General features: G+C 47.0%; 2 protein-coding genes and 1 pseudogene across 2 annotated transcripts; 1 reads left to right on the top strand and 2 right to left on the bottom strand.

The window, feature by feature from the left end:
- Window positions 1-10370: 10370 nt before the first annotated feature.
- LOC144120136 (uncharacterized) lies at window positions 10371-15337 on the top strand (annotated as a pseudogene).
- Window positions 14194-17979, bottom strand: LOC144121880 (uncharacterized). The gene is made up of 4 exons (XM_077655304.1): window positions 17883-17979; window positions 17087-17263; window positions 16716-16905; window positions 14194-16474 (listed from the first exon to the last, which is right to left on the bottom strand). Exons 3-4 carry the CDS (start codon window positions 16860-16862, stop codon window positions 16049-16051), a joined length of 573 nt encoding a protein of 190 aa, XP_077511430.1. The 5' UTR covers window positions 16863-16905; window positions 17087-17263; window positions 17883-17979; the 3' UTR covers window positions 14194-16048.
- Window positions 17980-18374: 395 nt separating this feature from the next.
- LOC144120135 (uncharacterized) lies at window positions 18375-107789 on the bottom strand. The gene is made up of 8 exons (XM_077652575.1): window positions 107629-107789; window positions 67050-67117; window positions 63079-63156; window positions 59333-59417; window positions 43113-43183; window positions 31250-31327; window positions 20063-20150; window positions 18375-18391 (listed from the first exon to the last, which is right to left on the bottom strand). The coding sequence occupies exons 1-8, from the start codon at window positions 107690-107692 to the stop codon at window positions 18375-18377; spliced, it is 549 nt and encodes a 182-aa protein (XP_077508701.1). The 5' UTR covers window positions 107693-107789.
- Window positions 107790-119117: the final 11328 nt, after the last annotated feature.

The following is a 119117-nucleotide window of genomic DNA, read 5'->3' as shown; positions in this document are numbered from 1 at the left end:
CTTCCCGTACCACATCCATCAGAGTCGCTGCTTGTGGCTGTGAGGGGGATGGCAGTAATCGGCGTAGCTCCTCTCGGATGATTTCGCGTATAACTTTCCGCAAGCTGTCGCTGCTGGTGGCCGGCGTGTCCGAACGGATTGCACAGGCAGAGGAAGGGCGATTGTACTGCCGAGCTCGGACGTCGAGGGTCTTCTCAATCGTGCGCTGCAGGCTTCTTGCATGAATTCCTCGACTGTTTTTGGCGGCTGGCGGACGAGGCTTGCAAAGAGTTGTTCTTTTACGCCGCGCATTAAAAACTGAACTTTCTTTTCCTCAGTCATCTCGGGATCGGCGCGGCGAAATAGGCGCTTCATCTCCTCGACGTAACCGCGGACCGGCTCATTCGTAAGCTGGATCCTGGACTCAAGGAGTCGTCCGGCTCTTTCTTTCCTCACGACACTGGTGAATACCTTCAATAGTTCTCTCTTGAATAGCCCCATGTCGTAAGGAACGACTCGTAGTTTTCGTACCACGTGCGTGCGGAGCCATCCAATGAGAAAAACACGTGTCCAATCTTTGCCGCATCATCCCATTTGTTGAATGACGCCACGCGCTCAAATTGGACCAACCATTCTTCAGGGTCTTCGTCCAGGGATCCATTGAAAGTTGGCGGCACCCGTGGCTGCTGCAGTATGATCGGTGTCGACAACTTCGGCGAGGTTGCGGTGCTCGTAGCAGCCTCTTTTCGCTGTCTGGTGCGGTCCGGCAGGTTCCCGAACTCAGGCTCCTCTCCCTGGAGCCGTGGTAAAAACAGCGCAGCTTAAAGATGCACCAACTAGCTCAGTTGTCGGTTCTTCTTCTCCCTGGAGACGTCGGCTGGCTCGCTGAGCTGCTGGTTCGTCCTCGGGTGCGAAGCGCTTAGGGTGGCTTCACGACTTGAAGGGGGCGTCCGGAACATGGAAGGCTACCCAGCACGTCCACCAGATGTCACGTAGTGGTGACGGCAGTCGAAGCAGCGATGAAGACGGACGAAAGGGTCTTCTAAAAGAAAACTGTTTATTGGGCTGACTTGCACCCAAAATGTACTGAATCACTCGGCGGCGGCGAAGCGACAAGCGTGCTCGGCGGTCGTCGAACAGAATGCCCGCCGCTGTCGGCCGTGCTCAATTTAAAGATGATAGCGAACTTTCGAGATAAAGCGTGCAAAGTTACTAGAACATTCCGGAACAACGTAGAATCAGCTCTGTCTTGCTGCGATCAATCGAGATAAATCTAGTCGCGTCTTGCGTCGCAAACAAAGCGATAAAGTGGTGTGGCGGCAGACTTGAAAAACGAACAAACACTGCAAATATTCGCGGCGATATCTTATGCGGTATTGAAGTGCTGCTTATCACCAATAATTGCGGTTGATGGGAATCAACAGCTGTGCGTGGAAAGAGTGACTTAAGTATGGCTTTGGTTTTGCACAATGGAATCTCGAATTTGTTACTCTGATCCCACCTTGATGAAATGTATTAGAGTGGGGAGAACGGTTTGTCGCCAGGGGAAGGATGATTAAATATCTTGTGAAAAAGTAAAAGTCTAAGGGCTTTAGGGCGATATGCTAAAGATGGTAGGCTAAGATTTAATTTCATTGCAGAAATACTGGCAGTTCGGGTACATTTAAAAAGAACAAAGAAAGCAGAAGTCTTTTGTACCATTTATAATGAGTAAATTAGGTTTTGCTTAAAGGGATTCCAAACTGCTCCAGAATACTCGATGTTTGAGCGTACCAGTGACTTATATAATAGTTGTTTTAGGGAAGAAGGCGAAATTATGGTTTATATATCCCAGCACGCGATTAGCATTATTGATTCAACAAGTGTGCATGGACGAAGTGAGGTTGCTAGCAATATGAATACCAAGATATCTGTAAGACGAAACAGGATCTATATGGACATTATTAACGTTGTAAGAAGGTAGTTGGTTAGAAGTACTTGACACACGCAGCAATTTACATTGTTTGGTGTATAATTCCACTGATCATGATTGACACCAAGTAGAGAGCGTTAAGGTCTGTTTGAAGAGAGGATATGTCAATGTCACACATTATTCCCGCGAAGATCACGCAATCATCTGCGAATAACTAAATGTTAGAGAAAACTCAACAGTGTAGATCATTATGTACATTAAGAAAAATAGAGGGCCAGGTACCGATCCATCAGGTAAGCCGGACTGCACTCTATTTGGCTGCTAATATCTGTCGTTAGCAAAAACAAATTGTGAACGGTTAAAAACAACGCACTCGAGCCAAGCAATCAATTTGGGATCAATGTTAAGTTGATGCAACAAAAACATTAAAGGATTGTAAGATACTTTATCTAACGCTTTCGAAAAATCTAAACATATGCAATCGGCAAATGAATGGTGGTCAAGGATGATATTTAGATTATGCGTAAATGATACTAGTTGTGTTTCACATGAATATGTCTTGGGGAAGCCATGTTGCGGTGGTGAGAAAATGAATTAGTTTCGAGAAAGCTAGCAATAGAGCGACCTGATTTCACCTTCCCTACCTTCCATTCAGCAGGCAGAAAACTTTTTTTCAGCGATTGCTGCAAAACCATTTTTAGAAAAATGAAAAAAATAACTGCTCATATTTTAAAAAACTCACGTTGATCAAATCGTAAGAAGGAGCCAAAAATCTGTTAGAAAAATAAATTATTGACTTGGCGCCTATTGGTTCAATGGTTATGGGAAACATTGCAAGGTAATCGTAGTGACGTGTGGATTGGAGGGTACTATCTGTGGTTGTAGAAAAGCTGCGCATGAAAACTTCGTTAAGTGCGGGCGAACATTCGTTTGTTGAAATAACATTGGAAGTGGTGTCAGTAAAGGTTATGATGTCATCCACTTTGGGATTGGTATATTGTATCGACTTCGTAACCTGTCCTCCATTTTGGATGAAGAGGCGGTGATCAGCTATTCGCTGGTGGAGACAACTTCCACAAAAACTGATATTGAAAAGTTAGCTACACTCCTCTGCCGAGCGGTATGGTTGCTGCAGCCCGTAACAGAGGAATTCAGCACTTAGCTCTTTCGGCTTAATAAAACATCGTCTCTTATGGAATCCTACCGCTTTAAGTTGAGCTCTTGTATATACAATGAAATAACACAGGATTTTGCTGAGGTTGACAATGACACCTTGTCAGAGGTTCTGAATATTTCTTGCGTCAGAGATTCCTACTTGAGGAAAAAACGCGAAAAATCTACGGAACTCAGCTAAGTGAATACCAAATCATGTTATTGTGCAATACAAATCAACCGGCACGAGCCATCGCAAGAAATTTTACAATACCATACAAGTTTAGGCGAAGGGTGCGTGGCGTGTTGCAGCATAAACAGAAAGAAGCCGGGATGAAACAAGCTGCACTGTAATTAAATTATGGCGTTATGTTTCCTGTTTCCCATTATTAGGGTGCTATATATCTTCATCCTGTGCACTACCATTCACGTTGCACACTTTCTGTGGGTGTATGAAAGTTCACATTTATGCTTTGTGGGGAACAAATGCGACAAACAATTTATGCATTTTAAGTACGTTGGGTTCTGTAGTACGCAGTGGTTTTCTCCAGCCTGAATGTTGCAAAACAAAATTTCTATAACGGCCCCGTTTCTTCTGTGGTAGCACCTCGAGACTCATGCTGTTTCTTTTCACGTATCGTTGAACAGCATGATTGCCTCCTTTGGGGGGTCAAATTTATTATGTCGAATCATTGTATGCCCGGACTTTCTGCTGTTAATGTCAACCGCTTATGCTACGACCGGCGAGGCAAATGCCCAGACCAATCGGCTCCTTTTGTCTTGCTTCTTCCTTGATTGACAGATGGTTACTGTGTTTCCAGTTCCTTCTCTCTTCCCTTTTTAATCCCCTCATTCCCTTCCCCAGTGCAGGGTAGCCAACCGGAAACCTTTCTGGTTAACATCCCGGCCTTTCCACCTCTCTGTATCCATCTCTCTCTCTCTTTCTTGCTTCTGGGCAGTACTTCTATTGACTAAAATAATTAATGAAAATGAATGAATTTGAATATTTGAATTTTTGTGTTTCATCCTTCTATTGGCCCTGAAATGCCAAACTTACCACACTGTGAAGATTTAGAGTGTAAGTCGCCAGTAGGTCTTGCTGATGTAATATTTCACAGCTATTACACTGCAACAAAGACAACTAAAAATAGAAATGCTACGTGCCCGCTGAAAGTAAAAAAAAATAAGGTTAAGCTTTGCCATAAGAGTATGACGCTATATAGTAACTGGTTAATCCCCATATATGCTGAAGGACATTCTCATCTTTACGTTCATAGATCCCTGGGAGTCATTCATACCCCTTCTGGCGCAGTGGTGCGGAGGTTAAGCGATGTGCCACTGGCCTGGAATGGCAGGTGCTCCCAGCGGTGTGTTTTTCACTGCCCAGGTTTCTCTTCCCGAGCGGCCAATCACTAATGTAGCTACCACCTGCCACGGTGGCATTTGGCCGTTATTCAGTGGGGACGTTATGATACGCCGCAAGTTCACGTCACCTAGGTGCGGCACAACTCCCCGCCAGGTTGCTCTCTGGGGACCACCTGCAGAGCCATGCTCGTGATTTTTCACTCACAACGCCGGATTTTGTGGTGTACGGGGTTTTTGACGCTATCGCGTTAATATGATACAGAAAATGATTTGTGATGACTATGCCCTTGACTGCAATATAAAAGACCGCCGCCTCGCTCAAGGGAGGGCGGTGCCATTTAGCTTTAGGTAAAGGCTATCTACATTCGAAAAATAGCGAAATTATTTGATCCTCAACGTCATTTCAGCACCCGACGCCTTCCTCCTCGCTCTCCTTCTCAGAAAGAGTGCGCAGCTGGTTTTTCTGTTTTCTCTTTTTTTTTCCGGGAGCGGCAATGCCCTTTCACGTAGCCAGTAGGTCAACAACAGGGGTGAAATAGTTTGTTGTTTTTTTTTACTTCGACGGTGCCGCCATTTGCATTTCACGAGCAGGTTGCGCATCCACGGTGCCTGCACTGTTTTCGCGCGCAGGATGTCTTGCTGCTGTCAGTTTACATCGTATTGCAGTATTACATCGTATACTTATTGCTGAACGTAATGCTAACTATCCCAAGCAATGATAATTTAGGTAACTTGGTTTTAGGCTATCTCTTATGTCGCTCTAATTTAAACTCCTACATATCGGCTGATTTAGCTGGTGTTGATGGACGTCAGCAGTGGCGCAAATCTCTGACCTTGTACTTATTTAACACACATAAACGAGTTGCCATGTAACATTTCTTCTAAGATTGGTATATAACATTTCTTCTAAGATTGGTTTTTATGCTGATTGCGGCGTTCTATAACAAGCGGTTCAATTTTCTAATGATCCTCATCGCCTTCAAGATTGAATTGCTAGTGTTTGCATTTGATACAACACATGGGAAATTAACATTAATTTTGATAAAAACGTCCTGATATTTTCTGTAACGAATCTTCCCCTTACCTCTTTGGCTACTATTTCAGTAGCTTTGCCATAGACAGCGCTCCTGAGTTCAAGCACTTATGTTCCATTTTTAGGCAGAACATGCTATAGTATAATCAAATAGTCCAATCACAAATCGCACAAAGGTACTTAAAATCCTGAGTCTATCCTGTTTTAATTTATGTGTTTTCTGTTAAGAATCCGTACAAGTAGTTACTAGTTTACGAAGTTTGAAGCAATCCAGGAAATATACCTGCGAGTAATATGGCAATGTTTTTACCACGACTTTTAACGCTCTAGCGTTTACGCTCCCGTTCTGCAGAAAATCCGGGATTGTCGTGATCCAGGTGTCCACTCGATCCTCCCAAGGTGGCCTCTCTAAGGCCAACTTGGGGAACAAGATTTTGATCGCCTTCGCGCAGCCGGGCATGGTCGAAAAATGAGCCTGTCACGTGGTCATCTCATGTAATCCTAGGTCACGTGATCTTGTGGCGCCACACAACCTGCCTCCCGGATTGTGTGCAAATTGTCCACCGTAGCAGGGGGCAGTTGAAAAAATGATCCATGCAGAGACTGCATTGGAGAAATGCGAAACCAATGTTTTTTCCAAGACGTTGGTGGCTCCTAGTCGAGTTTGGTAACTCTTGTCCATATGACGTCATACGGAATGCTCTAGAACTGTTTGAATACTTGCATATACACCTACTTCTCATACACCGACATTCAGGGCTCGCTCCGTTTTTGCTTTACTCTAATAGCTTGTAGGCGTGACATTATCGGATGTGTGGGATGACGATGTCACACCCCTATGAGGATACATGGTCTCATTAATTAGCCCACTTAATTACCCTCGTTATAGTAGTATCACTATTAGCCTCTGTTATTTGCCATCATTGATTAGCAGCATTCATGAAACCTAATCAATCACTGTTGTTAGTTTTTGTATTAATTATGCTCACTAATTAGCGTTACTAATGAATGACTAACCTTAATGACTAATGACTCCGACTCGATGTTGTTTAATCACTGACTCTATAATATATTTCACCCCACCACTCTTGCTTCCACGTTTTGCGGACACAATTTTCTGACACTCCCGGTGCCTTCATAGCCTAGTAATGCTATGCAGCCCCCGTGGTGGCTGAGTGGTTACGGCGCTGGGCTGCTGGCCCGAAATACGCGGGTTCGATCCCGGCCGCGGCGGTCGAATTTCGATGGAGGCGAAATTCTAGAGGCCCGTGTACTGTGCGATGTCAGTGCACGTTGAAGAACCCCAGGTGGTCGAAATTTCCGGAGGCCTTCACTACGGCGTCTCTCATAGCCTGAGTCGCTTTGGGACGTTAAACCACCCTAAGCCAAACCAAACCAAAAATTATTGGTCGCGAGGGGCTGCTGAGGAAGAGCACCCTGGGTCTCTCTCAGCATCGGCGCGCGCAACCTCTTCGTTCTCGTTTCGCGGGGCGAAGTAATCGGTGGAAGAGGGTGTTACGTTTGGAGACGCCAACATGCCAAGAATATTCAAGCCACTGGGAATCATCAATCGACAGAGGCTTCAAAGGGCCGTCGATGTGGTTGCAGCGCCACGAGTGCAGGTGGTGGCGTTTACAAGGGTCCTTCCACCCCCACCCCCCTGCTGTTTACAGGGTGAAACGGCCCTCCGCTGTCTGAGAACGGCTTTGGTGAACCTGTCTTTTGTTCTCAACGCCGGACCCACCCGGGACATGTTTCTCCCGGAGGGGACGACGGGGGAGCCGGCGAGCGGCGGGACTGCAAATGAGCCGTGGCAAATGCGGCCGGGTTTGACTAAGCCAACGTCGCTGGAATCCTCGTGCTTCGAAAACAACTTCGCCTTAGACTGTGGTTTCCTTATACGTGGAACCTTCTGCAAACTACAGTGCCAACCTTTCGGTCCCACGCTCCACGTGAAAGCTTCTGCAAACTGCGGTGGAAACCTTTCGCTCCCACGCTACCGCTGTGAAGTGCAGGTGACTGACCTTCGACGCTGCCATAGGACCCCCTTCGGGCTATTCATCACTGAAGCCTGGACAGCGCGGACCATAATCTGCCAGAAGTAGCAAGAGTGTGTGGCTGGGGGCGTCCTGGAAGGCGGACCCGGAAGACTGGACACGTGATCTACATCACAGTGATTCGACGCTTTTTTAATGAACTAGATTCCCCAACTAAGGACCTGGGGACAGGGGACCCTATTTAAGCAGCGATCTGGCGTGTGTTCGCCAGCTCCCGATTCACTCTTTCGAACTTTGTATAAATGTAAATAAACCCTTCAGTCTCTTCTTCACCTCGAAGACCCTCTCATCTCTTCGTCAACCCCACTACAGCAGTCTCCCGATCCGGAACCCGGGGACACCGACCTTGACGAGAGACGGCACAGGCGAGCCAGGGGCCCGCATCTAACAACTGGTGGCAGCGGTGGGATCGAAGCGCAATCCCCCAACACCAGTGGCCTGCTACGGGATAGAAGCCCCACACCTAACAACTGGTGGCAGCGGTGGGATCGAAGCGCAATCCCCCAAGACCGGTGGCCTGCTACGGAACTTGGAGCCCCGCATCTAACAACTGGTTGGCAGCGGTTGGATCGACCATGCGGCGTGGTGTTGCTTCCGTGGGTGAGTGCTTGAACTTTGCTTGAGATTCGCCAGGCTTCAAATGTTTGGGTTAATACATTGAACTGCTGGGAATCGAGGGAAGTTGTGCAGTGAGACAAGTGTGTGTAGCTCACGTCAACAATTGTTCAGCAAAGTCAAGGCTCAGAGCAGCAAACATGGACCTAATGAAGTTGCTAAGGTCAGATTTGCTGTCATTGTGCGAAGAGTTGGGTGTAGATGTAGGGGTTAAGATCAAAAAGACGGACATTTGCAAATTGCTCTTGGAAACCGCCGAGGAAGGAATAATTACCTATACGTGGGAACTCCTCAAAGCTGAGCGAAAGAAAAAGGAAGATGAGCGGAGAAACATAGAGGAACAAAGGCTAGCGGCAGAGAAAAAGAAATGGGAGCTCAGAAGGTTGCAGCTTGCGCATGAAATAAAGAAACTGGATGATGAGATCTCGAGAGGCAAGACTCCAGAGAGAGCGAGTCAGGCCGGATCGTTCCAGTTGGACAGACGTGACGACGTAAAACAGTACTGTGAAACAGCGCACAACCGTCAGGAAGACTGCGGAGCTGTAATGTTGCAACGCAGTATCGAAAGCCACGCGGAGACAGAGGACGAAAGCTCAATTGCAGACGAGCAGGGCGTTTCAGGGGTAAGCGCTCAGGCCGATAAGCGGGCGGTGGATGACTGCCTTCAGGAAAGCGAACTGCCCAACTCGGGGGCAGCGGAAGGTTCGTCTGTTAGCGGTGTGGAGCTGACACTGACCTGCGAAGGCAAAGCGGCCAGTTTGCAATTGGATGAAGGTCTCCGAGGTGCCTGTGAAAAACTAGATCAAGCTAGTTGCGATCAGGAGACACAAACGGAAGTGTGTAGGCGTAAAAACAGGAACAGGGCACGAACCAAGAAAAAACGGTTGAAATGCCAAGCCCTAAATTCAGGGGCGCAGACAGGTGCTAACGTTAAAGCCTGGACTCCATGTACGCGAAAACTCACGCGAACGCGAAGGCGACGGCGGCAAGCGACGAGCGACGCCGTCGCGCGAAGCAAAAAGCCTGGACTCCATGTATGCGAAAACTCACGCGAACGCGAAGGCGACAGCGGCGGCGACGGCTGGCGTTCGCTCTGTCGCTTGTGGGCAACCTCCATGCAAGCGAAGGCGGCAGGCGACGCGAACCCGCGACGTGCGCAGCGGATTCCGTGCTTTGCGCACTCAAGCTTAGAAACACGCCCGTAACCTGTTCTCTCTCAAGATTTTGTGAGTGTGCCTCATAGTCAGGGCCAAAGGAATATTTCCTCTACGGCAGCGGTGTAGCGGCAGTGGAGATAACCAAAGGCGTGCTTGCGGAGACGAAGTCCCATCACGGGTTCACGGGGGAGGTGTGCTTTCGTTCGGTGCCTGTGCACTCCAGCTTAGTAAAAACACTCCCATAAACTGTCACCGCAACCTGACTGTAAGTGAGCAAACTATAATATACCACTGAGAATGCGCGCCGCGAGTGTTTCTGCACAGTTGGAGCGCAGCGGCACGGTGGATCGAGCGCCGGTACCCGCGGCTCGACACGCATCTCTCCCTGCAGTACGCCCGCTCGCGTAGCCCGCTCCAAATGCTGTTAGCCCTCCGCACCCAACAAGTAGATTGTTTTAATTATTTAAATCGCGCGGGTCTGCCTCTCAGCTACAAAACCAAATATTTTCTCGACGGTGGCGATGACCAAGACGACGGGCTGGTTTCGTGAGATGTGCCCGTGAGAAACCGTGGACAAACCGGAAACGGCTTTGGGGGGCTCTGATTGGCCAGTCGCGTGGGGGACTTCCGGGCGACGAGTGAAATTTTCTGTGGGTGCAGATCCGAGCGACACGGCAAGCGACACATGCATTTTGCTTCGCGCGACGGCGTCGCTCGTCGCTTGCCGCCGTCGCCTTCGCGTTCGCGTGAGTTTTCGCGTACATGGAGTCCAGGCTTAGCACAGATAAAAGTGCGGCAGAAGGGAAAGAAAAGCCTTCCCGCATTGGGCCTTGTAATCCTGCAGCTACAGTTACTGGTCAGGCGGCACGCGCAGGTGCTTCTAAAGGTGACCGCAGTAACAGAAAGAGAAAAGCGCATCTTGCAAGCAGAACAAGAGCGAGGTTCTTGAAAGGGCATCGGCCAGCGTTAAGAAGCAGACAACCCCGACCTGACAGAAAGGTGGTAAAGAAAAAGGCAAAGCGGCAGGAAAGATCAGAAGGCGCTAGTTTGCGAGACACCCGGTGCATGCGAGCTCAGGGGTCGAGCAACAGACACCACGCATGCAGGTGTGTTCGGCGCGCACACTTTAGAAGGATGGGCCCTTCACTTTCCGCACTGTATTCGAGGAAGCGCGCAGGGCGAAAGGGTAGGCGGGCTTGCTTGGGGCGAGAACAGAGAGCAGCTTCTCGCTCCGGTCGCTGTCCGTTGCCCGGAATCAGTTATCGGCACTGCATGGGCTACCAGGGCCTTTTGAGCGCGTCGAGGGGCCATGAAGATGACAGTAGCGATCAGGAATGTCTTTTTTCAGTTGCCCTTTGTCACGAGTTGACAGTCGTACAATCAGTCAGAGCGCGACCCCGGCGGGCGCGGCTGAAGGGCTAATCCTTTCGACGCGGGGGTGGTGAGCCATGTTTCACCCCGCGTAGCAATTCGAAGTAGCTGTTTTTTTTATTCCTCTTTTTTGTGCGTGCGTGTAAAAACGAGGAAGGAAATGCTACTTTGTTTTAAGTTAAAAATTTGGATTTGATCAAGTGTTACTGCTTTCGTAAAACTTAAATAAAGGTGATTGTGCCATTGAGTCAGAAAGGACGTGTGTCAATTTGAGATGCTACCAAGTGATAAAGGCACTCACAGGAGTTAAGCGAAGACATTTTCCGAGTTGATGATGAGCTGTTTGCTTATGTAGAACCGTTCCGAGCAAACAAATTTCTTTGTGTTTGAATTTTGCGCACACGTTTCGCTTTGTATCTTTAGCAGATACCGGAAGACAAGTTTTGTTGGGGGGGGCCATAGTTAGATACCAAACGTTTGTCTCATTCGCGATAGTGTAGCTAACGCATTGCAGAGGCAATGAAAGTACGTGAATTTGTGCCCATTTGAGTACCTGTGTTTAGCGGCGCCGGGTTAGCTAGCCGATTTTGGTATTCAAAGATTAAGCGAACGAAGTGAAGCTACAGACTTCTGCGGAGAACAGCTGTAGCAGCTTTCTGTACAAGTGATGGGGACGAGGGGGCCGTCAGACCTCAAGATAGCCCCTATCGCTGAATTCCCGCAGTCCCGAACTAAGACGGATGTACGGTCATTTCTCAGTCTTGTGGGGTACTACCAAAGGTACATACCCAACTATTCACAGCTAGCAAGTCCTTTGACCGATGCGCTTCGCAAAGAAAAGCCGAATAGCGTTATCTGGGACGCAGCAAAAGAAATTTCGTTTCAGAGCTTGAAGAGCGTGCTGGTTTCGCGGCCCGTGTCACGCGCGCCGGACTACAGCAAGGAATTCGTGGTCCAGTGTGACGCCAGCGACCGGGGTATGGGGGTCGTATTAAGCCAAGTCGGAGACGACAATGAGGAGCACCCTATCCATTATGCCAGCAGGAAGTTAACTGTAAGGGAAGAAGCCTACAGCGCTTCGGAAAAGGAATGCGCTTGTCTGGTTTGGGCCGCACAGAAGCTAGCCTGTTATGTTTACGGGGCGAAATTTACTTTCGAGACAGATCATTGTCCGCTTACATGGCTGCGTCAAATGTCGCCCAAGAATGGCCGCTTGCTACGATGGAGTCTAGCCCTCCAGCAATATAACTTTTCTGTGCGATACAAAAGGGGCAAATGTCATGGAAATGCCGACGGATTGAGCAGGTTATTCCCATAATTGAGGTATCCGTTCGGTGGCAATTCGGTGCCTTTTCGTATTTTTTTAGGTACTAGTTAGCTTTGTTTTGGCGTGGTGTCCTATTATCCTTTTTCTTTTGCTTCCAAATTTTGCCACCTCTCTTCAAGCCGTGTTTGGCGAATCGGGCTTTGGCAGCGAATTTGGCAGACATGGAAGCTGGTCTTAGTAGCCAAGATTATTGCTCTCAGCTACAAAATTTTGTGCTGATGTTTATATTGACAATGTAGTAGTATTGCATAACAGCCTGGCGGCTCTCGGGTGAATTTCGTGCACTGCCTGGGGTGTGGCGCCATGTTGAGGGGCTGATTTCGACTAATGCCTCCGTTGTCCGAGAATTAGAACTCTACTCTGTGCTTGCAGACAAGATGAAGAAGGGCCTCCCACGCTACAACTCAAGTCATCTCTCCTTGACCAGTGATTGTGACCACTGGCCGATCGAGATTGTCCTGGCCGCGGAGGAGCTGTTACGTTTGGAGACGCCAGCATGCAAAGAATATTCAAGCCACTGGGAATAATCAATCGACAGAGGCTTCAAAGGGCCGTCGATGTGGTTGCAGCGCCCCGAGTGCAGGTGGTGGCGTCTACAAGGGTCCTTCCACCCCCCCCCCCCCTGCTGTTTACGGGGTGAAACGGCCCTCCGCTGTCTGAGAACGGCTTTGGTGAACCTGTCTTTTGTTCTCAACGCCGGACCCACCCGGGACATGTTTCTCCCAGAGGGGACGACGGGGGAGCCGGCGAGCGGCGGGACTGCAAATGAGCCGTGGCAAATGCGGCCGGGTTTGACTAAGCCAACGTCGCTGGAATCCTCGTGCTTCGAAAACAACTTCGTCTTAGACTGTGCTTTCCTTATAGGCTCCGTACACTGGTCAGAGGGCGCTACGGAGCAGCGCCGCGCTCAGCGCCGCCGTGGCAGATTCCGCATTACTGAGCCGGCGGGGGCGGCAGGGCGCAAGCTGCCCACTTGCTCTTTTCGCCTTCGTGTGCACGGCCAGCGTCCGCTTTCGTGTTGCATCCACGGTCGGCACGATCCTCTGCTATGTCCCAGGTGGTTTTAGCGGGGTTTAGGCCCATTAAGGGTACAGAAGAATATTTTCATCCCGCCTCTCTGACGAGCGGGAAGAAGTTGTACGACGCTGGACACGTTTCCTTTGTGACGGAAGTTGACGGCGTCAACGTGCGGGCGAAGTGCCGCTCTCAACAAGGGAAACAAGTTTACGACGTTTCTCTGCACGTGAGTAAAGTTGTGGCATTTTTAACGTGGCAACAGCCACTGCTGAATAGGGACCCCGCTGTCGGCGGTGCACGTTTTGTATCGTTCGTAGCATTTGGATTCGCGAACCGCTTTTCAAATCTCCGTGAGGCTTGTTTCAGCGACATTATCATGTGCACGAATAAGCAACATCGCTTCTCAGGAATATGATTGCCTTACATAGTGGAGTTTTTCAAGTCTCTTAGGAGGGTTTGTAAAGGTATTGCGTGGTGGGAACGTAATTAATCATAATATGCGGGCATCACGTGCGAACGTTCTCTTGTTGTTGGGTGGCTAGTTTGGCGGTCATAGTTTGTGTCAACTGTTGCATTTACATTGTGTTCACCGCAGATAAACAAGAATGACCGCGAACTGCAAGCTGGACTTTGCAGTTGCAGGTACGGCGCTGCAGGGTCTTGCAAACACTGCGCGGCTGTCGCGCTGCATGTCAACATGCACGACGACATCTCCTGCACATCTGAGAGGCAGAAGTGGGGAAGACCATCGAAAAAGGCCCGTGTGGACGATAAAGCGTCGATTGAAGAACTTTTTGGTGGTAAGCATTGCATTTCACTGCTGAAGTAATGGAAGTTAAATGTACCTATTTTTATTATGTATTGCCCGACATTTCTGCATTAGTTAAGAAACTTATTGCTTGTTACGCGGTGGTAGAATACAATAATGCTTGTGCTTTTCAGTCTGTTTCCACAAAGCATGCCCCAGCTTTATTTCAGCTAATGCACCTGCATATTTTCTTTCAGCTAACAAGCATCCACATGTTGGTGGTGGAGAGCCTCCCAAACCGTTGGACCCAAGCTTTCTGATAAAGCACTTCCCTGACATTCAATGTCCAATGTCTAGAATTTTGAAAGCACAAAATGAAAATGATGAAAGTGCATGCAAGACAGTCTTGCAAGATATCATAGATAAAGTAGTACTTGCAGAAGAAATAGAAAAACTCAAGAGTCTTTTGCAATAACCAAAAACGGCTCTGCACTCTTTAATGGTAACAGCAAAGTTTCCAAAAATATTAATTAAAAAAAAGGAGTACGAAGAAGAAATGCCAGCAGAAGTGGCAGCGTACTACGCCAAGAACATAAAATGCTTAAGTGCTCTGCACCTATGTGCACTGACAAAGGTGCAGGCTAATAATCACAGGTAGGTGCTTCACCTCCTTGTTCATATGTCACCTTGGAGAGTTGCAATGTAACGTATCTCCTAATTATCCTGTTAAAATTTATAACAGGTGGCACAGAGAAAGAAGATTAAGAATAACTTGTTCGCAAGCACACATGATACTGAGAACAAGGAAGCCTCCTCAAGACCTCTTGAAGACAATTTTGAATCGTCGAGGGTTTTGCTCTGAGGCCACATCATATGGTACGTTTTCCAATATCACAGCATCGCACGTTGGGCTGACTGAAAGTTACTTTTCAGGCATGAAAATGGAGCCAGTGGCACGCAAGAACTTTAAGGAGAAAGTTTGTGCAGATGTGTTAGAGGTAAGCTACGTGTGTACAACCTGCTTGACTTAAAAATTTGTGATTTCACATTTGGTAGCCTCATTGCTTTCATATTTGCACATGACCATTGCACTTTTATGTCTGCGTTTGCATTATTTGTATTGTGTACTTGTGGGACATACGCTTCAGAAAAGTACTTTTTCTATTTTCATTTGCTTCAGAAAAATATTATTTGTTTTTCCAGACTGGACTTGTGGTCCATACAGCCCAGCCGTGGCTTTGCGGAAGCCCTGACGGGCTCTTTGAAACGGCAAAGGGTGTTTGCCTTTTAGAGATAAAGTGCCCGTTTTCAAGACGGAACAGTGACATAATTGATGTAGAGCAGGAGGTTACATTTGTGCCGTACATTAAGTACACGAATGGCAAATTGACGCTACTTGCAAGTCACCGATACTACACACAGGTGCAACTGTTAATGTATGTGTGTAATCTCAATGAATGTTTTTTTTTGTTTATTCTGAACAACAAAACATCACCATCATTGTAGAGAAAGACGATGACTTCCTATGTTCAGCTGTGCGAGCACTGGAGGGCTTTTACTTTACGTGGCTGCTCCCCGCCCTTGTCAAGTCCACGAGAGTGTGATTAACCTTTCGTTTGAATAAAAAGATGTGTGGAAATGAGAATATAGCGTAGGTCTGCTGATTGTAGATGGCGCAGCACTTCAAACCTCACTGTTCGGAGCTTATAATAGGCGGCTGGAGATTTGCCAAGACGAAGCAGACATGAAATACGTCGCTCATCACTGCAATCAGCTCTGTGGGTATGCGTGTGTTGAGGATGTTGAACATCTTTATGCGCTGGATAATTCTTTCCACATGAATTCGCACCTGTGCAATTTGGTACGTCTCATGCACCTCACTTTCAGAAAATTGGTCCTGACCTTGCAAAAATGGGGGCATCACTAATACAGCCCGTACCTCTTCAAGGCCTGCCTTTATACCCGGAAACCCCTTATCGGCCATCACAACATCGCCTGGTTGCACTAGGTCTAGAAACCCAGAATCCACTGTAATAAAGGAATCTGAACACCTGCCTCCGTATGCCTTTGAGCAGAAGCAGACTGCACCACATGGCGTGATTCCAACAAGGAATTTCAGAGTATATCCTCCTTTGTAATGTGAATACAGCACACGCTGTTGCTGTACAGTGTACGGTTGTTCTGTACGGACTTCTGTACAATCAATTATCATCGAGCAGTCCTGGTAGTGAACTTTAAAGCAATTTGGCATTGTCTGTCTAATGACATGATCAGGAGGGCGATATATCCACTTCTGCGTGGCAATGCTAAGTGTTTTAAGAACACTTAAAATGACGAGAGACCGTGTTCCTGGACACGCAGAAAAGCACTGCAAGAGATGAGTAAGTGATCCCAAGTTTAAGCTTCATCAAAAACAGCACAAGCCTATCGGTTATTGGCACATCACAAGTTCGCTCAGCAGAACGGGGCATTATGCTAAGCAGGAGGGCATATATGTCTGGGGACACGCCGCACAGATCCTTCATGGCAGCTGCACATGCTTGGACACTGTCGTATCCTGTGAAGCAAGCTGTCCTGCTGTCTCTACCAGACTGGTGGGAAACCACTGCAGGCTTGCACTGTACTTCCGCGTCGCAAACAATTTTGTGGTTGACTTGAGTGCACGCCTCATTGCCTCGTGCCGAACACAGGAACACCGAAAATGTGCCGGAACATCTTGCAATGTCGTCGGTTTGGCAAGACTGCGTAGAAAAGAAAAAACAGGTATCAGTCATAAAACTGGACAGCTATGTCACCTGCACTGCAGTGAGATGCATATACATAAATTAGAGGTTAAACACTTTAATTCACAGTAACGAGAGCAGGCAGTAAACTGCTGAAATTTCACACTTAAACTCTGCATGTAACATGTACACAGAGACGGCTTTGCATCAAAATAAAGAATGGCAGCGTCATTGTTCCATGCCCATCCCGGTTGCTTACCTCGTCTTTTTGTGCAGCGTCAACAGCCATGCAAAGTACCTCCAGGTTGGATGGCTCTTGATTCAGGGGATCCGTTTTAGAGGTGTCTTCTTCAGTGCTTGATGCCGTGTCTTTTTCGCTAACAGTGGCAGATGCCTGCTTTGGCATTACTGAGGCAGACGATGCCCTAGCCCACCTCCTCCTATGCAACCTGAAGCATATGAAACATTCGAAAATTCATATTCTCCTTGTGGTCCTTCTTCTGAACGTTACATAATGAAAATTACCAGCTGCATTCAAATTCTGCAGATTAATTGAACTTAGAATTGCACACAGTTGTTCAAATATTGAATTCTTATAGGTGGTTCACAGTGCTAAAAGACATTTCATACCTTTCATATCGTGCAAGCTGCTTAGTCGCATCGACGTGGCTGACCCTGTATGCATCCGGAAATATGGTTGGGCAGTACCCTGGATGCGATGCGATCGTACTCTTCTCTCCGTTGACGAAATGCTTAGAGCATATTCTTGTCCTCTCATTCGGCACCCACTCGGAACCGTCGGCCAGGCTGAAAAAGACGACACAGCATTGTTTACACCACAAAATCCTCAAACCGCAGAGGGCGGGGGCAGACAATACATGCATAATGTTTCCCTAATTGGCCTGCAATTTTACAGAACACAAGTTGTTTACACTACGGAGAAGTGGTCTGCGTACACTGCATAAAAGTTCTACCGGCACGCTCTATCATGTTTGCCACACTTTTCGCCATTTGCAGGGCCCAAAATAGCTTTGACACATGAGCCAACCGCACTCCTAGCGAATGTGCATGCACGATAACTTCTTCCGTACCCAACCCGGTGCGCCGTACGAACGTTCCTAGGCAAGTGCAGTATGTACATACATGTGAGGAAGTTTGTACGCAGGCGCGACTAAAGAAGTACAATCGAAGAAATGCAGCGCGGACAAACGCCATAGAAAGTAAAGTGCGGCGATATATCCGCGATGAGAATGACACGTATGCGTAGGTACATATGCACGAGGTTCGAACAAAATTTCCGCAAACTTCACCGCCCGGCGCGCGGCGAGGCGTTCACATTTAAAATTACCACTCGCGGTATGAAACTGCGAAACGTACTATGTTGAAAAGACGCTAAGACTGGTGTTAAATGCGACAAAGAACTTACTTGATTCTCCGCACTGCCGTGATCCACTTCTTTCGTCGATCTCTTTCGTACGGCCTACCTGGAAATCTGTACAGCTTAATGCCAAACTGTCCTTCGCGGCTATGGCAATCCTTCACGCAGCAATACCGACAACTGCCTTTTCTTTTCGCATTTTTTTTGCCGAGGCCACCGCCACTACTACTGCTTGCCATCGTTGCAACGCGACTGAAAGCGCGTGCAGCCGGTGCAGCTGAGCGCGGCGGCGGTGCTTCCATTCAGCCGGCCCACAGACTCACTGGAGCGGCGCTAGGTGGCGCAAGGATCGTGACCAAACTTGACTGTACGGAGCCTATACGTGGAACCTTCTGCAAACTACAGTGCCAACCTTTCGGTCCCAGGCTCCACGTGAAAGCTTCTGCAAATGCAAACTGCGGTGGAAACCTTTCGCTCCCACGCTACCGCTGTGAAGTGCAGGTGACTGACCTTCGACGCTGCCATAGGACCCCCTTCGGCCTATTCATCACTGAAGCCTGGACAGCGCGGACCATAATCTGCCAGAAGTGGCAAGAGTGTGTGGCTGGGGGCGTCCTGGAAGGCGGACCCGGAAGACTGGACACGTGATCTACATCACAGTGATTCGACGCATTTTTAATGAACTAGATTCCCCAACTAAGGACCTGGGGACAGGGGACCCTATTTAAGCAGCGATCTGGCGTGTGTTCGCCAGCTCCCGATTCACTCTTTCGAACATTGTATAAATGTAAATAAACCCTTCAGTCTCTTCTTCACCTCGAAGACCCTCTCATCTCTTCGTCAACCCCACTACAGCAGTCTCCCGATCCGGAACCCGGGGACACCGACCTTGGCGAGAGACAGCACAGGCGAACCAGGGGCCCGCATCTAACAACTGGTGGCAGCGGTGGGATCGAAGCGCAATCCCCCAACACCAGTGGCCTGCTACGGGATAGAAGCCCCACACCTAACAAGGGGAAGGGGCGATTTGCAGTGCCGCTGTGCTTGGCTCTCCTAGCAAGGGAAAACCACCGTCGGGTGCTCAGAGGGAAGAGTGAGACATTGTAGGACTGAACCTAGCATACGCGGCATTCTCAAATGTCACGGGAAGATGGACAAAACTATAAAGCGGGCACATAAAGCTCAGCTATCGCTGAGTTGTGCACATAACACGTCAATGCGTAATGTTGCATTTTTAAAAAGTAAGTCATCCTTGAGAAACTCCGCTATAATGAATTCCTTAACCCACTACACTACCTTCATTAACTAAAACTCTCATATCAGAAGCAGCCGTTATTTAAACGTTTTGTGACAGCATCCGACTCGAAAATATCAACGCTACGCTCTTTAAATCGCATACATACGGCCATTTTTTAAATGCACCTTCTTAATTTCCGTATGCGCCATTACTGAAACTTCTAGCTTTCAAATAATTGATGGACGCACAAAGTGTGCAGTGAGGACCGGGGCACCTTGTGACTCGCGGATTCATCTAGAATCAAAAATTAAAGCTATCAGAATACCAGTGTACTCAACGCCGAGCATTGACTGATTTCATGTCGTTTGACACAGCGTAACCGCGCTAAGAGACGAGAGAGAGAGAAGAAGACAGAGACATGCACCGAGTAGCAACGAATTACTTATTTCGACAGGGAAGGTAGCAATACAAAAGAAACGAGGTGAGCAATAACATAAAGGAATTCATCAAAGCGGCTGAATCAGCTGTAGGGGAATCAACACTTGCAATTACCGTATAGCGTCACTGATGAAGGTATGCAAGTTGGAGCCTTCGCTTTCAGCACAGCGCTGTTTCTCATCTTTGTTGAGCTCGCGTTCACACTTTCGAACTGTTGATTACATTCTTGTTTATTCATTTCTATAGATGATTTTCATTATGTTCTTCCTTGCCATGCTTCCTTTATATTGCTGCCTTCCCTGTCGCAGTAAAACATTTGGTTGCTAGAGAGCGCGAGTCTCTGTTTTCTTTTCTCCCGTCAGATTCGTTTGGGTTGTTCTCTCGTATCCGTCAAAACATGCCAGACGGCTCGACTGACCCCTCTTCTTAAACACGCTTCATGAATTGGAGTGCATCATTCTTGTAAGATATATGTCCGTCTTTTCTTCGATACTTTGTAGTTCCCAAGTAGAAAATAAATGGTAATTGTGTGTGTCATTTAAAAATGACCTACCTTGAACGCACGATCCATTGTGGCATATGCCGGCCTCTGTTGGTGCCTTATAGCCCGTAAGTAAATCTGCAATCCATTTGCGCTTGAGCTACATGAAACAGTTGATAAAAATGCATGAGGACTAGAGAGCAGTAAATGCGCACCAGCGTTCGTTCGCTCAGTCTGCCCGCAGAGAGAAATATCTCATGAATCAATCAATATGGGTGTAATTGGTTAAATAGTCAAGAGGAACGCTCTCATATGAGTATCTTATGTTCAGGGAAATAAATATGCAAGTAGGAAATTCGGGGCCGTCCTTTGTCGCATGGGTCGTCACTGGTTTTCAAGAGTTTAAGGTTCCAGCTGCCCAAAGAGTAAAAACTGGTGTATATTTTTAGCGCGACATCGTGAGAGTTAACGTCCGGAGCAAAAGCAGTGCGCGTTGTCACAATAATTAAATATTTGTCGACAGTTTTGTGACGTGGCAAACCATTACACAGCTGTGGAATGAAAACGGTTAAAACTCCAGTTAAATTGCTGTGAACTCTTAACATGACTCGAATAAAGTAATTAAGCTGAAGAGAACTGTGCGGTAATTGGTTGGCAATCGATCCCATGACCCTTTGGTTGCGAATAAGGCGCGCTGCTCTTAGACCATTGAGTCACGCGCGTGAGACTTACTTGCAGGGAGGCCTTCGGAGACTTGGGGTGTTTGCATCACGTGGTGTAGTGTGCCTACTTATGTATGCTAATGAGCGACTACAGTTAAGAAAGCGTACTAATTATGAAAGAAAGTAGAAAATAACTATTAACGCAGTGGCATCCTTAAAGCGTAGCTTCAGTGTCCCCATGATTTCTTCGTGTACAGACAAGACGAGCGCTCCCGTGCTTCGTCCGTCACATTCAGTTCATAGAGCAGTACTCGACATGAACCTCTCCTCTGCCAGTGTTTGACGCTTTGGTCACCAAAGCTGCCACGGGGAACTGTGAAAGAAAGGCGTTCCCATGAACAAGGCGAAGACTTGCGTCTAGTGGCAAAACGCTCGTGAATAAATGTTCTTCAAACCTTCTGCTGTATGGTCTCTAGCGGTCGCCCGAAATGTGGTCACCTGCAGCTACATGGATAATGTATTTACGCGCACATAGAGCTGTAGGAAAGTCGGGAGACGCTTAAGCTGCGCCTCTTAAGAGTAGAGCGCGATAGCGTTTCGGGTCCAATTCGCATCGCCTACTCATCTACCTCAATCGTAATTATCATAACCATAATTACTCGCGCACGCATCAGTACATGTCTCCAGGACCCTTCATAAAGCGGAAGACCACAACGCAATCACTAGGTCTGCCTTTACTCAACTCAAACGAAATATCCTTCCTGGCTATGCTCAGACTTTTCTTCCGCACCGCCTATCAATTTTTGTGTGTTTTTTGTGTTGTGTTGTGTTGGGTTTAATGGCACATAAGCAGCTAAGGCTATCATGCGCCAGGCTCAAGGTATATGAACACTTTTCTGTAGGTGGGAGGAAACATGGTTGTGTAGAGGACTTAAATTGCTATTTCGTTCTGGTAGTAATATGAGGAAGAAGAAATTTTATAAATGGCTAAAAATAAATGCTTTCAAGAAGGTCAGATAACCTCAGTAGCCATCCTTGGCTGGGCAAGGATCCTGAGGCTCCCAACCATTTAAATAACCACCTCAGCCCTCTTCTCATGGAATGAGAAAATGGCTGAAATGCATCATATTTTAAAGCAAAGCTGTGGATCAAAGTTTACAGTCTCTGAAGAACATCTGCCTCTTTTAAAAAGCTAAAAACAGAAGATATGTTAACAATGGCATTTTCGCCTAAAAGCAGCGCTGGGTGTAAAGAAATGTATTCATTATAAAACTTAATAAAGTGCTTATTTCTTAGTTTTTCGAGTTTTGCACACGAGAATAAATTATGGTTTATTGTTAGTTCGTCTCCACATCTTTCACAACGAGGTTTATCTTGTTTCGTTAGTAAGAAGTTATGTGTAATGTGTGTATGTCCAATGCGGAGACGACATAAAATTACTTCAATAAATCGTTCCTGGTGCCTACAGGTCTTCCATTCACCCAGGACAGGTTTTACAAAGTGCAGCTTGTTGTTAACCTCGTTGTCCCAAGAGACCTGCCATTTTTCTCTCAATTTATTCTGGACTGACTTGATGCAGTCCTTATGCGGTATGTTTATTGGTTTTATTTTTGCGTTAAGGGCAAGTGCGGCGCTTGCATCAGCCCTCTCATTTCCGCGGATGCCCACGTGACTGGGAACCCAGCAAAACTTTATTGTATGTCCTTGTGAATCAGCTCGTATTACATTATGTATTAAGTTTCCTATTAAGGGTTCAGTTGCATTTCTGGGGTTTATTGCTGTAATTACGCTGAGGGAGTCACTGTAGATAACACTGTTCTGTATGTTTTTCTTCAATATTTGTTCTACAGCTAGAGCAATGGCGTAGCATTCTGCTGTAAATATTGAAGCGCACTGAGGCAGCCTGACTACATTTTCCCATTTCCCTTGCACTATCGCGCTCCCTACATAGAGTGCTGTCTTAGATCCATCTGTGTAGAAATCTGTGCAATTCTTGTATTTTTCACTTACTCCAAGAAACTCTTGCTGTATATGTTCCAGTGGGGTATGTCTTTTTTGAATGTGTGTCAGTGCGAAATCGTATACACCAGGAAACAAGTACCAAGGTGGCAACCTATCGGGTCTCTGGGCAACATCAGGAAGTGCATCTAGTATGTTTATTTCTTGGCATATTTCTTCAAAGCGGAGGAGCAATGGTTTTACAGCTTGAGGTTTGTTGGTGAACAGTGTTCTGGATGGGCATTTTGTAACTATGGTGTAACAAAGATGTTTCGGTAGCGACCTTATTTTCAGTACGTATGCACAGGTAAGCATTGTTCTCCTGTTGGTGAGGGTCGGTTCATTTGCTTCTACGTGAAGGCTATTTATGGGTGATGTTCTGTAAGCACCAGTTGAAAGGCGCAACCCGAGGTTTTGTACTGGATCTAGCTTTTTAAGGTATGATGGCCTCGCAGACCCATACACTATGGATCCATAGTCTAACGAAGAGCGTACTAGAGAGCGATAGATGTGCAATAGGCACCTCCTATCGGATCCCCAACGCTTCCGTGAGAGTACTTTAAGTATATTCAGGGATTGGGTGGCTTTCTTTTTTAGGGTGTTTATATGTGGTAGAAACGTTAGCTTTTTGTCAAAAGTTAAGCCTAAAAATTTGTGTTCTTGTTTTACTGGAAGTGTGGTGTCGTTCAAGTGGAGGGTGGGATTAATCTGCAGTCCTCTCTGCAGCGAGAAAAGAACCGCAACAGTTTTCTGTGGAGAAAACCTAAATCCATTTCTGTCTGCCCAAAGTGCTAATTTGTTTATTGTGAGTTGTAGTTGTCTCTCACAAGTTGCCAGGCTAGAAGATGTGCATGCAATTTGAAGGTCATCAACGTAGACCGTGTACATAATGGACTGTGGAATTATACTGGTTAAAGAATTCATTTTTACTATGAACAATGTAGTACTTAAAATGCATCCCTGAGGAACGCCGTTTTCGTGAGTAAAATTATTTGAGAGGGTTGCGCCGAGACGAACTTGGAAAGAACGGTTGGATAAAAAGTCGCTCAAATATTTCAGCATCCTCCCGCGGATACCAAGCTCTGCCAGGTCGCGAAGAATCCCGAACCTCCGGTCGTGTCATATGCCTTCTCCATATCGAAAAAAACTGAAAGGCAGTGTTGTCTGTGTATAAAGGCCTCTCGGATTGTGTTTTCCAGGCGGATTAAATGGTCGACTGTGGAACATGTTTTTTTAAAACCACATTGGTGGACATCAAGAAGCTCTCGGGATTCTAGAATAAACATTAATCTAATATTTATAACACTCAAAAGATTTGGCAAGACAGCTTGTAAGGGTTATAGGCCTGTAACTGTTAGGGGAGGTTGGTGGCTTTCCCGGTTTTAGAAATGGAACAATAATGGCTTTTTTCCAAGCAGCTGGTATTTTCCCTACTACCCATATTTTATTAAAAATTTTAACAGAACTTCTACAAATTGCTCAGATAGATGGGATAGCATTTCATAATGAATTTCGTCGGGGCCTGGTGCAGTTTGTTTACCTATAGACAGTACTCTCTGTATTTCTTGAAGTGTAATCAAATTATTGTAAGGCTCGTTTGTGCTGCCTGCCGTAGGGAGTCTTTGTTTTTCGGTTGTGTTTTTGTATTTTAAGAATGACTGTGTATAGTGGGAAGAACTAGAAACTATAAAAAAATGTTGCCCCATAATGTCTGCTTGTTCTTTATTACTTGTCTGAATTCCAGGATCCGTCAGCAGAGGAAGGGTGAATGGGGAATAGCTGCCATTTACTTTTCTGACCTGCTCCCACAGTTTTTTTGATGTTACCGAGCTGTTTATGGACGACACATAATTTTGCCAAGACATTTTTTCCGCGTTCCGCCGTATATATCGGGCTTTAGCTTTTGCCTTTTTGAAAGTTATTAGATTTTCGTGAGTAGGATACCTACGAAATACACCCCAGGCCTTATTTTGTTGTTTTTTGGCTTCCCAACATTCTCGCGTCCACCATACCTTGTGGTTCTGGCGCACCACGCCTGTGGACAGGGGAATAGCTAGCCGTGCAGCATCGATGATACGCTTAGTAAGAATTTCATTGATTTCATCTATGTTAAGTGTTTCTGAGTAAATATCTTCTAATCTGGCCTTTTCTCTAAACAACGCCCAATCAGCTAGATGTAGCTTCCATCGCCGTGGTTTGGTCGGGATGACTGCAGGTGAGGATGATAGGCTTATAAAAACTGGTAGGTGATCACTCCCCAACGGGTTGTCTAAAACGTCCCACTTAAGATCACCAAAAACAGAAGGTGAACAAAAAGACAGGTCTAAACTGCTCATTTTCCCAGGCGTTGGGGAACAGTACGTGGCCTTTTTCGTATTTAAAAGACATACATTATTCGTCAGGATAAAATCTTCGATTATTTGACCTCTAGCGTCACAGCGTTCGCTTCCCCACAGGGAGGAGTGAGCATTAAAATCCCCAAGTAACAGATATGGCTCCGGAAGTTCTCTGATCAGTTGCTGTAGGTCATGGAGTGTTAACATAAAATGTGGAGGAATGTATACGGAACAGATTGTTCGTGTTTTGTAGCTTACGATACTGACTGCAACCGCCTCAAGTTTTGTTTTGAGTTTAATTTCTTGAGCAGGGACACCGCTTTGAACGACTATCGCGACGCCTCCCGATAGCCGATTTGCCTGCTCTCGATCGCGTCTAAAAGTTTTATAATGTTTCAGGATATGTAGATGTTGTGGACCAAGATTGGTCTCCTGAAGACATAAAGCTGTGGGTAACATTGACCCTAAAATATGTGTTATATCGCTGTAATTCCGCATAAGTCCTCTACAATTCCAATGGATTAAAAAAGCCATGTTTATGTTTTTGAGAGGAAATGACAGGGGATTTACTTAAGTAGTGGGCCCGTTATTAGGGGCCTGTCTTTTTTCCGCTCAAGAGAGCTGTTCCGCCTCTGTAGTGGAGGCGGAGTGGCAGTTATATCCATCGCCTCATGAGAGGCGCTGGAGGACCGCGGGGAAGCCGCGGGTTTGTGGGTTTCAGTCCTCCCCCGGTAGGGGGAAGTCCTGCGGGATGCCGACGCATGGACCGGCGCTCCCTGCTTTGACACTGGCAGGGCAGCTTTCGCTGACCCTGCCTGGGGCGTGAATGGTCCTGCCATTGGCTCGATGGAAGTGGCCTCGGCAGCGACCGGGGTGCTGTGTGGTGCACCGCCCCTGCGCACCACATCAGCAAAGCTAGATTTTGCTGTGAAGGAGAACTGGGTGGTAACGGCAAATCGCCTTCTTGCTTCTCTAAATGAAATGTTTTCCTTGGTTTTTATCGTGATAATCTCTTTTTCCTTCTTCCAGGACGGACAGGCCCTGGAGTATGCAGCATGTTCTCCTTCGCAGTTAGCGCAGCGCAGGGCTGCGTCACATTCCTCAGAAACGTGATCTTTGGAAGCACATTTTGCGCACGTTTTGCGGCCGCGGCAGCTCTGTGAGCCGTGGCCAAACCTTTGACAGTTGAAGCATCTTCGTGGGTTTGGAATGTAGTGTCTGACATTTACTTTCAAGTATCCTACATCGATGGTTTCTGGTAATGTACTTGTATTGAATGTTAAAACCAAGTGTTTTGTCTCTATTTCTTTACTGTCTTTCCGGATTTTGATTCTGTATACATCTGCGACATTTTGGTCAGACAGGCCTTCCAGCAATTCTTTCTCGGTTAGGTGTATGAAGTCGTTTTCAGAGATGACACCACGAACTGAGTTTAGGGATCGGTGCGCTGTTATTGAAACTGGGATTTCTCCGATGGATGCAATGTTTGCGATTTTCGAGTTCTGGGTGTTGTCAAGGAGTTCTAACAATAAGTCTCCGCTGGCCATTTTAGACACCTTGTAGCCAGGGCCCAGGGTATCTGTTAGGCATTTAGATACAAGGAACGGAGAAATTATTCTTGCTTGTTTTTCATTACTTTCGCTGTGGATAACATAGAAATTGGTGAATGTCAATGTCGGTTTCTTTTTTGAAAAAACGTCTGCTGCTTCGTTCCGCCCTCTCTTGAGAGAGCGATCGGGTTTTGAAAGTGGGGGAGCCATAAAAAATGAAGTTTTTCAGTCATGGTGCCAGCCACCCACCATGGAGTCCAACAAAAGGACGGGACAGGAACTTGAACGCAAGTCCTGCCCACGCCAGCTGTACACCTCAACTATAACCAAATCCGACACAACTCAGGGTGGTTGGCCACACAAGGTTAACCCTCGCCGCCTATGAAAAGTGAAAAAACTAAGAAGTGAGTAGGAGATAGGAGGGTTGTGAGAAAGGGATAGGAAAGTGAAAGACAGTGTGGAGAATAGGAAAAGGCGACTGCCGATTTCCCCCGGTCGGGTCAGGCCGGAGGTGCCGTCTACGTGAAGCTGGGGCCAAAGTGGTGTGTTGCTTCCGCCGAGGGGCCTTAAAGGTCCAAACGCTCAGCATCGGCTCAACCACCAGGATCCCCTTTTCCCCGGACACGGCGATGCCACGCACGGCGAGGCGCGGGTGCTCGGGTCCGTGGTGATGCACAGTTCACCATCATCCCCTTGCGGGGATGTCCCTGCGGATGCTCGGGAACCCGCGGTGTCGCCACTCACCGTCGCGACGCCTGCAAGCTGCAGGCGCCCCCCTGCGGGGTTATCAATTTTTGGTCGAGGGCAGGCCTGCAACATCTTTCCGGCAACAAAAATTTATTACGTTTTGCAAGTACTCCACCGCGCGGGACACTACATCCAAACCTTTCATCGAGCATGTGCAACGTACATATCGTCTTCCAGTTTTGAGCCGTTGCGGTGCGATAACCTGTTCAGGCCTGTTTCTGCGGGAGTACCAGGTTTGACACATCTCTTATATGCCACAGTTAGCTACACTATCTTCTTTTTTCGTGACATCTCTCATAAAGTTATCAGAGCATCCCTGCAAACTAACTTTGTCAAGCTTCTTGCCGACTTAGTGGTCTCTTCTAATTTTATCGAGCCGCCCATATTATTTGGATTTATGTAGGAAGTTTATGACTTTTACGGCGTTTTCTGGCAGTTCAATTTCCTTTTGAGTACTTATTCTCTGTTTCGCGTAGAAAGTTAAACAAAGGATTGATATCTATGCTTTTTCCGCCTCCATTGTATCGCTCTCTCTACTCTAATTGTATTGGTCATGATGTGCAGAGACGACTACGTAAAAAGCTGATTTCGGCTTTACTAAAGCGTATTATTTTAAACTTCACGCCGAAGTTCTTCCTTTTAAAATGTGGCTTCACGCAAAAAAAAATTCCTCTGTTAATTGTTGCCAATGTGATGCGCCTGATACCATCGAGCACTGCTCTATTGGCTGCAAAGACGCAACATTATTTTGAGACATTCTAAAAACGACACTGAAGAGAGACTTAGTTTTGAATTCTCACAGTGTACGCTACCTAATGACCATCCAACATGATCACGAATCTTTTGACATGATTTTCCTGCTCGGACCGCATAGCCTGTAGAAAACGGGCATGTTGGACCGGAATGCTGAGCCTGTCGTCTCCCCTAGAACACATTTCGGTCAGATGATGCACCAGCTCAAAGACACCTACGAAGACAGTGACTCTCAACCGGACTGGTTCCCGTTATTGGTGCTTTGTCTTTTCTTGCCACCATTTTAGTTAAGCTGTGTCAAGACGTGCGTTTTGGTTGTGCGATGTTGTGTTTCCTTTTACTTGCTCGGCTACTGACTGATTACTTTGCAAATAATATGTATAGCTCTTTCCTTCATATAAACGAGTGTAATAGTACCATGCTGAAAAAAAATATCTTCTGGTTTATGGGTACCGCACCCGTCCCGCAATAAGAAGGTCCTGGTGTATAATCCCACCCAAGCCAAATTAAGCCAATTTAATTTTCCGCTGAACTTTTTTTAAATGTTTGCTTGCATCAGGATTTTTTGCTTAGTGCCAACGATGCCGACGCCTACAACGACGAGACCGGCTTTTCTGTGATACAGGACCCCTACCGCTATCGAGTTAAATTTTTCCGTCTGTAGTTGTTAGATTTGCCTAAGGCAGAATCATTGGTTTCGGTGGTAATAACAAATGTAATTAGTTTGGATTTACTGAGGCCAGAAAAAATAAAAGTTCATTTTATGGAGTTTGTTTGCCCTGATTTTTTCAAGAAAAAGGAATATCGTCCGTGAATTTGTACCTTGAAACTGTCGATAATCCCCTATTAATCGTTCTTTGAAGATTCGGCAGTAGACCTCCAGTACGAAGAGGTTTAAAAAATACGGACGAGTTAGCGTGGTCGCGCCAAACGCGAATTAGGTGCGTTAGCACTTCGGTGTTGCCTCCGGTTTCGGTGTTCGGATCCATTGCGGACGGAAAGAAGTTGATGAAGCCGACGATATCTTAAGCACAGTGCGAAAGGCTGTGAGTTTAGTACACGGGATGTTCGGTTGCGGCGATGGTGTATTGGTCTAAAGCAGTGGCCAGCAAAAGCAGTCTGTTCACTGCGTCCCGGGCTCGAATCTCGCCCGTGGCCAAAAGAATGTGTCGTTTTAGCTTATTTTGTTTCAGGTCATACAGGCTTCAGACACAGAGACATACCTTGGCAGAATCCGACATTGGAACCTTTAGTGCCGCATTAAAGAGGCATCGCTGTCAATGCAAAGCAAGGTGAGATTCACCTCTATTCCCAGCGCGGCAGCTGCGGCGGAGCAGCCTGTGACGCCATCTCGGGCGCGAGCGCTCTCTGATTGGCTGCGTCGCCTCTTACGGTACGTATGATGCGTGCCCGTGATTGGCTCCTCCGTGCCGCAGCTGTGCTCTCCACCGTCGGAGCTCACAAACGTCGAATGTCAAAAACGGCTTCCGACATCAGTGTCTTGCGAAAACGCGGGCAGTTGTGCTACCGCAATAAGAAATTTAAGGGGGCACTTACGCTCAACCTGAAGGGCATGACGCAACAGTGTTAATGGTTTCTGCTGTCTTCCTTAACTAGTACCTGTTTATAATTACACTCATCATTTGTATACATCAGTAGGCATGATGGACAACGTGATGCACAGCAAGACAAATAAGCTCTCCTTTTATCCAAGTCGATCGGAAGTGCCTCAATGGCCCAGGGTTAGCATTACTGATTCGAAACCTGAGGGTCCTGGGTCATGAGTTCGGCGTAATTTACATCCTTACATGCCATTATGACATTCCACTCCTGATACGACCTTGTGTTCACAGTTTACCTCGAGTTTTAATCATTTTCATTCGTGCAGTGCGGTAACCCTGTCGCCCAATGTTGAATTAGCGTGAAAAGCCACACGGCTTTTCCTCCGAACGTTCGCTTTAACGCTCACTCGTTAATGCCTGTTGCAAGGGCCATTCCAGAATATCATTCTCGGTGGGCCGTTGTGCTGTTCTGCAAGGTGTCAATGTGTCTTGTAGAAAGTTTTCCTCACGGAGGAATGACCTTTCTAACTCAGTAACACTGCGTAGCATTACTCAGCGCTGAATTCAGTTAGTAACGAGCAAAATCTGCTATGACGACTTAATATATAACGTCTAGAGAGCACGAGTATTGCTATGTATGTGGAGAATGCATGCACACTTTATTCTGCCAGGAATCACGTAAATAATAATGAGGATAGCTCTTTTTGTGTTCAGTTTTATTTTTTCTGACAACCTTTTCACTCCCGTTTTACTGCGCTGCTACATTCTGGACGATGTGATTAAAGGTATGCAACGTTGCCTTTATAAAAAGAGTAGATGAGACTGCCTTGCTAAATATATGCCTACCCCAGGTTAATATGGTGAGTAGGATTGATGGTATAAGTGCAGATTGAATATGATAGCGCAACAGACGCGGACGAAGAGAAAGAACAACGCCTGTATTGCGCTATATTTATGTCTTGCGCTTCTGTTGCACTGTTACAATAATTATACAGCAGCCCACGTTTCATCCCGACTACAAATTGTTATTTGCGGCTGAATTCGTTTTCGTCGTTCTCAGGTGAGAGTGGAGCATGTTGAAGAAGTTCAAAAACTGCTTTACGCAAGCTAAAATCACACAAAAATTTCTTAAGTTAATTTGCGGTGTGGAGATAAATGCTTACACTGTCTTTATTGTCATCGTACCAAATAAATCAATACGGTAACATCCAACTATCAGTATCATCCAACTATCATTATCAATACGTCAACCTGACGTATATTTTTAATATTATTTAGCTTAAAAAAACAAGGAAGCTTTATTGTTTCCACCTATTCACGGCGTAAGCAGTATTTTCTATCTTACTAAAAAGTAAGTTTACAATTTGCGTGTTTAATTAAACATGGCTTCAGAGGGGAAGAGGAGTTTATCTTACAGCAGATAACAGACTCAAAATCTGTGGCATTCAAGTCTGTTGAAGTTCAGGCACCGAAACTTGCGTCACAATCACTATCTGTTCCTAATTAATTTTCTACTTGGCTTGTGCCATTGTACTTTGTGCTCCTTAATGTGAACTAGTGTTCAAAACCCGCAGCTGTTATTCAGGCTACGATACAGTGCGCCCCTTGTGTATATTTTTTCTCTCAAAAGTGCAAGAGACGAAACACTCACAACGCACGGAGTTCCATCTGTCGCAGTTCGTGTTTCTCCAGCCTTGTAGCATTTATACGTGCAGTTAGAAACTAACAGCTGTAACAAAAGCAAAAATAAAATCTCATTTCGTAGAACCGCATACTTGTGCAAGCCACGAAGACTACTCCTGTTTAGAAAATTTTCAGCCACATAAAGTGAGAAACAAGTGATGTGTGTAAACACCTACAGGATGCCATGTGTAAGACCGGCCATGATTTAAACAAAGTATGCACGCTCAGTGTGTCTGACTCGGCAGTGTATACATCAGCATTAGTGTTCCCACCAGACGGAGCAGCCACTGCCGCTAACCGGTCAAGACCGGGCGAGCGCGAAGCGTGATCCAGAGTCAATACCGGTGGCACGCTGTCCCCCTCTCCACTCTCCGGATCAAATCCAGCTATCACGGTGTGACATGCCCTACAGCCTCTCCATTATCCTCCTAATGTCGCCTCCCTCCCTCCATCTTCCCTCTGCTACTTTTCCACTCTCTCCTCTCCTCTAAAACTGAAGAGGGGAATTTCACTCCCACCACTTTATCTCGCTCTTTTTTTCACTCCCACCACTTTATCTCGCTCTCGATGAAAACAAAGAAACTCCGCATGTCGATGGAATTCTATATCCAGGCCTGGGGTGTGGCCTGACCTCGGTGATCAGAACCGACTACGCACTCCCTCACCAGAACGGGATTTGACCACCCTGGGGTAGTGCTTGTCCACAACCCTCTATTATCAAAGCAATTAACCTTCGGCCCCCATTCCCCAGCGGCTGCGGAGCAACTTACCCAGATGGCGGACAGACCCGTGACGCAGCGGAGGCTGCTAAGAATCTCTGGCTCCGGACAGGCCGCCGCTGGAATCTGAACCTGGCAACGTTTAACGCTAGAACCTTATCTAGAGATGCTAGCCTAGCAGTGCAGTTAGAGGAACCAGAGGGCATTAAATGAGACGTTATAGAGCTCAATGATGTCAGGAGGACAGGTCAGGCGTATACAGCACTAAAGGACGGGCTCATATTGTACTCTCGCGGATTAGCGTATGGACGAGAACTAGATGTAGGATTTCTCATCAATTAAGATATAGCTGGCAATACAGAGGAGTTAACGGGAGGGTGGCAGCTATAGTAATTACGCATAACAAGAGATACAAGATGAAGGTGGTGCAGGCATGCGCGCCTACATCCAGCCATGATGACCGGACCGTTGAAAGCTTCTGTGAAGACGTGAAATCGGCAATGAAAAAGCAAAATCACAGTACACTGTACTGACGGCACACTTCGGTGCGAAGGTGGGCAATAACCAGGCTGGCGATCAGGCGGTAGGCGACTATCGGATATGTTCTACGAGTAGCAGGGGAGAGTTATTAGTAGGGTTCGCAGATAGAAACCATTTACGGATCATGAATACCGTCTTCAGCAAAACAGAGAACAAGAAGTTGAAATCGAAGAGCCAGAATTTGAGATTAAAAATGAAATCGACTTCATACTATGCGCTCAACCTGGCGTCGTTCAGGTGTGGACGCCCTCAGAAAGATGCGTTGCAGCCACCACAGAATGGTAAGGTCTCAAATTATTTTAGTCTTGAAACGGGAACGAAGAAAGTTTGGAAAGAGAAAGTCCATTAACGAGTTAGCGGTAAGAGGCAAAATAGAGCAATTCAGGAAATCGTTGCAGAACAGATATTCAGCTTTAACTCCTGATTCTTGTTCAGTACTTGAGGAATTTTTCTTTCTTTGTATTTTACTTCATTGCCACCCAAGAAACAAACATACACGAAAAATTTATTGAGGACTCTTGTTGTATAAAAGATGCGTCGTGTACTGTATATAGGACACCAGAGCTTAGTGATTTTAAAAGCGCAATAAAACGAAGATTGATGTTACTGTTTATTTTCAAGCATCCGTGATGTTCACAAACTAACAAAATGCTTTCTTCAGCTCAAAACAATTAGTAGACCGTGACTAACGCCTCTGGGAGGCCTTGAAAGAATTCTTCGCACTTGTTATGCTGAGCTGGACATTGCACTAATCACATTTCGTTTTTGGTTTCTATTTGCATTCGTCCACCTTGTATCGCTGCTGCTCTTTAGCCTTCAGTTCCCTATGCACAACTTGGCCGTATCTTACGTCGTGCATTGGTTGATAGGCGGAGTGGCTGAGGGGAGAGGAGGATGGCCTTCCACTTTTGCTTGGCGTGTCAGTAGTACTATCATGTACGTCTCGCTTAGACTGCATTCAAGTCATGAGTTAGCCAAGAAAATGTTTATGAAATGTTCAACGACTCGTAGTGTTCATTCTCTGCAGCTCATGGCCGTTCGGTTGAGGATTATCAAAAACCTGCTTTGTCCACGCCTCCGATTCCCCGCTGTAGTCCCAGAGAACTTCGCGATGCTTGAGATACATCCTTTGTCCGTAAAGTTCTGAGTCTGAGTTCATTAAAAAAATGCGTTTAACATTGAAATTATTTCGGCAGCATCCCTTCAGAATAGCCTCCCTTGGAGTCTATACAGAGCTTCTAACGCTTCTTGAGGTCTTGGAATCAATCTGAAAACGCTTCTTTTGGCAAGGCTGTCAGCTCCTTCGTCGTGGCGTCTTGAATGCCTCTACTCTCCCCATCCAGCGACCTTTTAGGGCTCTCTTCACACGAGAAAACATGGAAAAATCGCATGGGAAGAGGTCAGGCGAGTATGGCGGATAGGGAAGTATAGTAATGCTGTGCTTGGCGAAAACTTTTGTCATGCTGAGAGCAGTGTGCGGCCTTGCGTTATCGTGGAGAAAGCTCCATTGTCCAGTGGCCCATAAGTCAGGGCGACGGCGTCGCAGAGCATCACGCATTTGTTGTAGCACGCGGATATAAAACTCCTGATTCACCGTCTGCCCTTGTGGGACGAACTCGTGGTGTATGACACCTCTGGAATCGGAAAAAAAACTATCAGCATAATCTTTGTATTAGTCTTCTGTCACCGTACGTGCGTCGACGCCGGAGCGCTTGTGGACCACCATTCGGTGCTCTACCTCTTTGTTTGAGGATCGTATTGAAAACACCATGTTTCGTCTTCAGCAATGATGCTGTCGACGAATGCGCCATCCTTCTCTGCCTCTGAGAGCAAATAAGCGCTCACTGATGCCCGCGTGTCCTTCTGGTCTTGTTTGAGGGAGTGCGGCACAAGTCTGTATTTAGCTTTCGTTTCCCCAAGTACTCACGCAAAATATGGTGGCATGTTGTCTTACTAATGTCGAGAGCATCTGATAGCATGCGCACTGTAATGGTGGGGTCTTGCTGTACGATTTTCCTGATACGAGCCATGTTCTTTTCATTCCGTCAGGTTGAAGGGCGTCCCTGCCTTGTGGCGTCTTCCACCAACGTTCTCCCCTAACCTCTTGTGCCACTCGAAAACTCGCGCCCGCAATAATGTCTCGTTGCCGTAAGCGTCACTAAGCAGCTCATCTGTCTGTGTGGCTGTCTTGCCAAGCTTCGCGTAGAATGTTACGTTTACACGCTGTTCGAGGTGGACGTCCATCTCTCCACATTCACTCACAGTAGAATGCGCAGACAACTAGTGAGAACGTAGTTTTGTAGATGTACTGCCATTTAGTGGCTGCTACAGCAATTAACATAAATAGCTCAGGTTAGCACGAAAAGGTGGCGCTACACATAGGCAACGACCATTGTTTCGGGGAATCATCTCTAGAGAAGAAAATAAATCAGTCTCGAAACTCTACGGACAAAGGTTCTACATGTAAGTGCTCTGTCTTGCTCCATCAAGACAATTTGACTTCATCAACAGCATCATTTTTGTCATCATATCTCAGAAAACAAGACATCTGAACATATGAGACGCGGATGCTTTAATCGAGGCCCTTTGCTGCTGAATAAAGTGTCCGTTTGGAATACTGAGTGTGCATTAAAAAAAACGGGGGAAAAGTGGGCGCTTGAAAAGATACTCTGCCTCTATGTGCAACATGCGGAGAGCGTTTATAACCACTGAGCCCTGGTGTCGTGTATATAGGACGCACATATATGGCGGCGGGCTGCAACAAATGTATTAACCGCAGAGAAATCTTTCCACGAATGCTGAGGCCTTGCGTATCTTTGAAATAATACACAAAATTCTAATCGGGAACACACCTGCAGGTATTAAGTAAAAAATGCCAAGAGATGCGCTTACCAGTGCAGCCGCTTCTTTCACCTTCCGCCATCTTTTTTTACTCTAGACGTTCCGACGAGGATGAAGACAAAAACAGTGGTGCCTACGCTTATGGAAATGTCATGCAAGCCGGCTCAGTTATTGTTTCAATTTATAGACTGTTCAAATTATGATTTACGCTTGTTTTTATTCGTGTCGGTTTTATAGGACACCAATGATGAAAGGGTTAACTGAGGAAGTCGATCTTAATGTTTATGCTATGAACGATAATCTGACAGCTATAATTATGGAGTGCGCAGATGAAGTAGGCGGTAGGACGTTTCGATAGGATACCGGCAAGCTATCTCATGAGGAGAAAGACCTGATAAAGAAACACCAAAACATAAGGACGTGTAAACGAACAGGCAGAATAGAACTAGCAGAGCTATCGAAGGTAATAAATAAGAGCAGGGTATAGCCCACATAAGGAAGTATAACATGGAGAGAATCTAGCATGCTCTAAAGAACGGGGGTTACCTAAAAGCGGTGAACAGGAAACTATGCATAGGTAAAAACCATATGTATGCGTTAAGAGAAGAAGAGGGCAATATAATTAGCAATATGGATAAGATAAAGTAGCTGAAGAGTTCTATTCAAATCGATACAGTAGCCAATGTAATCGGAACGTTAATGCGAGAGCTAATAGCGCACAGCAATGGGTCATCCCACCACTAACAAAAGAGGAAGTAAACAAAGCCTTAGGAGCAATGTAAAGGAGAAAAGCAGGTGGTGAATACCAGGTAACAGCAGATCTTTTGAAGGACGGAGGGAAGGTAATGGCTAATAGTGCCAGGGCAGCCATAAACTTTAATCAATCAAATGATCAGGCAGGCTTTCGTAAAAGATATTCCACAATAGATCATATTCTTACTATCAATCAAGTGATAGAGAAATGCGCAGAATATACCAACCCTTATAGACAGCCCTTATTGATTACGAGAAAGCATTTGAGTCAGTGAAAGCCTCAGCAGTCATAGAGGCATTGCGGATTCAGGGTGTAGAAAAGCCTTATGCCAAAATACTGGAAGATGTCTATAGCAACTGCTCAGCTACGATACTCGACCATAAAGTCAGAAATAAAATTCTTATAAGGAAGGGCGTCAGGCAAGGAGACACGATCTCGCAAATGCTATTCACCGCCTGTTTACAGGAGGTTTTCCGAGGTCTGAATTCGGAGCAGCTGGGATAAGAGTTAATGGAGTATATCTAAATGATCAGCGATTCGCTGATGGCATAGCTTTGCTGAGTCACTCAGGACGTGAACTGCATATCATGACTAATGAGTTAAACAGGCAGAGGAGAACGCTGGGTCTAAAAATTAATGAGCAGAAAACCAAAGTAATGTTCAGCAGTCTAGCAAGATAACAGCAGTTCACAAGTGGAAGCGAGGTGCTGGAAGTGGTAAAGTAGCAGGTGGTGACAGCTGATCCGGATCATGAAAGGGAAATAACTAGAAGGGAGCGCATATGCCAGGTTCTCTCAGATTATGAATACACTTTACCAATATCCCTCAAGAGAATAGTATACAACCGCTGCATCTTACTAGTACTCACCTACGGGGCAGAAACGTGGAGACTAACGAAAAGGGTCCAGCTTAAGTTAAGTACAACGCAGCGAGCTATGGAAAGAAAAATGATAGGGGTAGCCTTAAGAGATCTGAAGGAGGCAGAGTGGGTGAGGGAACATACGCATCGAAATCAAGCGGAAGAACTGGGCTTCGGCAGTGCATGTAATGCGAAGACAAGAAAACGGCTTGTTCTGAAGGCTAATGGAGTGGATTCCAAGAGGAGGCAAGCGTAGCAGGGGGTGGGAGAAGGTTAGGTAGGTGGATGCGATTAAAAAGTTTCCAGGCATAGGGTGGGAGCTGCTGAAAAATTACAGGCTGAATTGAAGAGACGTGGGCGAGGCCTTTCTCTGTAGTGGGTGTAGTCAGGTTGATGATGATGATGATGATTACTTTGCACCTGTCATCCAACGCTTCAGATGGAGATTTTTTCAACGCCGAGGTTTGAATGCTAATCCTTTACTAAGTCAACAGGTGTACGAGTATGAGACAAAAAGAACATCCTAAGTCAACAAGTGTAGAAGCAGATAGTATGCTTTCATGGTGCGCTTACTATTAGCCAACTTATTTAACCAGCTTTTTGATCATTCCTTTAAACGCCCAAGTATGAATCGTGAACCTGTTCACGCCATGAGAGAATTCAGGCCCAGGGGATTCGAATTTTGTAGGCTTCGCCTATAGTCGGACACACAACTCAAGAACGAAGCGGCGAATTCCGCCCAAAGAAAGCCAATGGCGTTGACAGGTTGTGATGAAATTTCTGTTAATCTACTTATAATCTAATGCAAGACATGCTCTGCTTAGGTTGCCAAGGCCAAAGTTGAAAACAACAAGAACGGTTAAGCGCAAAATACCGTTCTTGTTGTCTTTAACTCTCTCCTTTTCAACCTAAGCAGCGCACGTCTTGCACACGATCACGTTACAACTAGCCTAATCTAAGCACTTGTTAATCTACTTCAACCGCACTTAACGTTTTGGAACCTAAACACTCCCGCCGTGTCACGCAAGCGGGTGCAAAGAGATGAAGCCCGACTGCATAAAAGTCGGTCCACGCCATCGGCTGGAGGGCCTCTTCAGAGGGCTATTCGCCGCTTCGTTGTTGAGCTGTATAGGACTATAGCCGTATTGTTTCCAGCAGGCCAGAAAGCCCGCGCAGTTCTGAAAAAAATACCACTGAAAGCGTGCCCGGTGCACAAGAGCGCGCGGGGTCCACAGCTCTCTCAAGTATGATTTCAGTTCACTCAAAGAAAATCACGTTTATTTTGCGTTAAACAAAAAGTGAAGACTAGTTGACTTGATAAAGGTTCAGGCCCCCAAATACATGACAAACTATGGTTACCAGGGTAAACAAATATGCCCAGAGGAACACAATTCAATGTTGTCAAGACAGAAAGCTGGCCTAGTTTGTGGTTTATTATTAATGAAAAAGATTACCGCTTAGGACAGGGACGAAGTTGATGTTCAGCGCTCGCACCGTCTTTTTCCTATTTGCTGGTTCCTATCTGAAGCGCTAGTCGTTATAATTAAGAATGGAATTCAGTTCACTATAAGATTATCCAAAGAAAATAATAATGCATAACATTACGAAAGGCAACGACATTTGAAATAAATGTACGAACTATAAAGAAAATAGTGTGCCTCAGATTTGCAGAATTAAAGTCATGTAAATTTTCAGATTTTTTCACATTCTGTTCTTGAATCTTATGCGCGTGCAGCTGATTCAAGAGAACAGGGAGAGTGTGCCGAAGTATCTGCGTACCATATGAAGTATGTGAATGCGGCACTACCTAAATATCGGTGTGACGAGTAAAGCAAATATGTGTCTTGAATGTTAAGTGAGCAAAACAATGTATTTCGTAGTAAGAAATGAAATTCAGCTAAAATACCGACTGATTTTCACACAAGAGATTATGCGATTCATTTGGGTACCCTTGTGTATTTCTGTATAAAAGTATACCCCAAGAATTGCAACCTCCGCAGCAGAAATACCAGGAACAAGATTTCCGGTTAGCGAGGGAGGCTTTTAATGTTCCTAGTAACAATGCTTTTATCATCAGTCAGGTAAGCGCGTTTAGCATAACTGAAAAAAATTAAGGGCTTCTGCAAGGTGTTAACAGCGAACATGCTTCCCATTTAAAATCATTTGAGTAGTAGTTTCATGCGCATAGGGGCGGTTCGGGAATTTTTTTTCAGTGAACAGTGGCTATATTATTACGACCAGTCTGAAAAAGTTTGGGGTAAATGCTATACATCGCGCACAAAATAAATATTTTTGTTCGTACCTTCTCTTAATGATTCCTATTCTTCGGGATTGTGCCTAACCAGGATTTTTTTTTTAAAACCTTGTGAGACGCTTAAGCTTCCCAGTTAAGGGTAGAACGTGACAGCCTTACTGGGCCGCCGTCGCTTATAGGCAGCCGAACGCGGGGAGGATGTGCTGGTTCGGCGCGGTGACAGAGTAGCTGCGCAAGGCCTCCGCTGCTGGTGCTCCTCGGATTTTTCAGGCACGAACGACACGACAAGGCCGTGGCAGCCTTAGACTGTGCCGACGCCGGCTTTTCCCCTTCACGAGCTCCTTAACGCTATGCGTTAAATGTGAAGCTTTGAACCCCTTTTTGCAATTTGTGTCAATTCTTCAGCGTTCGCGTAACGGCGCCATAGAGATGACTTTGCGAGACTCTGAACCTCCGGATTAGTGCCACTTAGAAGACGGCGATGAGCGGCCAGTGCCGCGGGACGGAGCTCTCGCGCTTCTCGGACTTACAAGCTGCAAGAGACAGTTTTTGCTGGGCTCTGAACCTCCAGATTAGCGCATTCGCACTAAACTCGATGTTGTTTGGTGTTGCGCGCAAAGAGGAAGCAATTTTTCGATGTTGCGCTCAAAGGCCTACGCGTATAATATATGCAGAGGCGCGGTGGTGAAGTTTCCCTGTGATCTCCCTCTTGTTTTGCCACGTGACTTAAGTACCTTGCAAACCGGCTTACAGCGCTAACATGGCTCGATCTTGTCTCAAGTGAGCCTTCAAGGAGCAGTGGCACGAACCAGTCGCCAGGCCTGTAAGGCCCCTGACTTCACTGCTCAGGCTAAGCGATACACTTCATGTATCGCATCGGTGCGACTACGGATGAAGCACTTGAGGGAAAAATCCCCAAGATCATTCGTGAAATGGTCGTTGCCCTGTTCAGGAAAGCTTTAGTGAGCGCGCTAAAAAAAAGTGCCCCACTCTCAATAAAGCAGACTTCTTTGAGCACATCATTTAGGCACATCACGGGAATCACGACAAAATTATCTATGTTCCAAAAAACATAATCTGCGTCTGCATTTGATTCAAGAAAAGCGGATTTTATCAATAAAGAACGTGGGAAAGCCAACTTTAGGAGATCTAAAAAGCGTTTTTGTCACGTTCGGTATCTCGAAGCGTGATGCCAATTCTGAAATTAAAAAGCAGTTTTGGCCCTCGATTTTGACTTCCTACAATTTCACAATATAACGTTGTGCCCTAAAATAAAAAAAATATAGAGTTCATAAGGCATTTAGGGTAATTATTAGTCTTTTCACGGCTTTCTGTTAGGTAAATGACGTCCTCCTTCGCGTAAAATCAAGCTACAGACACAGCACCGAAGTGCCTTTCATGGCTTTTTAAAGAAAAAATGCATATTGCGTAATTTGAAGCACCCTGCATATTAATGCCGAAATGCAATAAGTGTTCACGGGCCGCCGCGGTGGCTGAGTGGTTATGGCGCTCGGCTGCCGGCCCGAAAGATGCGGGTTCGATCCTGGCCGCGGCGGTCGAATTTCGATGGAGGCGAAGTTCTAGAGGCCCGTGCGCTGTGCGATGTCAGTGCACGTAAAAGAACCCCAGGTGGTCGAAATTTTCGGAGCCCTTCACTAGGGCGTCCCTCATAGCCTGAGTCGCTTTGGGACGTTAAACCCCCATAAACCCATAAACCGACAAATGTTCATGGTTTAACATATTTAGCACCCTTTCCCCCATAAAAGTCGCCCGAAAACTGCTCTACGGACAATCTTACTAATGCGAAAGCATTATTAATCATTAAAGAGCATCTGCAAAAAGAGCACGAAAATTTTTTCTGCACTATTAGGTCGTTCTGTGGAGATAAATGCGCAAAAGTTTGGTTCTGTTAGGTAGCGCGTGAATAGATCTAGAAATGCGAAAAGTTTGGTGATGAACTGTAATTCGTTAGTTAATTAAATTGAATTGTTCAAAAATAATTGCTGTGTTTGAAGCATGTTTTTTGTGACCGATTCCATGAAAAACGATGTAAATGCGTGAGAAGGCTTACTTAGTATAAAGAAATAAAAAACGAAAACAAAAAGAAATAAAATATAAAATAAAAGCAACAATGTTTCAAACTAAAATAAAAAAAATAAATAAAAAATGGAGCAAGAAGGTGAGGAAAACGGAAGGCTTTCGCATTTCCGCTTTTTAGCAGATTTATGCGCAATCCGATAATTTTTCCTTAAGTGGCAAGCGCCAGTTAAATTTGCGTATTCTTTACTCAGTGTACTGCCTTTGTGCGACTGTGTTAAGTACCATGTATTGATAATACTTCATAAGCTAATCCACAATGTCGCTGCTTGTCATTCAAACGTAACAACAAACAGCACCAGCAAGTAGTCACTGCGAACATTATCAATACAAATTTGACTGCACCCAGCGCAAGAAGAAACTACGGATCACTCTTATTTTCTTTTGTAGCCACACATTTATGGAAGAAGTTCAAATTTTTTCCAATTTCAATTTATTTTTACATGTACACATGGTGAGGGTCGAGGGAAAAAAAGCCAGAAATTGTGACTTGACATGCCCCTCGAACCCTACATTGCAGGGCAGCAGGCAACATGCAAATACATACACAAGTAACGTCGCAAAATGCATTCAGTGGTTGGCAAGAACGGTTTGCGCATCATTAGAAAAAACAATAAGGAATGAAATGCACACAAAAATGATAACCAAGAAACCAAAAGAAAAATATATACTTAATAGAAAAACAGGTCTTTGGTTATTTGAATCAGGTCAACACTTTATGGAACGAAAGAGATAAAGAAGCAGTAGGCATGAGGAAATCTAAAAAGTAGCACATACATCCTGTATATCTTTGCGGCATGCTCGCGATACATCAACTTTTGCAGCATGAAACCTATCTAAAAGACGGGGCAGCGTATTTGCTAGGCTATATGTACCATATATTGTGCGGCATGTTGGAATATGCCACAGTTCGCTGTGTTTGCTATGGTAAACTTGTACATTTTGCGAAAGGTGGGATGTGTCACGCAAGTAATTCACATTTTGTTTTATGTCTTTCTTATATCCTTCAGCCAGCCTAACATTATACATTTCAGGCACATTTACGGCATTGAACTGGCGGAGTAAATCGCATGTGGTTATATCATAACCGACGTTTACTTCTGCACTACAGCATTCTTACGTCAACAACAAGTTTCCACTCATATAACACCACCTTACGAATTCAGGCTTTCATTTTACTGCAGGACCGCAAGAACTAACATTGTATTTTTTTTAGTAACCAAAATGTAGTTTCTTTTATCGCTTCGGATGGTTCATAGAAATTTATTTTTATGTATTTATCTTTGTGTTTTAGTCTGATGTATCGCCCAGACAAATAAAACATAAAAAGTCTAATCAAAAGACCCTTTCCGCAACTCGGCTCAAGTTAAGGGGCCCCACCTCTATAAAAACATACACGTACCTATCTTGTGTCAGTAAACATTGATTAATTGAGATGCCCAAGTCCCTTTCGCGCTACAACAAGACCATGATGCTCTACAACACGTGGATTGTGCAAGTGGAAGTTTGAATTCTTCGAACATCACACGCCGTCAGGACAAAATGTGGTCGTGGCGTAGAGGACTATTTGAATACTTGAAGCTAATTAATAAGGGCAGCTTCTTCGATACGACTTGCACTAAAGAGGACCCTTTTTACATTAAAACTGTTTTCTTCGCATACAACAGCAGCCTCTGCAATAAGAGGAACACCCATGATAGGTTCTATATTAAATAGAGAATTCTGTGGACAAGAGCTCTGCGGGAAAGCCGCTGCATCGCGTCTCACCTCTTGCTCGAAGACTTCGCGGGGTGGCGCCAGGCATGATAAGTTCACGGCATTCTGGCGGGTCACTTCGCCTGCAGCAGGTTTAACAACAGCATGCGTAATTGCGCTTACTCGATGCGACGGTGGATATAAGAAATATTTTCGGTATTATCTGAATAGATATTATGCCGGAAAGAAATTTTGAATATTTCAAGAAAAATAATTTTGTCGTTTTTTTTTTTTAGTCTATTGCCCATTTGGTTAGAACACTTCTCGTGGCATGCAGTAAAATGCATCTCGGCATACTTGCAAGAGGCTAGTTTCAGATTTGATGAACTGGGAAACCCAGCCAAAGCCTTCGCGAAAACAAACTGAACAATAACATTAAATAAATCCTTCGCCTTCTTGTGTACTCCAGGGCCTGAAATGAAAATACTTCTAAGTAAGAGGTTTTATAGTTGAGGTCAATTGAATTCTTTAGGGATGCCGAAGTGTTCTTCCTGCTCGTCTCCTTTTTCGCAAGGTGCTTTCTTATGGCATATCCTTTTAAACGAGCACTCGCCAAAGTCATAAAGAAAAAAAACCGTAAGAGAATTGACGTTTCGGCACCACTACGGGTGCCTTGTTTACAATGGGATGAAAAACGAGACGGGCTGCTGCTTATGTAGGGAAAACGTTGCGTATCGTGCGGATGTATATCTCGGGTAGATTGCCCTGTGTCCTGCTAATCGCTTGGCTTGTCATTTGTATGTGAAGGGATTCCTTGAGCAGGCGAGTAGATAATGATTTTTCTTTTTCAAGTATGCGCGCGGAATCCCAGTCAATCGATCAAGTGGCCCGTGTTTTGCTGGTGTTCGGCGAGAGCGTTAGAAGTCACTTTTTTGTTTTTGACGTCACGCTGGTGTTCTTTGAATCGTCTCCTGAAGTCCCCAGTTTCGCCTATATAGGCTGCACCGTATTCTTTGCAAGGAATTTTGTAAACTACCCCAGGATAGCTGGTCTTTTCAAGCGGGCCTTTTACTCGTACCAAATGGTTTCGGAGCTTGCTGGATGGGACATGGGCAACTTGGATATCGTAGTCAGCCAATATCCGGCATAACGTCTCGCTGACACCAGGGGCATATGGGATGGCTGCACGTGTTTTCTTTTTGGCTGCTCTTGCTTCGGCTTGAGGGGCCGCAGCGTGTCGTTCTTGTGATTGCAGTACTGGACGCGGGTATCCGTTCTTTGAAAGCTAATTTCTTATGGGGCGGACTTCACGAGTTCTTTTGCATGGGATTGAACAAAGCTTGAAGGCACGTATAGCCTCTTCAACGCTGTTGAAGAGGCTATACGCAAGGTCGCCCTCAGCTTACAAAGCGAAGCGCGCTCAAGGGCCTTTGGAGCTCTTTCTAAGCTTGCTAAAAGCAAGACTCGCACTATCACACCCGCAGAGCAGACAGCATTGACCAGGCTGCAGAAGAACAAAGACATCGTCATCTTCTCTGCTTACAAGGGTAACGCCGCTGTCGTTTTAGACCGCACCGACAATGTGCAAAAAATAGACGCCCTTCTGGAGGACACAACGACGTACGCCAAGCTGGCGCGAGACCCTACAAAGAAAATCGAGTCCGAGCTGCAAAAACTTCTTACTGATGTTTTCAACTTCGTCCCCCACGATAATGGCTATCTTTACAATCGCCTACTTTGTCGCAACGGCTCGGCGCCAGCTATATACGGGGTGCCCAAGGTACACAAGAAGGAGGTACCACTTCGCCCGATTGTTGACTTCACACGGTCACCACTGAACAAGTTGTCGGGATACCTCCACCGGGTACTGGCGCCTTTGGCAGGAAACACGCCTACGCTCGTCAAAGACTCGGCACATTTCATTTAAAAACTGAAGACTGCGACTTTTTTCGATGATCACATTATGGTGTCATTCGACGTGAGGTCCATGTTTACCTGCGTGCCGGTGGGCTTCGCAGTCGAGTGTTGCAGGAATGCCCTGAAGAACGACTTGTATCTGCCAGAACGTACGCCCGTAGAGACAGACGACTTGTGCCGGCTCCTGCTTGTCAAACACATACTTTGTGTTCCACAAGACGATGTACAAGCAGACCTTCGGGACAGCAATGGGAGCCTCCATTTCCGTAGTCTGCTCCAACCTGGCCCTAGAAACGATAGAGAGTCGTGCGCTTGCGTCGTTCGACCCGCCACCTAGGTTTTTCCGGCGGTACGTCGAAGACTCTTTCTGCGCCATGCGACGAGAGGATGCGGAAAAATTTCTACGGCACCTGAACTCATTTGAAGAGAGCGTTCAGTTCACGATGGAAGAAGAGAGCAATGGGCGCCTCCCTTTCCTCGACGTCCTCATCGAGCGAACAGCAAACGGCATCACGACGAGCGTGTACAGGAAGCCCATCCGCACAGGGAAGTACCTGAATTTTAATTCTGCGCACCCAATAGGCCAGAAACGCTCAGTTGCTGCGACGCTTTAAAATCGTGCCTTCAAGCTTTGTTAAAGCCCATGCAAAAGAACTCGTGAAGGCCGCCGCATACGAAATTAGCTTTCAAAGAATGGATGCCCGCGTCAAGTACTGCAATCACAAGAACGACACGCTGCGGCCCCTCAAGCCGAAGCAAGAGCAGCCAAAAAGAAAACACGTGCAGCCATCCCATATGCCCCTGGTGTCAGCGAGACGTTATGCCGGATATTGGCTGAATACGACACCCAAGTTGCCCATGTCCCATCTAGCAAGCTCCGAAACCATTTGGTACGAGTAAAGGACCCGCTTGAAAAGACCAGCTACCCTGGGGTAGTTTACAAAATTCCTTGCAAATAATACGGTGCAGCCTATATAGGCGAAACTGGGGACTTCAGGAGACGATTCAAAGAACACGAGCGTGACGTCAAAAACAAAAAAGTGACTTCTAACGCTCTCGCCGAACACCAGCAAAACACGGGCCACTTGATTGATTGACTGGGATTCCGCGCGCATACTTGAAAAAGAAAAATCATTATCTACTCGCCTGCTCAAGGAATCCCTTCACATACAAAGGACAAGCCAAGCGATTAACAGGACACAGGGCAATCTACCTGAGATATACATCCGCACGATACGCAACGTTTTCCCTACATAAGCAGCAGCCCGTCTCCTTTTTCATCCCATTCTGAACAAGGCACCCGTAGTGGTGCCGAAACGTCAATTCTCTTACGGTTTTTTTTTCCTTTATGACTTTGGCGAGTGTTTTTTTAAAAAAGATATGCTGAATTTTCCTCGCCAGACGGGTTTCCGTCGAACCCTCAACTATGCTTTCTTATGATTGATAGTAATGCTACCGCTGTTGTTGACAGCGCTTAAAAAACATGCACAGAAGACTGAAAACATGAAAGACGACGTCACAGGCGCTGAATCAGCGCCTGTGACGTCGTATTCCATGTTTTCAGTCTTCTGTCTGTGTTTTTTAAGCGCTGTCAACAACAATGGATCAGCAACAACTAGCCCGACAATTTGTCCTATTCAATGCGACCGCGTTTCAATACCCTGTTTGTAAAAACCTGCGCATACGTATGCGATGTCTTTCGTAACACCCTGAAGTGAGCGAAAGCGGACCAGATGCCGTTCAGGTGATAGGGCTTTTGAGCGGGAAGAGATTTGCTGGGGATCGGGCATACCACTCCTGAGCACTGGGCGCGGACAGGAGCGGCACTTTGACGTTGCGCGCATACCGTAAATTTCGATATACAGGGCGCTAGCTATACACCCTTAAAATTTAAAAGTTCGCGCTTTGTAGACCATATACAGGCGTGAACATTATAGTTCAAATTATAAAGAAATGCGCAAGGCGATCATAAGGACCGGTTGCGGACAACAGACTGATTGGAGAGAATATATTAAAAATAATACCTCCACGCACACTTGACCTTTCGGGACTATACACCGAGTGCGAATTGTATACCAGAAACTAAGGCAGTTATTTCCATGGCACATGTTTGAAATACGTTCTGATCCGGCATTGGGAAGCATCGACTCAAGGGCTCATAGAGCGCCGATTTCATGAGCACGAAATCTCGCTGGAACGACAGTTTGTGGCGCATCTAACGTGACTGGCCGAAGGAATGCGCAAGCATCGCATACCCTTATCCATGGGTCGTCCTGTAGCACGTTGCACCCCGTGCTTCTTTACCGGTGGCACCGGTGGTGCCTCGCTCGTCACAGAAGCATTCGTCTACGCCGCCTTTCGCTCGCTCTTTCGAGCCTGTACCCGCTGCGCAGTCTTGCAGGCACAGATCTTCGCATCAAATGACTTCTTGCGCTTACCGGGCTCCAATGCAGCGGCTGGGCAGAGGGGTATGGGTGAGCCTAGAACCCCCGATAAAGCCTACCTTTGCCGCTTTTGCCGTTCACGCACAGGGGTGGCGCCGGCGCTATATAGACCAGAATACTATACCCTCGCAGCGGGCCCTGTTCGTGCGTGCTATCAAACACACTGGTGTCAGGCGGCTTTTTTCCCCGGCCAGCGAAAACGGTTCGAAGTTTCATTGCGCCTTGTACAACAAAAGGTCTTTGTAACCTCTGAGAGTGCTTAAACACATCCTTGTCATCCTTCTGCGAATACAATAAGTCATCTAGGCACCACTGATTTGACTACGGATGCAGTAAGCGCCGGAGAAAAAAAAAGCAACTGTGTTGTGAAGCGCAGTGCGCGATGTGCGCGACGTGTGTCGAGAGCTCGGCCGCCGCGGAGATATCAGGACTATGTCCACTGCAGGACAAAGGCCTCCCCTATATCTCTCCAACTGGCGCATGATGGCCCTAGCTGCCTATGTGTCGTTAAACCCAACCTAAAACATATCTCTCCATTTAACATTGTCCTGTGCCAGCTGCTGCCACCTTGTCCCCGCAAAACTTCTGTATCTCATCCGCCCACTTAACCTTACGGTATCTAATCAGCTACCCTTAACGAGCATCGGTTATCTTGCCTTCGCATCACATGCCCTGCCCAAGGCCATTTCTTCCTCTTGATTTGGACTAGGATGTCATTAACCCGCACTTGTTCCCTCACCCACTCTGCCCGCTTCCGTTCTCTTAACGTTACACCTATAATTTTTCTTTCTATAGCTCACTGCGATGTCCTCAATTTCAGTTGAATTTGTTTCGTTAGCCTCCACATTTCTGCCCCGTAGGTGAGTACCGGTAAAACGCAGCTGTAATGTACTTTTCTCTTGGAGGATATTGGTAAACTGCCATTCATGATATCAGAGAACCGGCTAAATGCGCTCCACCTCATTCTTATTTTTCTAATAATTTCACTCACGTGATCCGGATCTGCGGTCAGTACCTGCCCTAAGCAGACGTATTCCCTTGCCATTTCCAGCGCCTCTCTACCAATTGTAAACTTCTGTTTCCTTGCTAGACTGTTGAACATTTTTTTTTGTTTTCTGCATGTCAATTTTTAGACCCACCGTTCTGCTCTACCTGTCTAACTCATTGATCATGATTTGCAGTTACTCCGAGTGACTTAGCAAGGCAATGTCATCAGCAAATAGCAGATTACTTAAGTATTCTCCTTTAACTCCTTTCACTATCTGTTCCCAATCCAGGCCTCTGAACACAGCTTGTAAACAGGCAGCGAATTGCATTGGCGAGATTGCGTTTCCCTGACTCATAACTCTCCTTATAGGAATTTTATTTTTAACTTTATAAGGATTACGGGGGCTGTGGAGCCGTTATGTATATCTTCCGATACTCTTAAAACTCCGACCTGCGTCAAACATTGGATGGCTGCGGTGTACAGAATATATTGCAAATTGGAGCCAAGTACGAAAGCTCGAGCAAATACTGTGTTTGAAACGGTCGACTTAACTGCGTGGCCATCGTGATACCTTTAAATTAGTTAGCGTGGTATGAGAACATGCAGGTACTCTCGGGGCATTCGGGACGGGTCGACTGAGAGTGTGTTTCGCTGGGAAGCAGCGTGAATAAACGACTCCTTTGTGGACTTCGAAGACTGCTTCCTTGCTGCAAGCCACTCTGCCGCTTTCCTCTCTGCGGTGGTTGCGTGCGCCGCAGTTGTGCCCACTGCACGTGTGGTGACTGCTAGTTGGGGCCTTCGGCTCGTGCAAAGCTCGAACGCACGTTGGTTGATAGCCCGTACCCACCGCAGTAACCACAACACCCACCGATTTAAACCCTGTGCCAATGCTGCTGATCGGCTACACAAGAAAAACAAGTACAGGTGCATTCTTCGATTTTTGTTTACACGCTAGCGCCATCTATGTGGTCGCGCTGAAATAGCGCATTGGCTACGAGTATGACCGATAGATGCGAATGAATTTGGTCAAGCGAGAATTCCACCATGAGCCCATTTTGGTCGCTGCAACCCCTCGGTTACGTTTCTAGCTCGAGTGCTCCAGTGCTATATAGGTAGGTAGCACTTCGTCAGGGTTCGCCGAATTATCGGATACATCCCGTATACGTAACATCCCGGCTACGCACCTTCGTAATTCGTGGCTCGCAACAAGAGCCAGTCGCGGTGGATCGGAGAGAGTGTTTTGACAAAACGATATCAGAGCTGCTATCAGTGCAGGTATTTCACCATTATCCCACTAAGGGCAAGCATGCAGATGAACTGTTTGTAGCAATGCTCGCAGCATTATTGAAGCCTGCCTCATGGTTTCGCGGCGATTAGCGGGCTTAACAGGTGGTTTGTAAAAGCCGCTCGCGAAGTTCGAGCACTTGCCGGAGGCATCTGACCCGGTGCTGGCCTGTAGAAGACATGGCAAGTGGCCACAACGGCATCGCTGAAAGTCGTAGAATGATCAACTCAATCACTGCAAATTATGTTTTTAATTACGGTGTCGGACAACGTTTACAAAGTGCTGCTTGGCCGCTGCTTCCGTATGCTGCCACTGCAGTGCGGTTCGCGTTACAACCCGAAAGTTGTGCTTCCCTTTAGCAGATGGCGCCGTAGCGCTTTAAAAATGTCGGCGCTTAAGTTTCGTATTCTGGTCTATACCCGCTTTATCCTCTGGTCGGGTGCGCGCTGAGCCGTGATCCTGTACAACGTACACCACACTTGACGTCAGGCGTCTGAAAGAGCCTGACTAGGAAAAGTTTGGCTCCATCGCACAAACGCCACCCATAAAGGCCCTAAAAAGGAACAGCCCTTTTATGGGAAGAGCTCTATGTATTACTTCCTAAGTGACGTGTCTGTCCCACAGGCCCGCGCAAGTCTGACTCAGCACTTGTTTCCACTGCGCTCGCTAGGGGTGCAATTGTAGTACGGCTTTGTCGCTTTGACGATGGGCGGCGTTGTTGCCACTGCAGACTCGGGGTCAGAGAGTGAGGGGAGGAGGCGCGACTCATGCGAGGAGCTCTGCCGTGCTAGAGCTTCGAAGATGCCGATGAGAGAAGCGAGCACAGTACCTGGTGCCTTTGTGGACGCACGATGTGGGCTAGGTAGCATATTTTAAATCCATGGCTCGAATTGCCAGGGCAGGTTAAGGTTCGCAAGCTGAAATGGCGAGGAGGTGAAGCATTGCTATATGCCCGGAGATGGGCAGGAGCATAGTACCTCGTGTAAACGGTGCTATAATTAGGGCCTCTGTCCACTTGTAACAGATAGTTACAGGCAGGGCGCCTCTACGACCGCGCTTCCGCTTCCAGGGAGGGGAGAGCCAGGCTTTGAAACAAACTACTTCGCCATTTCCCTTTCGCTATGGTGCTTTCGGTCGTAGCCGCCGGTTGCGTACAACGCATGCGTATTGTGTGGTTCTATGCGACGTAGTGATGACTGAAATAATATGACTGAACTAAAAAAAGGCGGTGAATATTTTTTGCTTTGCTCGATGCAGTAATGTTCTCGCTGTTTGCAGCGTGTTTTATGCGTGGCGCACTTGCTCTGTCTGCACGGCGGTCGATAAATAATCACGGAGTGTTGTGTTGCCCAGTACACTGGCTGCATTAAAAAAAGGTTCAGAGGCTATGTCGCTTTCCTTCGCATCCGTCATTTCAGCATCTTTGTCACCGAATTGATTAGGATTGTGCTGCATTCATTAATCGAATGTTACGATTTTTCACAAGACAGTTCGCTTTTAGAGCGCAGCTCTTAAGCGCCCGTTCGCGGGTTGAGGTGCATCGCCGCCATCAGTGTAATCGAGCCAAACAATAAATAAATAAACAAATAAAAGTAAGCATTGCCACGAATAGGATCCGCTTCTCTGGTCACTGCACGCGGGCACTAGGCTAACGCCAGAGCCAGTGCTAAACTGTAACGCAATTTAGGGCTGTTCATTGCACGCCGTCGTCTTCTTCCACTAATACTGCTATCGAAGTAGTATACACATTCTCCCCCGCAGTGCACTGAACATCGCAGTCTTCATCAAGCTATACGACTATCAAACTAATATCGTTGCAAGACGTGCTGCGACCCAGCAAAGCAAAATAATGGACCTACAGAGCCTGAGACACTGACAGAGCGTCACTCAAATTTCGTATTAGGGAGAATCGTAATCGTCCTTATTATTTTTTTCGTAACGTAAGGGCGCTAAATTTATCATCTAAACGGTCCTCCGCATCACTTAGCGAAGATGGGTAACTGAGGATATGTCTGGAACGAAATGCTCGTATTTCTCAATTGTTTCCCTTGGCGCTTTAGTTGAGCAATGAAATTATGGAGATAGTTAAGTTTCCCTCGAGACAGGGGTAACAGGAAGTATGCTGAAAAAATTATGCTTTTACGCCTTGCTGATTCATTGTTGCTACGTCAACTTTCTAGAGGAAACGTTATTTTTTTGTTTACAAGCGACAAATGAAAAACAAAAGAGGAAACTACTAAAGGTGACTGCTTCGGAATGAAACGTGACGAAATGATTCTTGCGAACTACATATTTTTATCCCAATGCCCCCAACTGCGGCATAATCAACACCCTACATAGATCACTTAAGTTTCATACGCCTTAAAAACCACGCAACAATTATTTATAGAAAGAAAACACTTGCTTAAAACCAACAATCTACTTCTCTCAGCTGTTATCGAATTCATTTCCCTGTTCCGCGGTAACACGTCAACGGTATTTAAAAAAGCAACCGCTTTCCCTCACATAGGAAATATTTCCAGACGCGGCGTATTTCTAATATGTTTACGCCGATGCAAGAAGTTATTCAAGCGGCAATCTACAAATTATTCAAATTCCGGCACACACGGGGATAGAAGGAAACGAAAGGGCAGACAGCTTGGCTCGAGAGATCACGTACCGAACCGAGCGGCCATACGCCCTGAGACAGCACTTCACCGTTGTGATCGGATTTTCAGAATACTTAAACTATCAAAGAGGCAGGAGAATTCGATACTCCCCGCCACATAAGGGCCTAACACAACAAGAAGGAGCTAGTTGGCGGAGGCTGCAAACGGGAACATTCTTTAACCTGCATATACTTACCAAGATGTATCCTACACAGTATAGGAACACATGCCCGTGGTGCGGGGCAAACCCCACGCTTTACCACATAACCTGGGAGTGTAAGCGAAACTACACGTTCCACCAACACAAAACCCCGAGTGCGGAGCAGTGGGAGAGCCGGCTGCGAGCTCGCCGCCCAAAGGGCAATGGTGCAGCACGCAAGCGAAGCAGCACGACTCAGTGGAGCCCTGGACTAGGGCCCAACCCTGCTTTGAAGGTTAAGAGTCTGCAGCGATGCAGACGAAGACCGAACGCTAAACCCTTAATGGACCAAATGAAGTTTTTCTCTCTCTCAAGTGGAAAATTCATTCTCGTCGCCTAAGATGCCATCAGCCGCTAAGATCATCTCGTTCAGAAGCATTTAGCGGCCGGTTTAAATATATCCAAATTCACACCACCAAGCGTGATCAGCATATATCGGCACCGTAGCTCACGAATGTTCCTACAAAAGCCCTTTCACCGAAGAGAAAGTTGTGGAAACCATGAACGCAAAATAGGTACGAGCCCCGGAGAAAGTGCTACCGAACCCACTCCTTCGAACAGCGTAAGAGCGGAATTCGGTCGAAGACCCCGACAGTCCCAGGCGGCTCACTGCTACTCCAGTGCGGGGCCTGCAAACAGGCTAAGCTTAACTATCATAGGGGAGCCGCAGGAACAAAGGCGCCCTCTTGGCTTCCTCCAAACCATTTCCTCCGATCGTCCACGTACTCCGCCTCCAGAGTTGTTCGCCGCGGAAATGTATCTCTCACTCCCGCTGCTGTCAGCAACAAGTATAAAAAAAACACTCTTAAACATCGTCATCATCATCATCACCCGCATGACTACGCCCACTTAAGGACAAATGCCTGTTTCTACAATTAACCCAGTCCCTTGTCAGAAGCTCCCACCCTATACCTGCAAACTTAATACCATCTGCTCACCTAACTTTCTACCGCCGCATGCTACCCAATTGCCTTCACTTGGAATCCACACCGTTACCCTTAAGGACCAGCGGTTATCTTGCTTTCGGATTAAATGCCCTGCCCAAGCCCATTTCTTGCTCTAGACTTCGACTAGCATTCCATTAAACAACGTTCGTTCTTTCACCCTCTCCGTCCGCTTCCGGTCTCTTTCCCTAGTCCATTGCGTTGTCCTTAAATTAAGCTGAACCCTTTTCGTTAGCCTCCATGTTGCTGCCCGATAGGTTAGTACCAGTAAGATACAGCCGTTCAATACGTTTCTTTTGAGACATATTGGTAAACTTCTATTCATGATCTGAGAGGACCTACCGCATGCGCTCCACCCCATTCTTATTCTTCTAGGTGCTTCCCTCTCATGATCAGTATCAGCACTCACTACGAGCCCTTAGTAGACATATTCCCTTACCACTTCCAGCACCTCGCTGCCAATTGTGAGCTGCTCTTCCCTTGCGAGAGTGTTGAACATTGCTTTGGTTTTCTGCATATTAATTTTTAGACCGACCGTTCTGCTGCCTGTCTAACTCATTGATCGTGCGTTGCACTTCATCTCCCGAGTGACTTAGTAAGCCAATGTCATCTGCGAATCGCAAATGACGTAGGTAATCTCCATTAACTATTGCAAAGCCATAACTTTGAGACCACTAATCGGTCAGGCCAGATGGCCACATGGTCCACGGGGTACTGTGGCTTCTGTCAGTACGGTGCCCAAGTAGTGAGATGCGGGGAAACATAAATTGGACAATATGCATGCATATTTGTTTATATCTGAAGCCTGTGCATAAAAATGTTTAAAATTATCTTTGTTTGAATCTTTCACGAAACTAAGATTACTCTTAAAGTCTTTGTTTCCTTTCCTTTACTTTCTGGGACTTGCGGGTACGAAAACACGCGCGACGAATTTCATTGATGCCGTGGTCTTGGCGTCAACGACACGATCCCCTTTTCCAAAATTTCGTTTACATCGGGAGGTACGGGAAAAGCGGCTAAGCTGCAGTTCGAAATATGTAATCTGGACTGTTGAAATAGATGCGTAACTTAGAGTATCCGGGTCAATAAATTCCGCAGGAATATATTGCAATCATTTACTGCAGGTGCTGTTCAGGAGGCACCGTGTTTCTCGGAAGATCAGCTGTGAAACACTATGCTGTGTTCGAGTAATGAACTGCAATACATGTTTTTATATTCTGTGCTTCCAGTCTGTCTTGTTACAGTACCAACAATCGAGAACTCTCCACTCTCACCGCAGATTTAATTGAAAAATGGGCCGCCACTTCACAGCGCCCATTAAGTAAAACAGGAACATGGGACCCAAAATGGTCCGGGTGAGATCGGTGGCTCCACCCTGAAAGCAGAGCTGGCTTTCGAGGCACTGTAGTTCAAGGCCGCTGACGTACTGGTATGTTTTGTGATTTACGCGGCGTTGCGTAAACATTCTGAATTTTGTGGAGTTTAAGATATTCCAGATTTAACATATTTCGCAAGCACATTTCCTCTTGTTTTCTTTCTGGAAGAGACCAAAAGGTCAACCGAATATACGAACTTCTCTTGGTCGGATACAGACGAATTCTCAATGAGCCTCGATTGAAGGATGTCAAACAGCAGTGCTTGAGAAGCCTGAAATTAGAGATAGTACCAAACCTCTATAGCCGCAAAAATCTGCCGGAGAAGTGAAAACTCCGCGATTTATTTTTTTCCTCAGTCGTTTATCTTCGGCATGCCTTTAAAGAACGACGTACCGCACAAAATATGAAGGAACAGAGATGAGCACGTGCGTTTCTGAGAGGAATGCCTAAAACTCTAGCACCGACGATGAGCAACTGCCCGGAATTAAAAGCTAGTAATTCATATTACCGAAACGGGTGTAATTTTGTGGATGTAAAAAGAGCTGCATACGCAGACCAAAGTTCGCTCCTGTAAGGTGCTCATTGAAGGGTGTATTTCCTATAAAATGCGTGTATTGAGTTGAATTACTTGGATTATTGCTGAGAACCTACTTTTTTGTAAGTCACGGTTTGTTCTTCAAACTGCGTAAAGAAAAGGCCCTCAATTTGCTGTCGGCCCAAAGAAGCCGAATAGGAAGATGAAATGAACGGCTGCGCAAATCAGGACACATACAAGAAAGAGACACCACATGCGCACACAGCACGTGGTATGAAAAGCCGCTACATCAGGTCAACAGACTACAAGAAAGAGAAACCACATGCGCACACTACCAACTGTTTATTCTATGGAAAGGTGGCATATTTAAACAGTTCCGCTCAAGCATGATACTCATCCCATTATCACTTCGAACCCAGCACGTGGTATGAAAAGCCGCTACATCAGGTTAACAGACTATATACTGCAGATTAGACTAACAGATAACTCTGATCAATGGAATTAAAAAAAACGAAATAAAGGGGCCATCTCTTACCAAAAGCAGTGTCAAACAATCGTAGCAACAGCAGAGTCATACAGGAGAAGCAAAAGCAGTCAGAAACCAAAAAACAAAATATAAAAAGTAAAAAACCAATAACAATCGTTGCAAAAGCAGTCAAACATATGAAGCAAAAGCAGTCAGAAAAAAGAAAGATGAAACCAATAAAACAATTAACAACCCACCTAAACAAACAGCAGACGGCCGCTAAAAATGCTAGGCTGAAACGTAGCACAGAACATGACGTCACAAAAAACTGTCTAGGAAGGAAACTTCATTTCTACGGAGGAAAACCGAGGCGTCACTCACACATGTGCTTCATTTCTTTTTTTATCATAGAGGCCTCAAGTATTTCACGCGCCACCTGATCACGACTTCTGCCCAGAATCCTTATTCCGTTAAGCACCGGCTTACACTAGGTGTCTCTACAATGGGGAGGCAAATTTGACCCGCCTCCGCTTTCTAACGTTTTCTCATGCTCCCGTGCCCTGCCGTTAATGCAGCGAACCGTCTGGCCTATATAGACCCTTCCACACGTCAGTGGGATTTCATAAACCACTCCGACAGCACAGGATACGAATTGCTTGCCGTGCCTCTTTTCACACAGGGCTTTCTTCTGGCCGATCCTCGAGCATAACCCGCTCAGCTTTTTTGGCGTGGAGAAAACGACAGGAACGTCGAACCGGCCAGCAACCTTCTTCAAACTGTGCGCCACTCGGTGTATATAGGTGACCACTTGTAATCTTCTTGATCCCGGCTTAGCAAGGAATTTTTTCTTTTTGCCTTTCATTTTTTGAAGGAGGGTCTCTGCTACGCTGCAAACGACAGAACACGGGAAGCCAGCCATTTGAAGACTTTCGATCTGATGGTTGAAGCTAGCTTCAGCCATGTGAGCACAGGACTTAAGCAATGCAGACTCGAGGCAAAGAGAAGCGATAGCCCTTTTTTACTGTCTGGTGAGGACCGGGAAAGATGCCTTTTGGATGGTGTTGACGGAATGCTGAGGATATCCCGGAAAAAGCACCTTTACCCGAAGGAGAGCACGCAACACGTCGTGTCGTTCTTCAGGGATAATGACCTAGGACTTCTTCAAGCGGACAAAGAAGGCGGTTTTGCGGTGGTTCCAGCTAGCATTTTCAAAGAAAAGGCGACGCAGGTCATATTGAAGAACTTTGTTCAGGTGAAGAAGAGTGCCTGTAGAGTGAAAACGAAAGCCATCTCGTTGTGCAATGAGCTGCAGCTTTGCAGGCTGGCCAAGAGAATCAGCGATTGCGAGAAAGGGTCTCTTGATGTGTTTTTTACGGTGAAAACCCATAAACCAGACATGCCATTCAGATCCATTGTTAGTGAGAGGGACTCTTGGCAGCAAAAGGTGAGCCAGTTTCTTCTGAAGCATTTGAAAGGACTGGAAGTGGACGATCCCTTCACCACCAAGAATTCTACAGATGTGACAGCTTTTTTAAAAGACCAGTCCTCTATCGGTTACATGTTTTCTGTGGACGTTGAAGATTTATTCTATTCAGTTCCACATAGCGACCTCTTCAAATCCGTACGGGAGTTTATTGAGTATAATGGGGCCATTGCATTTCAGAACTCAGCTGAACTTAGTGTCGACAACTTTTTATCACTACTAGAATTTTACCTTAGGTATACGTTTGTTTCCTTTGAAACAGAAATGTACTTGTAGAGAAGAGGCATTTGCATCGGCTCCTGTGTTGCCCCAGCGTTGTGTAATATATTTTTATCTACTATTGACCGTGATTTAGCTTCTTCCCTTGACAGTGGCCCAGTCCTGCGAATTTTTAGATACGTGGATGACTTCTTGGTTATACTAAAAACCACTAACTCTGCATTGACGCTCCCCAGCACACTGGAAAGAATCTTATCCGCGTTTACACAACAAGGAAAAGGACTGGCTTTTACTCACGAACTACCAGACAACAACAGCGTGCAGTTTTTAGATAGTAATATCAAGATTTCAGATGGGCGAGTGTGCTGGATGTATTCCTCCCGAGCAAAAAAGGAACTGCTTCCGGACGCATCAGCGCACTCAAAGACAGTAAAAAGGGCTATCGCTTCTCTTTGCCTTGAGTCTGCATTGCTTAAGTCCTGTGCTCACATGGCTGAAGCTAGCTTCAACCATCAGATCGAAAGTCTTCAAATGGCTGACTTCCCGTGTTCTGTCGTTTGCAGCGTAGCAGAGACCCTCCTTCAAAAAATGAAAGGCAAGAAGAAAAAATTTCTTCCTAAGCCGGGATCAAGAAGACCACAAGTGGTCCCCTATCTACACCGAGTGGCGCACAGTGTTCGACGTTCCTGTCGTTTTCTCCGCGCCAAAAAAGCTGATCGGGTTATGCTCGTGGATCGGCCAGGAGAAGAAAGCCCTGTGTGAAAAGAGGCACGGCAAGCGATTCGTATCCTGTGCTGTCGGAGTGGTTTATGAAATCCCACTGACGTGTGGAAGGGTCTATATAGGCCAGAAGGGTCGCTGCATTAACGACAGGGCACGGGAGCATGAGAAAACGTTAGAAAGCGGAGGCGGGTCAAATTTTCCTCCCCATTGTAGAGACTGCAAGTGTGAACCGGTGCTTAACGGAATAAGGATTCTGGGCAGGAGTCGCGATCAGGTGGCGCGTGAAATACTTGAGGCCTTTATGATAAAAAAGAAAGGAAGCACATGTGTCAGCGACGCCTCGGTTTCCCTCCGTAGAAATTAAGTTTCCTTCCTAGACAGTTTTTTGGGACGTCATGTTCTGTGCTACTTTTCAGCCTAGTATTTCTAGCGTCCGTCTGCTGTTTGTTTAGGTTTGTTGTTAATTGTTTTATTGGTTTTATCTTTCTTTTTTCTGACTGCTTTTGCTTCATATGTTTGACTCTGCTTTTGCTACGATTTTTATTGGCTTTTTACTTTTTATATTTTGTTTTTTGGTTTCTGACTGCTTTTGCTTCTCCTGTATGACTCTGCTGTTGCTACGATTGTTTGACACTGCTTTTGCTAAGAGATGGCCTCTTTGTTTCGTTTTTTTTTAATTCCATTGATCAGAGTTATCTGTTAGTCTAATCTGCAGTATATAGTCTGTTAACCTGATGTAGCGGCTTTTCATACCACGTGTTGGGTTCGAAGTGATAATGGGTTGAGTATCATGCTTGAGCGGGACTGTTTAAATATGCCACCTTTATATAGAATAAACAGTTGGTAGTGTGCGCATGTGGTGTCTCTTTCTTGTCTGTGTCCTGATTTGCGCAGCCGTTCATTTCATCGTGCACCAATTCGCCCCTCAGGCTGTTATTCTGAAGCCGAATAGGAGTATGCGTCTCAAACCTACGGTGACAGCTCGCGTGAATATTATGCCGACAAGGTATTGGTTAATCGTATTTATTATTTGGAAAGCGATAGTGCTGCAGTACTTTTGCTCACCTGGCTCGAGGCAAGTGCCATTGACGCAGTGTCCACTCCGCAAAACCCAAGTAGAGGAAAGCCGCCCAGGGGTAGTTACATCGTACTTGCATAATGAAGAAGAAATCGAGCAGCAGTAAGTTGCTGAAAAGAATTTGTCTGATGCGCAGCTAAATCATTTAACTAAAACAGGTAGTCGTCAATGCATTTAAGCATCGACATGGCGCCGGTACGCGTGCGAGGCCACACCACAGCCGTCTTTTACCCTCAGCGCTCAATGGCCGCATTCGCGTGATGTACCCAGAGCTAGGTGCTGCGAAATTCGCAGAGCATCGCGCGGTTAGCAGCGTATGGCAGAACATCCGCGCTTCCTTCGAATCACAACCCTTTTAGTTCCAGGTCTATATAATGAAACACATTTTTTCCCCTTCGAGTTCAAATTATCGCGGCTCCATTTTACAATGAAACAAGCTTTCTTGATGTGCAACGTTGATGAAAAGGCCCCCGGACACAAAAGCTGCGGCATAATCTGGCACTTGCGATGCCTATGTTGCTTTGTTATAAGGTCCTCAGATGTAATGATGATACTTACTAACTCTTAAAAGATTTTACCTCCGGGGTTGTCACAAATTATCATTCGGAGTGCTCGAAAGGTACCCTGGGGCCTAGAATCTTTTGAGCAATATTTTACAATTATTAATAGTGAAACATATTATAAGCCATAACATCTGTAATTCGTTTGGTATAAAAAGCTTTTCTTCCCAGACAAAAAGTTTTTTTTTTAAATTTTACTGCCAGTGTCTTTTCCAAATTACCCAAAATTTTACCTTTAGATTGCTCTTATAAAGTGCTGCTTGCAGACACTGGCTCAGCATCCGGGCTGCTTAACTCGCTGACTAAATAGAGAGTAATTAAAAGGTTACTAGTAAGCCGCCGCGGTGGCGCAATGGTTACGACGCTCGGCTGCTGACCCGCAAGACGCGGGTTCAACCCCGGTCGCGGCAGTTGAACTTCGATGGAGCCGAAATTGTAGAGGCTCGTGTACTCTGCGATGTCAGTGCGCGTTAAAGAACCCCAGGGGGTGGAACTGTCCGGAGCCATTCACTACGGCGTACCTCATAGCCTGAGTTTCTTTGGGACGTAAACCCCCTGTAAACCATAAACCTAAAAGCTTCCTACTTCAAACAGAGGGTCATAGCATTGAAACAGAGGATCAGGGCATTGACGAAAAAAAAGGACGCACCAGCACCTACTACTTGCCTCTAAATCGCTGGATCCGCTTTAAGTTTTGTTAAGAGTAACCCACCCATGAAAATTTGCTGTAGTCTCTGTATTGGTAAGCCTCGTCTGTTGGTGCAGAATAGTAAGGTCAGTGAAGATAATGGTCATATCTCCTTGTCTGCACCTCGTAACACCTAAAACTAGTTTCCGTCTCTTTGATGAAGTCCACTGTCTCTCTCTGAGTTCAATTTTGGCAGTCTTCCTGGAGGTGTGTTTAGTCGCGGAGTTGAGTTGAGGTGTTGAATGCTACAGGAGGGGTTAGCTTTGCTTTCTCTGCCGGCAATTGCTCCACCGCAGCGTCCCTTCGATATTAACAATGCCGCATCTACCCCACTAAGCGCACAGACTCTTATAATAGCACACATTCTCTCCCGCAGTCACCATCTATGCACACAATCAATCCACACAGTTCACATCACAGTCCACTCCAGAAGTCACCATCTATGCACATATTCAGTCACAGTAGAACATAGGCCACTGTAGTGCCACACTCCATACACACATTCACTCACATTATAAAGTAGTCCACTCCGGAAGACACCATCTACGCACACATTCAATCACAGTAGGCCATAGCCCGTTCCTGCTGTCACCATTTAAAAACGAGATCCGTGTTCTGCAGAAACGTTAAAAGAAGGCGTGCAGCCTTTCTTCTGCATGTCTGGTTTCCACTCGGGTAGACAATTGCCTGCACTGTGCTGTGACGGGTTCCTCTCTTCTTGAAGGAAGGGAACATCACATGCCTTTCCGCGTTGTACTCTGGGCAGTACATAATATAATGTTCGATATCCCCGAACATTAGTCGCGGATTCCGCACACTGCCTTTATTACTTTCGCAATTTTGCAGTACTGTCTGTTTGCAGGGGTTAGTTATCTCTCTAAATAGATACCATTCTTCGCGCCGTGAGACGCGCCCTAGTCCGTCCCCTTTGGTTTGCTTTCCCGTGATGCCTAGAGTTACGTAACCACAAATTGAGTGCGCCAGTGTCGCAGCGACATCAACGCCACGAACGGCGCGACTGCTGCGCGCGCGCGGTAGACTACTTTCTATTAGGCTGGGGAACTCGTCGCGTAGGGATGTTTCGACGCGGCCCTTCGCTCTCCGACAGTGGGGCGAGGCCTCGTGGTGGGAACATTCTCCCGCCAGCTCGTGCCGTCTGGCCTCGGGAGCTTCTCACTTGCCCTAGCGTGGGCGAACGTGCGCTCGTAACCTTGCTGGTGAGTCGGACGACCTCGATTCCTTAGCGTATTTTTTTGCTAGCTCGCGTTATTGTCGTTGTAGCAATAAATGCTCTGTTTGTGTCCGCCAGAGTGCCGTACTTTGTTTCCCCCAGAGTAAGGCCCGCCGTGATCGGCGTGCGCTCGGTAGCGTCCGCGACAACGGTGTGGGGCCGGCAGTATTGATCTACGTCAGCCGCAGCTAGGCGAGGAGAACGCATTTATCCCCTCCTATTACAATTCCATACCGATCATCCATTTGTATCTCCAACAGCAGGGAAATGTCCCTGCACATGCATTTTAATGACCACAATTACGCATAAACCTAGATATTATGAACGGATTATGCGTTTAATAATTTTTTTTTGCCACCATTTCATTCAATCGCGACAGCGTGGGCAGTGTCTTCGAATCTCAGTAAAAATACTTGTATACTGCCGTATACTAGCACCGCAGCCGCGACCTCGAAGTAGAGCCCTCGCCTCGGCTTCGGGACGTGGTGTGTTCGCTTCCAACAGCTGTCCGTAACCCACCAATTTGCTCGAAGGAGTACAAGCTAACACCAGGCCGAGTGCTCTACCTTCTTTGGTGGGTGACCTGGGGAAAGAGCCTTTGCGTTCAAAAATCCCGCCACTTTAAGGATGAAGAAGCAGTAAAAAACAACTCTGCCCCTTCAGTAGCAGGGTTCGCAGATTGGTGTCTGCTCACACTTCTGATAACCAAATGCTATGGTCGGAGTACAGAGGTACCGCCCCAAACGGTATCCGTAAGTGTTCCCGAAGTGTTGTGTCGCAAAGCGCACAACTGCGACCTCCTTCATCGCGCCTCTTGTATGTCTTCACCGCGGTATGTATACAAATAATAATAATAATAATTGGTTTTTTGAGGAAAGGAAATGGCGCAGTATCTGTCTCATATATCATTGGACACCTGAACCGCGCCATAAGGGGGGAGTGAAAGAAGAAAGGAAGAAAGAGGTGCCGTAGTGGAGGGCTCCGGGATAATTTCGACCACCTGGGGATCTTTAACGTGCACTGACATCGCACAGCACACGGGCGCCTTAGCGTTTTTCCTCCATAAAAAGCCGCCGCGGTCGGGTTCGAGCCCGGGAACTCTGGATCAGTAGTCGAGCGCCCTAACCACTGAGCCACCGCGGCGGGTGTATGTATACTAAGTAAATCAGCTTGTGACGGTGTTAAGGCGAAATAATCATTATCAGAGTATATAAGCCAATAAAGAGAGGAAAGGAAGCAAAATCCGAGACTTACTGCACACAGGCTTTCATCGTTAACCTCCTTAACTGTATGGTTTGGGCAGAATTCCAGGCAGGCCTCGCTTGCATTGAGCTGCTTTGAAAGAAGTTCGGTAGTGTTTTAGTTAAGGATTGAAAGCAACATGTAATATATTTATGATGCAAGATTCGCTTTATATTAATTCCGTACAACTTTCGCTTGTTTTTGGCTTTCATGGATGTCATTTTAATGTTTGATTTAATTCCGATGTCTCATCATTAACTCAGGGGCTTTTGATTCCCTCGCGGTTTTCTTTTGTTTTTCTTTTTTTTTTGGCCGAATTTATATCTTCTAGCCATGGTTCAAGTTATTAGCCGCCTCATTTCTAGTGTCGGCTTTCGCCAGGTTTATTCATGTTACTGTGACATATTATTAGCGTCAGTCACGGTCTCTTTTTATTTTGTCTTGATTATCATTCTATGACGAGGCTCCAGCTGATAGATGGCACCAACGGTGCAAGAACAAGAAAAAATTAACATTATGTACTTTCATCCTATAGTGAAGTTCAGTTGCAAGTCTAGCGTGCGTCTTGTCACTTCTGTTATGTATATTTTTGCGCTAGTTTCTAAGTCTGGATTTAGTAGCAACCCATAAATTAAAAAAATACATCGTGCATCATGACTGATTATAATGTTCTCGCAGGAAGAGAACTAAGACTCAGAGTTCAGTACTGTTATTTGTGGAATAATATCTACATGTTCGCTCGAAAATTATAATTTTCTCCTCTGCATTATCCTGATGTATTGGTTAAATGCTGTGTACGTACCAAACTTTGAAAAAAAAAAAACTGACTCCGCCAACTTTACGACTGAAGATAGCGGGCGTTTCGGCATTCGGCCTCCGCGCAAGTGCTTTGCTGTGGTATTCTATGCGTTGCCATAGTCAGAACTAGAGCACCTGTGCTTATTGGAAGTAGGTCGAATAGTGACTCGCAGAGAACCAAGCTACTGTGTGACCTATGTCTAATCGCATTCAAAGTAGGATCGTTCTGCTGGTTGATTTTATTGTCGACACTGTCAGGCATAAACAACAAGTTGAAGATCTCAGCAGAATTCCCCTTGAAAAGAAATTCTCTCCACCCCAAAACTTACCGCAGCGTATAGTTAGCGATGAAATAAGCAGCAATGTTCATCGTCGCCTGATAATTTTTTTTACGGTGATGACCGTTTCTGGGACGGCGCCCAGCGTAGTCGCGTTACTGTAGCTTATTTGTAAACTTGGAAGCGCAAAAAACCGGACGACGGACAGAGTAAGGGAACACAAAAAACAGGTTCACGAGCGCTGTGTTCCCTTACTCTGTCCGTCGTCCGGTTTTTTGCGCTTCCAAGTTTACAACATGCATCACCAACTAGCCCGGCAGCTTGCTCTCCTGTAGCTTATTGTAGTTGTGGAAATCTGCAAGCTGAGTAAAGAGAAAGAAAAATAATAGAAAGGAGAAGTGAAGAAGATAAGTGTTGCTCGACATAGCATGCAAAGCATGTCCCTGACCAGATGAACAGGGCGGCGAACAAGTACTACTGCAATGCCACGTTGTCTGCACGCAGCATGAAGTTTTGTCAAAAGAGACTTAGAGGCAGTCGTCAGAATTAGTCTTCCTATTTGTTGCTACCGGCCAGCGAAATGCGGAACATAACAGCCGCGTGCATGCTCACCGCACGGACAGCTGTGCGAGCAGAGAGAGAGAGACGCTTCATGCATAGAGGAAAACGCAGTCAGTTTGGCGGGCCCTGATTCCAGGAGCCCATTGGCTGTTGCCGCTGCTCTTGCCCTGTTCACAACCGAAAACTGGTCTTGCGAATGTGAGCTGGACAGCTCCGCCTCGCAGTCCTCAGTTGCTGGGACACTGATTCTTAGAATACTTGGATTATTTTTGCATTCCCATACTAGGTGGTATAAGTTAGCCACTTAACCGCAGAAGGCGCAATGCGGGTCGTAAGGATTCGGAAATACAGTTGAATTTGAGTTCGTTATATGGGTATTTTTTTAAAATTTCTTTAGGATTAGCTTTTGCTCCTTATTTTGATTTTAGTGCGCATATATTTTTTGCCAATCTCAAATTTGAAAGTAATTCTGAAGCGGACACCTGCGCGTCACGGTGCGGCGAAATTAAAGGCGGTAGTGAAGAAAATGGATTAGCGTGACTGTAGCGCTGCGCGTTGCTCCACCGTTTCCTTGGCTGAGGCGAAAACGCGAGTCCTCTGCGTGAAGCTTGGCTGAGGTTTTTTCTGTGCTGTTCGCTGACGGTTGCGTCCTTCTTAGGAATTGTCGGCGGGCGCCTAGTGCCGGCGGCGGTGATCGACACGGGTCCGTGCGGCGCCGAGACAGCGGCATTGACTGATATTTTGGGCGAATACTATGGCGTCAGAAAAACACAATGCTTTGCGCCCCACAGCGGTGATGGCGGCGAGTACAAAAAGAAGCCGTCAGGGAATTGGACTCGCGATCCGCCTGTGCGGCTTGGCAGCGAACACGCTCGCGGCTGAGATCAAGTTGTACGATATGTTCAGCAGATGGGGAGGGTGTGTGCCGGGCAGTGATCAGTGGCTATCACAGGGGAAACACTGCAAAGGGGCGGAGCAGTTCCGGAGGTAAACCACTGAACCGATTTGAGGACACTGTGTGCCAGGGCTATCTAATACTGTAGTCCGTAACGGTAGAGGACCCGACGATTGGATGCGTCCGATAAATGTTCACCCCAATCTCTATGCTTCTATAGAATGTTTCTTTCAGCAGCCAACAGATCAGAATAGCTGAAGTCCGGTGGTAACGAAAATCTGTAAAAGGTTATTTATACTCTAGGGGATTTGTCCAAGCAGGCCCGGCATAAGCCGACTTTAGTTTCTGGCATCTGACGAGCCCAGCTTGTGTGCGTTCTGGCACTCTGTGCCCGGTTTACGACCAATAGAGCCAGTCCAAAGCATGCTTTGGTTTGGCTACAGATGGCAGCAAGGCTATTAAATGACCATTTTTGTAGCGTTTCCGAAAATATACGCGTCCGTTAGGGGGACAACGTAATCATGGAAATAACACCTGATAATCGTAACGAGGGGGTGAGCTCAGTGGGGAGGGTATGTGTTGTGGTTTGACTCGCGGCAATCCCTAATGACATGGAGGCACAGTGCCAGGGGGAGGGAGGTGTTCCCGCACGGGGCTGACCCGCGGACCCAGTTGATGGACTTCGTGGGCCAGTGTTATTTATCCATGCCGTCTGATCATTAAAGAGGATCATTAAATTTTTTCCTCTGATCGCCACGCTTGCAAAAGTTGTATCGAGAAAAGACATCTAAGAATAAAAACTAAAACAAAAGCGAAGCGAGGCCATGAGAGAGAAGCAGAGAAGGAAGAAATGAAGAATAACACAGAAGCCTAGCCATGAGACAGAACAGAAGAAGATAACGAAGAAAAGAGGAAGAGATGAAGAGGAAGAGAAAGAATACTCGAGTTTGCGTAGAAAGTTAACGGACATCACTGCTTTCATCGGATGTTGCAACTAGGCGGTAGTCTCTAGTATATCCAGTCTTTTAAAACTTTGTCAGGTGGTTGCTCCTTCTTCTCATTAGTCCATACCTTTTCTTCATGCCGCTACACTAACTTTGTGAGACTAGCTTAAATTAACTAACAGATCTAAAATTATACAGTACTACTCGGGGGTCTGATCAATTATTGACACTGCTGAAGCGCAAAAAGAAGAAAATAATTTCATTAAATCAGTCAATTTTCTGGCATGCCTTCTTTGTAGGCGTCGATTTTGTTCCTTCGCACAATTCGCTCTCTTGACTGCCAAATGCGCATTGAAGACAATCAGGGCAGAGCCTGAATATTTTTAAATGTTAGGACACATTCATGTCGCAAAATATATGCGACAGTCCTGTTTTCCATAGGATAATTATCAGTGATACAACATGCATGGCATAATGTATTAAACATTCGACAGCTTCAACACTCACCTTGCTGTTCACTGGCACCAATTTTCTAGGGCACGGGGTACTGGCCATGAAATTCAGGCTATGATCTCCTGTAGGCCGCATGAATGAGATTAGAAAAAATGGCTTAGATGAGAAGAGACGATTATTCAGGTATTGGTAAAACTAAATAGACGTTTCTGGTAGCTGTGCTGCACCGAAGACGAAAAAATAAAGCGCAAATAAATAATTACTTTGTAAACATTCGAATGACACATTTTCGCTTGTATTTGTCAGGAAAATTCCGTAAACTTCGTGCAAAGCCCGTTTCATATCGCATACCAAAATAACAATCAGCATAAGAATTACTTCCACCACAGTGCAACATACCTGCGCGCTTGAGGTGCCATTCTTCAGTGCAAACCATATCTTATTGTGTACATTGATGTTTAGCTCCAGTGTAAGTCTGAGGGATGTGTTTTTTGTACTACGCTTAAATTTCTCACACATAAACAAAGCGTATTTTAATCATTACACATCATGACCAAATTGCAATATTCGGTGGATTTCGAGCAGCGCGACATCGCTTTACGCATCTACTGTGAGCTTGCTTTTAGTATTCCGACGCGGCTGTCAAAGAGTCGTTTGTGGTTGGAGCGACATAGGTGCTGGTGATGTAACCAGATCACGCCACCGGAGCGAATAATTGGAGGGGACACTTAAGCTCCGTACTTAATGGTGTGACGCGAGAGCACAGTGGTTTAATTCCCGTACATGCGGAAGGTCATACTCTACACTCATACATCGCTGGGAGTCCTCATACCCCTCTTTTTGCAGGGGTGCAGCAGTTAAGTGATGCACCACTGCCGTGCGATGGATGGCACGTGCTCCTAGCGGTGGGTGCTCCTAGCGGTACAAGTTGCTCTTCCCGAGCGACCAATAATTAATTTTAAACTTTCACCTGCCACGGTGGGCAGTTTTCTCACTATCAGTTAGACAGTTTGAGGTGACGCCGCAAGGTATCGCGACCTAAGTGACCACCTGCCGCCTACGCTGCTCTCTGGAGACCACCTAAATGCCCGTGCTTTTTGCTCTCAACACCCGCAACGCCGACACCGGATTTTCTGGAGAACGGGGCCTTGGACGCAATCGTGTTGCGAAATAGTCTGGTGTTCAACGTGGCTTGAACCTAGTTCTACGAGCGAACGGTCTGTCAACCATGGTCGTCACTGTCTCAAATCAAATGTCAAGGTCAAGGGTCAAGGCCAACGGTCAAGGTCAGGTACCCAATGGTCGGTCATATGATCACGTGGTTATACTACCACACTTTGGGCCGAACACCACGCAGTTATGTTCGGTTTGACCTTGTGGGGCACTGAAGGTCATTGTCTGTGTGGTGTCCAATGCCATAAACCAAATCTCAATGTCAAGGGTGAAGGTCACATACACTATGCTCATAGCCATATGATCACGTGGTCATACTATCAAAGCTTGTCATATACTACCACGCAGTTGAATTCGGTTTGACCTTGCGAGGCATTCAAAGTCGTTGTCTCATCCACATCGAAATCGGAACTTGTACCTCAAGGTGTACAGCTCTCGCTCTGGTACTAAGCTGCTCGCGCATGGCGCAGAACTATCCACTCGGTCGTGAAAAAGAAAAAGACGAAAGCACTCTAGCTTGTATGCTCTGGCCCTCCTGAGCACCTGAGGACATCATCATCATCATCATTATCAAGTGCTTCCTCCTCTCTGCATGTGCATATAAATAGACACTGAGATCGCTGGAAAAACACAAACAACGCCTTGGCGGTCAGTTATAGCCTCTCAAAGCATAGCGTATCATGTACTATACTCTGCAGATATCTTGTCCTGACTTGTCGGGAACGGTAAGAGAGGAAGTTATACTTATCTAGTATCACTCTAGGCATTGTGTGGATGCCACGCCTGTAGCAACTTAACTGTATAGATGATTTATCTTGTGGTTTTATTTCCAAATGTTTGTGCAGGCATTGTCTCGTGCTTTTCGCAGAAATTCGAAAGGCAAAGAAAAGACTTTCCAGGCTCTCATTTTAGGTGGCGTAATAAAAAAAATAATTGCCATTAAAATAGCCCTTTGTCGCTCTATTACAGCCTCTTGGCACAAAAATCCTTCAGAACAGACCACACAAAAATAGAATGAAGTCCATATAAATGTTTGCGAACAGCGTCAGAAGTAAAGTACAGCAAGTGGCAGTAAAAACAAACTCTGGTTGATAGCACTTCGTGAGTGAAGTACCCAACCTTTCCTTTTTTCGTAATTATTATTATTATTATTATTTATTTGCAACCTACTGCTAGTCTCTTTCGAGGCTGTTGCAGGAATGGGGAAAGGTTGGTTTTCTTTTTTAGGTGCGTCACAAAGCAAAAATATCGTAAAGAGGGTTCACACAACTGAAATAACGCTGTAAAAGGGATAATAATGGGAGATAATTTCAAAATACATGACGCAATATTAAACAACACAATATAAAGCGCACTGTAGAAAAAGATTGCTTCAGAAAAAAAAGCACGTGCAATGCCTGGCTAAAAAGTTCAAATAAACAATTATGTCAAGTTACAAAGAAAACTGGTCAGAGTTAACATTTACAGTTAACATATTCCATTCCCTGATCGCTTGCGGAAAAAATGAATAACGAAAGGTGTCAGTAATAAATTTATACTCTTTTAAGTGCTGTAAGTATTTCGTTCTCGTGTTGCATTTTGGTGAAGGAACTAAGTAGAGATCAGAATCTATTTTTAGAGCACCGTTTAAGAGGAGAAAAACGAATTTAAGGCGCGAGGTGATGTACACCCGCAATTAGCCGCAGTCTACACATGCAGGTGCCTTTAAAACATAAACACGACTCCGCATACGCTATTATTGGCGCGGCATGTTCACCTACGTCCGCAACTACGCGCGCTCCTGCCCTGACTCTCAACGTCACAAGCCCGGTCCTTACCATTCAGTCAGCCTGATGCACACTCCTCCTTGCCCCTCCTGGCCTTCTGGCAGCGTTGAGATTGACCCCTCTACGGACCGTTTCCATGCACTGCTCTGGCAACCGCTGGGCTATTGCAGCCGTCAATGACCTGACATGTTACGCCGAAACCACGGCCCTTCTTGCCGCTACGGCGCCACACGTTGCATCTTTCACCTTGCATCACTTCAGTCTTCGCCATGGAGCACAGCGGGAACTGCTGAGTGGACGGGGGTGCGTCGTTCTGTCCGCGGTAGTGGAATCTCTTCTATAATATAAGATCACTCGCCATGCCGCTACGGCCTACCATCCGCATACTAGCGGCTTGACGGGACGCTTTAACCACACCTTGCGCGACATGCTATCTATGTACGTGTCCTCTGACCATTCCAACTGTGACATTATCCTACCCTTCGTCCCCTACGCCTTCAACACCGCCACGCAGACCACCACTGGATTCTCACCGTTTTTCTTCTGCACGGGCGAGAACCTTCCTACCTCATTGCTATTGTACTTCCTTACCGACCTGAACAGTCTGAGTGGACAACCATCCCGAAGCTTCTAAGAACGCCGAAAAGTGGCATCAGCTCGCTCGGTAGTTAACGTCCAGTGAGCAGGGACGTCAAAAATTCCGCTTCGACACTATTAACACTCCTGAAATCTGTCTCGCCTGGCTTCGCATGCCTTCTACCACACCCGGCCTCTCTTCAAAACTTCTACCCACATACAACGGACCCTACCACGTCGTAGAGCTGATTTCTTTGGTAAACTACATTGCACACCCAGTGACACCCGTCACGGATACTAACACGTAACCGGGAGACTGTACGTATGTACCGTCTGAAGCCCTACTACGGCCCGTGTGCGTTGTTTCTGCCCTGACTCGCCAGGATGGCTTAGCCTTCAGCCTGGGGTGATTATAAAGAGGGAGGTATGCTCCCGTCGAGATGATGACGTCGCTTGGAAATTGGCTGGTGAACGCTGAAGGTTGTCGTATAGAATGTTCAAGTAATGTAATGAAAATAACATAATAAGCTTTGAACTTCGTGCCGGCGGGACAGCGCCTCCAGCTCATCGCGTGTTTTAGTCCAGTGATGCTGGTATGACGGTCACATCCAAAGATGATATCGAACTGCACGACTCTGGAATGATTCAGATCAAAGCTTTATTTTCACCATGTACACTGTAGATGGTGGGCAACGGAAAAAGCTATTATCAAGGAAGCGGCATGATGAGCCCACTGCCCGACGAATGAAGCGGCGTTCTCTACAGCAGCAGTGAAAACGCAAGCAATAATGAAGAAGATGACGAACTTAATGAAAATATTTGGTTGAAAACGGTTTAAAAGGGATAGCAAGGAATAACGCAAGCGTTCCATATCACAATAACACAGTCGGAATTCCACTATGCAAAACCAATGCCATGTTTCAGTCATTCCTCCCACCCACAGCTGTTGAGTGAAATCACCTTCCCGCATCAACCGCTACCACTGCTGGCAACCAACATTTCAAGACCACATTAGAGAACATTGTATAAGTTGGCATCTGCTTATACTTGTTGTACTACACATTTTTTTGTTTTTTTCACTGTATTGCTGCAGTGTGTGTACTATATTATATTCTATTAATAAGCACATCAAGAACCCCTAAGATAATACTATATGACTCGGAGCCATCATTTCTGCATTATTAATTTCTTTGCTGCTTTGTATGTTCTTTCCTTTTATTTTTATGTAACCACTCCCCTATATAATGCCTGTGGCCCTGAGGGTAAAGGAAATACATAAATAAATAAATAAAAGCTGGAACGCGTGCAGCAACTTTGCAATAATCTCCATGTCCAGTGGGATAACATTGGTCGTTCTTTTCTATATATGCTAAGATGAGCAGGTTATGTATGTTGCCACACTGCTCACGTTCTGCAAGCGCCACCACGCGGCCGAGTGGCATGACTTGGCTCGTGAAGAATCGAGAAAGACGACGCTTCTGTGGAGAATATTCGAAGAAGAAGAAGAAGACGGACGTGCTGACGTGTTCTAGCTGGTGCTTGGCTTCGAGCTCAACTGTGGTGTCCTGGTGGCGCCTACGTGGTCATCTCTGGTGAGGCCGTTCTGCGTGGGGGATTTGGCCAGGTCTCAGGTTAGGTCTGTAGGCCAGGTTAATGTGCATTTGAGGGTGCGTTTGGCTCAGGTATTTCGCTGACCTCCCCGGGTGGAGGGTCGGCAACCTGGTTTGCCAGCTTGCCCACCCAAAGCTTGCCGCTAGAAAATTTCCGTAAAAATGGAATTGACATCATCCCTGTGGCTCTCGTGCCGATCGGTGAGGGAACGATCAAGATGAAAAGCTCCAAGGTCCTTCAGCAGGAGCCAAGATCTCTCACTACCCACTACCTCCAGATCTCTGAGGTGCGACCGTTCGGCCGGAGAGGAATTGTTTGCAGGTCCGCTGACATTGATTGTGTCACAGACCTGCTCCAGTGCAAAATTTTTCAGTCATTAGCGGTTAAAGCCTTCATCCCGGAACAGCTCGCATGTTCCAAAGGTATTGTTCGTGGCGTGGACCCAGCATCTTCCCCGCAGGATATACTGGAGGAGTTTCAGGATGCAGGTGTGGGGGTTCTTTCTGTCTACCGGTGCAGTAGAGAATTCAATGGTGTGCGTGTTGCGACAGAGTCAGTTATCACTACGTTTTCTGGTTCCTCCTGTCCTTCTGAACTCAAGGTTTGGCCGATAGTGTATCGTGTGGACCCTCTGCAGCCCCGTCCTCTTCAGTGCAACAACTGTTGGCGTTTCGGTCACAGTGGTAAAGCGTGTAAGTCGGCGACCCGCTGCCGTGTTTGTGGAGAAGGGCATTCAGATGACAGCTGCGCCTCTGATCAGCCCCAGTGTTGCCTATGCAAGGGCAACCACTCAGCTGATGATGTCAACTGCTCGAAACGAGCCGACGAGCAAAGCCTGCTCGATATCATTCAAGCGAAACGATGTTCGAGAGCAGATGCTTATGCACTTCTGGATCGGAGGAATACTACATATGCCAGCCGTGCGCGAAGCTCTGTTGCTGATATACCGTCAAGTTTGACTACTTCAGTAGTGTCCTCAGTAGAACAGGCTCTTTCTGTGGTGGTCGAGCGAATGCTGGGCAGTTTCACCGAGGCTCTATCTAAACTTGTTGCTGGCCAATCTCTGCCTACTGAATCAAATGTTTCGGCGGCTACGCCGGCATCACTCCCAAGTGCTGGTAGTAAGAGTCATTCCATGTCGCCTCCTACCGTGCCCCAAGTACCGCCTGCCAACAGCGCTCCTGACAGTGTCGCTCACGTAGATACTTGTAGCATGGACGTTGAAATGCTCACCACTTCCCAGAATCGTCGAGGTTCTTCCTCACCCTCGAAGTCAGCTGTTCCGCAAGTCAAAGCCAAGAAAGGACCCCCCAAATTAATTCCCCAGGCTGATGTGCTGAAGGAGGCTATTGATGCCTCTTTAACCAGTCGATAATCACGGCGGGTCTAAAAGTTATGCAGTGGAATTGCGCTCCGTACTTTCTTCTTTACCGGATCTTGAATTACTTCTTCATAAACATAATCCAGACATTGTCATTTTACAAGAAACGTGGCTCTCTCCACTTAAATCATTCACATTTAAAAAATTTCGTGTTTTCAGGGTAGATCGCGTTAATGGCAGGGGTGGAGGGTTAATAACTATGATCTCTACGAAAATATGTCACCGGGCATCAATCTCGCAGACAGTTATGCGCCCTGACTGTGAGTTGTTGGCGGTTGAAATCTACCTTCCACAGTGCGCCAAAATCACTATTGCTAACGTCTACTTCCCAATCGGTGTTCACAGGACACTGTTTGGATACCTTACTGAGTGGCGCAAACAGCACAGTCATCGCAGGAGATTTTAATTCGCACCACAGTGTCTGGGATAGTCGCTCTGACTCCTGCGGCCAGCATCTGTGGTCCTGGATGTCAAGGAATGCAGTGCGCTGCTGTAATTCCGGAGCAGTAACCTTTATGCGAGGAGGATCCCGTTCAATCACAGATTTAACATTAGCATCTCGTGGGGTTGGCTTATCTGCATGGTCAACTGAAGACACAGGTACATCTAGTGACCACTTTCCAATAACCTTTTCTTTTATATCCTCGCCTATCAGAAAAGGTGGTGCAACCATGAAATTTGTAAACCACATTATGTACAAAAAATTAATATCTGCCTCACTCCCCTCCATAGTTAGCTCAGGTCGAGCACAAAGAGCTCAGCGGACAATTACCTTTCTGCAAGATGCTGCTGAGAGCTCTGTATTCTCGGTGTGCACTACTGCTCCTGCCAGGCAGCCGTCTCCTTGGTGGACGGAGGAGTGTGAAAAAGCTTATCGTCGTAGAAAAGCAGCCTGGAAAAGCCTTTCCTATAATCAGAGCCCAGCTGATTGGATAAATTATAAGTTCTTCTCTGCTTGTTTCAAAAGAACTGTTAAAAAGGCAAAGGGGGATTATAATCAAAATTTAAACACGTATCTCTCAAAACCCCAGAATAATAAGGCTCTCTATAGATTCATGGCGCAGAATAACAGCTCTCCGACCTCTAATCGCATAAGGTCAATGGTAATATCTCCGCAGTAGGCTAAGCAAAACCTTGAAGGCATCGCGCAGGGGCTGGCCTTACGTTTCCAGGTACAGAAAGCAGAACCTTTGCACACTCTCACCCCCAGCTCGGACTATCCTGAGGTCGACGTGTCGGAGCTCCTGCAAATTGTTTCCTCGATGCACTCTGCTGCTCCGGGATCTGACGGGATTACTGTGGGCATGTTAAAGATTTTAGCGCACGACTTTCCAACTCACCTTCTAGATATTGTAAATGCGTCATTGGAAAGCTCTTGAATTCCTCACAGTTGGAAAATTGCGAAAATAATTTTACTTTTAAAAAATGCAGACAATGGATTTCCATTAGACAATATTCGGCCAATTGCTTTAACCTCAAATTTAGTAAAGCTAATAGAAAGAGTAGTACACAGTCGCCTCACAAAGCATGTTCATCATATTAACGGCCTCAGCCCCGCACAGATTGGCTTTCGTCGCGGTTGTTCCATATGGTCCGCGCATGTGGATCTCGAGATCCGAATACGACTTTCAATGCGCCAGAGAGAAGTTTCGGCCTTGGTGACGCTTGACGTTGCGAAGGCCTATGACAGCGTGGAGCACACAGTCCTCATTAACAATCTTGCTCAACTACAACCACCGCATTACCTCTACGCCTGGATTTGTGAATTTCTAAAAGATAGATTTTTCTTCTGTACAGACGGATCTTTTTGTTCTAATACCTATGGTCAATCAAGAGGTGTGCCGCAAGGCTCTGTTCTTTCTCCGCTGCTTTTCAACATATTAGTTCGGGACATCCCCATTCATCCTAACGTTACAGTTTATGTATACGCAGATGATATAGCTTTTTTCGCATCAGCAAAGGATATTCATGTGCTCTACGGGTATTTGCAGGCATATCTGAATGCTCTTGAAGTCTGGTTGGACCAAATCAATTTATCACTTAATGTCAGCAAATGTGGCGTGCTGGTATTTCCACCCGACGCTCCTATGTACATCTCGCTAGCCTACCGTTCCACTCCAATTCCGCAGGTGGAGTCGGTTAAATACCTAGGTGTTACTTATGACCAAAATTTGGACTGGCGACACCATATTAAGAATAATGTCATTAAAGGGGAATGCGCACTGGGCCGTTTGACCCGAGTTGGCAATAAAAAGTTTGGCATGCGTCGTGACACGCTACTGTTGCTCTATAAGGCTTATATGAGACCGATTCTGGAATTTGGTTGCCCCTTGTTCTCTGGTAGCGCGAACTACAAGCTGCAGCCATTAGCCTTACTGGAAAGGCGTGCCCTACGGCTATGCCTCGGGCTCCCAAAATCAGCTTCCAACGCTGTCCTTTATCTGGAAGCCCGTATCCCCAACCTCTATTCCCGCTTCCAGCTTCTAACAGTGCGTACTTTCCTCAAGTCTTTTGACCCGGCCCCAGGCGTTAGTATTCCAATTTTTGTATCCCAACCACACCTTTTCTTGGCTAATCACTGGCCACGTTATCAGCTTCCGCAAGTTAGGTTCACGCAGAATCTGGTAGCTCCGCTTCAGGTTGATCTGATCTCCTTGCAACGAGTTGCTGACACGCAGGCTGATCCCATCTTCTATTACGACTTTATTTTCCCGTCCCACGCGAAGCATATGCCCGCACATACCCTAAATGGTCTTCTTTCTGAACACCTACAGAATTTTCCACATCATACTGTTCTCTCCACTGATGCCTCCGGCAGATGTGAGAAGGCGGCGATTGGCATATATTCGCAGGATCTAGCTTGGAGCTACTCCGTTCGTATCCCTGATTATACTCCTATATTCTTCGCAGAGTTTTTGGCCATTGGTTTGGCTCTTCTCAAAATTCCCAGACATGTCGCACGGGTTCTTATTGTTACAGACTGCCTTTCAGTTATTGTCTCTCTCCAAAATTCGGAAAAATCTTTCTTGACTCGTTCACTTAGGTTTTTTGTTCCGAGCACAGTGCGCGAGATCCGTTTGGTCTGGGTACCTGGGCATTCAGGCGTCTATTTAAACGAGGTGGCTGATTTATTGGCAAGGTCAGCTCTCAACGCACCTGTAATATATCCCGTCCCTCACCTCATTCTGTTAGCAGCTTCACGTTTCCAGCGGTTCCAACATATTTCAGCCACTTTGAGTGATCCGGTGCTCAATACCGTGGACTTTCAACACCTAAAGTACCCATCGAATATCCGGTGGTGTAAGTCAAGGCTTTGTGAAGTGTCCATGACGCTCCTGCGATGTAGAATCCCTCACTTAAACTTGTACTTATGCAGGTGCGGGTTCGCTGCGACAAACCTTTGTGTATCATGTGGGCAAGTTGAATCAATCGATCATTTTCTCCTCTCTTGCCGGCGGTTCGCGATTCAGAGAAAGCAATATCTGGAGGTTCCTCTTTCGAGACTAGGACTGCCTCTGTCTCTTACAGTTCTTCTATCGTTTGGTGCGAGCGCCAAGGGATTCCCGTTAAGCAGTGTATGCGGCTACCTTCACGATTACATAAGTGAAACTAATCGATTATCTTGTTAGCTATATACAAAATTCTTTCGCATGTCCAAAAAAGGCTAGATTGATTATATTCCGGATGACTCATACCTCTTGAATTCATTTTATTTTTCCAATTTTTTTTTATCTTGATTCAGTCTTCAGACGTTTCCTTCCCCGCGCAAATGCTTCATTGGCATTCTACTCTATACCTTGGCCAATCCCCCCCACGTGGGTATGTGCCATATTACTGGAGAAGAAGAAGAAGACGTGCTGACATGTTCTTGCTGGCTGCTGCTGTTTTCTGCATCTTCTGGTGGTTCCTGCTTGTTCCTCCTTGGTGAGCCCGTTCTACGTTGGGGTGTTTTGGCCAAGGTGTAGTTTAAGACGCAGTTCGTGTGAACCTGAGAGTGCGTTTTGCTGAGAGATGTCGTTGACCTCCCCAGGTGGAGGGTTTGCAGCTTGGTTTGCCAGCTTGCCAGCCCAAAGCCTGCCACTTGAGTCCTTTCACAAAATTGGCATTGATGCGGTTCCCGTGGCTATCGTTCCAATCGGTGAGGGTGTGATCAAAATGAAAACCCCCAAACTAATTCAACAGGAGCTAAGATCATTGACTGCCCAATACCTGCAGATCTCTGAGGTGCGTCCATTTGGCCGTCGAGGAATTGTGTGCAAGTCCTCGGACATCACTTGTGTTGCAGACTTGCTTAAGTGCAAAAATTCCAGCTCGCTGCCGGTGAAAGCATTCATTCCCGAACAGCTTGCATGTGTCAAGGGTATCGTAAGAGGTGTCGACCCAGCATCATCCCCGCAAGAACTTCTACAGTAATTTCAGGATGCAGGCGTTGGGGTCCTTTCAGTCTACCGCTGCAGTAGAGAGGTAAACGGCTCGCGTGTTGCTACTGAGTCTGTAATAACAACTTTTGCTGGCTCTTCCTGCCCTGCAGAACTAAAAATCTGGCCGATTGTATACCGTGTGGACCCTCTAGAACCCCGCCCACTTCAATGCACCAAATGTTGGCGGTTCGGGCATAGTGGCAAAGCATGCAAGTCGGAGACCCGCTGCCGTTTATGTGGACAAGGTCATTCTGCTGATCACTGCACCTCAGAGCAGCCTCATTGTTGCCTCTGCAGCAACAGTCACTCAGCTGATGATGCCAACTGCGCAAAACGTAGTGAAGAGCGTAGCTTGTTGGACATTATCAAAGAGAAGCGGTGCTCAAGAGCCGATGCTTACGATGTTCTTAGCAGGAAAAAAGATTCATATGCTAGTCGTGTGCGCGCTTCTGTTGGGGACATTGAGTCCAACTTGACTGCCTCAATTGTGACCACAGTCGAAAAAGCTCTTAATAATGTGGTTGAGCGAATGCTAAACACTTTCCCTGAGGCGTTGGCTCAGTTTGTTGCAGTTCAGTCTGCGTCACCATCAACACCCGTCCTGGCAGCAACGTCTGCATCTGTTTCAGCTTCTGCATCTAGTGCTAGCCGCTCTACATCACCTTCTGATGCTCCCCAGGTCCCACCTAACATCTCTGTTCCTAGCAGTGAATGTCGCAGTGACATCTGCACAACAGATGTCGAAATTTCGTGCCCTACGCAGAAGCGCCGTGCTTCCTCATCACCATCTAATTCTAGTTCCTCACAGATGAAAGCTAAAAAGGGACAACCCAAACTTCATCCCCATGTTGATGTCCTTAAAGAGGCGGTTTCGGCCTCTTCAATTGGTCAATAATCATGGCAGGTATCAAAGTGTTACAATGGAATTGCCGTTCCGTCTTGTCTTCTCTTCCAGATCTAGACATACTTATTCACAAGCATAAGCCTGAAATTGTACTTTTACAAGAAACGTGGTTATCACCGTATAAATCATTTTCAATTAGAATCTTTCGAGTTTTCCTGTCAGATCGAAATGTTGGCAGGGGAGGTGGCTTGGTAACCATGCTATCTCAAACTTTATGTCATCAGGCATCTATCTCTAAGAAAATTGTTCTCCCTGATTGTGAGCTTTCAGCGATCAAAATTTCATTTCCGCATTGTGCTAATATTACAATTGCTAATGTCTATTTTACTTTAGGTGTACACAGGACAGACTGTTTAGACAGCTTGGTGACTGGCACAAACAGTGCAGCCATCGCAGGAGATTTAATTCTCACCATAGTGACTGGGGAAGTCGTACTGATTCCTGCGGCCAGCTTCTCTGGTCGTGGCTGTCTGCAAATGCTGTACACTGCTGCAATTCTAGAGAAATAACCTTTATGCGAGGGGTTGCTCGCTCAGCCATTTACTTAACATTATCAGCAGGTAGGTTAGATGTGACTTATTAGTCGACAGAGGATTCGATCAGGTCTAGTGATCACTTTCCTATAACTTTCACTATCCGGTTATCTCCTCGTAAAGCTAGTTGTGTAACCCATAAATTTTTCAACCACAAAATTTATAAAAATCTGATGTCCGCCTCACTTGCCTCTATAGTTAATACAAGTCGGGATGACAGAGCTCAGCAGACGGTTTCATTTTTGCAAAATGCAATAGACCACTCAATAGTCGCTGTGCCCGCAGCAGCCTCTACTAAACAGCCGTCTCCTTGGTGGACAGAAGAATGTGAGAAGGCCTATCGTCGCAGAAAAGCGGCCTGGAAGAGGCTGTCCTGCAACCAGAGTCCGGCTAATTGGTTAAATTACAAATTCTTCTCTGCATCTTTCAAAAGAACACCTGCAAAAGCCAAGGAGGAGTACAACCAAAATTTAAACACATATCTTTCAAATCCTCGTCATCGGAAAGCCCTGTATAGATTCATGGAACGTAACAAGAGTTCTGTCGTCCCTCTTCTCACTAGTTCAACAGTGTTATCACCACAAAAGGCTCAGGAGAGCCTGGAGTGTATTGCTCAGGGATTGGCGTTACGCTTCCAGACGCAGAGCAAGGTCTCTTTGTGCACAATTTCACCCTCTTCAGATTATACCGAGGTTGACGCATCAGACCTCCTCTCAGTCCTGGCAATGTTGCATCCTGCAGCTCCTGGACCAGATGGTGTCACTGTTGGTATGATTAAAATTTTAGCCCAGGAGTTTACAAGCGCCCTTTTAGATTTGGTCAATGCTTCTCTGGAAAATGCATGGATTCCAAGTATTTGGAAGACGGCGAAAATTATTTTATTAATGAAAGATGTAGGAAAAGGATACGTCTTAGATAATATTCGGCTAATTGCACTGACTTCAAATTTAGTCAAATTAATAGAAAGAATAGTGCACAGTCGCCTCACAAAACATGTTTATGACATCAACGGTCTCAGCTCAGCCCAGATTGGCTTTCGTCGTTTATGCTCTATATGGTCCGCGCATGTGGATCTAGAGAGGAGAATCCGGCTCTCGCTACGCAGAAGAGAAGTTTCAGCTTTAGTCACTCTTGATGTAGCAAAGGCCTATGACAGTGTAGAGCATACTATTTTACTTAACAGACTTGCTCAGTTACATCCTCCATCCTACATTTATGCGTGGATATCTGAATTTCTGAAGGACAGATTCTTTTACTGCGCCGAGGGAACCCTAGGTTCAAATACACATTATCAATCAAGAGGTGTGCCACAAGGATCGGTGCTATCCCCTCTGCTTTTTAATATTTTGGTCAGTGGCATCCCCATTCGTCCTGATATGACAGTTTTTGTGTATGCAGATAACATAGCTTTTTTTCGCCTCGGCCAGGGATATCCTCTCCCTTTACCATATTCTGCAGGAATTTTTGGATGCTCTTGGAGTATGGTTGCAGGGTATTAATTTATCCCTGAATGTAGACAAATGCGGAGTTTTGGTATTTCCTCCAGGCAGGCCTTTGCACATTTCATTAGTCCATCGCTCTCTCCAGATTCCACAAGTGGAATCCGTAAAATATCTGGGTGTTACTTATCACCCAGCATTAGATTGGAGCCTTCATATAAAGAACAATGCGTTTAAAGGAGAACGCGCTCTAGGCCGGCTGACAAGAATCGCCAATAAAAGGTTTGGGATGCGCCGCGACACGTTATTGTTACTATAAAAAGCCTACGTAAGACCTATACTTGAATTTGGTTGCATTCTGCTCTCTGGTAGCGCAAGCTACAAGATTCAACCCTTAATCTTACTGGAAAGGCGCGCTCACCGCCTCTGCCTTGGTCTCCCAAAATCAGTTTCAAACGCCCTGCTTTATCTGGAAGCCCGTATCCCTGATCTAACTTCCCGTTTTGAAATACTCACGGTGCGAACTTTCCTCAGGTCGATGGACCCAGTGACTGATGTCAGTACTCCTATTTTGTGTCTCAGCCGGCCTTATTCTTTTCTCATTATTGGCCACGGTATCAAATGCCACAAATTATGTTAACGCAGAACCTTTTAACACCGATTGGTGTTGATCTGAGTTCTTTGCAGTGGGTTGATGACACGCCGGCAGCAGTGGAATTCCATTTCGAGCACATCTTCCCATCTCATGCGAAACACATGCCAACAAACATTTTAAACGGTATTCTCTCGGATCACATAGAGAAATACCCCCATCATACGGTGCTTGCTACCGATGCCTCCGTCAACTGCCAAAAAGCTGCAGTTGGTATCTTTTCGCAGGATTTGGCATGGAGCTATTCCGTCCGCATCCCAGATTATATTCCTACATTCTTTGCGGAATTTTTGGCTCTTGGAATGGCCCTTCACAAACTTCCATGCCATGTGTCTCATGTTATTATTCTCGCTGATTGTTTGTCAGTGTTAGTCTCCCTTGACACTTCACAAGAAGATTTTTTGAGCCGTATCCTGCGATTTGTTTTCCCATGCACTTTGAAGGTGGTCCGTTTTGTCTGGGTCCCTGACCATGCAGGTATTCATTCAAATGAGGTGGCTGATTTTTTAGCAAGGTCGGCTCTTGACGGGTCAGTGACACATCCCGTCCCAAATTTCAGCCTGCTGGCGACTTCCAGGTTTCAGCGGTTACTACATATATGTGCCAGGTTACGAGATCCCTTACTAAATACCACTGACTATCAGCACTTAGCATATAATTGGAACGTCCGTTCGTGTAAATCCAGGTTGTGTGAGGTAACAATGACGCGGTTGCGGTGCAGGATTCCAAGTTTGAATTTATATCTATGCAGGTGTGGGTTGACACCGACGAACCTATGTGACGCATGTGGGAAAGTTGAATCTTAAGATCATTTTCTCCTCTACTGCCCAAAGTTCGCACTTCAGAGGAAGATTTACCTGGAGGTCCCTCTCTCCAGGTTAGTGCTCCCTTTATCTTTGCCAGTATTATTATCCTTTGGTGCAAACGCCAAGGGATTTGAATTGGGTTCTATTTGTGGGTTTCGATTACATAATTGCGACTGGTAGGTTGATGTGCTAATTCTTCTAAAGTTCTACGAGCTCTTCTTTTTTCACCGAAATGCTGTCTGTTATTTAACTGTCAATATTGTTCTCTTGTTTTTATTCATTGATTTTTCGAAATTCACGATTGGTGCTACATTTTTGTCATCATCTTCCACGTAAACTTTGTTTATTCAACTACACCTAGGCCAATCCCCTCGCGTGGGTATGTGCCATATGCCTGGGGTGAAGAAGAAGAAGAAGAAAAAGATATTCGTTGGGATTATCTACTGAAGCTTGGACAATCCCCCTGCGTGGGTATGTGCCATGCTTACTAAGGAGAAGAAGAAGAAGAAGGTGCCGGCTGCTGGTCTGTGCCTGCTTGCTCGTGTTCTAGGGTGATTGGGTGCCTCTGAAGTGAACATTCGCCTTCGCGACGGAAAGCTGAGGGCATGGGCGTTCCTACTGCAAGAGCATAATGCACTCCCATGCCTTTCAGGTTTCTGCGCATACCATTCACCATCTATCCCTGATCGCCGTTGCACCGCCTCCTCCCTCAGCCCAGGTAAATCTGCAATTTATATTCACAGTTCAGTTCCGCACACACCGCTCGACCTTTCACGGTGGTGCAACACACGTCAAGAGGTTGTCGCCCTTCTCGTAAAACCTGCACGCACACCCCTTATTCTAGTTTCTTTTTATAGTCGTCCTGGCTCCGCATCTCCCAATCTGGGATGGGTTCGTTTTCTACGTTCTACCAACTCGGGTATCCCTATTCTAGTTGGTGGTGACTTCAACGGCGCACACACTGCGTGGGGTTGCCCATCGGATTCCTCAAGGGGTTCACACATCCAAGGGAGCTTTTCGGATCATTCCTTTCAACTTTTAAACCACCCGAATACTTCTACCCGCCCACGAGGTGGCCCGTATTCACCTGATTTGACTTGGTGGTTAGGCCCCGGTAACCCTCGTTGGGCTGTTGATTCTGATACTTGGGGTAGCGATCACAGCCCTATTTTTATCTCCCTCACGCCTACGCGTCTACGGAAAATACGCCGCACTGTACGAATAACATCATGGGATTCTGTACGCGCAGACAATCATTTATCTACATTCAACCCCTCTTCAGCATTGTCTACTCTATCTGTTGTTCTCGCTACTCACACTATTACCACTACTGTAAATGAAGACAACCCAAACCCGGACATACATCTCTTGAATCTGTGGGCTCTTCGTCGCCAGGCGGATCTTTACGCTACTCGACACCCCGATGACCCTTCGGCTCTTCCTACTCTTCACCGCGCTACCGCACGGGCGCGGCGCTATGCAAAGCGGCTAGGCAGGCAACGCTGGGCTGCATGGTGTGCCCGCCTGTCCTCTACGCAGGGCAATCGGCATCTTTGGAGAGTGTTTCACGCCATGGAGCGCCCTTCTCAGGTTTCAGATTACACAGAGAGCATTCGCCTCGCGCTAAATGTGGATGAGGACACATTTGCACAACAAGCGGCCCGTCAATTTTTTCCAAACCATGACTGCACCGCTACGTCTCCACCTGACTTATCGGTAACAGAGCCCCCCGATGGGATTACTTCTGACCTCACCATGGCAGAGCTGCTGGCCTCCATTGACCGTTTAAAAACTACTACTACTCCCGGGCACGACTGCATACCTAACTCCTTATTCTGTAACTTGGAAGGGAGGGCTTTGGAAACCCTACTTGATACTTTTAACGAAGTGTGGCTTTCTGGCGTCATGCCGGGAGACTGGAAGCATTCTATTGTGGTTCCAATCCCCAAGTCAGGTCAGCCTCCAGTATCTCTCTCGGCCCTTCGTCCAATTTCCCTTACCCCTACCATCTGGAAGCTTTATGAAAACATTCTAGCCGCACGCTTATCATGGTGGCTGGAATCCCATGATTGTTACCCAGATTCCCAAATTGGTTTCCGCCCACAAATTGGAACGGAGGACGGCCTTGCTACTTTGGCTGCTGACGTGCTTGACCACTCTCCACAGAGTCACCTTGTACGAACCGTAATCGCTACAGACATAACAAAGGCATATGATAACATCCTTCACTCTGCCATTCTTGCCTCCCTTCAAACTCTTGGTCTCCCTCACCGGTTCCTCCTCTCCATTCACGCCTTTTTAGCAAATCGAACCTTCAGCGTGCGTGTCCACGGAAAGCCCTTTGGTAATTTCACTTCCAATAGAGGAGTGCCGCAGGGCTCCGTTCTCGCCCCCACATTATTTAATGTGGCTTTAATTCCTCTTGTTCGAGCCCTAGAGACAATCCCTTCTATCCGAGTGCTTGCATATGCCGATGATATCACCTTGTGGTGCTGTCATCCACATGCGTCTATTCATCAGTCGGTCCTTCAACACGCGCTGGATGTATTGACATCTCGCCTCCCACCTTTGGGTCTAACACTCTCTCCTACTAAATCATGTTTCATTCGAATCGGAAATAAAGCCGCCTTACGGAAAGCTCCCCCTTTAAATTTTACGGTACATAATTCTCTGATTCCTCAGGTAGAAACTGTTCGTGTTCTTGGTCTTCTCCTCCATACATCTGGGACTGGCACCCCGTGGCTGACAGCCACCCGTAAATCGGCTCACGATACTCTAGGTCTGATTCGCCGCATAGCTATGCGCTCTGGTGGCGCACGTGCTCATACGGCCCGCCAGCTTGTGCGCTCTATCCTTCAGCCACGGATAGTATATCAGGCTCAATTTCAACGTCTCACCCGCAGACAGTGGACATTAGACGATCCGCCACCTTCCCCTCTTCCCCCAGATCCGTTCCTGTCCCACGTTTCCGATTCCGAAGTTCTGCGCCAGCGAACACGTGCTCTAATTCCTCCGTGTTCGCACCCTCTCCCCCGTAGTCTTACTCGGCAGGAGGAGGTATCCGTGGGCCGGATTCGGGCAGGGGCGGCTCTGACACCATCTGTCCGTCATCGGTGGCGTGCCAAAGATCTGCCACTACCTGACAGGTGCCCTCACTGTGGCGCTGCACCGGACATATGTGATGTGCGGAACTTGTTGTGGACGTGCCCAGCGACGGCTGCTATCAGAAAACGGCTCCTCAGGGAGGTGGGCCTGCGGTGGAACCGCGAAAGTGACTTCGTGAAGTGGACAATGGACAACCGTTTCATTAACAACCTCTGCGACTACCTCAGCGCAACGGTTCTTCACTCCTTCTTTCAACTTTCAATCCCGTGCATTCCTTCTCCCCTTTCCTTTTTCAACTTATGCCTCATGGCACACTTCTCGAATAAAAAAAAAAGATTGGGTGCGGGACGAAGGCTTAATGTCTACTTCTTTCGGCCAGGGGGTTTCCCCTTGGTCGGCCTCTCTTCCAATGCCAGCTCCCAATTGATCTCTTTTTCCGCAGTGGTGCTTCCAACATTCCAGTCGCTTTAGTGAATTCCGATGGAGGCGCTATGCGACTGAACAACCTCCGGGTTGTTCGGGTTGGGCAGTACAGGCGGCTCTTCAATCCACATCTAAGCACTTCATGCGCATTACTGACGTCCGGCAGTTCGGCAGGGGTGGTATTGTGTGCAGGTAGCCGGATAAGGACTGTATAGAAGACCTGCTGAAGTGTACGTCCTTCACCAACCACCCAGTGAGCGCATTCATTCCGCCTCATCTAGCGTGTTCCAAGGGCTTAGTCCGAGGGGTCGACTCTCGATTGAGCCCTATGTAAACGCTTGAGAACCTGTCGCCTGCGGGAGTGATTGCTGTCCATCGATGCGGCAGGATGGTCGACGGAGTAAACATTCTTACAGTGCCACATTTGGAGCAATATTCTGCCGTCATAGATTAAGGTGTGGCCATTGGTATTACATTTAGTTGCCTTTAACTCTCGGCCCCTTCTGTGTCAAAACTGCTGGCGATTTGGCCACACTGGCAAAGCCTGCAAATCGGCCATACGCTGCTGTGCTTGTGGGGAAGGTCATGGCAGAGAGGAATGTCCCGAACAGCAAGAGAAATGTTGTTTGTGTAGTGGTGCTCACCCTGCTGATTCGCCTGACGGTCCTGCACGAGCACAAGACGTTCAGGTGCTCGAGCTTATAGACAAGCGCAGATGCACGCGGAAAGAAGCTTTTGCCGCAGTCAAGCAGAGAGCCTCAGGCTACTCTAGTGTGGTCGCCAAATACCCACCCATAATGGATGCCAGATGGTCTCAGGCTATTACTGCATCAGTTGAGAAAGCTGTGGCAAATGCAATGGAACGCATTATGGAAACCTTATCCACGTGCATTTCGCAGGTAATAGGTACCCAGATGACCAATATGCTGCAGGTGCCCACCTCTCCGCTCTTGCCTTCGTTGGGTTCAGAAGCTGCTCCTCCTTCTGTGGTGATCAGTTCCGCTCCACAGGGCCAAAAACAATATGAACAACAGAAGACCTTTCAGGCCTCTTCTACGAACAGCGTTATGTACGCATCCTCTATGGACTGTGTGGATATGAAGTCTGATCTCCGCGCCCAGAGACGAAGTCGGTCTCCTTTGAATATTGCAGGTCCATCTTGCCCCCAGTCGAAACAAAGTAGCGCTAGTCAAAATCCTGAGACCAGGATTCTCGAAAAGGCAGTCGCGACTGCGGCACTCCCACCAAGATAGGGTTCTTGAGTGTACTCCAGCGGAATTGCCGTTCTATATTCTCAGCTTAAACAGATTTAAATTGCCTATGCAAGCAGCTTCTACCAGATCTATTTGAAATAGAGGAAACATGGCTAACTAAAAATTTCAATTATCTCAAGATTTACCGTCCGTTCCTGCTTGACCGGTCACCACGAGGGGGGGGGGGGTTGTGACATTCCTTCTGTGTGCTACGAGGTTCCGCGTTCGACGGCGCGGCGTAGACGGAGACCCAGATGACAGCGGCATCATCAATTACCCAGCCATGCTCTTTGAGTGACGACCAGAACGAAGGGGTTTAAGCCCAACCGGACCCAGCCGGACCCACCGCCGCCGCCGCGGGGAAACGGGCTTTATCCTCCCCAATTGGCGTGGCGGTTCCAGGGGCGGCCCTCCCGAGCACATTCCAGGACAAGGGAACTGTCAGCGGGCCAGAGCGCGCCTTACCTTGAGGAGCGAGTGTCAGTTGATGGATGGAGAATGGAGGCCGGTGACCCGCGGGAACTGTCAGCGGGCCAGAGCGCGCCTTACCACAGCCGACGCTATGCGCTACCTCGAAGACAACCTTCTTTCCCTCGGACTCAACACGTGAGGGGGGCGAGACCTTAAGTGCGGTGGTATGTTTGTGCGCCCAAGTGAAAGCCCTAGCCCCCCCTCCTTCCCCTCCGGCGTGGGCGTCCTCACCCTAGGGAGTGTGGAGAAGAGGATATAAAAATTGACAAGCAGTACGGAAGACAACGCTCAGGACGACATCGTTCGCCAAGAGGGCCTTCAGCGCCGAAGCCCGACGGCGTGCAGCTTCTGCCAGCAACCGCTCGAGCCCAACTCCGGAGCCACTCCATCGCCACCATGAAGTCGTCGGCACGTAAGCTCGGACGCCCCAGCCTCTGAATCTTAATCATGTACAATTATTGAATATATCTGTTTGTTTAAACTGAGCCATACGGTGTCTCTTTGCCTCTCCGTCCCGTGTGGACCTGCGCATTATGGGGGTCATCACACTGGTGTCAGAAGTGGGGTCTCAAAAGCAAATGTCCTCTGAATGCTGTGACATTCATGACTTCAAAATTGTAATCAAAAGGGAATCACGGGACTGATTGTGGGACTTTTACCCCCATTCGAGAGGCTTGAGGCACTGGAGGGCTTGAGAAAAAAAAATGTCTGTATCTGAGGGAGCTCCCACTCCACAGCCGTCGCTCGGAGCAAGCATGCTGGCATTAGGAAGCGTCATTCCGACGTTTACGGGAGATAAGACAGGGGTTCCAATCTGCGATTTCTTTTCCATGCTAGAAGAGATTGGGAAAATAGGGGGATGGTCCGATGCTCAAATGCTGGGAATGGCGAGGTGTAAGATGGCAGGAGCTGCTCATGATTTTGCATGGCGAGACGAAAAAGTAAAATCCACAAAATCATTTGCGGAATTTAAGAAGCTCGCGTTTGAGCATTTCGACACTGAACCACGTCATGTGCGGGTACAGAGGTTCCGTGACGCCGGACAGATGGTAGGGGAGGACGTGCGAACATTTGCGTCGCGGCTTCAGCGCCTAGCACGCGATACGTTAAGCAGGGAGGAGGAAGGAGACCAGCTAAGGAAGAAATACGCGGAGGATCTACTTAAAGAGGAAATGACCGCTTTGTTCGTGGCTGGTCTGGAAGACCCCGTGCGCCGGTTCGTGCTCTCGCGCAAGCCGAGCAATTTCGACCAAGCCGTGGAGGCCGCATTGGATGAGGAACGAAATGAGGCGTTAACGACAGCCGCAGCGAGAGTACGCGTCATAGAGAGAGCGGTGCTCAACCCTGAGGTTGCTCTCTTGACAGAGCGGTTAGATCGCTTAGAAGAGCTGCTATCTCAGCAGGTAGAACGCCAGGTTGAAGCGCGCGCTCAACAGCGCCCATTCGCTGGAAACTGGAGACCGCCACAAAGCTACAGGCGCGGTATGCGAGATTTTGAAGAAATCGTATGCTTCGCTTGCCAGGGTCGCGGACACATCGCCAGGTTCTGCCAAAACGTGCGCCGTGGGGAGCCACAAAGAGAAGCAGGCGAGACACGCCCTAAGCAAGCCTACAGCGGGGCTCCAGATACCGAGACAAAAAACTAGATAGTCCTCCCCAGCCTGAGGAGCATGGGGACGGAGCAGTGGATGATGAGGTGGTGGTAGTTTGTGTGGCCGACGAGGCATGCCCTGTTGTGCGTTGCAAGTTAAATGGTTGTTGCATGGAATTGTTGATAGATACGGGGTCAAAGGTGACATTGCTTAAGGAGAGCAGTTTTAACACGCTTCGAAGGAAGGGGGACCGCGAGGTGTTGGAAGCGTCTGGTGGTATGGCAACCAAATTTGTAGGCATAACGGGGGATCCTCTTGGCATAAGTGGACTCTACCGGTTACACTTCTCTCTCGGCGGAATTGCATTGGAGCACCCCTGCTACGTATGCCCGGACACGGTGTCTCTGCCAAACGGAGTGTCAGGTATATTAGGGCAGGATTTTTTGAGAAAAGGGAAGGTAGTAGTCTCATTCTCTGAGGAAGAGGTTAATGCGGGCGGATCAAAAGTCCCGTTTTTGAACAGGTGAGGGGCTGAGATTCGCATTACCGATATTGACACCCGTCAAACAGTGGGATCATTGGAGAAGGTATATTCGCGGATTGCCGTCAGGCTGGTCGATGAGGCGGTCGTCCTTCCTTGGTCGGAGCACATTTTGTACGCGTTTGTGCCTTCAGATGTAGAGAGCGGCGCCGTGGGAGTGCTTGAGCCGGTCGACTCTCTCAGCAATGGCCTGAAGGCAGCCGCGTGCCTCGTGACAGTTAATGACGCCCACAGAGTGCCCCTACGGGTGGTTAACTGTAGCCAGCAGCCACTGAGCCTTCCCAAGAACAAAACATTGGCTTTCTTCACCTCTGCGATAGAGAAACGTGAGCCCACCGATACGGTACTCGCAACTGTAGAGCATGCTAGTCCTTCGGCTGCTCCAAAGGTGTCGTTCGATCTTTCTCACGTAAAATCCAGGGAGAGGGAGGCTCTGGCTGGTTTGCTGAACGACTACTCGGAGGTATTCGCCGTGTCCAACCTGGATTTGGGCTGCTGTGGCGTTATAAAGCACAGAATAGAAACCGGCACTTCATCGCCCGTTTACCAGCGTGCGTACAGGATTCCTTACTCCCAACGTGAGGAGATGGAGCGGCAGGTGCAGGACCTGATTGATCGCGGCATTGTCGAACACTCAAAGTCACCCTGGGGAGCACCAGCACTATTGGTGGAAAAGCCAGATGGCTCGTATCGATTGGTAGTGGACTACCGCAAACTAAATGCCGTAACTCGCATCGATCCATACCCCATCCCCAATATACAGGAGACGCTTTCTCAGCTGGGCTCTGCCAGGTACTTCACGGTAGTGGACATGGCGGCGGGATTCTGGCAGATAGCAATGGATCCGGCAGATGCCGAGAAAACGGCATTCAACACGCCCTCAGGGCACTATGAATGGAAAAGAATGCCGATGGGTCTGGCCAACAGCCCTGCTGTCTGGCAGAGAACCGCTGATGTTATCCTGGCAGGTCTTCTGGGGAGGCTGTGCTTCGTGTATATGGATGACATTATCATATACAGTGACAGTTTTGAGAACCATTTGCGCGATATTGAGCAGGTTTTGGTGCGACTAAGAGGAGCGGGTCTCAAGCTGAAGCCCTCTAAGTGCCAATTCCTCAAAAACGAGGTGAAATACCTCGGGCACGTTGTTTCAGCTGACGGCGTGCGACCGGACCCTGAGAAACTAAGGTGTGTCTCGGATTTTCCATCCCCGACTAGCGTCCGCCAGGTCCGGCAGTTTCTCTGCCTGATCGGTTACTACCGAAGGCACATTGAGGAGTTCGCCAAGCTCGCTAAGCCGCTCACCGCCTTAACAGCCAAAAATGTCGCCTTTCGCTGGGACGAAAACGCGGAGAATGCTTTTGGGGCCCTGAAAAGGAAGCTAATGAGTGCACCGCTGTTGCGCCACCCGGATTTTAATTTGCCCTTCGTTATGGCCACAGATGCGTCAAAGTTCGCAGTTGGTGCCGTGCTATCTCAGGTTATCGAGGGCAAAGAACATCCCGTTGCTTTTGCTAGCCGACAGCTGAGCCCCACAGAGCAAAAGTACGGAGCTACGGAAAGGGAGTGCCTCGCCGTTGTCTGGGCAGTAAAGCACTTCAGATGCTACCTTTACGGCCGCAAATTCAAGCTAGTCACAGACTGCCATCCTCTGAAATGGGTGATGAGTGTCAGGGACCCTAGCTCGCGACTCGCTAGATGGAATCTACACCTGCAGGAATACTGCTTTGAAGTTGAGCACAAGTCAGGAAAGACGCATCTGAATGCTGATGCACTCAGCCGCACAGCTGCCGTGGCAGCTATAGATGAGTTTGTCCCCGTAGTCGACCCCGCCGAATTACGCACAGAGCAGTGCAAAGATCCTGACCTGAAGCGAATAATCGAAAGCTTAGAGGGCGCACCGTCTCACCCCGAACAGCTAGGTTATTTCATTGGCAAAGACGGCACCCTGTGTCGGCGCACGAGGCCAACCAGGAAAGGGAGACCAGAGAAAACCGCTTGGGAGAGAGTCGTCATACCTCGGTCGTGGACAGAAAGGGTTCTTCGCGCGTTTCACGATGCGCCATGCGCCGGTCATTTTGGCGTAGCGAAGACACGCAGGCGTGTGGAGCGTTTGTACTTTTGGAGTGGCATGCGACAGGATGTTAGAGACTACTGTGCGAAGTGTCATTCCTGTCTCGAAAGAAAAACACCCAAGGGACGAAGACCAGCTCCAATTCAGCCGTTCCCTGAGGTTTCGGCTCCCTTCGAGCGGACAGGTATGGACATAATGGGCCCATTGCCCACGACCACATCCGGAAACAAGTACATTTTAGTATTTGTCGATCACCTTTCAAAATACGCGGAAGCGGTAGCACTCCCAGATCAGAAGGCAGACACGGTTGCAAGAGCATTTGTCGAACAGATCGTGCTCCGACATGGACCCCCGAGGCAACTCTTGATAGATCGGGGAACGAACTTCGTGTCGCAGCTAATAATGAGAGTTTGCGAGCTGCTTAAGATCGCTAAGAAGCAGACAACACCGTACCATCCGGCTTGCAACGGCGCGGTGGAGCGACTGAACCAAACCGTGGCCGGGTTCCTGTCGCATTTTGTTTCGCGCGACCAGCGGGACTGGGACTTGTGGCTCCCGTATGCAATGTTTGCCTACAATTCCGCAGCACACGAGAGCACGGGCGAATCGCCATTCTTTCTTCTCTACGGCCGAGACCCGGACCAGCCTAGTGAAGTGCCAGAGGGCCCCCGTCGTGTCCCATACGCTTCACTGGACGACTATAAGGTTGAGCTAGAATCGCGCTTGCAAGTGGCGAGGGACATCGCAAAGGAGGCCTTAAAGAAAGCGGCGAAGTGCAGGAAGGAGGTGCACGATCGCAGTGCTAGAGACGCGCCGTTTAATGTGGGGGACAGCGTGTACATTGAAAACTGCCAAAGGCAGATTGGGCTAGCTCGTAAGTTCCAGACGAAGTGGAGAGGACCGTGCGAGGTTGCCGAGAAGCTTTCTCCGGTAAACTTCAGAGTCCGAGACGTGAACCGGCGCTTGATAAGGATACACGCAAATCGCCTCAAGTCGGCACCGGTTCAGTATTCACGAAATGAGGAAAGGGAAAGCGCGGATTTTGATGGGGACAGAAGTGAAGCGGAGCGCGCAGATAGTTCGCAAGAAACGCCCTCTCCTGCATTTGTTTGGCAGGCGCCCGAGGTGACGGCCGGAATGCCACCGGATTTACTTCATGCATTTCTAGAAGAAGAAGCGCGCGAGGTTGCCGCGCAGATAACGCCAGGAGAGGCTCCTGCCACGAGCCCTCGCGAGTCCCAAAGCAGACAAAGGGGCACAGACTTACTTAGTATGACTCATGAAGGCCGATATCCGCTGCGAAATCGGAAAGCTAAGTCGGACTAATGGCGTAAACAGAGCGGAGTTGTGAACTGGTTAGAATTGTGTAATGCCACAGCTCATAACATTGCTATGTGCTTATGTGTTAAGTTATCGGAGTTGGTAGTTAAACCTTTCTGTCATTAAGTAACACCTTCACAGGAGAGCATGCGGAGCGCATGCAGAACCTGCCCTACTTCCTTTCGTTATCTATATTTTTGTCTGTGCCGTGATCGTGCTAGAAGTGGGAGCTCCTTTGTAACTGTGGTAAATTTATTTCGTCCAGTTTGGACTAGAAAGGAGAGGCTTGGGTGCTGAGTTTCATGTTTATCTGTAAAAGAAGATCAGTGCTGCCCCTGGAGACGCCAGTTATGACAGCGGAGGCATATGGTGTTGTGCAGTGGTGTTCAGTGCAGCGAAAAGTGTTTTGTCGGACGCACTGTGCGAGGCGATTCAGAAAGACAAGGGGAGCTGCGTGGACTCAAATGTTCGGAGAACATTCTTCTGGAGGGTGAGCGAGTGTGACATTCCTTGTGTGTGCTACGAGGTTCCGCGTTCGACGGCGCGGCGTAGACGGAGACCCAGATGACAGCGGCATCATCAATTACCCAGCCATGCTCTTTGAGTGACGACCAGAACGAAGGGGTTTAAACCAGCCGGACCCGCCGCCGCCGCCGCGGGGAAACGGGCTTTATCCTCCCCAATTGGCGTGGCGGTTCCAGGGGCGGCCCTCCCGAGCACATTCCAGGACAAGGGAACTGTCAGCGGGCCAGAGCGCGTCTTACCTTGAGGAGCGAGTGTCAGTTGATGGATGGAGAATGGAGGCCGGTGACCCGCGGGAACTGTCAGCGGGCCAGAGTGCGCCTTACCACAGCCGACGCCATGCGCTACCTCGAAGACAACCTTCTTTCCCTCGGACTCAACACGTGAGGGGGGCGAGACCTTAAGTGCGGTGGTATGTTTGTGCGCCCAAGTGAAAGCCCTAGCCCCCCCTCCTTCCCCTCCGGCGTGGGCGTCCTCACCCTAGGGAGTGTGGAGAAGAGGATATAAAAATCGACAAGCAGTACGGAAGACAACGCTCAGGACGACATCGTTCGCCAAGAGGGCCTTCAGCGCCGAAGCCCGACGGCGTGCAGCTTCTGCCAGCAACCGCTCGAGCCCAACTCCGGAGCCACTCCATCGCCACCATGAAGTCGTCGGCACGTAAGCTCGGACGCCCCAGCCTCTGAATCTTAATCATGTATAATTATTGAATATATCTGTTTGTTTAAACTGAGCCATACGGTGTCTCTTTGCCTCTCCGTCCCGTGTGGACCTGCGCATTATGGGGGTCATCACAGGGTTGTTAGTCCTCATCTCTACAAAGTTTTGTCACAGGACATGCATTTATTTCCAATCTGCGGACAATGAATGTGAAATTCTTTTCGGTTGACCTCAGTGCCTCAGGTCAACAGCACTTTACAGTAGCTAATGCATAATTCCCTTCTGGTGTGCATGACACTCGGCCCCTTGACTCACTCATGTCTAGTAGCCGTTCTCAGATTTTATTAATTGGAGAGTTCAATTCGCACCATGTGACGGGGGGGGGGGGTTAAGACAGACAGCTTTGGTTCTAGACTATTTGATTGAGTTTCTGACAACAATTGATCCGCAACAATTCCAGATTGCCTACGTTTGTTCGGAGTCAATGCCGCTCTGCCTTGGATTTAACTTTTTTCCTCCCCAGGAGTCTCTGTTATGTCTTGGGCGCCTGTTAACTGTGTAACAAACCAGTGATCATCTACCGAATAGCTTCAAGTTTGCGTGTAAATTAACTCTTTCTGAGCGACATCGGCGCACGTTAATAAATCACAGTTGCTTTAAAGACACGCTAAAATCAGCTCTCCAAATCAGTTCAGACCCTTGCTCTGAGACAAGTGCTGAAAGCAAAGCTACACATCTATGTTCAGTACTGGACCATGCAAGGCAAAAATCTGAATTTTTGGTTAAGGGAACCAAGGGTGCAATCGCGAACAATTGGTGGAATGCTGAGTGCACGCGTGCATACAGACGACGGAAAGAAGTTTGGAAGAAATTTCTCATCAATCAACGCCCAAAAAATGGTTGGATTGTATGTTCGAGCAACATTTAAGTGCACTGCCGCCCGTGCAAAGGAGGAGTATAATACAAATCATTATGATTTACTTTCGCAATTAGGAAATAAACGAGCTTTGTTTAATTTAATGAGTCGCAATAAGGTGATTCCACCGGCTGTCAACATTGAATCCCTCGTTCTGTCTCCTGCTGACATCGCAAAGGCCTTAGAGGATATTGCGTGTGGCCTAGAGCTTCGCTTTACATCTGCTCTACCTTCTCCTGCTATAGTCACATGCACCTCAAGAGATTTCACTGAGGTGTCTATGCCTGAGCTGTCGCAAATTGTTCTGTGCTTATGCCCAGCGGCTCCTGGCCCCGATAAGGTCACTTCATCTATTATCGAAATTTTGTTCAATGAGTCTCCTGAAGACCTGTTGCCTCCAGTTAACCATTCCATTAAATGTCCTTGGATACCTCATGAGTGGCGTCTTGCTGAAATTGTCCCATTGGTTAAAAATCAAGGGGAGGGCTTTACTTTAGACAACGTACGCCCTAATTCATTAACGTCGAACCTAGTGAAATTTGTGGAAAGGGTCCTTCTCAGCCGTGTCATGTCATTCATTTCAGAAAATGCTGTCTTGAATCCGTGTCAAATCGGTTTCAGGCTGGGTTGTTCAATTTCGTGTGCTCATACTGACCTAGAAAGTCATATTAAATTAGCTCGCAATGGAAAACAGTTTGCTGCGCTTGTCACTTTGGATGTCAGTAAAGCATACGACAGCGCTGAGCACTCGACTCTGTTACTCAGATTACAGGAACTCAACTTCCCAAGCTATTTTGTAGCCTGGATTTCTGTTTTTTTTGGAAAATAGAGAATTTTATTGCTGCCGAAACGGTGTTTCTCCAAGGACATTTCAACAGACAAGAGGTGTGCCGCAAGGATCAGTTCTCTCACCTGTTCTTTTTAACAATTTTCTAAGCTGAGTTCGATGCATTCAAAATGTGAAAGCTCATGTGCACGCCGACGATATTGCATTTTTTGCATCAGCAGGTGACAGTCACACTCTCTATCGAACCCTGCAAAATTGCCTCAATGTTATTGACAACTGGTTGGGAAGAATTCATCTGTCCCTCAACGTGAAGAAATGCGCATTGTTAGTTTTTCTGCTTTCTGTTCCTGTAAATACCTGCCTGGTCTATAGAAATGACATAATTCCTCAAGTTCAGACGGTGAGGTATCTAGGAGTAATATATGACTCTACTCTATCCTGGCGGCCACACATTGATCAAGTTTCTGCAAAAGGAGTCCAGGCCATTGCATCCTGCGCTGGCTCTGTAGTGCTATGTCATGCATGAGAAGGCATACACTTCTGATGATTTATAAAATGTACGTCCGCCCAATTTTGGAGTTCGGCTGTGCTTTATTCTCAGGAGCTCCTGCCTATAAACTTCGCCCACTTGTGCTCTTGGAGCCTGAGGTGTTGTGCCTCAGTCTGGGGCTTACAAAATATGTCAATGCTTTTTTTGCACTTGGAGGCGCGAATTCCATCGTTATCAGCTAGGTTTCGCCTTTTAACAGTTTAAACATTTTTTAAATTGTGCGACTCAGCTCTTCACGCCTCCAGTATAATATTTCTTAGTCAACTTTCCGCCTTTTTTACTGCCGCCTGGTCTCGTTTTCATATTCCGCAGATATGTTTCGTACAGTCCCTCCTTGATAATAATAATAATAATAATAATAATAATAATAATAATAATAATAATAATAATAATAATAATAATAATAATAATAATAATAATAATAATAATAATAATAATAATAATAATAATAATAATTGTTTTTTTGGGGGGAAAGGAAATGGCGCAGTATCTGTCTCATATATCTTTGGACACCTGAACCGCGCCGTAAGGGAAGGGACAAAGGAGGGAGCGAAAGAAGAAAGGAAGAATTGGTGCCGTAGTGGAGGGCTCCGGAATAATTTCGACCACCTGGGGATTTTTAACGTGCACTGACATCGCACAACACACGGGCGCCTTAGCGTTTTTCCTCCATAAAAAGCAGCCGCCGCGGTCGGGTTCGAACCCGGGAACTCCGGAAAAGTAGTCGAGCGCCCTAACCACTGAGCCACCGCGGCGGGGCCTCCTTGATGCCATAAACTTGATGCATAAACATTAATTTCACAGATGTCCGCCAAATGTATAACAACTCATTTTTTGTCCAGATTGAATTCGATGACATTTTCCCATCGAATGCAAAGCTGCAGCCCTTTCCTCTTCTTCAGGGTTTGTTGCAGGGCCACCTAAGGTCCCTTCCATCTCATGTTCTTATTGCTACCGATGCCTCGAAGGATCGAGACAAGGCAGGTATGGAAATTTTTTCGCCTTCACTGGGTTGGTCTTTGTCTCTCCGTCTTCTTGACTTCACTCAAATTTATCTGGCTGAATTATTAGCAGTAATCTTATCCTTACGAAAATTAGAATCTAGCGATTCTCAGGTCGTGGTTATGACGGACTCTCTGTCCATATGCCCTTCATTATCCTCACCCACTCAGTCTCGGGCATTACGGCTCTAAGGTCCTGATTCCGCTCCATCTAAATTCGGTAAGTTTGCTTTGGGTACCGGGTCACATGGGCTTTCGCTTAAATTAGGTTGCAGATTTCTTAGCAGGGGCCTCTATCTGCTGCCCAATTATTGCTGTCCTGCCAACCTGTGCATATACAGCTGCGGTGAGGTTTCACAGCTACACAATATTTCAGGACTTTGCTGCCTCGGCGCTTACAACATCTCCCGAATATCAGCATCTTCTGCATCCTTGGAGTAGCAAAGACTGGCGCTCGCGCGGACTAGAGGTCTCTTTCACGCATTTGCGCTGCCGGGTTCCTCTTCATAATTTCTACCTTCACAGATCTGTCCGGGCGGTTTCCTCATTGCTCCCTTTTTGTGCGGAACCTGAGACAGTAGATCACTTCCTGCGGTTCTGCCGCCGCTTCGCTCATTTGAGGAAGCGTCTTTTGCAAATTCCATTTCATCAACTGGGTTTGCCTGTGTCCTCTGCGGTTGTTCTTTCTCTTGGCGCTTCTTTGCTTGCACGAGACGAGAGGAGTGTGCTCTCTGCTGTGCAAAATTTCCTTCAATAAATGCAGCGACTCCCATTATAATTTCTTTTTCCCGCTCTCAATCAGTACGACATTGAAACATTACAGGCGTTGTATACCATTATGCACATGAAGCCATTGTCCCGTCTTCGTTCTTCAATTTAACAGGACACCTGTCCTTGCGTCTTCCAATTTATCAGCCTACATGCTATTACCACTCCTTTTCCCGTCAAAACTTTCTTGTCATCATCATCAGCCCTACTACACCCACTGCAGGGCAAAGGCCTCTCCCATGTCTCTCCAATTAACCCTATCCTTTGCCAGCTGCTTCCACCCTTTGCCTGCAAACTTCTTAATCTCATCCGCCCATCTAACCTTCTGCCGCCCCCTGCTACGCTTACTTTCTCTTGGAACCCACTCCGTTACCCTTAACCACCAGCGGTTATCTTGCCTTCGCATTACATGCCCTGCCCAAGCCCATTTCTTTCTCTTGATTTCGACTAGGATGTCATTAACCCGTGTTTGTTCCCTCACCCACTCTGCCCGCTTCCGATCTCTTAACGTTACACCTATCATTTTTCTTTCCATGGCTCGCTGCGTTGTCCTTAACTTAAGCTGAACTCTTTTCGTTAGCCTCCACGTTTCTGCCCCGTAGGTGAGTACCGGTAAGATTATGCTGTTGTACACTTTCCTCTTGAGGGAAATTGGTAAACTGCCACTCATGATCTGCGAGAATTTGCCATATGCGTTCCACCCCATTCTTATCCTTCTAGTTATCTCCCTCTCATGATCCGGACACTTTCTTGTATCCAGCAATTAACCGCCTGTGTCTTGGCCACTCCCCCGCAGTGGGTATGTGTCAGCATTGTTTGAGGCCTACCTCCCTATCTACCTACTTGGCCGTTCGATTAAAAAGCCCCTTTTGAGTCGCGCTACGTTTGTCGGCGACATTTTTGAGCAGCCGCTGGGTATCGTCCCATGAACGCTCACCCCGAGTACCGTTCCGAGGCTCATCCGCGACGCTTGGAAACAACACCCGTCCGCACAGCGAGCTACCGCCTGCGAGGCCTGGAACCTGAGTGTCAGCCACTGACGACATCGGTGCGTGCCATGACGTCGACTACTGGCAGTCAGACAGGTCAGCCTTCCGGCACTGTCCGGCCGGTTGTAGTCCTCGCACTTCGCTCGCCGCCATCCTTCTACGGCGATCGGTTCGAGGATGTCGAGGACTGGTTGGCCAGTTTTGACCGTGTGGCCGCTTTTAACCAGTGAGACGACGACCGATAGCTAAAAAACGCGTATTTCGCGTTCCAGGTTTAGGTTCAAGAACCATGATGCATCCTTTACAAACTGGGAAGCGTTCCGTCGTGAGTTGTTCGCCACCTTCAGCACAAGAGCACGAAAAGAAAATGTCGAAATCGCCCTTCGCTCTAGGTCACAGCAGTCGAACGAGAGCTTCGCCAAGTTTATAGAAGATATGGCACGTCTCTTCAATCGGGCCGACCCTACCATGCCCGAGGCTACGAAGGTGCGCCACCTCATGCGCGGTGAGAAGGAGCAGCTCTTCACTGGCCTGATACGCGACCCTCCAAGAACCGTCGCTGACTTCGCCAAAGAAGCCACGGGTATGGAACGTTCCTTGCAGGAACGTAGTGCGCAGTACTGTCGTAAGGGAAGTGTAGCGGCCAATTACTACTGTGCGTCACTGCCAGTCGCCGGGGACGAGGCGCTTCGGGAGCTTGTGCGGAGTGTGGTCCGCGAAGAACTGCGCAACCTCCGTTTAAATGCTCCACCTGCAAGTGTTGCAGGTGTAGTCGATGCTTTCCTTGACGAAATTCGGCGAGCGGTCCAGCCACCACTGGCACCACAGCCGGAGCCGTACGTCATGAGCTACAGCAAAGCCATACGGACACTACAACCGGAGCCGTACATCATGACCTACAGTGAAGCCCTACGGAGACCTGCACCAGTGCCGCATGCATTCCGCCCTGCTGCCGAACCAAAGCAGGGGTACACTCCTTCCGTCGAGCCGCATGACCCGCGCCTTGTTCGAAAAGTGGATGTGTGGCGCACACCCAACAACCGGCCACATGCTACTAATGCGGGGAGCCAGGCCATGTCTTTCATACCGGAAGATGAGATTAAGACGATTTCCACCTAGCGCACCTCGACAGCGGTATGGTGGGAGACCGCGGGACATTGAGCAGTACCTGGACGATCACGTGCTGCCCTCGACACTGCCACGATGCCAGTCTAGGTCGCCGTTTCCAAGACGGGGTGCTTCGTCCAGTCCCGCATTATCATCTGGCCAATTCATAGGCACATCTCCACGCCGGAAAAAATGAAGACGGCGACGTTCGGGGGTAGGACCACCGCAGCCGCAGCGAGTGAACAGCCTCCATCCGACGATTTGATGCGAGGACCCGAAAGCCGAAGACCTCAACCGCTAACCTCAAAGACGACCTCATCAGCAACCCCACCGATGCCCGCATCGACGACCTCACCGACGACCTCAAGGTGACGTCACCGAAGACCTCACCGACGAGTTGTAAACGAATGGTTTCCGCCGCCAAAATTCTAGTTTCCGCCGACAGCTGTAGTGTGACAGCACTCGTGAGTACCGCAGCCGACTTTTCTGCTATGAGCAGCCTGCTAGCCACGACCCTCCGAAAGGTTCTAACACCTTGGTCTGGGCCGCAGATACGCACTGCTTGTTGCCATGTGGTAACGCCGGTAGGTGTCTGTACCTGCTGCATACAGATTCGCGGTGCCACTTTCATTGGCTCCTTTGCCGTGCTGCGAGTGTGCTCCGAAGAACTGATTCTCGGCATAGACTTTCTTCAAGAATATGGGGCGGTCATCAGTCTGCAGGAGCAGTTGGTATCATTTTCGACACAGCGAGCCGTTGATACTGATCCCTAGCCAAGCAGAGCAGCACTATAGTCTCTGGCGACCACATAGCGATACCGCCGATAGCAAGCAAGTTTGTGACGGTGCAGTGTGATACCAGCTTCGGTACTCGGGACATTGCCTAAGCGAACATATCGCTGCTACTGTGTCTGCAAGTTTGCGTTGCTCGCGCCCTTGTCGACCTTGTTCACGGGCGTACCGAGCTTAAGTTGCCAACCCCAAAATTTGACGAAAAAAAACAGTGATTGCCTATTTTGAAGAGCTTAGCGAGCATGCCGGCCAATGTGCCTTATTCACAACGGACCCAGGAACAGCCATTAAGACCGACGTGAACCCAGACCTTCTGACCGATCAGAAACGCCGCGTGGACAGTCTTATTGACTCTTTCCGCGACTGTTTTGTGTCAACTTCCAAGGTTCGCCAGACGCCAATAACTAAGCACCGCATTATCGTCGATAGTGACCAAAGACCGCTATGTCAGCCTCCTTATTGGGTTTCGTCGAAAGAAAGTGATGCCATCAGCCACCAAGCTGCCGAAATGCTCAATGACGACGTCATACAACCATCGACGAGCGCCTGGGCCTAACCTGTTGTTCTCGTCGCAAAGAAAGACGTCAGCCTACAGTTCTGCGTCGATTAGAGACGTCTCAACAACGTTACCAAAAAAGATGTCTATCAGCTGCCGCGCATTAATGGCTACTTAGACCGCCTCCGCCACGCTACCTACTTTTCTTCACTAGACTATCGTAGCGGTTATTGGCAATTCTATGTCGACGTACGCGACCGAGAAAAGGCCGCCTTCGTTACTCCTGACGAATTGTACGAATTTAAGGTGCTTCATGTCGGCTTGTGTTCAGCTCTGCAACGTTTCAACGCATGATGGACACCGTGCTCTCTGACCTGAAGTGACAGTCCTGCATTGCGTATCTCGACGACGCCGTGATTTTCCCTGACACGTTCGAGGAGCATCTAAAGCATTTGCGTGCTGTTTTCGGGGCAATTCGTTCCGCGGCACTGTGTCTCAAGCCTGAAAAGTTCCACTTCGCATTTAGGGAGCTCAAGTTTCTTGGCCGCTCGTGAGCGCTCACGGCGTTAGGCCAAATCCAGAAAAGACGGCTGCTGCTGCTGCATTTCCTCAGCCAACAGATAAACGAAGCTTGCTGCGTTTTCCGGGGCTTCGCGCCTATTATCGGAGGTCCGTTCTAAACTTCTCCAAGCTAGCAGAGCCACTGACTCACTTGACAAAAGACTCTGAACCCTTCTTCTGGGGCCAGGACCAGGAAAAAGCCTGCACAGAACTTAAGGCAGCCTCCAGTCTACGCCTATCCTCGGCCAATTCGACAAGGAATCCGACACGGAACTGCACACAGGTGCCAGCAATGTTGGCCTCGGTGCGGTGATTGTGCAGTGGCAAGACGGTGTGGAAAGCATGATCGCACACGCAAGTAGCACTTTGTCCTGTTCCGAAGTGAATTATTCCACCACGGAGAAGGAGTGTCTCGCTATTGTGTGGACAATCACGAAAGTTCGCCCGTACTTGTACGGCCGCCCGTTTCGAGTCGTCAGCGATCATCACTCCTTGTGTTGGCTTGCGAACCTGAAAGATACATCGGGGCGACTTGCACCGTGGAGCCTTCGGTTGCAAGAGTTCGACGTCACCATCGTGTATAAGTCGGGTCAGAAGCATAGCGATGCAGACTGTTTCTTCCGAGCGCCTCTTCCGTGCCAACCAGATGAGTCTGCTCGATTCTGTGATCAAGTAAATTTTTCATTTGTGTCTCCAGCGTTGTCCGTGTGAATTCCTTCTCGTGCACACGTACTGTTCTCCTGGTTTCTCTACATGTGATTGCTTACGCTGGTCGCTCTCTTAGACAGGCTGAACGCAACTACACAATTACCGGCAGAAAATATGTGCTCTTTTGTGCTGTGCAGTGGTCGCACTGCTACCTGTACGGACGGCCTTTCAGAGATATAACCTAGCACCATTTCCTATGTTGGCCTCTCAACCTTCGTAATCTGTGCTGTCGTCTTGCCCGCTGGCCCGTCGACTACAAGAATACGACTGCACCATTTCGTACAAGAGTGGTTGAGGGAAGCTGCCGGCGACTGCCTCGCGCGGTTGCCACTTGCTACGACGGTACGTGATGCTGATCATTCCAACTATTGCACTGCTTCTATTTCACGTAAATTTCCGGATGCTGGCACCTTCCAAAGTCAGAAACACAAGGATCTGCGCCACGAGCTATTTATTCACGCTGGACAGAACATTACCGCTACCCATAATTTTCGGCTACGTGATGGTCTCTTTGATATAAGACCTACTCGGCCACCGGTCTTTGCCTTCTACTCGTTGCCTCGAGAACCTCCGTTACTCTGTTTTTCGCGTCATGCTTGACGGCCCAACTGCTGGACACAAGGAATCTGCGAGCACCCTCCTTCGCATTCAGGAACGTTTTTACAGGCTGCAGATGCGTGAAACAAAATGAAAAGTACGTAGTCAGCTGTGTCCAGAGTAAGTCACAAACTTCGATTCGTAAGTCTTCTGGTATGCTTCTCCTTGTGGGGCCTCCAAATCCGCCTTTTGAGAAAGTCGGAATAAAAGTTTGGTCCTTTTTTTCCCATAGTCGCACGATGGAAGCCGCTGAATTGTTTCCTCTGTGGACGATCTCACTCGTTGTAGTGAGGTGGCCGCTCTTCCTGCGGCTACGGCGTACCAAGTTATCATTTACATGCTGGATTCTGTCATACCGCTACATGGACCGGCGCCTAATGTAATCATTTACATATAGCGCCATTTCATAGCCCATTTTATCGAGGAACTTCTGCGCTTGTGCGCATACTATTTCAGGCATTCAATACATTAACATCCTCTAACAACTAGGCACCAACACAACAATCTCCAGTGTGCTTTTTTGATGTACGTTGCCTCGAGTCGCAAAAACTAGGAAGGTGTTATACTGTTCATCACATACGCAGTCAACACTGCCAGACGTGAGGCAACAGGCTGCAGTCAGTTTTTCCTCCTTTATGCACATTTTTATCTCACACCCTCGACACCATCCTACCATACTCCATCGGCGAGGGTCCGTGAATAGCGAAGACTCTGCTGGGCTGAACAGGCGCTCCGGCTTGCCCGCCAGAGGACTCTGGCGTTCCAAGACCGCTCTAAACTCGCTACGATGGCCTCCATTGCTATATAGCCTAAATTCCTGGCAAAGTCTTCTGACTTTAGCGATACATCAGGAAGCGTGCCTTAAACCAGAAAATGCTCACACACTACGCTTTTACTTATGTCGTTGTAACCAAATCAGTAGCCCTAAGTATCGGATTTTTCGTCTTACAGCTAGTAGTCAATGTTCTACACAAACAGAAATCACTCAAGTTACCCAGTTCAAATTTGGCCAGCCTCGTGATAATGGCCGACTCCCCAGAGAGTTTCTGCCGCGAAAGGGAACAGTTATAGATGTGAAGATGGTGACTGAGGAAGCAAGAATGGGAACAAAGGAAAACGCGTGTATGTGCTTCGTGGGCTAGCGTCTCTCAGCTATAGCTGTTGCTTGGCTCTTTCAGCGCGGGCTTTCTGATTATAGCGTTATGGACGTTACAATAAATATTCCCCGTATTTGTAAATCAGAATCGGATGTAGGGGTGGTCTAGGGCGTCACAGAGCTTGGCAAATTTGAAACGAAGTCATTCTGTGTAGTTCTCTAAAACGAGCCCGAATACAAAACTGCATATTTTTAGTTGATAAAGCAGTGCTCGATAGTTTCTGGTACATCACACAGGGGCCACTGAAAGAAAATACAATATTTTCACCTGGAGCCACCTTTTTGCAGATAATGCTCAACTTAATCATGATTTCCACTATATGGCGTTTCTGATTGGACGGCACAGCTTGTGGAAAACGTGTGTGTTGTGAGGGAGTGCTGAACCGGTTGTTTCTCTTGAAACCCATCCTGTCCAATGGTCAGGCAGAATAATATAAGGAGAGCAGCACGCACCGCGAAATGCATGGCCTATACCGTTCACAGAAATAAAATACGAAGATTCAATCCAGGTTCACCATTGGGTGCCCACGGAAGGTATAAAAACGAGAAATGTCGCATAGGCTTCGGTACTTTGCAAGGATGCCACCTAGGGCTCCAATCGAGGAGAGATGGCTCATCGTACGACTCTGCATACAAGGTGTCCCTCCGCTTGAAATCTGCACACCGGAAGGACGAGAGCGACGGTGAGCCGCATTATTAGAACATATAGAGACGAAAAGGGCAGAACTGCCGATGCTGACAGCAGTGGGCGGCCAAGGCGCACAACGCTTGAAGACGATGACGTAATTGTTGCTGCCGTGGTTGTACACCCCTTTGCGAACGCCAGGATGTTTCGCGACATACTTGGTCTCAGTTGCTCCTGCGAAACCATCAGGCGCATGTTGCAGGTCTAATGAATTGCGCTGCCGCTAAAAAGCATCCTTACAACATACCAGAGGGAAGAGCGACTCAACTGCGCACGCGCTTACGAGCTGTGGACTGCGGAGGAGTGCCGGTAGGTGAGTTTTACGGATGAGTCCACGTTTTGCACACCCTGAGATCAACAGCAGCGTGTGTGGCGTCCACTGAAAAGCAGGTATGATGTGTTATACTTGCAGCTATCGAAAAATTCGACATCTTCCAACACGACCACAGCCCCGTGCACAAAGCGGGCGCTGTGAGCGACCTCCTGGAGCGCTACGCCGTGCGTCAGCTGCCGTAGCCACCTAACGCAGCTGACCTGAACTCAATCGAGGACACATGGGGAATCTTCAAGAAGTATCTATTCTCCGGTGCCTTCGCGGTGGCACAGCGTATCAGCTTTCGGATGGCATCAAGGAAGAGTGCGAAGCCGTGCGCTGACGTTCGGAACTAGAGGTTGCGCTTTACAACTCTCGACGCTGTCGACGGCAACAATTCATCGCTCTCGATGACAACTTTTCGTGGACCTAAGCGAATAAGATTTTTATCTGCTTTCGTCAATTACATTGCTTGACTGGCAATAATTTTTGTGATTCTCCTTCCTAGCAATCTATTCTTGACGGTAATCCCGTAGACAAATTTTAAAAAGTGACTAGATATTGTATCCAATTAAAACAGGTTTCAGAGGATTGACTGAACAGAATATTAACCCATTTGCGTAGATAAGGCCGAAAAGACATTATCGTAAGAGAAGCAGCGCTTACAGCAAAGCTCGCCGCGTCAATTACTTGTCGCACCGGATTAAAAAAGCGCGCGTAAAGGTACTCGCCGCCTCGGACTGCGCTGCCCAAATTCCGGAAGCGGTGGAGACAGTCGACCGACAATAAAATTTAACATTAGGGCAATATAAAATGCCGAAGAAAACAAGACGATGCCTGGTTCCTTCAGTCTGCTGCGGTTTGATTGCCTGCGGCCGCCCAATTGCTCTGCAACAGCGCGATGTGCCCAACCGCTGCCGAAGTCCGCTCCCTTTTGTCGCGACTGTCAATAGCACAGCAGCCGAACACCGAGCTAGAAATCTATCAAGCCTGACGAGCCCCCGTGCGGGACCGAGGGCGCAGGTTGTCATCAACTGAGGCACTCTGGCAGTAAGCGAGCGGCGCGAAATAGCAGAGCAGAGCAGCGGTGCTGCACCGCAGCCGCTCAGATGCCCTGAGCGGCGGTCAGTTTAGATTTGCCGTCGATAGTACAAGGAATGGGAAAAATTAAAACCGCATGCGCCCAAAGAAACCCCTGACATATTATAGTGCTCGTGGGCAAAATGTGAATCACGAGACTGCATTGTTTTCTGGGCGGTGCTACATCGGCCGAAAGTGCTATAATGCGTGTTCGATTAGTGCGGTAGGCAAGTACATAAGAGAAAACTGGTCTCGGGATAAATGAGACATTGACGATATAAAGTTGTGAGCATGCAAGAATCATTCCGCCGTCCAGTACTTTCACTGATGTTCAAAAGCGTTCATCCTCGAAACCTAGGCGCAACAGGAGGCAGCTTTTAATTGTTGTTTGCTTTTATTGATTTCATGTATATAACCGCTCAAATGGGTACAGGTATTAGCGTGGTTATGCGTAATAATTATTTTTGTTTGGAAAAATTAATAAGGGCACGCTATTTAGGAGAGGAACCAAAAGGCTGAGCTTTTAATCCTTTTGCGTAGCCAATTTATTGTTGACTGATTGATTTCTTTCATTCAAAAGAAATTTGAATTTTCTAGCAGCACAATAATGTCGTCTTGCAGGACGCAGTGACCGTACAGTATATGTGTGGTGTACGTGTGACGTGAACAGCATTCTGTGCATAGATATTCATGTTTCAAACAATACTGCCATGATTATTCGAGTAAATTCAGCACGGAATAAGCACTATGATTGTAATGCCGCGCATACATATTCTCACAGAGATCAATATCGCAGCGGGTAACTGATTCCTATAAAACATATTTACAAGACTGTACACGGGGCGATCTGAAACATTTTAACGAGTCTAGCGAATACGAATAAAAGTCCCGTTTCAGAGGCTCACCTTGTACATGAAGCGGTGTATAAATGACCGTAAATATGCAAAATAAAGTTGATTCCAACATCATTGCTTCTTTGGACACGGTGCCGAGGAGGATCAGTGTAAGCTCGTAGCCTGTAACAGGTTGCTAACCTTATACTCCTTTGAAGCCATGCTTTCCTACAGCAAGTACTTCACCACGCATCTGCCTCCACGCAAAAGGAAGCTGTGCTGTCGCAGAGTGGTGATGGATGACCATGTGCTAATATGAGATCTTTTTCAGTACACGCCCTGAGACAAGTGACACAGAGAAAATAGACGTCAGATTTTGGTTTGTGAAAGTAGGTGACCTTTCAAAAGCGTAACCTGCGGCTTTTCGGGTGAGTGCAATGACGTCCAGAAGCGCCATTTCACTTGACGCGTGATTTTCACTGAAATGCGCGGCTTTTTCCCTGAGAACAACAATCTTAAATGTCAGATGGATCCACGCACTGCACACGGAAGATGACAATGCGGCGTCCGAAATGTCGAAGAAAAGGAAAGTTTAAATGAAAGCGACCGGAAAAGATAGCGACATACGGCAAGATGCCTGGAAACACGATGCAGCATTTCTCTTGCTATCGTCATTGCTGCCCTGGAACGCTATCATGCTTGCAAATGATTCAAAAACTGCCAAACGGTGCTCGAAATAATTGATTTAAACCATATAGGCGACCACTCTTCGGGTTTCTCAAAAGTCGCTTCATTACGTGCTTCGTACAACAGAACGCGGCATACCGGTGAAGTGATTTTACAAAATAAGACTGAGTTCAATAGCGTTCAGAAGCGAGGTGGTAGAGATGATGAGGTTTACTATTCGCACTTTGCATCAATAGAACCTTCTTGCATTAATCAGCGCATATTATTTAGCAGGAGGCTTAGTGCGAGGGAAAACGAATCTGAAAGCAATTACGGACCACAACAGCTTATGGCAACTGCTTACTTTGTCGGAAGAGCGCATATATGTACAGACTTTGCAAAAACTAAACCGCCCAAAAGGTTTGCTTTTAAACAGTGTGAAGGGGATGAGTAGCACATTCGGCAGTACTATGCTCTGGATGGTTGAGGACACGAGTTCCCTCCCCCCCCCCCCCCCCCCCCCCTTCGAGAGATTGGGGACGCTCACGATGCAAAACAATCGAATCTGTAGGGCTCGCAAGAAAACCCCTTGAGCTGTTTACTTTTGACAAAGGGTGTACATCCTGTTCAACATATGTGCTCAATACAATAAATGAAAACATATCTCCAATGCCCTGCTAAACAGAGGCGTCAGAGCAGTGATTTCAAAAACTTGCACGTCTTTGTAGAGAGATAATGACTGTCTAACCGAAAATAATGGTTTCATTAATTTTATACGGCACACTGGGATATGTTTCGCTCCTTCGATCGTTTTTGTGCTGCCTCATATTTTTCTGCTTTTGATGGAGTAGTGGGTCTAAGAGTTTTAGGTACGCTGGCAAGGTTTTTCAATGCGGAAGCATTACTTTATCTATTTATTTGGAATACCATCAGGGCCAAACGGCATTATAGAGGGGAGTGGTTATACAATGTAACAAAACATAAAAATATGAGCACAATATTAGAGAAGGATGCTAGCTATACAGTGTTAGCTAATGCATCTTGAAATAAACGGTGATCATCGATTAGTGCCAGTGGTGCGGTAAGGTGATTCCACTCGCCGGATGTCCGGGGTAGAAAGGAATGAAAGTAGATTTTCGTTCTGCAGAAAGGTATTCCAATCTTGTGGGCGTGATCCATGCGTGATGACGCGTACTTTGGGGGTGAAATAAGTTCTTCGCGTAGGTAAGAATGTGAAAAAGATTATGAAAAAGGTGAAGACGAAGTGCTCGACGACGGGACGCAAGAGATGGCAGACCGAGACTAGATTTTATGCTGGTTATGCTTGCAGTTCTGTTGTAGTTGGAGAGAATGAATCGAGCTGGTGTATTTTGGACCATCTCAAGTGAGTGCGTTAAGTTCTGGTGATAACGATCCCATATCGATGCTGCGTATTCGAGTTTAGGTAAAACTAGTGTTTTGTACAATAAAAGCTTCAGCGATGATGGTGCTTTAGCAAAGTGACGACGAAGGTATACAAGTGTACAGAGTCTAGAGACAAACCGTTAAGGTGATAAGAGGGCAATCTATTAGTCACTCGAGACACACGCATGAATTTGCACTTGCTAACATTAAGGTTCATTAGCCAAGATTTACACTAGGTTGAGATGGAGTTGAGGTAGGACTGCAGCATTAGTATGTCGCTATCGCATATTTTTTCCCTGAATATTACGCAGTCGTCGGCGAATAGGTGAATGTAAGATGAAATGCAGGAGGATAGGTCGTTAATATAAATAAGAAAAAGAAGCGGACCGAGCACAGAGCCTTGCGGAACACCGGAGTGAACCACACTCGGATCTGAGGTGAGGTCATTAATAGAAACAAACTGTTGACGGTTTGTAAGAAAAACTTCAAGCCAGGTTAGAATCTTTGTGTCCAGGTTAATGCTGCAATTTGTATAATAATAAGTTATGACACACTTTATCAAACGCTTTTGCGAAATCTATGAACACGCAGTGAGTGAGTTACGATCAAGCATAACATGCAACTTATCAGTAAAGGATAAAAGTTGGGATTCACATGAGTATAATTTTCGGAATCTGTGTTGAAATCGCGAGAAGAAAGAGTTAGATTCTAGAAAGTTAGCTAGGTGAGAAAACAAGATGTGTTCGAGAAGTTTACAAGGAATGCTGGTGAGAGAAATTGGCCGGTAGTTTAGTGGAGAATGCTGGTTACCTGATTTGTGGAGTGGAATCACCTTCCCCACCTTCCATGCGGCAGGTAGCGAACCCTGGTCAAGTGACTGCTCAAAAATTTTTGTTAGTATTACGGAAGAATAAACACGTATTTTTTAAGAATTTGGCATTGATTAGGTCGCAGCCTGGAGCAGCGAATATTTTTAGAACGTTTATCAGATTTGCAACACCATCAAAATCTATTGTGTCACGATACATGGCGCATAATCGAATGACCCTGTGTTAGGAAGCGGGGGATAGGCGGTGATAGAAAAATTGGATGTGAAAACGTCGTTTAATACGGAAGCTTGCAGTTCGGGGGGTCGCGTCCACAAAACGTGTCGGCAGCCGTTGTGTCGTTCTAAGAACAGTAACGGTGATGTGCGACTAATGTTTGTCGATAGAATGCTTACTTAATTAATTAGAGCCAAAGGAGACGAAACGCCGTCGAAATAGCGCTGTTGTCGATATAGGGAGTAGACGGTAAAACAACAAGGGATGTAAAAATAGTGGAAAAATAGGCAGATGAGTGGAAATAAAGTTTGAAATGGATTTAAATGCGTTTAATGAGCGATAAGTATTCGCACAAAAATTTTGGTGGACATACATTAATCAATTCATTAATTAAGAGCAAAATCGTTGCATGACCGAATAGGCTGGACAGGGATATACTAGTCGGACAGGAAAGCAGCAATGAGCGCTAAACATCAAAAACCAAAATGTGTGATTCAGCTGAAAGGGGGATTTAATTAGAGTAACTGTGCGAACCTTCTTCTGAAATTCTCATAAGTAGAAAAAGAGGAGCACAGAAAGGCGATGAGTTATCGCCAAAACACATGGTTTGGCATTCTTCCACGTAAGCAGACTTATGTGCTCTCAGAATTTTCATTCTTTTAGTTTTAGTTTTAGACGGGACAGGCCTACATCGACGCAAGTGCTGCCTCGAGTTCCGTGGACAGATGTGGCGGCAGCGTTTTCAGTTGAATGTCACGAATGGCTGCCTTGGTGTCAGTGTAGATGACATCAGGTACAGGCGGGAGCGAATGAAAATGTTGAGTGGCGTGAATGATAGAGAGGACCTCGCGCGAGCCAATGTTAGGGTGGCGTAGGAACAGGCCGCTAGTGTGAGTGACAGGGTAGAAAGAGGATGAAATAGGACTTGGCTACCGAAGCCATGAGGAGCCACGTAATTACGTGCCTCTTAAGAGGCAGATGGCAGGTAGCACCATGTGGGCGGCCAGCATGCATGACTGGTGACATATTGGAGGGAAGAAGTATACGGAGGTTTGAAACCTCCGGAGGGGAGGGAGTAGGGGGTATAGTATCCCGCTTGAGAAGCCAGCGCGCCCATGATCTGGGCTTGAGAGTCAAACCACTTGTTTATATCGGTGAAGGGAAAGGATAATGCTAAGAGGATGGAATTGACAAGTTGCGTAAAGTTTATTCATAGATGTGATTATCGGAAGGCGGAGACCGGTGGCGAGAGTGTTCAGCTCGGTCTGGGTGAAGGAGACATAAGGTACGATCTAAGTTAAGAGCCAGCGCATGAGCCAGTCGACATGCGTGGGCTTTTCACAGACCCCAAGACCACCTCATGACTCGGCGAAGTAGGTGAATGACCGAGTGACAAGTAGAAACCACCGTATAGAGAGCCTCGACGTTCTTGGCGGCATGCAGAGGTATGCTATGAACGCGGCAATCAGAAACTTTGTGGACTGGGGAACTGGCCAGTTGTGAGCTCTTTGATAGGCGGAATGGCTTAGAGGTAGTTCGGACTTCTCGAGCGCGAGAGAAAGGCCCATCTGGTCAAGGAAGGCGAAGACGAGATCAAGGCTCTGCTTAAAGGTGTCTTCCACATGACCAGGAGAGGTGCGCTAGAACCACAGTGCGACGCCATCGGCATAAAAGATGTGATTATGATCGGGAATCTCTTGACATTACACCCATCATTTTCCTTTCCATAGCTCACTGGGTTGTCCTCAATTTAAGTTTAAACCATATTGTTAGCATTCACGTTTAACTTTAATTAAGCGCCTGTGAGATGCAGCTGTTGTATACTTTTTCTTCATGAAAACTGAAAAAAAAACGATTGACGTGTTGAGAGAACTGCCGAGATGCACTCGGTCCCAAGTTTATTCTTCTAGTTTTTTTCATTTGCTTTGTCCGGCTCTGCGTTCACTGCGTGGCATAATCAGATAGATTCGCTTTCTCTACAAACCCCTAGCTACTTATCGTAAACTGCTGTTTTCTTCCGTTAGTTTTGAAAGTTTGTTTTCTGCATATTAAATTTTAAACCCATCCTTCTGCTTTCCTTGTATAAGTCTTTGATTATGCTTTGCGATTGGTCCCCTGAGTGAGAGAGCAAGGCGATGTAATGATCGAATCGCCGTGTTCTGAGGTATTCCCCATTACTTATTATTCCCTACTGTTCCCAATTTATATTTCTAGATACCTGATTTCATCTCGCGTTGAACAGTGCTAGAGAGATCTTCAATCCCAGCCTGGAACCCTTGCCTATTGGGACTTTATTGTCTCTGGAGGCGGACTATGGTGCTTGCGAGCCGCATTAATATTTTCAGGAGCATTCACATATAGCTCTTCTGCACCCTGGTTGTGTGGTACCTGCATGAGTGCTGAGGTTTTAATTAAGTGAAATGCTTTTGCTTAATTCATGCAGTTTTGTATAGGGATCAGCCTTAGTATGCGTTTTCATACATTCCCTTACAGTGTGAATACAATCTGTTGTCGAGAATTCGTTACGTAAGAATGCCTCATCATTTGTTTGAAGTTTAAGATCGGCCTGTTTCTATTAACGTATACCTTAGCACATACCTTTTGTCGACGGCCAGTAAGCTGAGCGGCCTGTAATTTTTGAAGTCCTTGATCTCCCCTTTCTTATGGCTTAAGATAAATTTTGAGTTTTTCCAAGATTACAGTACACTACAGGTTATTAAGAATTGCGCATACTAGGTGGGTAAGTTTCTTAGCACCATTTAACACTGCCCCTCAAGACATCTGCCGTTATTTAGCCCTCACCATCTGGTTTCCTCTTTGCATTGCTTCCAAGGCTTCCTGTACTTGACGTTCCTACACCGGCGGGTGTCGAATTCCCTTCTTTCTTTCTCATTGTGTGTCATGGTTATTTCGGCTATTGTATAAATATTTGTAGAAAATTTAGTGTGCCTTAACTGTCGTTTGCATATTGGAAATGACGTTTCCCTCCTGCTCTCGTAAGGCGTACATCTGATTTTTGGGAATGCCTCGTTGCCTCTTGACTGCTTTCGGGTTGTGTCTGTTTCTTTAGAGCGTGCTCGATTCTTAGATATAATAATTCTTTAAAATTGGCTGCCCTACTTTGCCAAATCTTTAATAACTATCGCAAGACACTTTTAAGTGATTTAAGACTTCTTCAGAACGGCGGCCCCGTGCACCTGGAGCATACCCTTGGACCTTGGAATGATGCGGCATCGGCTGCGCGAAGGACAAACGCATTATTAGTCTTTCTTAGGGACAGGAGTTTGCTGGAAATCCTTTGAGAATCACGTGTGTTTGTGTGTGTGCGAGTGTTGAGTAAGCTTGATTTGATCTTTGGCGCTTTTTTTTCCGTTCCTCTGTTTTCACCCTCTTCTTCTCTTATCTCCTTCTTTCGTCATCTGGAGTAGCATGCTATGCTAACAACCAGGCAGACCTCTCCTGTATTCATTAGTCTCTCCCCCGCTACGCTTATTGATCAACTTGGACAGTTGTGGCAGTTTTAGAGTATCTATGCGGGGAAGATTTCATGCTGGCCGTTCTCAATCAGGTCTCTCGTTTGCTGAGCGCATACCGGTAAGTGACCAGCTGCCCTACGTCGTGCTTGTCTTGCGTGCTCCTTAGGGAAACTTCTTTGTGAGATGGTTATTCGTCGCTTCAGGGCTAAAGACGCTGTCCTCGGTTAAATCGGAATATTTTTTGCAGCTCGAACCTGAATTCCGCTGCTTCCCTTATTACAGCAAGCTTGCTGATGGGCTTCTTCCTGACTAGTTTCTCCTGTTGCCACTTGAAGCCAGCCTAACTCAATACCTTACCATTCTATGGTCACTGCATCTCAAATTGACTAGCACCTCCACAAAATGCGCGATGCCGGCATGCGCGCAGAGTATGAAGACTATGTCAATTTCAGTCTCGCTGTTGAGACTATTCTACGTCTGCTTACGGTTATCCCGTTTGCCAAAGAAGGTATTCATGATCCGACAAATATTTCTTTCTTAGAACTCTACTAATAAGTCCCCACTGCTACTCCTAGACCCGATGACATATTCGCTAGCTGTCTGTGTTCTGGTCAGCTTCTTGCCTAGCTTGGAATTGAAGTCGGCCATCTGTACAGTGTATCTCTTCACTCGCTGCGGATTCCAAGTCATCATAGAAGTATTCGACGGTCTGGCTACCATGAATAGATGTTGCCGCGCATGCCTGCATTATCTTCAGTTTGTGCCTGTCATAGGGCATTATTGCTAATACTAGCACCCTGTCGTCAATTGTATAGAATTCGTTGACGTTTCCAGGATTATACGCTCATTGATCAGGAATCACACATCTTGTTCACGTCTGTCCGCTAAACCAGGATAGCATAGTATATCCGCGTGTTCCTCAAACGAAGCCGATAGCTCTGCTTTTAGCCCGAGGCTGGAGCTCAAAATTTTGTACTTTCATCTCCACAACTGTGGTCTACAGCAGCCGGCTTCATTGCAGGAAGACCTAGTCCACAGACTTTTGTCCCCGACTGTACGCGCAAGTACGTCCCAGCCATTGAATAAAAGTAGCATCTGTCCTTTCGAGAGAGAGAGAAAGAGATAGAGGAAGTAATTTAATGAATGGAAAGCTGCAGAGGTCGGCCGGCGTTAAGGTAACCCTGGCCTGCTACTCCACACTGGGGAAGGGGGAAAGGAAAGTAAAAGGAAGTTTAGGGAGCGAATAGAGAGTGGTGGTGTTATAATACAATGAATTTCTTGTGGTGCTATGCGTTATAGAGGAGACCATGCATACACTGGGTGGCATTCGTCTCGCGAGACGACGTGCACCACATGCAGCACATGTCTTCCGCGTATAGCTGGTCTCATACACCAGATCACTTCACTAAGCCCTATGACATTCTAGTTATTACTCGTTAGTTTTTCTAGCAGTGCTGCTCGGCTAGCCTCATCGGATAAAGCGCTTGTGCTAAACTTTACAGGTTCAGCTAACAATAGATGCCTGTCCAGAGCCAGAGATTTAAAATCCTCTGCAGTGTCACACGGCTAACCACTGCTTCGGAGAGTTGCTCCGCAAATGCGGTTTAGTGAAGGGCGGGAGCTTATTGGCGTGTTCCTACTGGTCGTTGCGGCTAGGTAATAGAGGTGGGTGAAAAAATTCGTTCCTGGTGAGAGGGTGCGTTGGAGCTCTTGCCACAGGGAGCGGTCTTTGCCCTAGGCCTCTTTTATTAGATTCCTGCAAAACTGGTATTTGTTTATCGTGTGCGCAGTGTCGCGAAGGGACCAGAATTCGAACCGCGGCCCTCTTGCACGCGAGGTTGATGCTCTACCTGTACGCCACCACTGGAATCTGAAAATACATGCAAGCACTATCTTGATCAAGAATCTCTTGACTCCGGTGCTTGCGCGTACTCCTGTCTTTGTCGAACTTAGTTAAGAATAACTGGAAATATGTTGCGAGGACATGCGTAAAATATTTCACAGGAAATTGACCTTTACCGTACAGTTCGTCCCGGTACACTTGCGAATTTCTAAAGTGCATTCATTTTCTAAAAATTCTTTAACTCGGCCAATAAAAGTATTACGGCTATATCTTTCAGGTATTTCCGTGCATTAAACAAGAAACAAGCGATAACAAGCAACATTAATTGATTCTACCTGTACGAACATTTATTTATAAAGTTCACTGGCAAATCTTTTAACGAAGTGGAAATATTGGGCACTTGTCAAGAAAGCAGGAAACCACAACGCATTTGCATCTTTAATAAAATATTCTACACTTTCATATTTTGTTCAGATATTGATCACTTTATGCAAATTCATAAGCACTAAAATATTTAGAGGACACAGTCAGTTCCGCCCATGACTCCGTCTTAAGGGTAGTATTAACGGCTCCTTCGAGTGGTCAGCGATCCTCTTTGTGTACTACTTCACCTACGTTCTGCCTACATGCTGATGTTTACAGAATTGGTCAATGACTACTTAACATTTATAGATTCCGGGCAGTCTTCATATAACTACTGTCTCAATGGGGCAGCGGTTTAGCGATGCGCCACTGCCGCGGCAGGTGACTGTTTAAGCCATCGCTGCAGCTAGCGAGACCCAGGTTGCTGTCCCCGAGTATCCTGTCACAACCAATCATTAGTTTAACTGCCACCAACCGAAATGAGCAGTTTGCTCACGGTCAGGTGAGCACGTTGCCACCTGCCACATTGAGCACGTTGTGATGACGTCACAAGGTTACGTGGCCTAGAGAGCCGCCTGCTTTTCCGCTCACATCGGGGACAACGCTGGCGCAAGAATGTCTGCAGAACGGGAGGCTTCACGCTGTCGCTTTAGCGTAATACATAGTACTGCAGCTGCAGAACTATACAGCACTTTCAAGCAGCTCCAATTCACGCACACAGGTAGTGTGCCTCTGTAATTCTCCACAAGAACAATGATGGAATTCTAAAGAAGGCAGTAGAAAAACATCAAAGCTAGCCGTCAGTTGTTCTCTACCTGCCACGTTGTCCAAGCAAATCAAGAACTTGTTCTACACAAGCTAAAGGTATAAATACAATATCCCCTGAAACTCATACAAGCGATTCTTACTTACCCGACCGATTAATTCATTGCGCACAGATGAAGGTGCACCCTGGACTTAATTCCAGCGTACACAGACAAAATACGGAACCTATTACCACTCAGGGACACAGCCTACTATCCCGTACTACATCGAAGCATCGAAGACTTATAACAAGCTGCACAATTCTTCAACTTGGGAGAAAGGTAGTGAGAAAGTACACAACTTTATTGCGACGGAACACTAGACGCCGAAGACTTACTGCGCCAGGGTAACCAAAACCAAACGGCAGGTCAAGGGGTTTTGGGTCGCCATGCTTTGTACAATAAAATAACGGATTTACATGATAACGACTTGTACGCACACTTGAAGTTCCTTCACTTACGCTTGGGGAGCGGCTCATTGACCGCTTCTCCCTGGTCGGACTTTCTCTTAACTATCGAACAGCAATAACAATCTCGTTCGGCCGGTAGGTTGTCAGAAGTTTAATGCACAAAACAGAAAGTAGACACGTGCAAGGAAGCAACGCACCCACTTTCGTAGAGAAAGGCAATCGCTTGCCCTCAGCACGACATTCGACAGGTTGAAATCATCTCTTACACGGTGAGTACATACGAGGCGCTTCCTTGTACCGGCCCCGTTGAGAAAATTTTTGAAATTTAACTACATTTCTGATTTGTACGTCCATGATCTTAGACACCCAAATAGTTATAAAATACCTCAACGTTCCGTCTCGCATGTGGTTGCTGTCTACTTTGCTTCTCATATTATGTGGAACAGCCTAAGTATTAACTAGAATGCACAGCAAACCGCAAAAACGAATGAAAAGGCATGATTTCCAATTACAGCCAATGCGTAACAGTCCAATAAGTCGGAAATGGAGCTGCAGAATCTCTTGTTGTAACTCAAGTAAGGCAACCTTGGAAGGCTGTAACCTTTAAACATGCATAATTCTGGATAAAATACGTGGAACCAAGATTTTATCTAGAAGTTATTTGGAACGAAGCAAGGCTTTCTGGAACTGAAAATAGGACAATATTTTGAGACAGTATTATGTTTTCCAACGTACAAATATTTAATCTCGCAGCTTTAGAACTTTAGTCAGGAGTCTTTCGTGTGCGTGCAGGATTCTCCGTACTCTGGAACCACCCATTGGAGGAAGCACCCTATGAACCCGCCACCTCTCCAGCATCTCCCTTCTACAAGCCTCCACCCACTCACTTCATTTTTGAGAAGCTCCACCCACAAGCGTCCACCCTTTACCGCCGCCAGAAGGCATCCACCACTTTTCTTTCTGCGACCTTCTCTGTCATACACCTGCGGCTTGAAGAAGTCTCTAGCTTCCCGAAGGCCACGCAGCAGCGCAACGAAAATCCACATCGTCATCAAAATTTTCATCAGCCGGATTACGTCCGCTCAGGGCGAAAGGTCTCCAATTACAGAAGCACCAATGTTTGGGCCATGTGGTGTTAAAACACAATAGAAGAATTTCACAGAACGAACAAGACGGTGACTAAGATATTTAACACGCACGACAAAACGAGTGCTGCACTTTCAACTGATCACTGAAAAAAAAACAACGTAAGTACAGTCCTGCAATGTTTCTCGTGGAAATCTATCTTTGGTTTCCAGAAATGACATTTCGTTATTATGCAGCCCTAATGACGGCGTGCTGACATATTTACTTCCTGCTAGTCTTATGCAATATGCCTCTATCACATCACATCACATCACATATTCTTATATGATATGCCTCTATTCATGCCTCTATGATCTATGATCTCTCTTTCTACCTCATCTTTTCTGCGCCCATGAAATGTGGTTTTTCAAAACAGGGGTTTGCATTGGCAATCCCGACAGGGAGCGGCAAGATGCTCACTCTTCCCG

The sequence above is a fragment of the Amblyomma americanum genome, chromosome 2, assembly GCF_052857255.1.
Source record: "Amblyomma americanum isolate KBUSLIRL-KWMA chromosome 2, ASM5285725v1, whole genome shotgun sequence".
In the NCBI taxonomy this organism is placed as follows: domain Eukaryota; kingdom Metazoa; phylum Arthropoda; class Arachnida; order Ixodida; family Ixodidae; genus Amblyomma; species Amblyomma americanum.
The sequence above is the reverse complement of the archived record's forward strand: the minus strand, read 5'-3'. Positions and strand labels throughout refer to the sequence as shown.

Bases quoted from the DNA above. Each gene is read 5' to 3' on its own strand.
- LOC144121880 (XM_077655304.1), bottom strand. From the start codon at position 16,862: ATGCCAAAGCAGGCATCTGCCACTGTTAGCGAAAAAGACACGGCATCA. The intron at 16,475-16,715 runs GTAAGCAACCGG...TTTTCTACGCAG, and splicing joins ACGCTGCACAAAAAGACGAG to TCTTGCCAAACCGACGACAT.
- LOC144120135 (XM_077652575.1), bottom strand. From the start codon at position 107,692: ATGATGTTGGAATCAACTTTATTTTGCATATTTACGGTCATTTATACA. The intron at 67,118-107,628 runs GTGAGCCTCTGA...TGCGGCCTACAG, and splicing joins TACACCGCTTCATGTACAAG to GAGATCATAGCCTGAATTTC. The intron at 63,157-67,049 runs GTGAGTGTTGAA...CTTTCAAAGCAG, and splicing joins TGGTGCCAGTGAACAGCAAG to CTCAATGCAAGCGAGGCCTG.